General features: G+C 38.1%; 2 protein-coding genes across 2 annotated transcripts; one reads left to right on the plus strand and one right to left on the minus strand.

Annotated features, from left to right (window-relative positions):
* Positions 1 to 6,221: 6,221 nt before the first annotated feature.
* On the minus strand, positions 6,222 to 18,807 carry LOC139744846 (carbohydrate sulfotransferase 15-like). The gene is made up of 9 exons (XM_071655261.1): positions 18,798 to 18,807; positions 15,899 to 16,021; positions 14,770 to 15,017; positions 13,530 to 13,740; positions 11,390 to 11,479; positions 10,258 to 10,411; positions 8,530 to 8,695; positions 7,302 to 7,446; positions 6,222 to 6,451 (listed from the first exon to the last, which is right to left on the minus strand). Exons 1-9 carry the CDS (start codon positions 18,805 to 18,807, stop codon positions 6,222 to 6,224), a joined length of 1,377 nt encoding a protein of 458 aa, XP_071511362.1.
* Positions 18,808 to 20,409: 1,602 nt separating this feature from the next.
* LOC139744342 (kinesin-like protein KIF21A) lies at positions 20,410 to 91,601 on the plus strand. Its single transcript, XM_071654787.1, has 33 exons — positions 20,410 to 20,530; positions 42,899 to 43,078; positions 44,308 to 44,533; positions 45,429 to 45,488; positions 46,062 to 46,154; positions 46,911 to 47,036; positions 47,841 to 48,023; positions 49,360 to 49,475; positions 51,055 to 51,250; positions 52,474 to 52,666; positions 54,868 to 54,940; positions 55,836 to 55,979; positions 56,891 to 57,016; positions 58,345 to 58,535; positions 59,315 to 59,509; positions 60,265 to 60,467; positions 61,758 to 61,934; positions 63,096 to 63,335; positions 64,058 to 64,321; positions 66,788 to 66,889; positions 67,519 to 67,684; positions 70,063 to 70,114; positions 74,478 to 74,592; positions 76,736 to 76,920; positions 78,910 to 78,984; positions 80,712 to 80,819; positions 82,576 to 82,712; positions 83,620 to 83,800; positions 84,864 to 85,025; positions 86,030 to 86,147; positions 86,740 to 86,910; positions 87,705 to 87,904; positions 91,479 to 91,601. Exons 1-33 carry the CDS (start codon positions 20,487 to 20,489, stop codon positions 91,528 to 91,530), a joined length of 4,854 nt encoding a protein of 1,617 aa, XP_071510888.1. The 5' UTR covers positions 20,410 to 20,486; the 3' UTR covers positions 91,531 to 91,601.
* The last annotated feature ends 35,094 nt before the right edge of the window (positions 91,602 to 126,695 follow it).

Below are 126,695 nucleotides of genomic sequence, written 5' to 3' on the forward strand. Positions count from 1 at the left end.
TTTGATACTGGCTCATAGTGGCTCGACTGGTGAATAAGAGAAATTCGTGTCAACCTTAAACTACGTAACCGGTTTCTATCATGATGTAGAATAACAACACTATATTTCTCGCTAAAATAACCATGAAGAAATGAGTTGTATATTTCAATGCGACTTTCGTTCGAAATATTATTACAAATAAACATAAAAACCTATAACCTCCTGAGGTTTTAACTGTATATTTAAACACTAGAAAAGATAAAGATATTTTCCTATTTTCAAATGTATCTGTCTAATGATCTAATATATAGTCATATTGTTTCTGTCCTTTCTTTGTTTACTTTTCCTATAGACAGAGAATATAAACTGGAATCGTGGTCGAATATTCACGGTTGCATTTCTTTCGACAAAGACAGTCAGCCCACTGACGGATGTGACAGTAGAGGAGTGCCAGTTCATAGACTCTTAGATCCTCATTTCAATCGAAATTCACATTTATTTAAATATTTATTTTTTCCTTCATATTACTGTAGTCTCAACTCCACCTCAGCAAATTGCACGAAAAGAAAATGATACTTCCACATCAGCATGCGAGATCTAAAAGCAGAAAGGTTGTCAAGATAATGAACAGAAAAACAAAATATTTCTCACATTTTTTTTCTTTTTTTTGTGTGAATACGTAAGTGATGTCGACTGGATGTGGAGAGAAAAAAAAATTATGTACGTGAGATCTTCCATGTATTTTTTTTTTTTTTTTTTGTTTAACATTTTCTGACGTTTTCCTTTTAATCAGGCCTCGGTAATGAAGGACAACTATATACAGTAAGGAGAGACGTTTATTCATTGGAATAACGACAGTTAAAACCTCCACATTTTTTTCCTGGTTTTAGACAGGACATTTCTTTGCTCTGTAATGAAAGCATTGGATCAAAGTATGATCACTTAAGAAGTGGGCGATGTAAGGATTGCATGATTATTATTTAGCCTCAATGCAGTAGTATAGAATTGTCATTGTAAACGTATTTCAAACAGTAAAGACATTTCTTGAAGATTGAAAATCACATCTTTTTAACACTTGTCTCTTTTCATTATTTAAACTGTTTATTGTAAGTTGTTGTTTTACTTTTCTATATTTTCCAGCAAAGAAAAGAATTTGGAATCGAAATTACAGTGACGAATTACACACCAGTCTTAAACCGTTAAAGGGATCGTATAGTTTTGGTTGAGACATAACTTCAGGTTTATAACATTTTTTACTTTTTTTGTTAGATAATGAGAAACCTCTCATGAAATATGAAGGAGCATGTAATTCCATGATAAATTCAACATTTATTTGATGAAATTTGGTTTTGAAATAGCTGAGATATCCAAAACAGAGCGATTGTAATTAAGTGTGGGACCCACATTTCATTACGATCGCTTAGTTTTACTTTGTTTTTGGATGTTTCAGTCATTCCAAACCCGATTTTCATCAAATAAACTTTGAATTCCTCTTAAAATGGTATGCTCTGTACTATTTCATAAGTGTTTTCTTGGTGTGTCACAAAAAGTAAAAATCTCAATTTTCATCTCGACCAATACTGTACCATCCCTATGCTTGGATATACAATAATAGATTCCTGTAAGTTGACTTTATCAATAAATCAAACAAAAGAGCTATGGTTTGAGGGAGTGATACGAAGGAGGGTGAGTGACGGACGTGACATCGAGACGTTTGTGCGTTTGTATGTATGTGTGATATACGTATGTGTGATGATGTGCACATGTGTATGTTGGAAGCCGTGTGAGTTTAAACGTTGAAGTAGGCTTACTTTAAATACGTAACAATTCATGGGCAATGCCAACTGCTGCATTTCTAAGGATGTCAGTTTATTGGTAGTGTTCAGACTTTGTAATTTGACGGCAGAGAATATTCTCTGAATTAATGAATTGAGAGAAATATAGTGTGGAAGCAGAGGTAATATTAAAGAAGGTTCGGTGTGTGGTCCAGAAGAATGAATGGATGTTGATACATTTAGGTACATGAAGGACTGAACGTGTGTATGTGGGAGTCTATGTGTGTGTTTTATTTGTTAATTTGCAATTTGTTTTGTGCTACAATTACAGCACTATTTATAGATATTGAGACTAAATTTTTCAATCGGTTGCGACAAAAAAGTAATACATCTGTGTGAACACCGTTTTGTTCTTTTGTAACACTATACAGCTATAATTTCATGTCAAAAGTTATTTCTTTTTAAAGCACGGAATTAACTTGCAAACTTTGTCTATAAGCATAACTATGTAGAAAACACAAAAGAAAGGGGGTAAAAGTAAATTTGTGCATATTCATCTAGACAGTTTGATTCTTGTCATAAGAAAAAAAAAGAAATATTGATTTGCCATTACAAGCAGAGAAAAGTGGAATGAGTCGGCCTTTCGAAATAACTCGATTTATTCGCTTTTATTCAAAGTTTGGATGATTGACCTCTAACACGAAATTTGATCCAGTCGATTTTGGTGGGTATTGAAAATTCAAAATCTACGGAACTCTATGTAATTCATCTCCTATTACAGTGAAACAAAATTAATACAAACGAAATCACGCATGCGCGCACACACATGTTCGTATGAATTTATCAGGAGCAAACTCAACAGAAACTCCTTTGAAATACAAGGCACATCTGGGAAAACATAATTATTTCGTGATTGTTAGATGAATGTTGAATTTTTCCGCAGATACTCAAAATGTACATTTAGTTGATTGTAATTATTCTCTTTCAATATCTGTTATCCTAATAATCTATTATAACAATAATCATTGGGTAGAAAAGTATAAATGCCTGTTAATTTCTCTTTCAATAAGAAATCAAACAGTATAATCGGACAGATTTAGGATCATATAAACATGACTCAAATATCATCCACAATACATTGCCTTTGACGTTTGTTTGAGAGGTGCAATGTAACACATGACATCTCCGTGGGAGGTATATTTTCCCCCAAATCCCGTAGCGCTCGGCGCGTGTAGGAAAGATTTCACTTCATTTCATTTCATTTCATTTCATTACATTTCATTACATTTCATTTCATATATTTTCACTTAATAAAATATGAATACATAAAGATATGACAATAGTATAACAAGTATGATGTCAATGTGACAAAACAAGCAAACAACCAAACAAACACCCAAAGTTATCAGATGAAGGGGTTAATGAGAAGGCAATGGGCCTGATAAAAAAAAATCAACCCCTGGAAGTAGACACAGAGTTTTGTCTCTTCTTTTTATAAACTATAACTGATAAAAAAGTCGGCACTCGCACGTACACACACACACATATACACACACAATACAAAGACAAAACATACACCAGCTTCTGCAAGATGCCATTTTGAAAAACATACCCCTTTAATGCTAATTTCTTATCAATTCTGAATGATACTGATTACTTCGAGAATACCTTCCGTTGGAAATACGCGTGAAAGCTTTCATAAAACGTTTTACCGTCTTCTTACATTTCACATCAGTGTAAAATTTCAGATTTGAGGGCCTTGAAAAAATAAACTTTTTGCAGTAGGATGTTCGAATCAGCGGTGAATAAAATTTTCTACAATTTCTTGTGCCATAATTATGATTATCTTTGTTTTATTTGAAATAACCTACATAGCAAGGATGCGGATGAAATATCATTATAGCACAAGAACATGATACACAATACGGCATTCTGTAATACATTTATATCATACACACTTAAAATAGACAAAATATCGGCAAAGAAGGCGCCCTATATACGGTGAATGCAAGACTATTTTAATAGCTCGCTTTTGTAATTAAGATGGCAGTCTCTGCACATTACATTTACTAGATTTCCCCCATGCTAAAATAGGTAATTCAAAGTGGCAAAATAAGGGTGTGATATGCAATAATGACAACAAAGATCTGTTGTATGACCATAGGCTGTTTAAAATCACGATACTCTTTGACATTTTGTTGCAGATGACACCAATGTGTTCCTCTCACGACAAACAGTCACTTTTTTTTAACCCCAAGAAAATGTACATGAGAGGCAAGTTTTGTTCTATTTTCATTAACATGAATCGCAACATCATCGAAGGTAAAATAAAAGTCATCATTGCCAAGTCTATCCGCAGCAAAAGACATGGTAACATGTGTTATATCATGTTGTGCATGAATATATTTCATTTCATTCAAGGCCAGCTTGTCAGCAGCCAGTAAAATCCTGGAATCTTATTATTTTGCATGACGTCACTCCAGCTTTAACGATTTCGATCCTCGCCACATTAGTCACGTGATTGCATTGTGACCAAACAACTAAGTATTTCTGCAGCGCATTTCATTGAAGGTCAAAACAGTTTTTGAAGCACCAATGACTGTTCTCTCCACCCCCATGTTAAATTTTGATGTTTAAAACCTTTACAATCATGTTTAATACACACGATTTCTTCTATCCTATCAAATGAATGAAACGAGAAGATGAAAACTGCGAGGAAACTATTTTCTGTTAAAAATTATGTCCTTCTCTAAAACTCAGTCACTATAAAAAGTTGCTGCAACAATTTCTCCAAGCAAGTTGGCCATTTAGGTTAAAGATAAAACTCCATATCATTCCCTTATCATAGGCGCCATGGGTCATTCCAGAGAGCGTTGTTATAGTAGTTTCAGTATGATCTTATACTCCAACTCTTCAATAGATTAATTTAAATGGCAATGTTATTTCATTCCTATACGCTCAAGTCTCATACACACTTGAAATGTTAACCCTAACTAGGCCGGGCTGTTTAGGTAGATCATAGAGCCGGGGGGGGGGGGGGGGGGGGGGGGGGCGGCGCCCTGGGAGGCCCCCCCCCCCCCCCCTCCAGATCTCGGCCGTCGACCGCGCGATCGCGACGAAAATTGGCACACACATTGCCTATGATGTATTCTACAGAACCAAGAAGTTCAATTGTTTAACAAATTATCATTTATGCGAAATTATGTTAATTTATGCATAATCATCCATGAAATCAGACAATTTGGTATAAATCACTAAATAAAGCTCAAAATGGGCACATTTTTTGTGTAAATATTCTTTCTAGTGTCCTGAGCAAATATAAGAGAAAAAAATTGTGCCATCAGAAAAAAAATTCTGAAGTATTTTATTGTTTTTTAATTTCTTATGTATTTCTCTGTTTTTTCGACTTTATGTTTTTCATTGTTTTTTCGATGAAACTTGTCCGCGACATTGTTCCGAACAAGAAAATATGTTATTAATTGATTTTGATTAATAAAACCCCCAAATAACCATGCTTTTATGAAATTTGCCTGTAAACACAGTTTGCATTGAAATTGTACACAAATTCACGTTTTTGAGCAATTTTTGGTCTGACATGCACGTACATATTTATGCGCAACTTCGGAACCGCGCGCCCGGGCATCGCAAATTTGGTGTCAAAAGATGCGGGAGACTCGAAAGTAAAAAGTCATGAAACGTCGCGGCAATAGCGTTTCGCGTTAGCGATACATCGCGCGGAACGTCGAGGGGGGGGGGGGGGACCTCGGAGGCCCCCCCCCCCTCCGGCCTAGTTAGGGTTAACTTCTGATACGCTTGCTCTTATATTTGGTGCTAATTTATTATTACAAAACCTATCTCGTTCGCCTGCAGGTATTTTTTTCTGATATTACACAACAAGATATAATTGTAATCTATGATTGTCAACAGCAATGGTATTTCTCTGTGCTAATTTCTTCACATTAACATTGCATGACTTTGAAATTCAGCGTAATCATTATTGCAACATTTATACCAATTTCTCTTTTTTTTCTGTCACTCTTCTTCATCTTATCAAAGACAGATACCAACAGACTCTCAGATATTATGTCTTTCCCCTTTCAGTCTGTCTTCTCGTGCATGTGATCTTTAAATCTATCTACTTGATTATCTACCTATCTATCTGTCAGTCTACCTGTCTACATGCATCTATCAATCTATCAATCTGCCTGTCCATCTATCAATCTATCTGTCTATAAATGTACATATTTTCTACCTATATATCCATCAATCTGTTAATCAATCTATCTATTTATCTGTCTCACTATCTATCAATCTCCCTGTCTATCTATCAATCTGTCTATCTGTCTATTGGCATGTCTATCTACCTAATAACTGTCTATCTATCAATCTATCTATCGTTCTATATACCTGTCTATCTATCAATCTTTCAATCTCCCTGTCTATCTATCTATCTATCTATTCACCTATCTATCCATCTCTTTTATTATGTGATATTTCTTGAGCTAGGTATGTGTCTTTCCACAAAAATTTGTCACTGCCCAGTAGCTGGCTCAGCTCTTCGTTGGATTGCTGGTAAAAGTCTTTCAAGACGGATATCGTTTGTGGTAACATGTCCCCAACCTCTCGGAGCTTCGCCTTGTTGGAGTTTTGGGGCGTGGCTTCACAGATCTGAGCTGTGTGCTCCGGACTTAGATTCCCTACGAGGAAAAACATAACAAAACATTGAAAAAAAAAAACAGTGAAAAAAAATCGGTTAAATTTTGCTATTCCGAAGGTTCGACATGCCAAAAGTTCGGTAGTCCGAAAATGATGTAAGGCTTATTAGTCCAGATATCATTTCATTTCGGACTATCGAACCGTTGGAGAAGGGGGGGGGGGGGGGGGCAAAAATTAATTAACTTTATTTCATTTTCGGGTAAACGAACCTTACTTATAGGGAACCTTTTGTTTCATTCATTTGAATAACAAATACTACAAGTGACGCCACAAATGTAAGAATTCTAATTCGCTTTTGGATGGACGAACATCTAGATACACAGATTTCATGTGTTTTGGAAAACGAGCCTAAGAAATAACGAACATCACCCAAAATGAAAATCTAATCCTCAGAAGAATGGGTATTTCTGTGTCTCGTAAAGATTGAGCAAATACACAGAGGAGATATTATTTTCTTTAGAAAGTTTAGGAGAATCATCGTTTCAACAATAAGATATGTCTTGCGCTATACCATCTTGCATGCAGCATGTAAAAGGAGATCGAAGGACAAATGATAATCCCGCTAAATAAACATTTTATCATTTTTTTTTAATATATATACTGGAAAGTTTGACGCGTTCCTCTTCACACCCAAGAGCGTACACAAGGACGACTTTTCAGGAGTGCTGAATATACTCTGCTCACGTTTAATGCATGTGATATTAATCAAATCTGTAGAAAACGTCATATCATTGAAAAAATGGGTCAATGATGACGAGAAAGACACAGGAAATAAATGTTATAACATTAACAAGACTAAAACTTCACAGCGGCATGTAAATCCAAATTTACCTAGTGTAAGAAAGGAGAAGATATCGGTCAGTATCCCTGTACAGTTGACTTGCCAATCCTCCATCCTAACAATCTTCAGCTGCTCTCTCGGGAAGGCTCGCAACCAGTCCCGGGTGAAGACGGCGTAGAGGCCGATCAGGATTCGCTGCAAAGATAGATCACATAACTAATCATCACTGTCATTATCACTTGGAGAATTTAGCAGCAGAAACCGACATATTCATCTATCAGCTTGAGATATTTGAGACTGAAACTGGTAATAAACAAAGGAAATTATAAGAATGAATGTGATAATTATTGTATTGGTATAAATCTTTCCCCAAATATTTCTTGTTATGAAAATGAAGCGTGTGCAGTATCCTTGAGAGGAATCAACTCTTCCCTGTTATACTTCACGGCTCACTTACTCTCTAAAAAAAAAATTGAGTGAAAATATTCACTCTTAAAACAGTGAATATATCAAAGAGTGACTTTAGAGTGAGATTGGAGTGAATTTTGAGTGAAAATGTTCATTTTCACTCGTTTTAGAGTGACGTCAGGGTCACTCCAAAATGAGTGAAAATGAAAAATTTCACTCAAAATTCACTCCAATCTCACTCTAAAGTCACTCTTTGATATATTCACTCTTTTAGGAGTGAATATTTTCACTCGATTTTTTTTTAGAGAGTAATAAAAATAGAATAAAAATGGCGCTTAACTCTTTTTGCATTCAAACTCTTCACCCCAGGGTACCAAAAAGCAATAAATGTTATTGTAGGTGGGTCAGCATTGGGAACTGTTCGCTCATCGTCTTCTGTCTCCATAGCATCCCGTCTCAGATCTCTCCTCGATCTTTTGGTTTTCTTCCTCTTCTTCTTTAACCACACTTACTCAGCTCTGTGTTCTCCATAGTAAAGATTATTGTTTTTGTGGATTACAAGGTATAAACTAAACATTTCCAGGAGCGGATCCAGGCATTCTTTTATGAAAAGTAAATGTCAATTGAATAAATAGATAGACAGATAGATAGATAGATAGATAGATAGATAGATAGATAAATAAATAAATACATAAATACATAAATACATAAATAAATACATAAATAAAAGGAGCGCCCGGTGCTCCCCCCCCCCCCCATTCCGACCACTGCATTTCCAATCGTCCTCGTCCCATTGCGGTTTTGTAAAACATTTCCAACTTTTACACTTCAGCTTTTACATTTTGTATCCTATACTGTCACGTGACTTACTGCAAAGTAGCCATGATGAATCTGGTCCGGGCTGTAGGCGCATGCGCGGTAACTCAGTTTCTCTCTGCATGAGTTGAACTTACTTATTGCCATGGTAACCACTTGATGAAAATGCTCTGGACTCTTTCTGGAGGAATCTTCAAAGTAGAGATAGCCGGAGTAAAGTCTGAACAAATGAAGAACATTGTAAAATTCCCAGACAATATCATAGAATATAAATACTTCTGAGATATTCCACAGTGTCATTCTGTGTGCACTCTGGTTATATTGAAATCCTCGGGTCCGTTGGTTTTCTTTCGTTCATTATATGTTTTTATGGCCAAAAAGTAAAGCAAAGATGATAACTTTGGAACCAGAATTTTTACTCCGTTGTAGCGGGAGTGCTTTGTATCACTATCAGACATATATCTCATAACAAAAAGGATTTACCATCATAGTGTTAAGAATATAACTGCAGTTTCCTGTTGATCACTTCGAGTGAAAACTGATACAATTTGTTAATAGTTTAATGTCAAACAATGCGTTAGCAGACAGAGGAAACACGCTCTTTACATTCCAAGATTTTGGGAAAAGAGAATAGTATGTACATTTTTGGGCAACATCTAGGAATTATTTGTGTAGGTGTTCCTACGAACTTATTTTGTAGTATTGAATACTACAAAATAAGTTCGGTCATTTCATTTGAATGTGATTGGTAAATATCGGTCGATGGGATTTCTATTTTTTTCTCTCTCTTTCTGAAGACGGTTTTTTTTTTCTTTCATCAAGTTTCCTCGGTCATTATGCCTTTGACCATATACCGAATATTGTAAATATAGTCAAGACCAAAACCCCCCAAAACAAGAAAACATAAAATATACCGAATATCTTGCCCTGCAATAATCTGAAATGACATTAATAAGATGACCAATGCAATACAATAAATTGAATGTATCAAATTCTTTGGAGTTTTATGTCGATTCAACACACAAATTGCAGAAACATTTTACATTAAAAGACTGTACGATTTTCATATCTTATTAACTTTCGTTAGTTGGCGAACAATACGAGCTTGGAAAAAAAAATGATTTGATTGTAAATATTATTTCTCTAATTCTGTATAGGAGAAAGCATCATCGAAATGGAAAAAATCTGCACGAAATCAGGTTCATCTGATTTTCGAGTTTTTCCTCTATGTGTTCGGGCTGCCATGCTGGCAGTGACGGATCCAGACGGGGCGCACCGGGTGCGCGCCACCTCTTTATTTAATTGTTTTAACAAAAGAAATATAAGGAGAATTGTGTGTGTGTGTGTGTGTGTGTGTGTGTGTGTGTGTGTGTAAAGGCGCCTCCTCTTTTACAGAATTCCTGGATCCGTCCCTGGCTGATCATGCATACCTATATAATGCCTGTATGACGATTGTAAATTACTTTTCCCGTAACTACGACCTAAACTAAATTGACAGCTTAATGACACTCATATAAAAAAAAACAATGATCGCTTTAAAAATATTGTTTAATAGATCAAAGAAAGCAATGATAAAACGATAAGAAAGTTTGAAGAATAATCAAAGCAACAGACAGGAATAATCAAACACAAATACAAACAGACAAACAACAAGAAACAGAGGGACATAAACACAACATTATGTTGGTATCATTTCCTGTGGATGAAGCCAAAAATCAAAGAGATGAATAGAGAAGCGACGTTTTGAGGAGAAGAGGGAGGAGCAATAATTGGTCTCTTTACCTTGACACAGGTTCACGAAGAATTACCAATAGCTTTGCATCGGGTTGTATAGCTCTCATGACGTCAGCAGTGACGTATTGCGGTCCTTGATAGCGATTTCTGAACCAAGTCTTCCAATTTTGATTGTCCCAAAAAGTGCTTGGTGATCCGTCTCCTTTATAGTGAAGGCAAAGAAAAGAAGACAGTTAAGTCTTCAGAATAAGACTGATTGACGACAAGTGCCTTACATGATTATCAAAATGCACAGTTATTGTAAATGATTGTATAGTCTCATATTTTACAAGCGAACTCTTGTCGAAATTACATCACACAATACCCGCTGACATATTCTCATTCTATCGTGCAAACTACTGCACTGCTACCTTTGCGTTTACAGGATTATGTCGATGTATCGATCAAATCAAGAAACGCTGTCGTAATTTCTACACCCCACCCCCCCCCCCCCAATTATTATCTCTGGAAAAATAAAATTGTGTGATGTGTATACGAGTAATGTAGAAAGGAAATTTAAATTATACACTTCCTTTCCTTTGTAATGTTAAGGGATCAGACAGTCATGCTTATTAATAATATCTTACGAGAGGAGAAAGGCATTTACAATATGAGTTTATCTTTAATCTCTGAGCTTTTCAAGTGCAAATGAAGTTTGACGTCCATGACAATCGTGATTATGACACTGCATCTAATCTGGCATTGTGTGTGTTCTGAGATTGTGTATTTGACAGTGATGCGGGTCGTTGCTGATGGGTATGTGCTACCCCTGGCTTTCAAACTATACAGTGCGACACGTTAGATAATGTCCTCGTTCAAGAATAAGCCTTGCTTCTTTCGGGGTCCTAAAAGCCATGTAAATATTTGTATCAGCGATTTTAATAAATTGACAATTGACATTCATTGACGTTGAAGTTTTCATTTAGGCCCTATAGACAGCTGGAAAATGCCTGAATCGGTTTTAAGATGAACTTTACACTTTATTCTTGGTACTTGTGATTTCAGAGCCGGTTGTCTTAATTTTCAAGAGTGGTCTTTTTAAAATAAATCGTTTAACTCGCAGATCTACCCATCAAGCTAATAGAGACAATTTAAAGTTCTTGGAAACTATATCGGATATTTTCCTCCATGCAATACTTACCGTATACAAGCCTTGTCTTCGTGGAGGGATCGTCGGTAAAGCGTTGAACGAGTTGCGATGACAGACTCGCGTAGCTTCCCAGAGATAAATCTATAGTCGATGAAGACAGAAATCAAGATTTAAATTGCATATAGCATATTAACCGCAATAGGAATACCATGTATACTTATTTTTAGGCAGTTACATAGGTCTTCTTTAAAATTTGACAAAGTCGAAAAAATATAACTTTTACGATACTCCATTAAATATGCCCCTGTGTGTTACTCTGATATTGCGTTTAAAACGAAATCATTGTCGTGTCTAGGGGATTGATATGCAGTGGCGTATCTAGGGGGGGGGGGGGCAAGGGGGGCACGTGCCCCGGGCGCCACTCCTAGGGGGCGCAAAAAACGAAAAAAAAAGAAAGAAGAAGAAGAAAAAAAAGAAAAACGAAGAAAAAGAAGGGGAAAAAAAGAAAAAAGAAGAAGAAGAAGAAGAAGAAGAAGAAAACTCGCCCGGAAAGGGGGGGGGGGGGCAGAAAACCAAATCAAACAAGATAAAAACAAAACATGATGACGCGGACAAAATGACCATGTTTATTGTGTTCACACAAGAATTCCCTGTTCTGTAAGCTGAAATACAAAATTTTCGGCTCGATAGCCAATAAACATTTATATAAAAAAGAAGGTAAGAACAAAACGTGATGATGACGCGGACAAAATGACAATGTCTATTGTGATCACACATGTCATTTTATATTCAGCAGGCAAAATGTTTCACGGAGCAGCGAATGCAATATCTTTAGTTCTGATCAAAAGAAGGCGCCAACGGGAGGGGCGCAAAAAACAACAACAAATCAAACAAGATAAGAACAAAACGTATACGACGCGGAAAAAATTTCGGCTCACTCGCTCGTACGATTTAGAGTATTTTTTCAAGTCCTCAGTTTGTTGGTATAAATCGTTGTCTATACGGCCGTCACCATATCTTGATTAGAATTGTAAGATTTAATAAGCAAAAAATGACAAGAGTTCCATGTTTTGTAAGATGAAATACAAAAATTTTCGGCTCGCTCGCTGCGCTCGCTCGCCAAAATTTATCAAAAAAAAACAAACAAAAAAACAAAACAAAAGAAAAACCCCGTGACGATGACGCGGACAAAATGACAATGTCTATTGTGTTCACACATATCATTTTATATTTAGCAGGAAAAATGTTACTCGGAGCAGCAGCTGCAATTTCATTCGTTCTGAAACGATTGGATCACGAGGACGCCAAATGGTTTCGAACATACAGGGGGGGGGGGGCGCAAAAAAAGTCAAAAAAGATAAGAACAAAACGTAATCATGACGCGGAAATATACAAATTTCGGCTCACTCGCTCGTACTATAAAATAGAGTATTTTTTCAAATCCTCTGTTCGTTGGTATACAGTAAATCGTTATCTATAAGGTAGTCACTATATCTTGATTAGAATTGTAAGATTTAATAAGCAAAAAATGACAAGAGTTCCATGTTTTGTAAGATGAAATACAAAAATTTTCGGCTCGCTCGCTGCGCTCGCTCGCCAAAATTTATATATAAAAAAGTGATAAGAACAAAACGTGATGATGACGCGGAAATATACAAATTCGGCTCACTCGCGCGTACTAATTTAGAGTATTTTTTAAAGTCCTCAGTTTGTACGTATAAATCGTTATCTATCAGGCCGTCACTATATCTTGATTAGAATTGTAAGATTTGATAAGCAAAAAAATGATAAGAATTCCATGTTTTGTAAGCTGAAATACAAAAATTTTCGGCTCGCTCGCTGCGCTCGCTCGCCAAAATTTATCAAAATTCATTACATTTAAATCACTCTCAAAAGACCCCTTTTAAGTGCTTGAAAAAGCATATCATGTGCACTTGGTTTAAAGTCCCTACCGGGATGGGGTTGGGTTGAACACTTTTTCAGAAATTAGGATCGCAATTTTCGCGCTTGCCCCGGGCGCCGTTTTCCCTAGATACGCCACTGTTGATATGACAATGATTTAAATGCTTTTGTGTTAGTCGAAAGTCACTCTGATCCATTTGAACTGGATTTAAAGGCGAGGTTGACTGTAAACTGTGAACAGTGATGAGTTACAGTATGACAACCATTGCACCTGTCTCGATCAACTCACGCTTTCTTCCCATCGTCCACCACTGCATGATCTCCTTCCGGGTGTAAACTACATCCGGGTGTTTTGTGATTTTTTCCCATAAGTCCGTTGTACCACTCTTTGGTGTTCCAAGGAGATAGAAGTACGGCAGACAGCGAAGGTTTGTCTTCTTCACATACCAGCATGAACTCTTGAAGCCGGACAGGTAGCGTCTTGGCACACTTTGGAATACCTGCCGTTCAGAAAGAGAACAGAGCTTGGATTGGTTCATGCGAATCGGGGAAATTTACGTGACAATTGCGTCTCAGTGGACTGAAATCAGTGGAAACAAAATGGTGTTCCAATCCGATAGTGCTTTATCGAAATCAAAGAGGTTTCAGGGAAGTTTCGACAATTTAATTGAGTCATTCAACCATGTATTAACCCCTTCACGGACAATGAGCTATATAGACATCACCTTGGTTGGATAATGACATCCATTGGGTTTATTAACCCCCTGCATTGACATAGAAAACCCTGTAGTTTTACACTGTCCAGTGGCGGATCGGGGGGGGGGGGGGGGGGGGCAAGAGGCGCACGCCCCCTCCCCTTTATTTATCGTTAAAAACAAAAGAAATAAGAAGAAACAAAATGAAATGAAACCCGGAAGTGGCACATACATAATAAAAGCGTGTAAATTAAATCTGTTCGACTGGACTTACTTGTGAAAAACACGGAGAAAACAGTTTCGTGACTCGTCCGAGTCACTTCTTCAGCTCTGTCTGGCTGGCGAGCATTCAAGTCCAACATACAAGTCGGTGATCCGGAAAATTCCTCGACGTACAGACAATAAAGGCAGTAACATCGCCCATTCACCCTCCACGGGTGAATGCTCGCCAGCCAGACAGAGCTGAAGAAGTGACTCGGACGAGTCACGAAACTGTTTTCTCCGTGTTTTTCACAAGTAAGTCCAGTCGAACAGATTTAATTTACACGCTTTTAGCATATTACCTGGATGAATCAAAATCTACATCGATACACATACATAATAGTTACGCCCCCCCCCCCCCTTTTACATGATTCCTGGATCCGCCCCTGCTGTCCAAAGTGCCTGGCACAGAAAGGGATAATGCGTACAGAGTGCGACCATGATTGAGATTCCTTTAAAGAGTATGGGACCGACATTGTATAGAAGAACGAAAAGTATTCCGAATAAAAATGTCAAATGAAGATACTACATTTCTATATTTTGTTAAGGTGTATACAGCAATATAATACATACATATTTAGACATAGCGTAGAGGTTTCTTGGCAAGAATGCTTTGTTGAATTCTCCTCCTATCCGATATTGTGATCCAGTCATTATTTCCGTCATCTGGGGGTTGTGTCCTTTCAAAGATAAGTTACTTCGTTCTATCGAGTTGTTTCTCCTCCTAATATTCGCCTCGCCTTCAATAAGTCCTTTCAAGGTCTGCTGGCTGGTATTTCTGGGCCCAAGGTAGGTAAGCCTGTCGGGTCCGTGCTGGTATTCTGAAAGACCTGGTGAAACCAATTGAGACTGAACAGTGAATATCCATCTATCTATACCAAGTTAATTATTATCCAGTAAGCCTACTCGATTTCTATTGCATTGATATGCTCATTTTTACGAATATAGGAACGTTCGATATTACTATTCTTTTTTATCGCTTAAATGTTCTTGTAAGTTTTCTTCAACGTCATTACTACTTAAAGGGATGACATAGTTTAGGTCAAAATGCAGCTTCAGGTTCCAAACTTTTGTTAGGTATAATGAGAAACTTCTTATGAAATACACACATATGTATAAAGAAGCATACAATTCTAAGAGGAATTCAGAGTTGTTGTTTTGTAAACATGGGTTTTGAAATGGCTGATATTTTATACACGTATTATTATGTATATATATATATATATACATATATAACAAAGTGATAATGATAAAAGCTGGACCACCTTTCGTTGGGTTTGTTTTGTTTTACTTTGTTTTTGGATATTTCAGCGAATTGAAAACCATTTTTCAAATAAACCTTGAATTCCTCTTTTAAGAATATTTTAGAACACAAAAGTTAAAAGCTGAATCCCTATCGCAACAGAAGCTATACTATCCATTTAATGTATTTCATTATATAATATAACATGGATGTTATAATTGACTTTGTAAAGACAGAGAAAGAACGCCTGCATGGGTCATGACATAGATAAAGAATCATTGATTAATACAGTTTTCATAGACGATACAATAAGATAATTTACCAAGATTACATTGAGTCATAACCTTTCACAATCAGCATGTCGCGGGTTTTAACCAGTTATCATCAAGTTTGTGATAACAATGTCCGTTTATGAGTAAGTTATGGAAGGCAATGCAAGTCACGTCATAATGTCCTCACCTTTCCTGTAGGTTTTCCGAAGTGAAGGTATCAGGAATAGGCAGAAGGCTATTACACCGACCCCGAGGCAGGTGGCGGGCTTCATTCTCTTAGCCATGGGGTCTGAGGATGTCAAGCTGTGACCTATAGAAATAGAAACGTAATATACGTATATCAGAGTGTATCCTTGCGTATAGTAGACTATGTTATAACTTTGCACAAAATGGAAACCAGTACAGCAACACTATTTAGCCGATCAAAGCTATGTATGGTATCACTGACATTGATACATCATTGAGTTAAGACTTATTGTAACGGTATCAGTATTTTTATGCAACAGGACCCAGCTGTGATGGTTCGATCCGGGAGAGCAGTGAGAAAGATGTAGGACGTACATCCCCTTGCATAGAGGCTAGTTGGGGTACAGTATATTAGGTTCTGTGAAAGAAGAACATGGAATAACAATGAATTTAACTGAGCTGAATTGAATTGAATTGAACTGAATTGAATTGAATTGAATTGATTTGAACTGAATTGAATTGAATTGAATTGACTTGAATTGAGTTGAACTGAATTGAATTGGATTGAATTGAATTCATACCAGTGGTAGTTTTACATTGGTGTTCGAAGACCTACAATGTCGAAGGGTCCCACTTGCAAGATCATCACCTCGTTTAATGCCTTATTCCACAATCTTCATAATAACTTAACCCACACCACCTAAAACCATCCCGAGTCCAGAAGTCATAATTGGATCGAGGTTAAAAAAATCAACACTTGTCTATCATACTATGATCAAATTTCACCTCTTTGCATTGCTTACGTGCGTGCATAAAACAAAGGTACATTCGAGAAAGCAACAGGCTACAAAAACGCATCTCAATCGCGAAATACATAATTCTGATTACTTTCATCATCATAGTTAATCCAATAGGCCCTTGTTTGACCCAAACGTTATCATAAGCGTATAAGCGCACATTATGATTCGATGACCCCCTCGCATTCCTTCCCACTCAGTGACTTTAGATTATACCGTACAGAAGAGACACACAACATCATACTATCCTTGCCTTAAACGAGATCATTAAAAATTTAAGACACATGCATGCATACCAGGCTTGTCCCGTTATCATCTTACAAGTTGACTTGATAACTTCCAAAGTTTGTGTGTACCTTGAAGCGCCATAATATCTTTGTGCGGAGGAGAGATAGAAGTCTTGTGATTTGACCGATCTGGGCATCTTGCTGGTCAGACTGTCACGGGCATGCCAAGGGTGCAGTCTGCCCAGCGGCAACACTCCCATCAGCTGCTGTAGCTACGAGTTCACCATCCCTTATACAGGAATAATAACAGACCACGGGTTGTGTCCGCCGAGAAAGATACTCGACTGCTGTCCAGCGAAAATCAATAATGTCCCCTATGGTCCCATTGTTCTGGACTTTTAGAAAAATCTTTACCGGATTGGCTCATCATGTGCACCTTTTATGGAATGAGAGGCCAGGGGCCGCCACCATCCCCCCCCCCCCCCCCCCCCACACACACACTTTTCCCCATAATACATAGGAATACATTATTATTTATTATCATTATTATTTATTCGGCAATTGCAAAACAATACAAGTGACAACAGAAAATTTAGGGTCTATCATTTGTCCCCCTCCCCCTTTTTCCCCCTGGAAGTAACCCATCAGAAAAATGCGCTTTTACTTTTTTCTTTAATGTATTTTTCAATCAATTATTATTTTGTGTTTGCTTGTCAACTCTGCCCCAATTTGGCAAAATGAAGCAAGTGAATGTTTATGAATACTGACTTTTTCATTGATTTGGCATATATGAGGCATCCTCTATTTAACTGAAGAATCCAGAAGTTACAATTTCTGCCCATTTCTGAGATATTCAGGTGGCAAAAGGAAGCAAGTGCATAAAATTGCATGAAAAAAAAATTGGCAAAAGGGAGCAAGTAACATTCTCATGATGTGATTGTCACTTGCTTCCTTTTGCCAGGTTTTTTTATGTTTGCTAAAAATCTGAAATACTTCGGCAAAAGGAAGCAAGCTATACAACCTCATGATATGATTGTCACTTGCTTCATTTTGCCAAATCATTTATATTATTTGCACACAGTTTAAAATACTTTGGTAAAAGGAAACAAGTAACATCCTTATGATATGATTGTCACATGCTTCCTTTTGCCAAAATTTTCATATTTGCTACAAATCTATAATACTTTGGCAGAAGGAAGCAAGTTACATAACAATGAGGATCTTTCTTCTTATTATTTTCTTCATACGTAGTATTTTGTACTCGATATCACTCAAAATTCACTCCAATTCCACTCTAACTTCACTCTTTTTAGTTTCACTCCTCCAAGAGTGAATATTTTCACTCGATTATTTTAGAGAGTAGGTTGGACCCTAAGCTAAGATAACATTAGAAACCCACACTTATTTTAAACTATGCCTACGAGCCTTAAAAAAGTCTCCCCTCCACGAAGAAGAATAAGAAGTGTTTGTTCGCAAAAACCGATAAGTCCATATTTGCCAAATGGAGATATTTGCGAGTAAAGGTCAAGAAAAATAAAGAGAATAATAAGAAAATGTTTGCTTCTTTTGACCATAACTTCAAAAATGTACATTTACATGTAGTGCCCAATATATCATTTAAAAGGTATCATTTTGTACTTTATGACAGAGACCGTACTTCAAAATCTTCACAAATGGACTTATCGGTTTTTGCAAACAAACTCTTCAATTAAGCAGAGAGGGTAAGAATCTACTCCTGTAATAGGCAGGGGTGGATCCAGGAATTCTATAAAGGGGGGGGGGGGGGGGGGGAGGTTGGTTACAAAATTTCTTCTTTTTTGTTTGTTTTGTTTTGTTTTAACAACATGAATTAATGAAATAAAGGGGGCGCCCCTACCTGGATCCATTATTGCCTAAATAGGATAAGATATTAAAACGCCTAGTATAGACTGGTAATCATATTATAAGAAGATTTTGTATGTCATTTATTAATATACCTTGTCGGAGAGGTTCTTCTGAAAACCTCCAAATCCCTGCACCTATAACCCCGCCTCTCCCATCAAAGGAAGAAAGAAAGAAAGAAAGAAAGAAAGAAAGAAAGAAAGAAAGAAAGAAAGAAAAAGAATTAAAGAAAGAAAGAAAGAAAGAAAGAAAGAAAGAAAAACAAAGAAAGAACGAAACAAACAAACAAAAAATGTCGAGGTTTGTGTGTGTGTGTGTGTGTGTGTGTGTGTGTGTGTGTGTGTGTGTGTTTTTGTGGCCCAGTGGATAAGACAAGGGACTGTTGAACACAAGGTCGGGAATGGGGAGGGGGATAGTTTAGTGGTTGAACTTAAGTCACATATCTTCTGAAAGAAATTCAAATGAAGAACAAAAAATAAACTAAAATAAAAAACAACATCATTGATTATGCAGCGAAAGTCTGCATTGAACGCACTTGAACATAAAATATTCACTTCAACTCCAGGTCACAAGTTCTCTTCTCAAAAAGTACAGAGTCACTAAAATATCTGCAATTTAGCTCTTTATTATTTTCATTCTAATAGAAGACATTGGACCTATATCAGCAGTAATTCTTGTTTAGCCAAATTAAGTTTCGACAAACTTAAAAAGGCGTATATGCAATCTCAACAATATCAGAAATAGACCATTGAGCAACACTTTGATGAATCAATAATGACAGATAAAATCGGGCTTTATCAGTTCATTTATCTTCCTGGATTTTGATAGATCTATAACCTAGTTGTTTTAAGGAGAACAAGCGTCTTACTATAGATATTAGGTTACTATACTTACTAGTAATTATGAATTGACATTCTAGGTCCTGCAGCCAGTAGCAGCCACCTTAACTATTATTGTGTTCTTATTCAAGTATTTATTTATTTTTTTTGGAACCGAATACAGTACTGTACTAGTTTTTGTTTTCCTTTTTGGTGAACGATCGTAAGGTTCGAAAAGGGATTATCAACAGCGCCATCTGTAGGCATATCAAGTAATTTTTAACAAGTGGTTGATCTTCATTACGCTGCATCCCGCATAGACACTGCACTGGTTGTGTGTTCAAGCCGCTAGCCGTACGTGATTCGCACAACCGCTCACCGGCCCGTACGAGAGAGGTAGGAAATTGTGCGAGGAAGAAGGGAAATTCGCTTCAATTTCATTACCGCTCATGCAAGCAAATTTGTGAGTCACGCTGACCTATCACTCCCTGTCTCGACGACATTTTTTGGCATTACGGAACAACCTTGCCTCAGCTTGAACTCAGGGGAGTCCCAATGTTTATTGCAAAATTAGTCGAAAAAGGATTGTGCAGACAGCAGCTCGGTTCTCCTGCAGCGAGCTACTACGGGAGGACAAATTCTGCAGCAGCTAGCCACTCAACTGACGGTCTGTAACCAGACAGACCCTGACGTGGTTCAGCGAGCGATGGAGTAGACTTGACGAAACCTGAGAAGGATTGTGCTTGTGGAACTTGGCTGAAGATTTGTGTGAGGAGAGGGAGGGAAGCCGGGAAGCCAACCAACTTTAAGAGGAAACCAAGTTTCCACAATATTTCTGCTTCGTTGGGAAACACAGATTGACAAGCATGCCGGAGAAACACGACGATACGAGTGTTCGTGTGGCTGTGAGGTTAGTATGAAACATAAAGGCAGTATTTTTTTTTTTCAAGGTTCTATTGTGTAACACTAAACATTACAACAGTTAACAACGTTAAGATTGCTGATTCGATTAATAGTGATTGGGTCAACGTCGTTACCATACCCGTGACTTTCCAAGTCACGAACAGATGGGTGGTGTGCCAAGGAATGTGTTTTCTTGTATGAGGCTGTGAACTCTTCCTGCTCCTTTACTGTTTCAGGCCTAGCTAACGTTAGGCCTAGAAAATATAATCGTGATATTATCACTATTAATCAGTCTGGGAAAGCCGCTCATGGCGCGAGGCCTGCTCCCCCGTACTGAAAGGGGACAACTTTGCACAACAGGGAATGACACTAAAACCAGACAGGGAGTTGCCTTTCGAACACTTTAATTCGGTCTTCGGTACCGAAACGTCGACATACAGTGTAAGTCCTCCTTGGACAGTCGCCATCTTTCGTTGTTCTTTCCGCCCTCTCTCGGCGTATCTGTTACAACCGTTTACACATTATGTTCCCTTACAGTACGAGCACTGCCCGCCTCACGAGGCTTTTGGCCCGCCTCAGCTCACGAGGCCTGCCGAGAGCCTCGTGAGGCCTCCCGGGGGGAGAGCCTCAAGAAGCTCCCTATTCACTTTTTATTCATCTCACATCTGACATTAAGTTGTCACAACTTTGCACAGTGATTTTTTGTTACACACACATGTCCACTACTCTTGCACTAGACCCTATCCATGATGAAAAGAAGAAAAAATTCTGTATGTTTTTTTTTTTTTTTTTTTAAATCGAGTTTTAATCAACCGATGAAGAGTGACCCATCAAAACACGGGCGCCAGCGTGTTCGCACAATGCAAGACTGCCACACCTAGCGGCCTGATCCGACTAAATATTTTCGGTGCTTTTTTCTGCGGCTCTCACCTTTCCGCGCATGAATCAGCCTCGTAAAGCTGAAGTCTGACATCCTTTTACAAAAATTCATAACAGGAAAAATAAAATTAGTACTATTAAACCTGATCTTGTGCGTATGTATTCCAAATTACAACTCCACACTGATAGAGTAGGTGAGTACTCCAGTTTGTTAGCAAGCTAATCTCACTTTGTAGGTATGACGAGTTCACTTTCTTCGCCAATTCCGTCTCCTGCTAACCTTTGGGTGCTTTTTCTGGAATCATTCCACGACGCGACGTCACATCACATCATTATTCCACGTATCCAGTACATACAGACAGCGCACAAGCTGTGAGATTTTGAGAGCGAGCTTGCGCACTCACTAGAGGATCAGTATCCTTTGGTGCATGCGCAAGCTTGCTCTCAAAATCTCACAGCTTGCGCACTGTCTGTATGTGCTGGATACATGATAATGATGTGATGAAAGAGCATATTTCTATTTCTAAGAGGAATTCAAAGTTTCAAGGGTTTATTTTATGAAAATAGATTTTGAAATGGCTGAGATATATCCAAAACAAAGTAAAGCGAATTGGTCCTACAAGTGTACATATGTACATGTGCAATGAAAGGTTGGTTGGTCCTACAGATGTACATGTATGTATTACGGAAAGATGGGTCCCACCTTGCTTGTAGGACCTCTTTGTTTTTTACTGTCAGCCATTTCAATACATTTAATTCCTGTTAAAATTGAATGTTCTTTTATACAAGCTTACAAAGAAGTTTCTCATTCACATTTCAGAAAAAGTTTCAAATCTGAAGCTCCATCTTGACCAAAACAATAAAGATACGTCCCTTGTATGTCTGCTGGTTTGGACTAGGTGTGCAGACTGTCCTATCATGCCTCCAAGTGAAGAAAGAGAGGAAACTTTTCAAATGTTATAAAATTCGGTGAAGCCCTTAAAGTGATCTCCTAGTATTCTAAATTCCAATATGATGCATTGAGGCTTTTATAAGAGATGCAATGTAGTGAGGAGAGATGCGACTAGAAAAAAGCTCATACAAAAGAAGTTTTTTTTTTTTTTTTTTTTTTTTTTTTTTAACCGATGGTGCTACATGTCCATGCTCCTTATATGTATACAGTGTAAATTAAGAGATTTCTGACATCAGCGGAGCAGACCCAGGTCTATGTGTTCAAACGTCAGTCATGTGTTATATGGCTGGGGTTGCTATCAAACGCTGTCATGTTTACATCGTATGCATTTGGGATTGTCTGCTGTGTAGCCTTCTCTCCAGACTGTTGGAGGTTTTCTTCTGTGATATGAATGCCTATCAGTACTTTTTCAGAGCAGGATCTACATGGCAGTGTTGACATTTAGTGTAGTAATGAGGTTTACTGTAGTCTAGAGAGGGAACGTTAATAGTCTTCTCTCCAGACTGTCAGAGGTTTCCTTCTGTGAATGCTACATGAAAGCCTATCAGTACTTTCAGAGCAGGATAGATAGTGTTGACATAATGCAGTAAATGAGGTTTAGTCTAGAGAGGGAACGTTAATATTCTTCTCTCCAGACTGTCAGAGGTTTTCTTCTGTGAATGCTACAATGTACGTACAGTTGTATGAAAGCTTATTGCACTTTCAGAGCAGGACCTGCATTGCAGTGACATCGTATGATTATGCAGTAATGAGGTTTAGTCTAGTAGAGGTGAGAGGGAATATCATAGATGTGGGTTGCAATGTTTAATCAAGACAAAAGCTTGAGTACCATGACTGAAAGGAGAGAATAATCTTCCCAGCTGGTCCATAGCTGACTGTGTAAAGAAGGCAGTGTGAGTGTTAGAGAGCCCTGGGGGTGTCTTGGGATGACTGTCGGTGACTCATACCCACTCCTGAGTCTACACACCAATCATGTGAAATGATGCATCCTATTTTCTTCATTCCCTTCCATCCCTAACTCCTTATATACATTTTTTTTCCCTTTATGTGTGTGTGTGTGTGTTGGGGGGGGGGGGGATGGGAGGATGAGCAGGGTGTTTTAGCGAATGGATAGTCTTCATTTTCAGACATCATCTGTATATCAGTTGTACAGTATATTGTCGGCTGAGAATGAGAAGGGCGTTAAGTTGTCTCGAACACTATGGGTTTAGTGACAACTTAACGCCCTTATCATTCTCACAGACGATATTTTCCCCCTAATCCATGAAGTACTGAGTACTGTAGAAGATGGGGATGTACAGTGTACAATGTATTACATGTATCTTAGTCTTCATTTTCAGACATTAAACAGTAACACCTGACTGCTGATCTATGATCTTTTCCCTGTGGGGCAGTGCCAGGCAAACTTGTCAGGACTGTAAAATGACTGTACACCAAGGAGCGCAGTTCAATTTTGTATCAGACCAGGCATACCATACATGTACAAAATTTATTTCCAAACTCCTTATAGGAAGCCTTCAAAGATTCCTCCTTATAGAGAACTGTATAAATGCCATATATTTTAGTGAATCTAGTTTTTTATTTTTTATTATTATAATTTTTTTTTTTTTTTTTTGCGAATCGGCTCTGAAATTGTCAAGTTCAAGTTACAACTGTATGAGAAAACTGTGAGATGTTTTCATGGGTTTTAGAATTTGCACTGGCCAGACATACAATACAGGGTGAAGTGCAAAATGAGCAAAAATTGATGTAACACATAATTGTGTGTGTGTGTGTGTGTTTACGGTAAAATACATTGTAGTATGATTCCCGTTGTACTTTAATATCAAAAGATACAATGATAGATGATTGCAATTTATTTTGATAAACAAATAGTACCTACAGTATTGTAGGGTCTATGGTTCATATTCTTTTCTTTCATAAAGTCATTCATCCAGGCAGATTCAAAAAGAAATTCTACCAAAGTATCTGCATCATTTTGTGCCACAATTTCCGTACTGGTATGGTAGCGCTAGGATTAATTTTGGTAGTTTTCTAGAAACTCAAGTCTTTTGTTACAGTTATACCTTTTGTTGATTGTTTCTACCATGGAGGTCCATGTTTCTACCGTACTGTAGGCCTATTGTATATTGTGCAGGTTTTCACTTCATTTTGCATTTTACATGTTGGCCATTGGAAATCTTCCCATCTTTGTAGCATTAAAACACTCGGCCTACACAGTAGAAGTGAATTTTGCTGGTACTCTGTATTTTGTCATCAGTCATAAAAATATCCTGGCATAACTATACTGTCATATGATTCAACAGAGCTATTGTGTATAATGCACAATGACTTTTAAAAGATACTATGCTCTTACACATTAGTTTGGTATAGCTTGCTACATTGTACCATGCAGTTCAGTTGAGTGTACAGTGTAGGCCTATTGTACATACTGTATGTTATTTAGGATGGTCTGTATTCCTTGAGTGAACACATAAATGTGCCCCATGTACAAGTACTTGTACACATGTGTAGCTCTTTTGGTAATGCAAGAAAGTAAAATTTGCACACATTATATTGTAGTTCAACCAAGCTCTCTGGCCAAGAGGGACCGTGGATTGGTGTCTGCTTGAGAGTAGGGGATAAGGGGGGGGGGGGGGGTGAGCTTGGGTCTAGCTTTGAGCATCCCATGGGTTGGGTTTAGTCTAAATTATTCCAAATGATATTTTTACTCTCCCCATAGATCATTGGCCTAGAGTGTAGACCTTGGAAATGATCAAGTACAATTAATTCTTCAAGGAAATGAACTTGGGTTTTTGAAACATTCTGTTGCCTCGTGGTGTACAACACATACAGTACAGGTTGTATAGTCCTTCGAATGATTCGCTTTGTATCCTTACCACTCACAACATACTGTAGTAACTAGTATTTGAGTATCTGTTAGAGCATTTGAATATTTCAATCTGGTAAAGATGCAGATTTTGTCATGATAAACAAATACACTGCTGTACTATTGGTGGTACGCTGTGTGATAATGACTCGCACTCAAACTTTGCATCTAATATTTGGGACAAAGTTTGAATTTAACCACCCTTCATTAAACCTGTCTGTTGAGGACGGACTGACTTTGCTACACTGTATACAACACGCATTTCCCATAGACACCTGCCCAAGTACAATGTATAGTCAGACTCATCCTCAACGGGTTAAAGGGATCGTACAGTTTTGATTGAGACTTTTTTAATAATTTCATGTTTCTAACATTTTTTGGTGAGATAATGAGAAACCTCTGATGAAATATGAAAGAGCATGTAATTCTATGAGGAATTCAATGTTTATTTGATGAAACTTGGTTTTGAAATGGCTGAGATACCCAAAAAAGAATGATTTTAATAAAGTGTGGGACCCACACTTAATTACGATCACTTTGTTTTACTTTGTTTTTGGATGTTTTAGTCATTCCAAACCCGATTTTCATCAAATAAACTTTGAATTCCTCTTAAAATGGTATGCTCTGTACTACAACGTATATCATAGAAAAGTGTTTTCTTGGTATCTCGCAAAAAGTTGAAAGCCCAATTCTCATCTCCACCAATACTGTACCATCCCTTTAAGAATGTCATGGTACAATGTATTTTGCACTTTGCGGTGTGATTTGCGTTGACATGATGAAATACAAATGTGTACTGCAGTACTCCTGTGTGTTTCACCATTGATGTGAATGCACTTACAACGTGTAGATTGAGATGTGGGAAAACCACCAGAAGGAAGCCTGTATACTGAGTTTTAAGAGACTCAATCCAGAGAGTAGTTTTTAACCCATTGAGGACGAGTCTCGAGTAAACTCGGGCAGATGTCTATGGGAAATGCGTGTAAGGACTTAGCAAAATCAGTCCGTCCTCAACAGGTTAAAGTGGAGCTTTGACTTTGGCATTATGAACAGTTTCCTCATTCCCTCTATCCACTTTTAAGAGCGTGAGAAAAATCTGTGATCAGCCTCATACTGTACCATGAGAATTCTCTAAAAAATGAGCTTGGTATGAATTGGGAGATTGCTCTTCTTTGTTAAACCACAAGAAAAAAAAAGTTTTCATTTAGATGAAACAATTTTACCATTGTCGATAGGAATGTTATCACCAAGAATTGTCATTAAAGGGGAAGTCCGGACGATTATCAGCCGTTTCGTGTGTAAAGAACAATATTTCATGAACCTATTACCCTTTTCCCGACATGAAAAGACCATCAGATACATTTACTATGATTTTTTTTTAAAATAAGGTAATTCTTCATGTTCGAATCCGTCGCGAGCTGCCCTTCGTACTATCTGTCCCAGGATGCATTGCGCGTGACGTATCGGGCGCAGTCTCCTCAGCTGAGAGCACCGCGAGCGAAGCCCAGCTACGCATCGATCTCCCATTGCACTGCTGACTGCGGGCGGTATCTGCATGTGTGCCTTGTCGGCGCTACTGCAGGAGACCGTACACGATTTAGGAGTGCTGTTGCCAAACGCAGTACCCTTTATTCAAATAATCTTCGTTATATATCTATATAAAATCTTCAAAGATTAATGTAAAATAGTTGCAATGCTATAACATTTTCGTTTAAATTGAAATATGTATGTATTATAATACTGCCGTACTTATTAGTGTCCACCCCATCACTTACAATGCATTAGCTGTTGTCGGGCTGTGCAGGCATACATTTACGTCTGCTGCTGCCAAGTGCTATCACAATCCGCGATCGTTTTTTCGACTTCTGAGTGTGAACAATCTGAAATCAGTCTGTCAATGTCAGAATTATTGCCTCTTTTGTTGTCCGAGACTGTTGAAAAGTGTGTCTGACGGTGATAAAATACGACAGTATACATGTAACTTGAACCGAGGAAGAAACGCCAGCGCCAGCTTGGTACCGCCGCCGCGCTGCGCCGGTAACTACGACCAGCAGCCCAATACACACAGCGTAATCGGGCTGCGTGTTGTAGCATTCAGGATCATGTAAAGGTAGTATCGTGGATAGATATCAATTCAAAATCGAAATATTTCTTCAATTTGAAGACTTACTAGTAAAGTTGAAGTATTGACAACACCCTAACACTTGACACATCAGCATTTTTTTAATGAAGCAATAGATCATGCCGCGTGCATCCGCTGTGTGGTCAGAGACTGTTGAGCGGTACGCTACTACCGCTTGCTTGGCCCGTATCACCGTTGCTCAAGCAGGGCTCCCCCGAGCCAGCTGACGCTCCAAGCAAAAAGCAATGTGAGGATGAAACGTCACGCTGTCACGTGATCTTTCTCGCCGGCGTACAGAAATTGAACGGTTACGATTCAAAATTAGTGATGCTAAAAAATCGATTGTGGCGAGTTGGGAGGGTCTTTTTCAATGAAACTTAGTCATTATGGTCCTTTATTTACGTAGATTTTGGTTAATTTTTTTCAAAATCGTCCGGACTTCTCCTTTAAGATCCCAAGTCAATAATTTTCTGCGTGGAGTTTGTTCAGCTATTTAAATCCATTGTTACTTGAACACACACCAGTGGCGGATCTGGAGGGGGGCACACCTTTGATCCAGAGGGGGAGCACTGGGTGCGCTCCCCTTTTTTTATTAAAACAAAATAAAAGGGGAAAAATGGGATGGGGGCATGCATCCCCCTTTACTGCCTTTACAGAATTCCTGGATCCACCTCTGCCTACCCCCACACACAACCCCCCCCCCCCCCCCATTATTACTCATGAATGTTAATAAGTCTGAACTTGGAACAAAGTCATCACAAATAACCTCAAACACAGAGTGGGTCTCCACCCAAACTAGTATGAAACCCCAGACACCTCAGTGGGGGAGATAATGCAACCACAATCCTGGTGATGTATCCGTGGAAACCTTCACATAGTGGATGTTTTTGTTCACTTTAAACCCAGTCTATTTCATAAAATTATTCCTCTGGTATACGTGTACGTATTAAAAGAGGATCCCCTTTTGACTCAGAACTATGAATTTTCCAAACCTAGAACATCTTATTATGTGATTTTCATGCCAAGGAGATTGCTGGGAATTTTTCTCTGTACATTTATTTGTGCAAAATGTCAGGGTGGATTAGTGTCTAAGTGAGTGGGGGAAACAAAGGAAGGGGGGGGGGGGGGGGGCAGTGTGAGTGGGCTGTGATTGATTCAATGTGACAGGAAGTAATCGGACAGAGAATGTCTAGAATAGTCTTCTTTCAGACTTTCTGATAAAACTGGTACTGTACTTCATACAATTGTATCCTATTGCGAGTCTAAATTTTCGCGAATCGGGAATTCCCAACGATTTTGCGTGTGCTTAAATTTGCAATTATGGAGTAGTTTACTGTATGGAGAAATCTGCGCGTACGTCACATCCACATTGGGATCAGAGTCAATATTTTCGGTTGTTTTTAATTTCGCGAATAGCACCGGACTTGCGAAATTCGTGAAAAATAAAAAACCTCATGAAATATTTGGCATATACAGTAGGTGGCATGCTATCACACAAAGTGAGGCAATTCTTCAAAGTGCAAAATTTGTGCAAACTACATTGTACATCTTACAGAGCTGTATTTTTTATTTTAATGCCTTGTTTTTAAAACTACAATGTGTGTTGAGCAAGTAAAGTATTAAAAAGGGGGAGGGAGAAGACTTTGAAGAAAAAAAAGTGCAGCTGTAGCAATGTTGTGTTAAGGTGTCACATTTTTAAAAAGTAACTACAGTCTGTACATGTGACACATGTACCATGATACAATACTGTAAAAGTGGATATTTTTGCGCAACTAATTTTCCGCGCTTGGCCCGGTAAGATGAGTTTCGCTTGTTTTTGATTCCACAGGATAAAGACAGTTAATACTGGAACATGTGGCATGCAAAAAATTTGTAATATTTGCGTGCTTTTATTTTTGCACCTGTTTCTGGTAATTGTGAAATGTGCAAAAATTTCAACACTGAAAATGTCTACTTTTAGTTTGACAGTACTCCGATGCATTGTTGAGTGCCTTTGGTATTGGGCACGAAACCATGGACCCTCTTTTATACAATTTCACTATCAGGCAGAGGGCCTTTGTTGATTGCTCACACCACAATGCTTTTCAATAGCAAGCATACATTGTACATTAAAGGGATCGTACAGTTTTGGTTGAGACCTAATTTCAGGTTTCTAACATTTTTTGGTGAGATAATGAGAAACCTCTTATGAAATATGAAAGAGCATGTAGTTCTATGAGGAATTCAACATTTATTTGATGAAAATTGGTTTTGAAATGGCTGAGATATCCAAAAAAGAGTGATTCTTTTTAAGTGTGGGACCCACACTTTATCACGATCGCTTTGTTTTACTTTATTTTTGGATGTTTCAGTCATTCCAAATCCGATTTTCATCAAATAAACTTTGAATTCCTCTTAAAATGGTATGCTCTGTACTATATCATAAGTGTTTTCTTGGTATCTCGCAAAAAGTTAAAAGCCCAATTCTCATCTCCACCAATACTGTACCATCCCTTTAAGTACATGGTGGAGGGGGGGGGGGGGGTGTGGGAAATGCACTCTGTGAATTATGGCAAACACATGTCCTGTGATCACACATGTGTTACTACAAGTTTGTGGTTTAGGAAAAAAACAACTTTTCTTTTGGATCATTGTTTGTCACCAGAATGAATGAAACTTTAAAGGAATACTAGTAGTTGAGTATTGGTGGAGGTGAGAATTTGGCTTTTAACTTTTTTTGAGATACCAGGAAACCATGAAATAGTACAAAGGATACCATATTACTATTGTAGGTGGAATTCAAAGTTTATTTGATGAAAATCGGTGTGGAATGGCTGAGACACCCAAAAAGAAAGTAAAACAAAGTGATCGTAATAAAAGCTGGGTCTCAGCTTTTATTAGGATCACTCTTTTTTGGATATCTCAACCATTTCAAAACCAATTTTCATCAAATAAATGCTGAATTCCTCTTAAAATTATATGCTCTATCATATTTCATAAAAAAATTTCTCATTATCTCACAAAAAAAAATGATAGAATTAGAAATCTAAAGTTAGGTCTCAACTGAAACTGTACAATTCCTTTAAGTATGCTCTAGACCTATAGCTGTCTACTGTGTGGGGTCTGATTTTTGAAGTGCTCATTTGTTGTGTGATTGCATAGTTTGTGTACGATGTCTTTATGTATAACATAGGGCCTGCAGCAGGGCTGCACACTAGCCCATTTTTTCAACTGGTCCAACCTGTCTGTCGGACCAGTAGGTATCCACTTTTTCCATTTTTTACTGGCTCATTCCTGAAAAAGTTACTGGTCTGATAGTGATTTTTACTGGTCAGGAACCATTGGACCAGTGCCAGTGTGCAGCGTTGCTTGTATACTGGCTATTATTGTCTTAATATTATAGCAGTGTTCCTGTGTATTTTATAAACATTTGTCATAGGTATGTAAAATGCTTTCAAAAAGAAAAGCAACCTGGGGGTGTTTCATAACTTAGGTTCTTAAAGTTACAAATATAAGAGTGACTGGTGATCATTTATTGCGCTGAATTATTTACATTTTGATATCAGAATGTGTTCCATTCGTTCGTAAGTAATTCTTATAATGTGTGTATTCTTAAATTTAGGAACAGCTCTGTGAAACACCCCAATTACTACTGTATCATTACACAATGAATATCCAAATGATGTTGATACAAAAGAAAACAAGAAATGAAAACAGATCGTCTCTGTGAAGTACTGATTATCATATGGAGAGTTTTGTTTTGGAGGAAGAAAGGTACTCCACGAGGTGGCACTGTTGTATGCCAGACTAGAGTGTAGAAACAGGAAACTGTAATTGACAGATTAGCAGTGGTTAGACAGGGTTTCCTGGATGAGGGCTGAATACATACATGGGGCATTAAGAGGCCATTGTGATGTCATAATAGCCTTGAATGTGATAGCAACCAGTATCTTAACGAATGTAGGCCTACAGCTATTTGATGGTAGCAAGAATCATGGTTCACCTGTTGGTATGACACCTGTTGATTTTTTTTTAAACATCTTAAAGATGACAGGGTTACTGTACATTGCATTGAGTCCAATCAGGGGACAATACATTTACAAAACTATTCATTTTTAGTAAAAGATTTGATTTAAGTAAATATATTTTTATTGTGAAGACATACAATACAATGTACATATACACACTGTACAGTTAAATAGAGAATGGTAACTTGCTGTATAGTCTATTATGTGTTGCACATACACTGTAATGTTGATAAAAGCTTACAATATACAGCACATACTGTGTACCAGCAGAGTTGTTGTGACTGTTACATTATACGTACAAAATGTATGAAGCTGAACAGCATGCTTAGTCTGGCTGAGATAACTTCACAAATTGTCAAGAATGATGTCATAAAGGAATACTTCCTGTCAAGCCAAGTATTATCAAGAAGTCCTTGACAGTGACCTTTAGTGACCCTTGTGTTGATGACTTCACAATTCGCAGTATGATCCTGTGATTGTGACGTGGACCATAGTGTGTGTCACTTTCACTAGACAGTGATTCAATCTTACAATCACCTGACACTCACTCAATGTGGTCTGTAATTTCTAGTAGATTACCAGCATTATCGCTTAAAGTTGGACCAATTCCACAATGCCTAGCCTTGCTTTCAGCCTGAGTTAGCTGTTCTGGTTTTAAAGGGGAAAGGTGGTTCCTGGTAATCTCTCATTGAGCAGGGCCTGTTAAAAGTTTTTTCTTTTTTTAATACCAAGTCCTGTCACTCAGGAATTTCCTTGTCTCAGAATATTGTGAAATGAGGAATGTTCGCGTACATTTTAATTTCGCAAGAGCCAAGATTCGCAAAATTAATGTACTGTATGCATGTGAAAGTTCTTGTCTATACTAGCTAGTATTACTTGTACATGCATTGAATGTTTTTATAGGCAACTCGCGAAAATTTCATGGCGTGGGGAAAAAGGCTGTCGGCTCCAATTAGCGAAAATTTCATGCTGCGAAAATGTTGTGTTTTACAGTAAACTGTAGATACATTTTTTATTTGGATTACAGGGCCAAACTGACTGGAAATGCATGACTTTAAGACTGATGTTGTGACATGATGTTGCGTGTGTATTTCATGAAGAGTATACTTTTACTGTTTGGATTGTTAGGGTGTACATTTTGTACTTTAAATTGCCAAGTATACAATTCTGTACAATGCGTAGTCCTCTTGCTCATTCTATATGTAAAGAGGGAAGAAAATCAACTTTCCATATGAGCATAAAATGCTTTAAAACATTTCACAACATGAACTGTGTTGTCGTTCTGTGCATTCGATTCCTACAGATTGTACTATTGTGTTTTATCTACAGTTGTACTAATAAAGTTCTGTTGTACACGTGTATAAAAGATTGTTTTTAAAAGAAGCTTGCTAGTTTTCCTGTGAATTGTTGAGAAGTGAAAGTCACACATTTCAATAAATGCTCAATCATCGTGACATTGCAAAATCAAAACAAAACTTCATTGTCAAGTACGGTTTGTAAGATTACATTGTGTACCTTGAAGTTTATGGAGACCAGAGTTAATGTGTAAAGACTATAGGGCCTACTGGTGTACAATGTAAAGCTGTAATGCAGACACTCTTCCTTTATACTTGCACAAAAGTAGTTTGAAATCACATGCCTGAGTACCAAGTAGTTTGGTTTACATGGCATGTTTCTTTCCCACTTGGAGCAGCTGTTACCAAGCCTTAGTATCATGTCATGGTCTCAATGACTTGAATACATGCCACATTCAATGTATAATAAGCTGAGGTGCTTTAAATACAGTGCAGTGTGATGTAAATAGTGGCTGACTAAACAGCCTTCATTTTACCGTCATGCATTAGACATGTCAGCCTCACCCTTGTGTGTCTCTAGAGCCAGCCAGCGAGGGAGCCCTATCAGCGTAGATGGGTGTTGTCTTGGTTGTAGGAAGAATTAATTAGATCAACAAGCACTCCAGTCTTCTCTCAACTCTCACTGTATTCACCTTCCACTCCACATTACAGTGCCACAATAGTGGCTGGGTTCCATCATTACAGCACACTTTTATCATCATTATAGAACTTTTTTGTGCTAAAATATTTAAACATATTTTCAGTACTTCAAGTTAATAATACTATATTGAGTTTGATTCATTCCATGCATGGCACACTGAAAGGCAACTTTACATCTGTAGCTCTCAGAAGAGTCTGAGAGTAAAAGATAACATGTCATATCACTTCATCAGATTACAGCCAGACTTGTTCTTCGGCAGTGGAAACAATGGAATTCTTTGTTTTTTCTTTCTTATGTAGATGACTCATGTAGAGTGTTGAAGTAGCAAGTCTGTACCGAAGTTTGACTATTATGAGCAGGAAAGCCCTGGAATCTTTGGATTGAAGAGGTGGAATTTGAATTTGCATAAATCTTGATACCTGTTTTGTTTAATTTGCAGTATACACACTTTTTTTTGGGGGGGGGGGGGGAGAGCAATCTCAACTTTACGAACCCTATTACATGTAACTCATTGAGAATGAGCTGATTTTGCTAAATGCGAAACATGCATTTCCCATAGACACCTGCCCTAGTATCGTATACTTTAGGACTGGTCTTCATTGGGTTAATGAAGCCCTTTAACAAACACCTTCAGAACCTTCTTACAAATGTAGGTCCTTCCAAGTTACAAAATGTACATGTAATAGAGATTATGTGTGTATCCTAGAAGGGAATTTTAGGAAGGAAATCTACATCATACAATCCAATGAAGGATAAAACTATTCCTGCTGACTTTGAACACATTGCGCCATAAGATTACATGGTCCTGCCAAGTACAGGGTGTGAGGTTAGAACTACAGTATACCAGGGAGGTGGAAGGCACCTCCCTGAGTATACCATACACTCTAAGCATTGTACAGGGTTGTCTTGAGGATTTTGATGTTTGTCTAACATACTGTACTGGTACATTACCCTCTCAGAGTATGACATGGCATTGTCTATTCCTTGCATTTCCTTCCCCAAAGAGGATAAAATGAACATAAGCCAGACGTGACATTGTAGAAAGGTGAGTGGCTGAGCATTCCTCTCACTGTCATAGTCTTGATCCGTGCCAACTACAGTACAAGTATGACATGCTGTATATAGATCTATAGACAAGGCTTCACGTGCAGTACTGTAGTTCTTGACGGAAGAATTCTCTTTCTTGAAATTGAATCACAATTTTAGCAGAGATACAGATCTGTACAATGTTCATTGAACAAAATGGAACATACGGGTAAAACTCTATATTATCCCAACATTGTCACAAAAATGAAATTTTTTCTATTAAACAGTCATAAAAAATGCATCAATACCCAAATAGGAAATTGCGATGTGATACTAGGAAAATGATTCCCTGGTCCTCGTTGCTGTCTTGCGTTGTATGGAGCTGATTGCTTCAACAGGGCTGTCTATCCTAGATACATGATGTGATTTGTAGCACTCTTATACTAGCCTATAGGGAGAGATTTACAAGTGTGCACGTATGTATGTGTACAATGTAGGTAGTATTTGGGCCCACAGGTCTGCTAATACACATTGTATTTCTTCCATTGTTGTGTGGAATTCTCTCCATTTAATCTCATTTATATGGTAAGGAATGAATGAGATGGAACACTAGGATTAGACGAGAGGCATGCTCCATCTTGAGAAAGGCTCAAGATTTTATTTCTATCTCTCTTCAATTGATACTTTGGGTGCATTCACATTGATGAAGTATTGCGATGAATTTCCCGAGAACCAAGATTTGCAAAACTGAAATGCATGTGAAAGTTCTTGTCTGCACTATATGCATTGAATGTTAGAGGCAACTCACAAAAATCTCATGCTACGAAAAAGGCCGTCGGCTTCCATTCACAAAAATTTCATTCAGCAAAAATATTGTGTTTTGTAGTATTTTGAGCAGTATTTTGAAATGTGGACACAATTGAAGGATGAAATGAATTACGATATTTTGCAATATTCAGGGTGGTATTTCTCATTTCACACTCAATTATGAATGGAATATAAAGTCAAGTATGAATCTTGTCTAGAAATACCACCAGTTGTACAGCAGTGTGCAGGACATTTCTAATGTGAGTTGTGACTCAACACCCTTTGTGTCTACAATTGTACAATGTATAGATGCATACAATTGTACATGTGCCCAATACAATTCACACACTGTACTGTACTGTACTGTACTTGTGACACAAATTATACCACATGGTACTGTATTTTGTGGATTAGAACAGTACTCAGTGGGTAGGTACAAAACAATCATGTACATGTACTACCAGGTATACAGCTGTATCACCACACAGAACTTGTACCAGGTATTTTGCCAATGAGAACTTTTGGTGTTAACTCTTAATGTGCCAGGCCCAAAACCCCTAACGTGCCAGAGGTTTTTACCTAACGCCAGAACGTTTCGAAACTGGACTGACAATGAAATTTAAAACCGCCATATCTCTGAAACTATTGACTGTTTTGAATTGAGTTCTACACAACATATGGGTCATTCCATGGGGTTGGGCCTGCTCTAGATTTTCATGTTGTGCAGGGAATAAAAGTCATATTCTGAAAATTTTATCAAATAATTGCTTGTGGTTTGTGGTTATTCTTGGAGAGAGATGTGTGAAGAATTATTTGATGAATAAAAAACAAGCCTGTGTACAAATTTATTGTCCCCGCCGAACGAGTTCGAGCAGGGGACTATGAAACGGGCTCCGTACGTGTGTGTGTCCGTGTGTCCGTCCGTCCGTGTGTCCGTCCGTCCGTGTGTCCGTCCGTGTGTCCGTGTGTGCGTCCGTGTGTGATCAAAATCTTCAATTTGCTACTTCTCTGTCATTTATGAGCCAATTTTGATTCTGTTTGCTTTATATGATAGCACTACATGGGAGCTTTGAAACTTCTACACAGAATTTCAGTCGTGACCTTTGACCTTGACCTTTGACCTATATTGTACATTTTGCTACAAAATGCTACTCCTTCGCCATTTCTAACCCGATTTCGATTCCGTTTGCTTTATGTGATGGCACTAGGTGAGGGCTTCAAAACTTCTACACAGAATTTTGACCTTTGACTTCTTTGACCTTTGACCTTGATTTTTTGACCTATATTGTACATTTTGCTACAAAATGCTACTCCTTCGCCATTTCTAACCCGATTTCGATTCCGTTTGCTTTATGTGATGGCACTAGGTGAGGGCTTCAAAACTTCTACACAGAATTTTGACCTTTGACTTCTTAGACCTTTGACCTTGATTTTTTACCGATATTGTACATTTTGCTACGAAATGCTACTCCTTCGCCATTTTTAACCCGATTTCGATTCTGTTTGCTTTATGTAATGACACTAGGTGAGGGCTTCAAAACTTCTACACAGAATCTTGACCTTTGACTTCTTTGACCTTTGACCTTGATTTTTGACCTGTATTGTACATTTTGCTGCAAAATGCTACTCCTTCGCCATTTCTTACCCGATTTCGATTCTGTTTGCTTTATGTGATGGCACTAGGTGAGGGCTTCAAAACTTCTACACAGAATTTTGACCTTTGACTTCTTTGACCTTTGACCTTAATTTTTGACCTACATTTTGTTGTACATTTTGCTACAAAATTCTACTCCTTCGCCATTTCTAACCCGATTTCAATTCCGTTTGCTTTATGTGATGGCACTAGGTGAGCGCTTCAAAACTTGTACACAGAATTTTGACCTTTGACTTCTTTGACCTTTGACCTTGATTTTTGACCTATATTGTACATTTTGCTACAAAATGCTACTTCCGGCGGGGACATATATTACGCACCGCGTAATTTCTACTTTTCCCTGTTTTGTCTGTGACTGTTTCATTGTTGATGTCTCATGGTTTTTTTGTGGTACCAGTTGTGACAAAAATATATGCCATTTTCATGGCAATGTAATACAGAAATGCACAACCTTTCAGCATTATGCCTATCATAATTAAGAGAGGCAAGGTGACTTCTACAAAGACTATAAGGCACATAAACATGTGTCACAAAATAAGAACACCAGAGCATCTTGAAGCAACCTCATACCGATGTTACAAACGAAGTCCGCGGCGATTTTTGTTGTAACATCGGTATTGCATGGTTTTACATACACTTATAATCATAATATGATCAGAAACTTGATTTCTATAATTAGACTCATATTTTAGGAGTATTATTGTCCAAAAATTAGCATCAAAAAGCTCCAAATAAAAGAGAAAACACAGAACATATTACCGTACTTCCGTCCGAAGTCCGGCCTCTTCGTGTAACATCGGATAAGAAAGTCGCGCTCGCGACAAAAAGAAGAGCTACTAACTTCAGCAATCGTATTTACGTCACTGGCAGTACTTCCCCAACGGCGGGAAGACCACTTACAGCCCGTTCACACCTACCTGGACGGCGCAAGACCCGTTTTTCTGCTGTAGTCCGTGTTACATCGGTACGTGAATTTCGATGTTTCCGATCGGGAATTTCAATGTTTCCGATGTCAATCAGTAAGCTTGTACGCTATTTTACGAAGTAAATAACTTTTGTCACATTTTGTAAACTGTATTGGAGGAAAAAAACGATATTAAAACCACTAAACTGGCCAAATATACGGTGGACGATGATGCTGTTAACACGCTGTAGTCCCACATACTGAGATATTTGTTACTTGTTCATGTTCGTAATTGTGATCGCCAAATTTCCCCTTTTATTCCCGTCTCTTCAAAAGGAGCATGTGTTCCTCTCTTAGAAAACCGTACAAAAGTATGTCCAGTGTATCTTCACGGCAATATAACATTATTTTACCTCCTGATTCTTGTGAATTTTGGACCTTACTTATGTCATTCGTATCTACCAAGTAGATGTGCTGAACGTTAGTACGGTACTATGAAGTTGGAATACGTAGACGTCCAGACTGCATCTGAGCTAAAGAAAGAGTTTGCCCTATTTTGTTGTTGATATTTTGGGAATTAAGAGCTGTTAGATTCTTTCTCTTGAACAGATTTACAATGTCAGTGTTTTCCTTTCAAGATTTCACTGACCTGTTAATAGTAGATGGCTTTACGGTGCTCTGATGAAGCAGTACATGGGTTCACTGTTTCCATTCCACGTTCACCCACTGTAAAGTCTCAAAGCTAAAATGCCAGTTTCGTATTCATTTTGGGTAGGTAATTGGTAGGAAATAGTTCCACATGTACCGCAATCAAAATTGGCATTTTATAATATTGGTCTATCCTATCCTAAAAAGAGGGCAAAAATTTTGAATTTGATAGGGATTGAGTACCGTAAAAAAAAAAAGGGGGGGGGGGCCTAGTATTTTGTTTGAGGTCTATTTGGAATAGGACCGTAACCGTAAACCTAACCCTATCCCTAACCCTAGCCATGACACTGGGGGCAGTGCCCTGCCCTTGGCCTTGCTAGCTTACATAGATGTGAAAAAAAAAATTAGCGTAGAATATTAAAATGATTTTTTACATGCTATATTATTATTAATATTATTAACATTACTGCTGTACATCAATTTAAGCGTAACCCATATCTTTTTTTCTTTTTTTTTGTGGATGGTACACATGGAACTGTAGCCAACTGGTATGATGAGGTAGAAAGGTAAGCAAAATTGTCCAAATTATTTAATTCCATTCATATACACAGATACATCAACAGGAATATAAAGAGTACACAGACACAAATTTTCTGTTAATTCTTTCATTTTATTTCTCTTCACACCTTTTGTCCAGTTTGTCGATGAATCTGCCATGGATCCTCCTCTGCCGCCGCTACGTGATTAAACTACGTGAAAGAGTGAAAAGGGCACAGCCACAGCACTCCACAAACAGAGAGAGGAAGCTGACAAAGCAACACCAAAGAAGAGCGAACATAACAAACTAGACAAAAAGAAAACTGCACGGAGGGAAAATGGACATTGTAGAAAAGAGCAGAAATTAACTTCAAACAAAGAACATGGAGAAGACAAGAAAACTTGTATGATTTCTATATATTAGTTTTCATAGTTGAGTTGACAGTTGATGAAGTTGTTAGTCAGAGTATATAAGGTCAAATTGTGTAAGGCTCGACATCATTCTTCTTCTTATTATTAAGTCTACCTTCTTTCATACCAGAGTTACAAAGAATTGAAGTCTGTGTAACATAGGTATTGTTCCAAAGGTATACAGCAGGTATAATTCCAAAGAACTGTTACATTAGTGTTATTCATGGGAACATACATAAAGTCTATGTGTGTAGGTTTTAACATCTGACACCACAACAAAGGAAATCAGTTGATATGTCGTAATGTACCTATGTTACGAAGACATACTGTCCGTGTAACATAGGTAGTATACTGTGGACAAGGTTGTAGTACGAAAACCCCTGATGATAACAATAAAATCATGTTTTCACTTGAATGTCCATACAACTCACTTGCCTCGACTGTAGTTTTTTAAAGAATGTTGTTATTGTGTCACTCTTGAGGAAAAAGTTAAACCTTTGGTTAAAATTGTAATTGGTTTGTAGAAAAAACATGTTAATAAAAGTGTCTTGCAGTTGATATCAGAATGGACAATCTTACTAATAATGATCTCATGTGCCTGTCAGATAACATGTTGATGTGTTATGGTGGAAAAAAACTGGGATATGTTCATTGTTATCATTTCAGAACACAAAATTATTGAGGATGTCACAAAATGAAGTCCATGTAACGTAGGTATTTGTCATACCTGTTTACCCATGCTGACTGAAAGTGTGCGAAGTAATAAACAGATTTCTAGTGGAATAAGTTGAAGAATGGGAGTAACAAATCAGGGGGAAAAAGAAAATTTCAATTTACCCAACTTGAATTTTCAACTTGTATGTCACAATTTCAGTCCCAACCCCATGGAATTACCCATATATCAAGAAATGTTTGCCCTTTCGTGTCATGCAGTCAGTTTGCCGCAATATCTATCTGAATCTGAAATATTGCAGAAATATTTGATACATCAAAAAAATTATCAGAAAGTTTTGTGTAGTATGGAAAAAAAGAGTCAGTCTTGTTTTTTCTTCAATGGAACGCTCCCTTGACTCTGTGAGAAAGTTTTAGAGCAACATCTCCTCTTTCAAATGATAACAAAATTGCCTTCTAGAATTGTATGATTCCAAAAATACTAGTAGTTTATTTTGTCTTACACTGTAGCAATTTCTCTTTCTGCCTCAGTAATTCATTCCCAAATCTGAGTCCTTTAGTCCCAGATCCTGTATTTGAAACTAAAGTAATTGTCCCGGGCCCTGGAATAGTGTCTTTTGTCCACATAAGAAGGAAGAACCTGCTAATCCTCCTTTTGTCTACGCAGACCACGGGTGGGCGTACTCTATTGAAATCGGCCGGCCTTTGTCCACGCGCAATTCCTATGCTAGCGTGGGGACGATTAGTGACGTTCACCAAAACAAAAGGATGAAAGACTTGACCGACGAACGAAAGCTGACCCTCTTTGAGGGACAAAATCAAAGCAGCTTCCCGCAGGACAGCGTCCAAGCGGAACAATGCGAGTGGAACCGCATAGACAATACACGCAGAGTCAATAGCATACACACGCGTGGTTTACCTATGAGACTTTTGATCCATACACATTTCGCAGAGGGTGCGCCCGCTGCGGATTTTCCCGATGTGAAAAAAATACATCTAGCTGAAAAATCGTGTATTTACCCTAAATTTTCCAATGTAAGCATGCTCATATTTTTAGTGGAAACGATGGCTATGCTAATCAGCTACCAGAGCATACCATTGGCAGTTGAGTGGTGTAACACATTACGATACCACAAGAACTTAAATTATCAATGTTTTTCTCGCTGTTCTTAGTCGCCGATCGGCGACCATGGCACGTCAGGACTATGGTCGCCGTTCGGCGACCATGGCACGTTAAGAGTTAACAGGTTTTTTTAAGACGAGTCCCGAGTATACTCAGGCAGGTGTCTATGGGAAATGTGTATTGTAGCAGAATCGTCCTGTCATCAAGGGTGTAATATTGTGTTTGAACACCACACGGTACTTCTGATGTGAATTCACCCATTAGTTGACACTTTAGTAGACAATCTCCAAGCACCATTGGTTGTGTCAACCTTCAGCTAATCTCTTGTGTACACTGTCTTACAATGGAGACAAGATGTGTCGATACACCATAGAGATGTACATTGTGTAGAGTTGACACAGCAAAATGAGATTGGTTCAGTGAAGTTTTGTTAACTAGTCAACTGTCCATCTCACACACACTTTGATGATACAGATCTGAATTCATATTTTTTGCATTAACTCATGAAGGCATTGTTAGATACTCTGTCAGATCTTTCTTACAAAAAGATTTAACACAATATCTCATACATGTCTTTTAAAGTCAACCACAGTAGTCTGGTTATAATTGCCAACTGCATAAACCTTGTTACATTTCCATTGAGCACAAGCTGACTAAAGTTGCAACATGTACAGTACAAATGTATGTTACAATTGTACATTGGTATGTCACATATTTCCTATAGACACCTGCCTGCATATACAGTGGTACTGTATACGCCATATATTTCGCGAGTTTAAATTTTCGCGAATCGGGACTTCCCGACAATTTCGCGAGTGGGTAAATTCGTGATCGTGGAGTCCTGGACTGAACGGAGAAATGTGTACGCGTACGTCACATTCGTATCAGCATCAGAGTCAATATTTTCGCGTGTCTCTAATTTCGCGAAAAGCAGCGGACTCGCGAAATTCACAAGAATAAAAACCTCGCGAAATATTTGGCGTATCCAGTACTTGAGACTACCACTCTTCAACGGCTTTAATAAATAGAACAGGTGGAAAAGTCTTGGTGTAGTGGAGAAGGTACAATACACTGTACTGTGGGCCAATCTGTACAGTAATGACAGGTGACCAGCAGTATTTACATGAAGGAAATATCACCAAGTTCTATGGTGTCAATTCATCAAAATTACAATAGGTCTCTTTCTATACCCCTTACAGTATGTTGTCTGTATACCTTTTATGACCTTTTCATTGCTTGTTCCCCCCTGTGATGAACCCCTTGGTTTATACTATGTATGTTCACCAGTCAGACCCATACGTGACAGTAGGATTTTTATAAACCTACACATATTGTGTGCCTCCTGCGTGTAACCCATATGACCATACATTGTTCAACACTATGAACCCTGTGTATTCCTGTATGAGCAGGGTTCGAAATTGGCGATGGTCCGCTGGCCATTGGCCACCCAAAATCACGTCGGACTAGCTAAAAATCATAAAATTCTGAAGTTACTAGTCCGTCTGGCTTGCCAAAATATTGCTTCAATGTCAAAATTGATTCTAAGTAGTCCGCCTGGCTAGTTAAAAAAAAAGAAGTTAAGTGCGACCCCTGATGAGCCTGCATTGCATGTGTAAATCCCCCTTAGATGGCCCTTTTCAATACAGTATATTAATCTTTGATATCAAATTCTATGTTCAGCCATTTTCTCTGTGTATCATGTCATTGGCTCCTGAACCACTCTTTCCGGATCACTGACCACTTATCATATTCTTTGTCCATGTCTGTAGGATTCGGCCTCAGCTGGCCAGAGAAAAGATCGACTCCTGCCGGGTGTGTACGGCCGTTGACCCCGACGAGCCACAGGTCACTTTGGGCCCTGACCGTATGTTCACCTATGACTATGTCTTTGACATGGACAGTCGCCAGGAATTCCTCTACCAGAAGACTGTACATCCACTCATTGAAGGGTGAGCTCTTGACACCAACCAAACAGGTGTAGCAGTGTGTGTGGGAATCAATTAGTTAACGAGAGTTCTATCACTAAAACCTGTTGGCTACAGTACCATGTACACGTAGGCCAACAATGTATGCGTACCCTGTATTGACACCCAAGATACAGTATGTACTTTTAAGTCTGCAGAGATGTCAACTGTTGCAAAGCATGTGCAGTATGTATTTTGCCCTATAAGATGTTTTTTTGCCAAAAATGCTGCAAATTTAATAGAAAATGCTGGTAATCCCAAAGTCTGTCCACTAAATGTACTGTGTACATGTGTCTGTTGAAGGAAAATACTTTGGAAGGGAAGTGAAAAAAAAACACAACAACTTCCATTTTTAAAGACACAGCTTTCTAATTCTCAGAATATTGTAACAGATATATTTGCATCGCGATTCAAAACCCAATATGTCCTGCATGTACATTGTATATGAGTGTTACTATTAAAGATGCCTGTAGTTTGAAGAATAAATTAAGTCTTTAATGCCCTTTAGAAGTCGGTGTCCTACAAAGTGTGCTCCAAACTGCACCCATCAAGAGAGAGAGAGAGAGAGAGAGAGAGAGAGAGGGAGAGAGAGAGGGAGAGCAAAGCTGTTTGGTTAGCCCTCCTTTCTCCACACTGTCACACAAGATGACATTTCATAACAGGATGGCAGTGAGGAAATGTCAGGTCAAAGTACAAGTTTGCTTTGGAGCTAGGAATGGAGGTATTCCTTTAAATTAGATTTCTCTTTTCTTTGAATGCTGTGGAAATATTTCACAGACTAATGGGTTCATTTGGGAGTGTAAATGTTGTAATGAGGCAATAAATCAAAATCTTGTTATAACCCCATTATTGAAGTTGCAGTGGATCCATTTCTGTTTATAATCTCTCAAAGGTGTTTAGGCCAAAGAATTGAAGTTTGAACTTCAAACAACCTTGCACTCATTATGTTGTGATACATTATTTACATTGAAATGTTTGTCATGGTTTAATACTTCTCTCTGTGAAGTATGCCAAGTATTTTTCCCATTAGCTGACATTTGAATACTTTTCTGTTAAAATCAAGATTCACAATGTTGCAGGGATACAATTCTTTGGATTCTCAATATATGTTTGTTTTTTCCCACTTTGTTTTTGGACATTGGTATTCATAATAGTCTTCTCATCCAGCTCTTTTGAAGGGTAGGTCATAACATTATCATTGTCTTTTCATCCAGGTGTTTTGAAGGATACAATGCCACAGTCTTTGCCTATGGCCAGACAGGAGCTGGTAAGACGTACTCCATGGGGACTGGGTTTGAGCCTGGTATCACTGAGGACCAGAAAGGAATCATCCCTAGGGCTGTGAGACACCTGTTTACTGGCATCGAGGAGAGGCGGAGTCTGGCTGCTACCAAGAGTGAGCCGCCACCAGAGTTCAAGATCTATGCAGAGTTTATGGAGGTGAGTTTAATAGTCTACTACCACCACTAGATGTAGGGGGCAGATCCAGGAATTCTGTAAAAAAGGAGGTGCCTTTACAAATTAAAGGGGGGGGGGGGGGTGCATGCACACCCATTTTTTCTTTTTATTTCTTTGTTTTGACCCCCTGAAAAAGATGGGGTGCACACCCAGTGTGCCCCCCTCTGGATCCGCCACTGGAATGGATGCATCCGAGGTCGAAGTCACAGTGCCATGTTAAATATTTCTGTCCGTTATCAGTATCTGCACGTTGGCTTAAACATGCCCAATATCTTGTTTAATGGTATCCGTGTAGTTCAGAGGTCTTCCTTGTCTGTGACTATCAGGGTGGTCTACAAGGGGTTTCAGCATGTCACTGTAACATCCTCAACTCTTGTGCAACATCCTCCAAAGCCAGCAACATGTTGTGCAACATCGTCAGGAATTTGCAACAAGCTCAAAATAAACTGTATTCAAGGTTCATGTGAAAAACATGTGCAAAACACAAGAAACATCAAACTACCTGGTACTTAAATACTTGTGTGCAAAACATGAGAGAGAACATTGAATGTAAGCAGCACAAGGAGAAATAGGCTGTGAAATATTGCTTACTACAGGTATGTGTACCTGATGTGCGCTCAATGTACAATACAATTTCTGCAATATTTTCAAATTCTGAGCTTGCTATAAATTATGTTAAAATCTCAAGTTGTGGACCACTTTGATGGTCAGGGTAATTTTAAAGAAATTACATCTGGTATGATTCATTCCAAAGGCTTGAAACTTCCTAGTTATTTCTTGAAGAAGTCAAATCATGATTGAACCCAACCATGCCTGCTTTAGCTTTCATTTTCCCTTTTCTAACCTATTTAAATTCCATCTCTCCCTCTAACTGTAGCTGTACAATGAAGAGATCCTGGACCTGTTTGACACAGCTAGGGACCTGGAGTCCAGTCGGGTAAGTCAGGAGGATTGCTGATTTCTGTGAATATAATCCTTTTATAGTTTGTGTAAAGCAGAATGTTTGTCAAATCAGTGCAGTCTATGCTCGCAGGACTTGTATAAAAAATACAATCATTCTGACACTTGTAATGAGGAATTTCTGATGGTTTATAGTGAAACAAAGAACAATCACAAAATACTGATATTTGACTTTCTACAGGTCATACTACAAAAACAGGACGTCTACCAGTGAATGACAAAGCACTGTCTTCTTCTTATAAAAGCTGCTGATTGTGATTTGACTTTATGACAGTTTCTAAGGTTTATTGTGCAAGAAGTTGATAAACAAATGTGATGAAATTGGATAAGAATAAACAGTCATTTCATACACTACAACGGTTGTGTTTCTCAGTATAATGTTGATTGACCTTTTAATGCAGTCTTGTGTGATGATTTGACAAATGGCCAGCTATAAACCAACATCGTACAATGTATGCAATATCCTGTGGTAGTCAACCAGAATACATGTATTTCAAACAGTGGACTGCTGACTAAGTAACTCCCATCTTTATACTTCCTCCAATCACAGAGCAAGAAATCTCACATCAAGATTCATGAAGATGCAGTGGGAGGGATCTATGTTGTTGGCGTGACAACGAGGACTGTGACATCAGAGCAAGAGGTAAGAAGAGGGCGTGGTCAGAGAGAGAGAGAGAGAGAGAGAAGGGCGGATACCATGATATGACTTGTCTAGGAGTCAGGCTGTTGTATTAGCTCTTAGTAAACCCATTGAGGATGGACTCATTTTGCTGTAACATGTTTTTCTCATAGACACCTGCCCAAATATTCTTGGGACTTGTCCTCAATGGGTTAATGTGATACACAGCTTCTGTAACCCTAGCCCAGTGCATTGTGTGTTTGACATGAACAAAATGGACTTAAATAATAATGTCGATAACAAATGTATCATGGAAACTGATACCATGCCAGTCTGATTCAGAGAGAATGTGATTTCATATGATTTAGACTCGTCAGAAATCATATCGCTAGTATGATAACAGACTAAATTTCAAATAGTGTCATGCAATATGTGTATAATGTAAAATGACTTTCTAAATGGGTTATGTACAAGAGATGAATGTGCCTTCATTTAAGGGGAAAGAAACCCAAATAAACATGTATTGAGTGAATACAGCTGTATTGATAGAACACAGTTAGGTTTGATGAAAATTGGACAATCTCTTTAAAAGTTCAGAATTTCTAAAGCATTGGTGCTGTCATTACTGGTTATATAATTCTGATATTCTTAATATCTTTACTCAATTAATGTATTGATATGAGGAGAATTCCCCTTTAAGCTGTTAATGTATGTATGCAAATATCTTTATGAAAGGCTTGCCTGACATACCAATCCCTTGTCTCGTCTTCCTTCCATCAGACCCTCCAGGCTCTACAGGCTGGGGCCTTGTCAAGAACCACAGCTAGCACCAAGATGAACTCACAAAGCTCCCGTTCACATGCAATATTTACTCTACACATCAAGCAGCAGAGATTAATTACCATGGTAACAGCTTCTAAACATTACCCCCTGTGGTGTCATGGTAGACGTAGGGATAGTCTGAGCTTTGCCTCAGGAGGCCTTGATAATTTGCATTTCATTACATGGCAGTGATGTAGGCTTAACTCTTTATAAATCAAGTTCAAACACAAGTTGTGACCATGTTCTCTACATAGTTATCTAGCTGCAAAGTATGAACTCACCATTGAGTTTGATTGGCTTTGTCATCATTCATTTACAGACTGAGTCTTCCAAGCTGTTACATCATGTTCGTGGAATTAGTTTCCTGTTGATATCTAATACTGTATGAGCTGAAATTTTCGCGGTGGTTTTATTATCGCGAATGGCCTTTGAACCACGAAAATAACAATGTTCAAATAACTAAGTTCAGTTAATAGACCCTCGCAACCGCGAAATTAACAACACACAAAAATGTCCTTCAAGTAGCAATTCGCCAAAATATCTGTACGTGAAAATTTCAACTCGTACAGTATCTAGTTTTCAAATATTGGATTTTTTTAACAGCTAACCTGAAAGCAATCCTTTCCACAAAAGCATGCAATATGTAACGGACACAAGTTTGTAATTGTCTACAGTTTATTACATTTTTTCTCTCTAATATCCTCCTACTTCATAATTTGCCTCATAATAGTTTTACCAGATAGATGTTGCAATATAGATGTAGATGCGTTTTATTATCATTGTCATTATCATAGTGTGCCTTATATTCATGCAGTGCGCAACATTGAGTGATGTCTAATGACTCCAATGGTAGTACCTCATTCTGAGTGATGTCTTTGATTCTTTCAGTCTAACGATGCTGAGGGGGAGGAGAAGGTGGTGGAGAAGGCAACGGACGGAGAAGCCATGCATGAGTTTGAAACGCTGACGGCTAAATTCCACTTTGTGGATCTCGCTGGTTCAGAGAGATTGAAGAGAACGGGAGCAACCGGAGACAGGGCCAAGGAGGGCATCTCAATAAACTGTGGGCTGGTAAGTAGACTACGGTTGTAGGTCCCAGGGGTAAACTGTAGGAGTTTGTGATGGAAGACATTTCAATAAACTGTGGGCTAGTAAGTAGACTCGGTCCCAGGGGTAAACTGTAGGGGTTTGTGGAACAAGTCGGGGGTTGAGCAATGGATGGAGTACTGTCAAACAAGATATTTTTGCGGCATGAAATTTTTGTGAGCTGCCTCTAACGTTCAATGTGTATGCACTTTCATGTGCCTTTTAACATCGCGTTTCCTGGCTCTCGCAAAATTTTTGAAATTGAAATGCATGCGAACATTCCTTGTTTTACAGTACTGGGCTATGTTAAACCTCCATAATCATTGTACTACATCACTAGATGCACACCCACATCCCTATGCCAGAAAACAGGCAAGTTAATGCTGAGACCCCATGTGGTTTGCCACAGGTGACCAGCAGTAGTTAGGAAATGGTATCAACCTGGCACACTGCTGTAAATCAAGAAGAAGACAAGGACTAGATACACAATGAAAAGTTATTTATTCTCAGAGCATTGTAGATTTGATAAATTCACGTAATATGTTTTTAACTTCATGCATCTTTTACTTGATAGAATTTGAGTGTCCACATGTCATAAATGACTTTCACATTCTGTTTTTAGTCGAGTCGCAATCATTCTGCAGCCCGCTGCACACTGTACGATCTGATTGGCTTACGACGTTAAAGGGATAGTACAGTATTGGTGGAGATGAAAATAGGGCTTTTAACTTTTTGCGAGATACCAAGAAAACACTTATGAAATAGTACAGAGCATACCATTTTAAGAGGAATTCAAAGTTCATTTGATGAAAATCGGGTTTGGAATAACTGAAACATTGAAAAACAAAGTAGAACAAAGCGATCGTAATAAAGTGTGGGTCCCACACGTTACTAGAATCACTCTGTTTTGGATATCTCAGCCATTTCAAAACCAATTTTCATTAAATAAACATTGAATTCCTCATGGAATTACATGCTCTTTCATATTTCATATTTAAAGAGGTTTCTCATTATCTCACCAAAAAATATTAGAAACCGGAAATTAGGTCTCAGCCAAAACAATACAATCCCTTTAAGACCAGAAGTGTCACACCACCAGTCTTGCTAGTTTCCATTTGCGCTTTAATTCTCAATGGTAAAATGTACTGAAGACAAAACAGTTGTAAGCCTACTTGTAAGTTTAGGTCGTATAGTGTGCATTGGCTGGTCATACAACTGGGTCTTATGGTCTTAAGGTCGTATAGTCGTGAGTTGTATACATCGTAGTGTGCGGCAGGCTTTACAGACATTCTAATACATGGTTCTCTCTTCTCTCACACAGCTTGCCTTGGGGAATGTGATCAGTGCTTTAGGAGACCCAGCCAAGAAATCTTCTCACGTTCCATACCGAGATTCTAAACTGACTCGTCTCCTTCAAGATTCACTGGGAGGAAACAGGTGAGGAGGAGTGGGATTGGGATTCTTGATATAAAACTTTGTTGTGTGATTGTCAATGGAAAGATGGTATGATTTAATAGTAAGATGTTATGAATGGTGACAGGTGTTGGATTGGGATTTTTGATGTACGTAAAACTTTGCTGTATGATTATCAATAGTAAAATCCTATGATTTAATAGTAAGATGTTATGAATGGTGACAGGTGTTGGATTGGGATTTTTGATGTACGTAAAACTTTGCTGTATGATTATCAATAGTAAAATCCTATGATTTAATAGTAAGATGTTATGAATGGTGACAGGTGTTGGATTGGGATTTTTGATGTACGTAAAACTTTGCTGTATGATTATCAATAGTAAAATCCTATGATTTAATAGTAAGATGTTATGAATGGTGACAGGTGTTGGATTGGGATTTTTGATGTACGTAAAACTTTGCTGTATGATTATCAATAGTAAAATCCTATGATTTAATAGTAAGATGTTATGAATGGTGACAGGTGTTGGATTGGGATTTTTGATATACGTAAATCTTTGCTGTATGAATATCAATAGTAAAATCCTATGATTTAATAGTAAGATGTTATGAATGGTGACAGGTGTGGGATTGGGATTTTTGATAGTTTGACATAAAACTTTGCTGTATGATTATCAATGGTAAAATCCTATGATTTCATAGTAAGATGTTATGAATGGTGAAGGGTGTGGGATTGAGGTTCTTGGCAGTATATCAGTACTGACTTAAAACTTTGCTGTATGAGTAGCATTGGTAACGTGTTTCACATCAATGGTAATGTTCTATCAATGGTAAAATGCTATCAGTGGTAATGTCCTATAACTGGTAATATTGTATGCACTATCAATGGTAATGTTCCAACAATGCTAAAATGCTCTCAATGATAAGATACTATCAGTAGTAATATCCCATCAATAATTCTACCAATGGTAATATTCCATCAGTGGTAATTTTCTATCAATGGTAAGATGGTATCATTGGTAATATTACATCAATGGTAAGATGCTATTACTGGTAATATTACATCAATGGTAAGATGCCATCATTGGTAATATTACATCAATGGTAAGATGCTATTACTGGTAATATTACATCAATGGTAAGATACCATCATTGGTAATATTACATCAATGGTAAGATGCTATTACTGGTAATATTACATCAATGGTAAGATGCCATCATTGGTAATATTACATCAATGGTAAGATGCTATTACTGGTAATATTACATCAATGGTAAGATGCCATCATTGGTAATATTACATCAATGGTAAGATGCTGTTACTGGTAATATTCTATCAATAGTAATATGGTATGAATGGTAACATTCTGTCAATGGTAACATGCTGTATATTATCAGTGGTACATGTAAGATGCTATCAATGATAATAATCCATCAATTATTTCACCAATGGTAATATTCCATCACTGGTTTTTTTTTCTATCAATGGTAAGATGTTTTCATTGATGATATTCTGTCAATGCTATCAATAATTAGATGCAATCAATGTTTAAGTGATATCAGTGATAGTTAACATGTTGTCTCTGATATTTGTTTTCTTCAGCCGAACTCTAATGATAGCCTGCGTGAGTCCCTCAGACCCAGACTTTATGGAGACTCTCAACACCCTGCGCTATGCTAACAGAGCCAGGAATATCAAGAATGTTGTGGTAGCCAACCAGGATAAGACCAGTCGTCAGCTGGCTGTCCTCAGAGCTGAGATCAAGAGGCTGCAAGATGAACTCAACGACTACAAACAGGTCAGTTTTTCTTCTTACGCTGTTGAGAACGGACTGATTTTGCTACAACACGCATTTCCCATAGACACTTGCCCAACTTGAGTATACTCGGGACTTGTCCTCAACGGGTTAATAAGTATTATATTCCACATACTAAGAATGTTGCAATAGGATTGGTCCAGAGCTGATCACGTGATGAAGCGTAGTTTTGCCCATCACATCACCTGAGAAGAAAAGTTTGTTACACTCTATGTTGATAGTCCCTTTTGTTTCGCTGATCTCCACACAGTCTACACAGTCCTAACACAAGATGAGTACGTGTGAAATAAAAGTGCGTTGCACTGTGGACTATCATATGACCTAGGTCACTTGACAGTACACAGTGCAACGCACTTTCACTTCGGTGCCGGCGCGCAGCAAATTCATTGTTTTGTCATCTACGCGCACACGTAGCCGAGGCTATAGCCAAGGCTAAGCCATACTAAGGATACCTAAAGACAGCTAAAACTGTTTCAGATGTGGAATAAAATGGGAATTTCTAGGACCGTAGATGTGGAATATAAAGCAAATAATCAACTTTTAGTTTCAGGCAATGAGACAAACTATCACTTCCTCGGCGATCTGAATGTGTACGCTATCTTTCCTCAGCTGCGCTGCGGAAAGATAGCTACATCCAGGTCGCCTCGGAAGTGATAGTTTGTCCCATCACCTTCACCAACGTTGATTATTTGCTTACTATCCTCCATCGGGTGTATAGTCGTACTATTTGACAGGTCTGGTGTGATGTATTTACAGTGACTTTTTAAAAGTATTCCTACATCTTTAATACTTATGTGCAGCTATGAACATAATGCCATGTTGACCACTATTATTAGCTTTAAATCCTTGTGATTATTGAAATACTCAGCCTGAGGTTGTTGACATGGCTCAGTCTGACTTCATTTGAAGACAGTTCATGGCAGTGACATAATGACGTTGGAAGATACGTATCAAGCCCCCAGTATTCATAGGGGATAGCAGGAAAAGAAAACACCTACAACTGCACTACCTCCCCCCCCCAAAAAAAAAAAAAAAAAAAAAAAAAAAAAAATGTAAAAGGAAAGGATTTCCTTCCTTCTTTAATTCATGTGTATGTGTTTTGTCAAAATCACTGCAACCACACTCTCTCCACCACAAATGCAAAAAGGAAGAATTATGTTTGATGTTTATCTGTTTTGTCACTCTACTAATGTGTGATGGTACAGGGTAAGAGGTCAATGAACTCTGATGGAGTGGAGGAGATCAATGACCTCTTCCATGAGAACACCATGCTTCAAGTAGAGAACACAAACCTGAGAGAAAGGATCAAGGCTTTACAGGAGACTATTGATGGACTGACAGCTAGGATTGCTTTACTGGTGGCTGAACAGGCCAGGTTTGGCATGTCGGCTTCTCCAGGTGAGAGCTACTTTGTTCTGTAAAAAGAGGAATATTCACATTCATTGTAATTTGTGACCGTGCATCTCAAAACAAACAAAAAGTCGCACACAGTGATTTTGTGTGAGGACTGAAAATAAGTGAAATGAGTCAACCGTGCCAATTTTTAGCTTTTCATATTTTCTGAAAGAGCAAGTCTTTTTCCATATCATATTAAAGTTTGGGATCATTAAAAAAAACAGGAACTTGTGTTTTCAGCAGTTTTTCTCGAACACTTTTTGGTGGAATAGTGTGATTAGTTGTTTCTCATAGAACCCTCTTCCCATTTCTCAAAAACCCTAGCCATACACTTCACTTTCGACTCCAATAACTTTAGAGACAATAATGCTACTGCATTGAAAGTTGGCATTTGTCATGTACAGAATGTGCTAATGAAGCATGCTTAATTTCAGCTTAATCTGATAACCCCTTCATTGTTGTTGCTCCAGTGGTCAACATCCTGTTTCTTTGTTCCATTCATCCCACAGCCAGTATAGCTTGGTAAAGATTAAGTGCTTGAATACACCCTGTACTTCAGAGCCTGTTTTCTCAGTTCACACTTTCCAGAGTGTGTCCTTTCTTACCAATACTTAGATAGGTTAGGAGGGTCCATTTGAATTGAGTTATACATCATTTTAAAGCTTAAAGTCTGCTCTTTCAGAATCTACTCTTAACTAAAAATCCATGTCTGGCGACTTTTTGTTTGTTTTGAGGTGCAGGGTCACATTTCGTGAACTTTGCCAGCGCCAACATTCTCAAAATTAAAATGCACGCGAACGTTCTTGCCTACGTACACAATATGCATTGGATGCCAGCAGCAATCTGCGAAAATTTCATGCAGCGATAAAGGCCGTCGGCTCCAATTCGCGAAATTTTCATGCCGTTAATAATATGTGACCCGCTACAACAAAATGATCCTAAAGTCGGGTGAGGTCGATTATTTGAAAATTGCATGACACAATTTCCTAATCTTTCTGCTTTAAAATGACATATAATACATCTTATAAAGGTAATCGGCTGTGGATATATCGATATTTAAAGGAGAGCAAGTCGAGACATCTGGGAAATCACTGTTTCAAGAAAAGCGCCCTAAAAGTTCTCCTTGCGACGCAATCACGATCAAGGAACACGCAAGTCAGTATTGACCTCCGGACAATAGAAGATAAGCCCTAGCAACCCCCGAAATGCTTATTCAAACACAGCGTCAGCGGTCTCCTCACCGACCAATCAGTGACCAGGATGCTAGGAGAAGCGGCTGGGCATAGCGCACCCCGCCAGCACGCACCAGTGAACTGGGCAGTGCGTGAGCTTCACGCTTCGGTTAGCGGCAAGCAGCAAACTGACCAATGAGATCACTCTGGTCGTTGTTAGGGGCGGAGCCTGTCTGTGGCGCTCAATCCAAATGTTCGAACCAGTTTCTATATCGTGTTTTACAGTAATCAGAGCATTAGTCCAGCTGATATCAAACACAAGTTAGAATATCAATTATAAGTCTCTGAATACGCTTTTGTGATTGGCTAACATCTGACTTAAGTTTGATTATCTCTGACTTTTGTTTGATTGTAACAGTAATCTTTAGAGACAGATTTATCTTTACATATTTGTCTTTTTCTCTTAAGGCCGACATTTTTACCAGATTTCATTCAGTACTATTATTGTCATCATGGCACCGTGTGTTGAATTGGTTAAGCTCAAGTCTTTGAAAAGTTATAGTGCATCATTTGGTTTCTGTGAGCACAGAAAATCAAGTATAAAGTCTCACAATACGAAAGAATTCAACTGAGGTATTCCTGCTTTTAAAAACCTATATTTTTATATACTGAATGTATTGCCACAACTGATGTACTGATGATTTGTTGTTGTCATAATGATTGTATTTCGTTCGTGTTTTGTATATGTAAGTTATTTTGTCTCACTGTATTTTTATCGATGTAAATCAGATGCAATTCAGCCATTTGGCTGCGAAGTTTCGTGATCAATAAACCATTCATTCAATTCAAAACCATTCATGCAATTCAATTGAATTCATTCATGTATTTGCCAAAACATATTTATGAAGAATGTGTCATGTTAAACCAGACATCACACACTACAACTGCTCATCTGAGAACATTTATGTATGGGTACCATAGAAAGATAAGTGAGATCTACTGTAAACTGTTTTATGACCTTTGACCTGACAGGACACACTGATGGTGAGATGGATGAGACGACCACCATGATGACAGGATACATCAAAGAGATAGAAGATCTCAGGTAGGACTACTTCATCTAAACTCTTTAGAGGGATCGTATAGGTTTGGTTGAGACCTAACTTCAGGTTTCTATTACATTTTTGGGTGAGATGATGAGAAACTTCTTGTGAAATATGAATGAGCAAGTAATTCCAAGAGGAATTCAACTTTTTTTTTGATGAAAATTGGTTTTGAAATGGCTGAGATACCCAAAACAAAGTAATCCTAATAAATGGTGGGACCCACCTTTTATTAGGATTGCTTTGTTTTTACTTTATTTTGGACGTCTCAGCCATTTGAAAACCGACTTTTATCAAATAAACGTTGAATTTCTATTACAATGGCATGGTCTCTACTACTTTGGAAGTGGTTTCTTGGTAGTATCGCGAAAAGTTAAAGGGCAATTCTCATCTCCACAAATACTATACCATCCCTTTAACACCCAGCTCACTGCTGCCCTTTGACTGTCTCTGTTTGCCTTCATTACACTCAAAGAAAATGTGCATGTAATCACTGAGAGGATGATGTTCACAATCGACCAATCAGATCACAGGAATACACTACATCATTTTATAGAAGACATTGCTATACAAGTTAACAATGTTAATTGGGTTCCAATACAGTTAACCCCTGGACAATTACCCCAGACCCTTCCCTGACCCTAACCCTAATCCTAATCCTGAACCCAATCCTAAACCTAATCCAAAGTCTAACTGTTAATCTAACCCAAACCCTAATTTTTACACTGAGGCAATCACTAACCGGTACGTATGTACACCGTAGCTCTGGAGTCATTGTCCGTGGGGGTAGTTGTGTTGATACAAATTTTAATTGGTTGATGTGTCACTTTAGTTTCCTGTGATCTCCAATGGAGTCCATGAGATTAAATGAGATATCTCCTTTCCTTCTTATCCCAGAGCCAAGCTGGTAGAGAGTGAGTCGATGAATTCAGCCCTACGAAGGAAGGCAGTGGACTCACCGGTCAGAGTCACCCCAAGACATACCCACAGTCCATCCCACGTCCCCCTCAGACCAAGCTCAGTCATCTTCAATGCACCCATGTGAGTATGGAAGGAAAGTCTAGGCTGTAGTTGATTTTAGGTTGAATCTCCCTGTTATCTAAAACTCTCAAACGTGATTTCCCAATTTAAACTCAGACATCAAGCCTTTACCTCACTGGATCCCACTGGACATTATGTGAAGTCATTGTATGTTGAGAGCTCTTCAAATTAATGAATCCATCAAATTGTTTTAATTGCTACTGATTGACAAAGTCCGTATTTGATTTTACGACGACTTTGTATTCAACTCATCAAACTCTTATCCTTGAATTCTCTTTGGAGTCCAACATCAAGTCTTTACCTCATTAGATTCAGCTGGAACATTATGTGAAGTCATATCAATATACTTAGTATTAACTGATTGACAAATTGCACTACATCGACATTAATACATCAATGTAGGGCAATTTGTCTATCAGATGCGATGTAAATATATCTGGACCAAAGAATTTCATGAATGTGAACATATCAATGTAGTAGACTTGCATGTAATAAAAATTTTGTTTTCTTCGAAGTAATGAATCTGTCAAATTGTATTTATTGCTACTGATTGACAATGTACCCTTCACTGACGAAAGCAAGCAGGATTTTTGCATTGCAATGCAGATCATGATACGCTGTAATTACAGATTTTTTGGTATCCACACACAAGAATTGACATTTTGTACATGGCATTACACAACTCGAGTTTCAAAAAGCATTAATTCAATTGTGTATGAATGGTACTTATGAGTATTAAAAGAAAAAACTACTTGTATTTTACATTTCACAACCGTGTAATTATAGTTTGTGTGAACGATAGCAAATAAACATGAGTTTTGCATTGCGATAAGGAAACATTTTTTTCCTTTGCATGAATGCAGCTTTTGTTTCTTGATATTGACTCCAAGTCTCTTTGTTCCTCTCTCCAGATTTGAGAATGAGTTCCATGGTGATGAGGACACCAGAGTGGCCTCCGTCCTGGCTGATGCCAAGAAACAGGTGGAGAGTGATCAAGAGAAGATCAAACAGGTTGAGAAGAGGAGACATTCTCATGGGTATGTTGTCATGGTGATCAGTCAGACTTGGTTTTAGATCTTAAGATACAGTAGCCTTCTGACGAAGGACAGTCAACCTGCCTGAAACGTCCTCTTCATTTCTCCTCTTTCTAGGCTCTTCTGCCAAACAACGATCCGGTTAAGGACTTCATACACATGATGTCACCGCAAATCTTTCTCCCTCATTTACTTCACCATGCAAACCTTAAAACAACACATAGTAGCCGAAGATATCTCATGGTTTGGGAAGGCTGGTCCAACTTAGTTATATTTGAGAATCCCCTGCTGTAACAAGTTGTGTGTTGCTTTATCAGTGATCTCTGTGTAAAATACATACTCAGCCAAAGAATCTCAAGTGAAATTGAATGTTACTGTTATGAGCACATGTTTGTTACCAATAAAGGTGCACTTCTGCTACGGTACCAATAGCGGTACTCTTCTGTGCACATATTCACTGACGGGAACTCTATTCTAGCAGGCCTGCGCTAGTTGTGGTTTTTTAATGTACCTGTAGGTGGGCAGCAGATTAAAAGACTTCACTACAATCACAACAATCTTTTTCTGGCCAGGCTACTGGGTCTGTAATGTCAGTAAGAGAAAATGTTGTGATGTCTTTCCCTTTGTGTAACTACGAAGAACAGATAAACTTTAGACAGTTGAATTTTTATTTCAGGTATTTGAGATTAAAGCTGCTAAAAATAGAGAAAACAAAATTAAATTATGGAATGTTTTCACCGTGTCTTCTAAAATGTTCCTTCTTGTGTAAACATGTGAGGTGTTATTGACGTGGTCTCATTTTACTCTGTCTGATTATGGCCATGATTAAAAATGTCAAAAAGTATCACCTTATTTCAAACTCTTGCTATGATTTGAAATATTCCTAGTTGTGTTACATGTGAAGGATCTCATGGGGATGGTCTCATTTTACATTGTTTGATTATAGACTTAATTCTACATGCTTAAAAGCATTCCCTAATTTCGAACTCTTGCTGTGATTTGAAATATTCTTTGTTGTGTATTAGACATGTGAGGTGTCATGGACATGATCTCAAAATTACTCTATCTGGGCCCCGTTGCAAGAAACTTTGCGTTTAAACGCAACTTGCAACTGATTGTCACTGGCCAATCAAAATCATTGTTGCATGCATGTCTTCTTAATAGGGCAGACCCTGAGCCAATCAGAATGGTTGTTTCAAAATTAGCAATTATTTGCAATTGATTGCAACTTTCTTGCAACGGGGCCCTGATAACTAGACTTCATTCAAATGTTAAAAAGTAGCACCTTATTTCTTTTGCTATCAAACTCTTGCTGTAATTTGATCATTCAGTGGCAGCGAGAAGGACATAGAGTCTTGTGAAGAAGTGACCGATGAGAGTCATGACTCAGTGCAGGACACTGAGATGGAAGGAGGGAAGGAAGAAAAGGACGAGGAGGAGAAGGAGGAGCTCGATGCCGATGATGAAGACGATGATGACAAGGACTCCAGTAGTAGCAGTGACTCAGAATCTGATGAGGAAGGTGAGATTTCTCATTAATTCCTTAGTTTCACTTTGTGACCCTGCATCACAAAACGAACAAAAAGTCGCCAGACATGGATCTTCAATTAATGGCAGATTCTGAACAGGCAGACTTTAGTACTTTAAATTCAATTCAAATGGGATCTCCTATCCTATCTAGATATTGGAAAGAAAGTACACACTCAGGAGAAGTGTGGTACTAACAAGAGAGACTCTGAAGTTGAGGGTCTATTCAAGCACTTAATCTTACCAAGCTGTGCTCTGCAGTGATTGGGACAAAAAACAGGATGTAGTGCTCCATAGGGACAACAATGAAGGGATTATGGGATTAAGCTAGAATTGAGCATGCACTGGTAAGGTATGCCATACATGACAAATACTGTGTTTCAAAGCAGTAGCATCATCCTTTCAAAAGTTTCCAGAGTTGTAAATGAGGTATGTGAAGGGTTAGAAATGAACAGATATAAGATATTATAGGTTTAAACAATGAAAAAGGGGCCCCAAGACATACAGTTTTGTACCTCATCACACTATTCTACAAAATAGTGATACTGAAAAACTGCTAAAATTCCACTTTCCCATTGATTCATTTGTAATTCCAAACTTCAGAAAAAGAGGGGGCAGAATTTCTCTTTCAGTAAATGAGAGCCTTTCATGAAAAAAATTGATGTTAAGTAAAAAAAAAATGCAACATGTAATGTGTACTCCATACCATTGCTTGGACATCCAATCCAAGAAATCCTTGTTGACCGTGAATACTGATGATTCCCTTTGAAACAGAGACGTCCCAGCTTCAAGAAAACCTGGCGGAGCTTTCGTGTGAGATCAACATCAAACAGAGACTGATAGAGGAGTTAGAACTGAGTCAGAAGAGACTTCATGCTATGAAGGCTCAGTATGAAGAGAAACTTTGCTCACTTCATGACAAGATCAGAGAGACGGAGAGTGAACGAGATAAGGTCCTGGAAAATTTGGGTGAGTAAGACCCTGGCTGTACCTGGGTGTTATGATTACTTTAAGAAAGCTTCTGAAGCACCCCTACTCTGTATTAATCTATTAAGAACGGCTTCTACACCATGCATTTCCCATAGACACTCTTGCCTGAGTAAACTCTGGACTTGTCTTTAAAGGGCTACTGGGTATCAGGCTCTGAAGCCCTCTAAACTCTGTATAAATGGACACCAACATTTAGAATGCTCCATATTAGAGTGGTATACAATGCATTATGTGCATGTACTGTACGTGTAGTTTGTACCGTACACCAGAAAACGTCTAACAAGTTAACAATTCAGCTCATGAAAAAACATATCGAAGGAATTTCGTTTAAAAAGAGTTGCCTTACAGTTTGTACTATGAGTTATAAAACAAACATTTCCCACTTTTGATCCTTGATAGTTCACAAACTATATATCAAATAACACTGACATTGCTATGAGCAATAGCTGAATAGTACAGTAGTGTACAATTTTGTTGGAGGTGATTTTCACAACTGGTTGTGGGCTTTCCGTCCATCAAACTACAATATAATGTACTGAAATCAGAACGGTCGTAGGCATATCTCTGTAGTCTGATCATATAGTGTTCGATGTCGAGTCGTGCTACTGGTCATATGACCTTGCTCGCATCTCTAGCTGTGCAACCGGTCAAATTGTGTAATGTGTGTTTGGCTTAAGACAGATTGTGGAATGAGATTTTTTTACCGTGGTCACTTTCTTATCCTTGTTCACCAGGGTCAATGGCCGAGTCAAGGACAAAGGACAAAGCAGATAAAATCAGGAAGGAATTTGAGATCAAACTAAAGAAGTTGTCTGAAGAGAAGGACCGATTGCTGAAGGCTCAGAAAGAACACAGCAAGATTCTCAAGACTAAATCTCGTTTTGAGAAACAGATGAAAGGACTCCAGGATGAAGTGACCAAGATGAAAGAAACCAAGGTCAGAGGTCACTTTGTCTCGTTGGCATGCAGGTTATGATGAGTGTGGTGGAGAATGGCAAACTACTGGTGTCAATTGGCACCACTGCACATTAAAAAAAAATATTCTGATGTTTAAAGCTCATTCTATTTTTTTTCTCCAGATATCACAGATTTAACAGACTTCCTGTTTTTATACAGCTTTCACTAGATAATCAGACTGCTTTGGAAGGAAGAACATTCTTTTTTTTTTAGTCCAGATTGAATGACTCTTGATTGAAAGAAGTCAACAATTTAGTAACTTTTACACTAGAAATTCAATACACGTACCAAATTCAATACAAATTTGATTAATGTGACCTATGTGAATAATGCACTTTTATGACATCTGTAGTTCTGCTAAATATTCTTTGAGACATGTAGTTTCTATCGCCGCGGGGAGGTAGGAAGTGCCTGTAGGTACATATATTTTGTCATGATAATACAGAATTCTGTTTTCACTGAGGTGAATTTTAAGCACAGTCTCTACTTTGAATGCCTGGTTAATGAAAAAAAAAAATGTAGTGTACTATGTCTCCAACCAGTGGATCAGTGTGCTTGAGGAATGATAATTCTCAAATACTACCCCATTGTGTTCCCATTTGAGTCTTAATAGTTTGATGGTGACTTCACTCAGTATTTTAGGATTCAAGTTGGTTGAGAATCTCAGTGTAGGAAGGTAGATGGGTATTCATGTGAGAATGGTGATATTCCATTCCGTAGATTGACTGTGAGATTGACTGGTTAATAATCTGATTAGTTCAATGACACACTGTTTATCTTTCTTCCTTCGTCACTATGTCTGTCTGTCCGTTGGTCCGTCTTTCTGTCTGTTTATAATCATTCTCTCTCACCCAATCTTCATCCTCCCTCTACATGAGAAGGGTCAGATTCTATCAGATTGACTGTGAGATTGACTGGTTAACCATCCGAATTCAAAAAATTTGTAGGTCCAAATCAATTTAATGACACACTGTTTGCTGTCTCTCTCTTTCCCTTTCTCACTCTGTTTGTCTATAATCATTCTCTCCTCCTCCCTCACGATGTATGTTTGTCCGTCTGTCCCTCTGTCTATCTATAATAATTCTCTCTCACCTAATCCTCCCCCTACAGGTGAAGCTCATGAAGAGTTGATTGTTTATATTGGTTAACAAGCTGAATAGGTCTCTGTCACTTTTGCCTGTTTCACTCCCCTTCTCCCCCTTACTTTGTCTGCTTGCTTGTCTGTCTGTTTATCTATAATAGTTCTCTCTCACCAAATTCTCCCCTTCAGGTGAAGCTCATGAAGCAGATCCGAGAGGAGCAGCAGAAGAGTCGTAGCCGAGACCAGCAGTCGTCCCGAGAGATCCAGAGACTGAAGAAAGAATCCAGGAGACAAGAGACTCAGATCAAATCTCTGGAGGCATCGGCCAAGCAGAGAGAGATTGTCTTGAAGAGGAAACATGAAGCAGTGAGGATTTCTTTCTCTTCCTGCTGACTTCCAAACCCTTTACTTGATTCTCACTCTAGTCTTCCTTACAACTCACACATCTCCATTAGTGCTCCCTCTATTGTCCAATGTCCCTCAACTATCACTATTTGCCTGCCTTACACTCTCCCTGTGTCACTTCCCTCCTCAGCTCTTCTCTTTCTAGGTTCTTCTTTCACCCACTGACAATCCTTGAAAGGATTTCATACACATGGTGGTACTGCAAACCTGTCTTTCTCCTTTACTTCACCATGGAAACTTTCAAACAACTCACAAAGAGTTTAAATGATTGCATTCCGGTGGTCGCTGAGTGAAAGATTGTTAGAGTAGGGCTGATACTGTAATCATGTGTGTGCATGTATTGTATCTAATGATTGATAACAGATAACAACTTGACTCGTAAAGGATACACATTCCAATGACCAACAGGTGTTTCAAGGCACTGTGTGTCATGGTTTTATCTAGTAGCCTTGAATTACACACCACTTCCTTGAATCTGGCTTCAAATGGAATATGTTACAGTATATCCATTTCAGTGCTAAGAAGAAAAAGACTTTGACGAAGGAAACTGCCCTGACAGTTTGCTTTGAGGTAAACATGGCTGAATGAGGAAGAGGATGGAATAATGACTTGTGTTCTTTACCCTGTTTCACTAACATGAAAACTATATCGAGCCCAACGATGAACTCAAAGTTGGAACAGATTGGCATTGTATCAAGTTGCGAAGGGGATACATAGAATTCAGAATGTATTGTAGAATATGCCATGGTGGGAGCAAGATGTTGTTCCCAAATGGTAAGTGAAATAGTTCCTAAATTTTGAGGATGGGTTGATCCCAAAATTCTCCCTAAGATCAGTTGTATACTGTAAAACAAGGAATGTCACATGCATTTTAATTTCGGTGAGCCAAGATTTGCAAAATTAAAGCACATGTGAAAGTTCTTGTCTACACCATATGCATTAAGTCTTAGAGCTAACTCACAAAGATTTCATGCCGCAAAGAAGGCCATCATCTGCAATTTGCAAAAATTTCATGCCGCGAATATATCGTGTTTTACAGTATAACGTAGGATTGATTTTAGAGCCTGGTAAAACTGGTCCCTGGTGTTTCACCAAGTTTCATCTTCTCTCGCTCTGTTTCAGCTTGAAGCCCTTCGTAAGAATCAGAAACCCATGTCAGACAAGGTGGCAGGCCGAGTGACCCGACCCGCCAAGAAGCCCTCTAGTGCCCCGGCAGAGACAGGCCCCGCGGGTCAAAGGTCATTAAGTCGACGAGGGATGGCCAAGGTGGACACAGGCAGACCAGCTAAGCATGGGAGGAAGAATACTAGTGAATATTCGTCTCGCGCAGCAAGGCAGAAGTGGAACATGGTGGAGAGGAAGGTAGGAATGGACTGATCTTTAACCCGTTGAGGACGAGTCCTGAGTATGCTCAGGCAGGTGTCTATGGGAAATGTGTGTTGTAGCAAAATCAAACTTTGCTCAATAGGTTAATTCTCTAGGGCTGGACTTCACTCTACCCTGGTTAACACACAATCATAAATGACTTTATGCATACAGTGGACACATTTTGAATGGACATGTAGAACATTGACATTGTAAAACATGGATGTAGAACATGGCCACAGAACATGGACGTAGAATGTAGACGTAGAATGTGGACATAGAAAGTAGACATAAAAAGTGGACATAGAAAGAGAACATAGAAAGAGGACATAGAAGCAGATATAGGAAATGAACATAGAAAATGGTCATGGAAAGTGAGCGTAGGTAGTGGACATAAGAATGGAGATGGGCAAAGTATAGCATCAAACATGATATTTTGTAAATTACACATAAATCTGATTTCCTATATTTTTCCCAAGTCTTGATATTTTGCCATTTCTTTATCAAGATCACCTGAAAATTTCGATTTTTAAAAATTTTTGTCTGGTAAACCCTCCATATCAACTGTGCGAAGTTGGATTTTTAAGATCCGTGGAATGAAACGTGATTTGGGTTAATTTTGAAAGGATTTACTTGCATTAATCAAAATTAAATATCTTCAGTAAGAGTTAAGTCAGTGATATTTTCATCTCATTTACGTTTTTGTCGCCCTCTTTCAGATCACAGACATCGTTGCTAGGAGACAAACCATCTCTCACATGGAGAGAGACATGGAGAGGTTCATCCATCACAGACACAAACTAAGTAAAAAAGTAGAGAAATATTTGACAAAGAGAGACCAGGCTGTTAAGGGAGGAGGCAAAGATCTGTCAGCTATCAAGGAGCTCGATGAACAGATTGATGGATTGAATGCTAATATTGAATACGTCCAGGAACAGATTACAGAGTGTCAGAGTGGGATCATGGAGGTGATGGAAGGAAAGGTAAGGAGTTGAAAATATTAAGATATATTGACTGGTATAAGGGGATAGGAATAGAAGAGATACAACCTATATTAAAATATACATTGTATCAAGGTATATCAAGATATATAGACAGGTATCAAGAGTAATGGAATAGAAGAGATAAACATGAAATATATATATATATTGGATGGCTGGATGCTGTAGATATTAAATACGTCCAGGAACAGATCACAGAGTGGGATCATGGAAGTGATGGAAGGAAAGGTAAGGAGTGTGAAATATAAAGATGTATTGAGTGGTATCAGGTGTTATTGACTAGAAGAGATAAACATGCAATATATGTATATTATATTGGATGGCTGTGAATGGGATACCAGGAAATATTGCATGAGTTAGGGCCAATATTGCATGAATTGGAGATGAGAGCAATATTGAACCTAACAAGTACCTTATTCCCTGGTATTCCATAAATTAATGCTGTCCAATGTAATTATTATCATCTATAATCATTATGTACGTAGAGAAAGTATAAACTGCACAAAAGTACCAGACTTCTACTCAACTTTGAAGTTGACTCAGCACTGAAAAAGTAGTATTCCCTACACAATTACATGTCAAGCAAATAGCAAACTTAGAATTGAAGATTTTGCGCACTAGTAGTAAGCGTTCGTGCAATCAGCAAGCGCTCGTGTAGCAGACGAGACAAGATACAATGTATTATTGAACAGTAAACAATGGAAGCCTATGGGGAATGATATACATTCACCTACACATTGAACGGTAAAAAATTGAACAGACAACAACACACGCTTCTAATGCATGGGAGAGATAAACATGTATATCATTCTTGAGATATATTGACTCGTATTGAGAGATATCCAATAGGAGATATAAACATTATTTATGTCAAGATACTGTATCTTTAGCAGGTATTAATATATGAATATGAAGAGATAAGCATTTACTCACAAGAATGAAGAGATGTATAGTGAAGGAGAGAAAGACAGAAAAAGATAATTTGAGAACAAAGGAAAGAGAACAATGCAATACATATTGGTATATTATAAAACAAGGAGTCAAAGGAAAAATCATATTAGGATTAAAATGGTTGCAATTGTAAGACTGACCAAATTTCTCTTCATAAACTTTTGTACTGTCCTAGGATGGTTTGTGGGTATGTATTCTGTTTGTCTGTAAAACATGTCTTCAGTGCATTGTACTGTCTGTACAGCTGTTTATACCACTGTTACCATGTTCTAGCAAGACAAATTATTTATTCAATGTATTCATGTTTGTAAAGTGTGTACCGTCAAACCTGTCTACAGTGGCCAACCTCCAGGGAGGTGAAAACAAGTGGCTGTTATAGACAGGGTCTTTGACATGACTTTTCATTTATAGGGAAGGGAACTTTCAGTGGCTTTATACAGCAGGTGGCCGCTAAGGCAGGTTTGACTGTACTTGTATGCTAGATGCTAGATGTAAATGTTAGATTGTCTTACATTTGTCTGCAATTCTATGTTGTGTATATAAATTCTCCTAATTGAAATGAAGGAGAGATTTCACTTTGCTTCAATGATTTGCCTCAATGTTCACCTTGTTGTATAATTGTCTACCTCCATCATTCTCTCTGCACACATGCTTTTCATCTCTTTATTTCCCTTTTTACACCTGTATACTCCCTACTTCAATTATTACCTGTCAATTAAGTTTTCTCCTATCATTGATTTCTCTTGTCAGTCTCCAGTATGAAGTAAATTAATTGTTTTGTTGTCAGAAAGAGCGCCCTATTGTTTTACAGGCATAATTATTAGATGCTTTATATTATATGATTATGGGTACCATATCTCGTAACTCTTTGCTCTGCTTCAGAAGGTCGGCTTACTACATCCCACTATGCTTTGCACTGTCTGAAATGTAATCATGTCATATAGTGCAGAACTCCTTTGCTAGATAATGCTTTCTGAGACTTGTCACATGAGGGAGCTGTTGCAAATTCCGCGATCTAGTGCACACTGTCGAAGAGAATATTTGGACGAATAAAAAAGTACCTTTTGTACAGGCTGGCAGATTGACATAAAGAAAAGATGCTAGCAAAATAGAAAAGTAGGAATATTTATGGCGGGGGTGGGGGGGGGGGGGGTGGGGGGGGGCGTGATTATCGCCTGTATAAGTCTTGCTATGTTACTGTGTGTCCATGAGACACTGATTTTCTTTCTTCAAACTGTAATAACTGAGAGATTCAAGCCTGAGAGATAATTTTTGTTCTCATTATGTCAGCCATTTATCTGCTTTACTGAAGGAACAACAAAAAACTACACACTAATTGATTGTTGAAAAAGAGAGGGAATTTCACTTTGCTGACGAAATCCATTTAATGTGATGTTCTTTTTTTTTTTAACTAACAAAGGGAATGCTTAGCTAGTTCGTGCAATTGAAATGAGAGTTATTTGTTGATAGAGGGCGGTGTTTATTATCCCCAAACAGGAAGAGATAGACGCTGTGGATGCAGCAGCAGTCATTGAGCAGTGTTCTCTGAGGGAAGCCAAGTACATGTTGGAGCATTTCATCAACCTGGCCATCAACAAGGTACACTCACTCACTGTGTGCTCTTTTCTTAACTAGCATGCCATGGTTTCTTCTGGTAACAGAATACTAGTACAGAATGGACATAAATAATTGACATTTAGAATGGACATACAGATACATGCAGAATGTAAGTCATTCAGAATGGACATTCAGAATGGACATTCAGAGTGGACATTCAGAGTGGACATTCAGAGTGGACATTCAGTATGTCATGTGTTGCTCTCAATGTATGTGTTTCTCAGTTATTAATGATGTAAAATAACATTAGCCATGTACATGCCATGTACGACTTACAGTGTATGTACACTTTTCTTCCCATAGAGTATTGTGGGTGGTTTTGTAAGGAAGTTGTAACTACTTAATGTTCCCAGTCTAAGTGAAATGCATACAAAGACTTATATACCAGTAGGAACTTGAGTGCTTTCTCGCAATATGCCTGGTACAGATGTTTTATGACACATGTGAGTGGAGTGAAGTTTGCCATTATCTACCAAGTAGTGCATGATAACCTTCCTTGTTGTCACAGGCATTTTGTATCCAGAACTGTAGACTGCCCTCTACAGGTGGTGAATATATAACCTCTCTGAATACATATCACAAAATAATACTGTTGTGTGTTTGACTAACAGGGCTTGGAGGCAGCTCAAAAGGCCACCACAGTGAAGGAGCTACAGGCAAAGCTTCACCAGGAAGAACAGAACAGCTTTGTGCAGCAGACTCTCCTACAACACATGATGGAAGGAAGGCAGGGAGAAGACCCAGACTTGGATGGACTTTTTGACCATCCCAACATTGGTATGACTCCTGACCAATCTACATATTAGGCATGACTCTCACCTATCCTTACATAGGCAAATCTGTGTGACCATCCCAACATTGGTATGACTCTTGACCATCCTAATATGTGACCGGCGACAACGGTTTCAGGCAAAAGTCGGGAATTTTGAAAATTCATTTTTTCACTGAATCACATTGTCCATTTCCTAAGCTTTGCATTGATATAAAACACTTGTATTGTTTGGCACCATAAGTGGGCATAGAAAGAGAAATAAAATGCACTTTTTAAGTTGTTAGCCTGACAAAATTGCGAGAAAACGGGCTTTGAAGCTTCACCTCGTTCTCAAAGACAATGTCCGAGCGGCGATGCGAGGGGAGAATCACCCATCCGTACGATGGTGCCAATCGATGTTAAGCTCCGCCTCTAGCAACCACATCGCTTTCTGATTAGCTCATTGAAAGAGTCAAATTTCCCGGGCACCTTCCTCGGGGCTCAGCGGATGGAGCCGAAAAACAATTCGTTTCGCTCGCGGGGTTTGTAATACTGGTAATACCAGTACGTCTTTCAAGATGGCGAATACGATAATTGCACGTATGGTGTACATGTACATGTGTATATGGTGCACGCATTACGCAATGGCATCCACACGCCATGACCGTGTGCATGTAACAGGAGCGGTGGCGAATCCACACATAACAAATCACGTTTTCAGTGGTTGTTTTGTCTTCATCATTGGCGACCCTTTTGAAGGCAGAAAATTGCTAGTGCTGGCAAGGGTCACGCTTCCTGTTTGTTTTGCTTTTACAAGACATGCATATGTTGCTTTGTTCGGTGGTGCTAATTTAATTAAAACAAACAAACAAACAAACAAACACGACTTGTTAGTTTGGTGTGATCTTGACGTGTAGTATTTGAATAATATAATTGATCACATGTGACCGCTCCTTTCCTCTCATCTACCTTCAATTGAGTCAGTCTGCTGTCATATTCTTTACTACCTGTACAAGTACACAAATTTGAGAATATTTAGTTTTCTTTTCACACGATTATGTCATGCTACATGATTTTCGTTTCACTTCCGTTGTCGAACATTGCGGTAGAATAGTTTGGATAGAAAGCCAAACGAAGAGCACGCACTACAGAGCGAGCGTATATAAACCACTATAGCAAGAACAATGGAGCATGTAATCGTGCACGCGTGGACAAAGCATTCCCCAAACGCTGCAACTGGTGTGTCCGAAAGCCGAATTATGTAAATGTATGCGACGCACCAGCCAATCGCATGCGAGACCCTGTGTCGTAGCAACACTGGGGATATTGGCGCGGCGTTCGAAAGAAGCTTGAAACTGACGAGTGCGATCCAACATAGGGTGCTTAAAATTTCATTTTCGAGAGGAAAAACTTAGTCTTATGCTATGAAATTTAGTGTAGATGTAGAAAACATATCAAAGATTCGATTTGTGCAAAAAACCTAAATCGACAAAAATAATGGTCAAAATCTTTGTTCCCCGCCTAGGAGGGAATTTGCTCTTGCGACTTTTGCCTGAAACCGTCGTCGCGGGTCACATATAGGTATATCTGTTGGACCATGCTAATGCATTGAAAGTATTATTCTTTGACCATCCTAACATAGGTATGACTCTTACCCTAACCCTCCTATGACTCTCTGGTTTGGCTCTAGACCATCCCAACATTGGTATGACTCTACACCATCCCAACATAGGTATGACTCTTGACTATCCCAGCATAGATATGACTCTTGACGATTCCAACAGAGGTATGACTCTTGACTATCCCAACGTAGGTATGACTCTTGGCCATCCTAATATAGGTATGACTCTTTGACTATCCCAACACAGGTATGACTCTTTGACTATCCCAACAAAGGTATGACTCTTCACTATCCCAACAAAAGTATGACTCTTTGACCTTCCCAACATTTGTATGACTCTTGACCATCTCAATGGAAGTATGACTCTTTGACCATCCCAACATTGGTATGACTTTTGGCCATCCCAACATAGGTATGACTCTTGACCACTCTACATTTTATGCATGACCCTCACCCATCCTTATATAGGCATATCTCTTTGACCATCCTGTCATCGGTTTAACTCTTTGACCATCCTAACATACAAAATAATTGTGGCTATATGTCTATGACCATTCTACATTGTAACATAGGTTTGTCTCTTAGATGTCTCAGACATAAGTATTACTTTTTGACCATGCTAACATAGGTATGACTCTTTGACCTTTCTATTATAAGTTTGATTCTTTGACCATCCTTACATAGGTACTGTATGTCACTCGTACCATCGTATGTACAAAATGTAACTGTGTCTGTAACCTTTAGACATGACTAATATATGACCTTCTTTTTTCCGCATTGCAGACAGTGGGAGTAGTACCAACAGCTCAAGGGCTCCCTCTCCAGTTGACATGAGGTAAGGCATACATTTTGGGGCAATATTTTCTAATTTGCTGATATTTGATTCAGTCACAGAACTACATATGTCTCTGAAGGATTGCATAAACTACTAATTAGAGGCAAATTGCAGCACATCAATGTGGTTCACCACACAGCATCGAAAAGGCAAACACAATTCACAATAAAACTATTCTGGTGAATACATGTATATTTGTTTTGTTTGTTTTTGTTTATTTAAGTAGGGAACCATGTACTTTATGTATCATCACATTGAATTTAGAAAATTGGATGAGAATATACACATTTCTCAACATGATGCAATGTTGTCAGTTTGAGCTGTATTCGTAATGCCACACATTGCAATTCTCATGTACAAGTGAAAGGTAAGCACACACACATGCAGACTTTACACACTCTTTGTTATTAAGAAAGAATCATACACCATTTAGAGAGAGAGAGGGAGAGAGAGAGGGAGAGAGAGAGAGAGAGGGGGTGAGAGAGTGTGCTTGACTGTGACTGAGAAAGAGTGAGTTGTGTCAGGTGTAATAACAGCTAGTCTTATGGGCTCCAAGATGAGGAAAGGAAATGTGTATCTAATGGATTTTATCTGAACCACTTGTTTATGAAAAAACAAACAAACAAACAAACCAAGAGACAAACAAAACCCAACAATAATGATAGTAAATGAAATCAAACAAAGTCACCACTCAAATTCAGTAGTAATAAAGTTGAATAGGATAGAATAAAGATACCCAGACCCCCAAACCGTTTTGAATCAAAAGCTTGGTGATTTTATACCAAGTGATACTTATCTAATGCTTGTGCAGAACTTCAACTGAATCAAAAGTGTGATAAAATTTCTAGTGGGTCTTTATTTTTTACAGACTGTAGTTTGGGTTTTTGCCATATTTTTCTTTGTCTACGTAATATTATCATGTGTTTTACAGGCAAAATGGTGTCAAATACCAAACCTCAAAGTTATTGATTCATAGATCTCATTCAGCTATACTTTAATATACATTTACCATACAAAACTATTTTGGGGTTTCTTTTCCAAAGTTTCCATCGGTGTTGATACTTTAATGTAGCAATGCCTAAATGTTTCTTCTTTTTCTCTTATTTCACTCAATCCTCGCATAAATTGATTACTACCTCATTGCTTTGATTTTTTATGACTCTGATTTGCATTCATTCATCCATCCAATGGTATTACTCTGTGTTCTGTCTGGTCTGCCAACATCCTGGCCACCAGACCCATTTTGTTGTTTCTAGCATGTCTCATAGCTTTAGTCACCTGCTTCTTTACTTTCTGCTCTCATGTCATCCATTTAGTGAAGCAGAAAAATCAAAAGCTGATGAGAGTTTGTAGCAAAAAGAAACAATACGACACTCACAAATGAAAGTGAATCTTCCTGTAGTGGCTGAATGAAACCGACAATTGAAATAGAAATGAAGATTTGATTGACTTAGAAGAAACATTGTTTCCATGATCTGCAGCATACCGTGTTTGTAGGAGAGTATAATTTCGGTCTTTGGTCTTAGGTCTTCCCAGTTCATGATAACATGAAGAAAACACACATCAGAACTTTAAAGTTGAGTGGATCATGCTAGATGTTTCAAACCGATCTTTTCAGTTTTGATCCTGTGCCTTTGTTGATGCGGAAAGCCTTCTCTTATGATTTCTAGTTTTGTCTTTTAATAGTACAAGTAAAGAGAAGGTAATATCAACCATATCTAAGCACTGACACTGTGATTACTCTATCTTGTTTTGATGTCTGCATTTATTGAAAAAAACAACTTGGGCAAATGCCAGATCATCTATGACTGCTACACCTCATACTGACATTAGCAAACTTGGACCATGTAGTAAGTGCATGTTGGAATTGTTTGATGTACATAGTTTGTTGTACTTTCCAGGAAACCTGTGTTATAAAGTGATACTGGGCGGAGAATAGTTCTAGTAGAGACCCCTTAGAGGTCAATCCATTCTAGTAGAGACCCCTTAGAGGTCAATCCATAGTGGAATTATACAACACACATTACTGAGAAGTATTTGGGCATGAAATCATTTACCCTTCTACTGGGTGTATGCATTAAGGAGGGACTTACCCCAAATGTAGTAGTGGATTCAGTGAATGCAAAATATCAGAACACACGCCGAAGTTGGAGAAAAATCAGAAACTGGATTAAAAAACTGTAATTTGTAATATTTTGGTGAAATTTGTATGCTGTCATTGCTGGATGAGTTTACAATAGTCTTTGATGTATCAGCTGACAATATCAAAATAACATATTAAAGAATACACAGAATGACTCAAAATTTCTTCTTTTTTTTATGCTTTTTTTTTTATTGATGCCACCACCCCATTGGATTACAGAGACATTATGTTTTGGGCCATTCATCCTTTAGTCTGTCTCTCTGTCCCAGATCTCAAAATAGAAAATTAGTGGACTAGGTTCTCTTGGTGCCAAGCCCAGGTATTCTACATGATGATGAGATGCATTGAGTAGATATTAGGAAAAATGTCTGAAGGTCAGAGGTCAGATTCGCTAAATTTGGCCAAAATGATCTTTTTCAGGTGTATCCTCATTTATGAATGTCCAGTGTCATTATGATTTGATCGACTGGGGAGAAATATGTAGACAATTACTTGCCTGAAATCGAAGCAGCAAAATGCTAGAGGTTATGAGTGAATATATCTGTATAGAAAAAGAAATAAAGGTCAGCTGTATCATATACCATAAAGGAGTGTCTAGTAGTCATATAAGTATGAAACTTTGATAGGAAAGTGAAAATATAGACATTGTATTACTACATGAAATGAAAGTACTGTCAATGTCACAGGTCACTGTATGTTGGCTAGAAATGTAATTCTCCAACCATGACTTCAGCAAGGACTGTTCATCAGTGATTGGTAAAAAGGATAGCAAGGACTGAACAAACAATTACCTGAAAATACAGGGATGATGTCACAGTCATCTACTTTAGTGAAAGTGTCATTTGTAACCATTTATTGCTTACATGTATGTTTAAACTATTCTAGTAGCATGGTTTTGTCATTCTAAGAACTGAAAAAAAAAAGACATTGTTTAATACATGATTATGTGCCATATTAGAATCACTGCCAGTGAGATTGATTGATTGTTTGCTGTCTACAAGTGTTCAAAAACAGAAACAAAATACAATAATATAGTTGCTACTGGTGGGTAGATAATATGTGTCAGGGATTTCTGTCAACTCTGCTATTTGTACGAGAAAATGAATGTGAAAGAGGTTTTATTAGAGTTGGTTTTATAATAAAATAACACTGCCATTTCTCTGATTCTGGAAGTGCTACAGTAATTTCAGAAGTTTGGGGAACATGCATCAAGTTATGTGCATTTGTGTGTATGTGTGTGTGTTGTGTGTTATTTTGAATTATTGTTGGAAGACATTGGCCGTTTGGCCAGTTGTCCAGTTTGTTTTGGGATAAGCTGGTGAGTATGTAGATGTAAATTAAGGTGAGGAGTGAGAAGGGTGTGGTCACCGCAGATTTACTGGGGAAAAAACAATAACAAGACCCTGAAAGATTCAGTTAATCCATAAAACAATAAACTTGTATTGTATTTCAATTCAATTTTTTTATTTTATAAAACCAGTACAGCTATTTTTTTTTTTATGCATAATAATTAAATGTCATGAAAACATCGTAAGTGCTAGTGGCTTTAAGATAAGATTGTGATTCAATGGGATCACAATCTTCAAGCCACCTGGAAATGCAATGGGGCTACAATAAAATAATTATTTGATGAGTCCAGGAGGAAACATGTTTCTTCCTCTTAGAATCGTGGCTATAGAAGGCAAACAAAATCAATGACACATTTTAGGTAAGCTAGCAAGGAAGGTACATAATACACATTCAAACCTGTCTTAGTGGACACCTTCCTATAACAGCCACTCTTTTCTGCTCCCAAGGGTGGCTGCTTTTTACAGGTTTGACTGTAATTGTTAAAGTTTTGTAGAAATTGTCATGTGATGAGGAGTTTGATTCATGATGAAAATTGTGAGTGAAATAATACCTAGATATAGTGAGAGAGGGAGAGAGAAAAGTAAATGAGAGGATTTTAGAATGAGCAAAAAAGTCATTCATCTGGTAGTCAGGACAATGATGAAAGTGAGATTTCAACATTTATAGATTGTGGTCACTCATATTATACTTTATGCTTCTAACTCACTTTGCTTTTTATTTTCTTTGTGCATATTGACCCGTCTGCATGACAACTCCCCATGGCAACCTTCCATGGCAACCTTCCATGGCAACCAATATTGGCCTGTAACCTGTGACTGCATCACACTGCTGCAATCCATGGCTTGTGATATTTGGCTGCTCCCCGCACAGTGCCTTGACTGCCTCACTGAGTGTGCCTGATCACTCAACGATCCCATACACAGGACCAGCGAATTCAAGTACACCTGCCGTTCCCGTTCCCGCTCAGACTAAGGCCAGGGACAAGGTAAGAGAACTTCACAATGCTGAAGGCATACAACAAGATTTCAACATTTACTTAACCCATTAGTCACGGAAATGCCAGAAACCACCTTTCTTATTGCTCCCTAAAATGCCTGAAACTGACCATTATTTTTTTTCTTCTTTTTTTTTTTGGATATTCTTATGCTTTACCATTTACAGTGTACTTATTTTCATAAAGAATATACAATTATGAAATTTGAAAGAGGTCAAAGGTCAACAACGTATGTCCAAATTATTTCTGTGACGCACCATTCTCTTGGTACAGTCGTAATAGGCTTTCAAATAAACATAAATAAACTTGTGATAGACAACAATAAACATGCAGTGAGCTATTTTTTACATCATTTTGAATAGAATGTTGTGGAAATCAGAGTAATATTGCCGTACCTTCCAAGGAGCCACAGGCCATTATGTACAGAATCTTCAGTTGCTAAAGGGTTTAAATATGTGACTATTTATCCCTTGTGTCCCGTAAAGTATACTCTCTTAACCCTATTCTAACTGGGCTATCTGAGACCAAGTTTTTACTGAGGGGGGGTCAATTTGACCCCCCCTTCAGATCTCGGCCGCCGATCGTGCGATCGCCGCGAAATTTTGCCTGAAGATAGAGCTGGATGTAAACTACAAGATAACATGGTCATACAATGGAAGAATATTGCCTTTCTATTTTTAATAAATTAATTATGCAAATTTGTGCATGAAATCATATTTTCACCTATAACTCCATTAAAAAGACTGGAGGATTGCTAAATTTTTGTGTCAGAATTCCTCAAGACACATAAACAATTTTGTTGAAAAAAATTAGCACAATCGAAATCAATTTCTTTTGGTTTTTATTGTTTTGTTAATTTCTTATGTATTTTACTGTTTTTTCGACCTTTTGTTTTCTATTGTTTTTTTGCCAAAATTTGTTGCAGGCACTTTTTCAGGCTTATCTACACTAGAATTGATTAATTTCAATGGTTAAAAGTTGAAATAATCTAATTTATATCAATTTAACCAAAAAACACAATTTGCATTGGATTCGCACACAATATCATGAATTTGAGCTGTTTTTTGGTTGACATGCATATGCAAAACATTACGTAACTTCAAAACGGTGTACCCGGACGTTGCAAATTTGGTCTCAAAATATGCGGGAGACTTCAATGAAAATAGTCGTGAAACGACGTGGCAAAATCTTTGCACGTTGCGAAATCGTGGCGCGAAACGTCGAGGGGGGGGGTCAATTTGACCCCCCCCCCCCCCCCCCCCCCCCCCCAGAGTTAGAATAGGGTTAATTCCACAAGAGCCGGGGATTTTGGACCCATCCAGCAGCTAGGAGTGGAATTTTTTGGCTCACCCACCTCCCCCAATTGTCATTTTTTTCCTTTGTAAACATTGTCACCAGGTCTAGAACAAATTGAAACTGTGGAAGTCTGTAATATTTTCTTGACTATTACAAAAAATGTGTGCTACTGTGGCATCCCTTGTAGTGATGGAGGTCCTGTGTGTGAGAGAATTACAGACCATGCATGTAAAAGATCCTGCTTTATTCATTTATCAAAAAGAATAGGTGCATAATATCCTGACGAAGAGATCTGCCCAAAGTACATCCAACCAGATCCCATTGAAGACCAGCTAGTGCAGCTGAATATGGGCTATCTAGTCATATTGCCGGATGGAAAATGAGAACAAAACAAACCAATACATCATGATTTTCCAAAAATTTCCCGCAGCAAGAAATAACATTGTACGTGTTGAAAGGGGATGGCGAGTATCTGATCAGTGGGAATGCTGGGGGATGATTGTTCCAATCCTTGTGGGTTTCATTTTTAAAGAGTAAATTATATTACAGTGTTGCGTGAAAATTGTTTGCTTCAGAATGGTCTCATGTTCAAGTGATGTGCAGTTCAAAGCCCCGTCACTGTACAGGCATGCTAACCTGGAACCATTAAACTGCACATTACTTAAATATGAGATCATTCTGAAGCAAATGATTTTCACACAACAATAGATATATAATGTACTCTTAAATGAATCCCGTAAGGATTGGAACAATCATCCCTCAGCATTTCCACTGATTCCCACTGATCAGGTACTAGCCATCATGGCCCTTTAATTTTCTGAACCTTGTCCACCACCAGGCACGTAGGAGGACCGCTACCCAGGAGGAGTTACTAGGGACCAAGGGACCAATGGAGTTCACTCCTGATCCTGGGATGGGGATGGTGGCTGAATCTGATGAGACATCATCATCTACAGACACAGCCTCCATTGACCTTCCTCACATTCACCCTCAGAGTCACATCCCCATCAGGAAGGAACTCAGGTATGAAAGATAGTGGTAGTATTGCAGCTGATTGACTAATTGTTCTCCATCGGTGTATGTAAATAAGTACTGAATTGATCAGCGTTGTAATAGTAACCATGATAAAAGAAATATTTCATAAATTCAAAGACACAGCCTCCATTGACCTTCCCCACATCCACCCTCAGAGTCACATTCCTATTAGGAAGGAACTCAGGTAAGATACAGTTGTAGCAGCATGTGATAAAGAGTCAGTGGGACTATTTTGAAGAGTCAATCCACCTAAGTACAGTAGCACATAAATGTATCCCGTAGTCATTTAAAATCTTATGACATCCCTATCAGGAAGGAACTCAGGTAAGATAGCAGCGTGTGGTAAAGAGTCAGTGTGACTATTGTGAAGAGTCAATCCACATAAGTACAGTAGCACATAAATGTATCCCGTAGTCATCTAAAATCTTATGACATCCCTATCAGAAAGGAACTCAGGTAAGATAGCAATGTGTGGTAAAGAGTCAGTGTGACTAATTCGAAGAGTCAATCCACATAGTACAGCATCACATACAGTTATCCCATATTCATCTTAAAATCGCTAGACAACCCAATCTGAAAGGAACTTTGATAGGATAGTAGCATGTTATAAAGAGCCACTGTAACTATTTTGAAGAGTCAATCCACATAAGTAAAGTACAGTTGGACATATGTGACCCGCTACAACGAAAAGGTCCTAAAGTCGCGCATGGTCGAAGCCGTGAAAATCGAGTCTGAAGTCAGAGCATTAAAATTGGTCAAAACTTACGATTTTCTGATTTTGACATACTATTGGAGTCTAACATGTCTTCTATCATTTGTGGAAATTTTGACGCAAAATGATGAAAGGAAAGACCAAAAAATAGCGTTTTTCTGAGCCATGTTTTTTGGCGTTTCAGCAAAGCAGAAACTGGTTTGAAAATTTGGATTGATCGCCACAGATAGGCTCCGCCCCTAACACCGACCTGAGTGATCTCATTGGTCAGTTTGCTGCTTGCTGCTAACCGAAGCGTGAAGCTCGCACACTGCCCAGTTGACTGGTGCGTGCAGGCGGTGCTCTATGCTCAGCCGCTTCTCACATCCTGGTCACTGATTGGTCAATGAGGAGACCGCTGACGCTGTGCTGGAATGAACTTTTCGGGGGTTGCTAGGGCTTACCTTCTATTGTCAGGAGCTGAAAACTGACTTGCGTGTCCCTTGATCGCAATTGCGTCGAAAGGAAAACTTTCAGGGCGCTTTTCTTGAAACAGTGATTTCCCAGACGTCTCGACATGCTCTCTTTTAAACATCGATATCTCCGCAGCCGATTATTTTTATAATTATTGTTATATATAAATTTAAAGCAGAAAGATTAGGGAATTATGTCATGCAATTTTCAAATAATCGACCTCGCCCGACTTTAGGATCATTTTGTTGTAGCGGGTCACATATCTCCAAGTCATCTTAAAATCTCAACAAGCCCATCTGAAAGAAACTTGGGTCGCATAGTAACATGACATCAAGAGTCAGTGTGACGTTTGTGCAGAGTCAATCTACATTAATCTTCTTCTTCTTAATACAGCAGCACATATCTCCAAGTCGTCTTTAAATATACCCTGACATCCCTTTCTGAAAAGAGCTCAGGTAGGATAGCAGCATTTAGTGATTCTTGTCCAGAGTCATTGTGACTATTATGAAGAGTCAACTCACATAGACACATTTCCTCATCTGATCACAACATGTTGCTGTAAAGGAAGCAAACTCATGGGAATGAAATTTATAGCTTGATTATGATAAATTGATAGTTCAATTTGTAAGATTTCTTGTTTGTATAAAAATGTTATTTGCCTTTCTTAGCGACAAATGAAAAAATAACATGTTTGGGAAAAATTATAATTCTGATCTGTAACTGCATGCATTTGTCAAGAGGCCTGTTACTGTGTAGGTAAAGAATTGCCAGGAATAATGAGAAAGCTTTTCCGTTCACCCTCCTGTTATTAGAGCGGAGCGTCTTTCACCAGCTTTGAGAAGAAAGAATATTGACAAGCTTCAAGCCAGCTCTAACCCTGGATCAGTGTAAGTACATCTCTAAAAACTCTTTATTCATTTTCAACTTCAGCAAAATTAGCTATCCTTCAAGTAGAGGATAGTGATTTACTTGTCAAATGCTTATTCTTTTTTATTCATATTGTGTATATTCCACCAATGAAAAAGACATGGACTCCATGTTGTAGTTGTGGATGAGGAGGCTGTGGGCACAAATTTCTGATTTTTATTGCCTGGTGTATTAAAGTTATCTTAAAAACATTTTGTTATACACCAGCTCCATCCTTTTGGTAAAGGATTATGTACTCAATGTAATCCTGTGAAAATCTGTAAAGATAGCATTCCCTGTTCACAACAGTTTACAGTCCTTCAAGACTCGATAAAGAGGGGGAGACTGTGTATTGTGAATGTTTGCAACAAGATGTATTTAGGAATCCTTTTAATGAATTACAAGTAGCTGAAGAATCTTGCATCCAGTCCAACGTTACCAATGATAATCTTGTCTGCATACATGCAGACAAGATTGTCATTTTCATTTTCATTGGTGGAATATACACATGAATAAAAAAGAAAAAGCATTTGACAAGTAAATCACTATCCTCTACTTGAAAGATACACACCTGTATATATTCAGTGACTGCCAATTCTGTTTTACGGAGCAGGAGTGCAGGCCTGTAGATGAGTTCTTTTGATATATACGGTGAGCAGCGAGTAAAAATCAATTCTGCAGGGCCAACCTTCTCTCTCTACGATGTATGCTATAACTGGGTCTTTAACCCTAACTAGGCCGGGCTAACTAGGCCGGGCTATTTAGGTAGATCGTAGAGAGCCGGGGGGGGGGGGGGGGGGGGGCCTCCCAGGCCCCCCCTCCAGATCTCGGCCATCGACTGCGCGATCGCGACGAAAATTGGCACACACACTGCCTATGATGTAATCTAAGGTACCACGAAGTTAAATTGTCAAAAAATTATCATTTATGCTAAATAATGCTAATTTATGCATCATGATGCATGAAATCAGACAATTTGGTATAAATCACTAAATAAAGCTCAAAATGGGCACATTTTTTGTGAAAATATTCCTTTTAGTGTCTTGAGCAAATATAAGGACAAAAAATTGTGCCATCAGAAAAAATTTTTAAAGTATTTTATTGTTTTTTGAATTTCTTATCTATTTCTTTGTTTTTTCGACTTTATGTTTTTCATTGTTTTTTCGATGAAACTTGTCCGCGACATTGTTCCGAACAAGAAAATATGTTAATAATTGATTTTAATCAATAACACCCCAAAATAATCATGCTTTTATGAAATTTGCCTGTTAGCACAGTTTGCATTGAAATTGTACACAAATTCACGTTTTTGAGCAATTTTTGGTCTGACATGCACGTACATATTTATGCACAACTTCGGAACCGCATGCCCAGGCATCGCAAATTTGGTGTCAAAAGATGCGGGAGACACGAAAGAAAAAAGTCATGAAACGTCGCGGCGATAGCTTTTCGCGTTAGCGATACAATGTGTATATCGCGCGGAACGTCGAGGGGGGGGGGCCTCGGAGGCCCCCCCGGCCTAGTTAGGGTTAAAGCCCATTGAGGATGAACTGGTTTTGTTTTGACATCCATTTCCCATAGACACCTGCCGGAGTATACTCAAGACTAGTCTTCAGCAGATTAATATGACAACCCTTCTGCTGTGACTATTAAAAATGATATGTTTTACTGTAGTTCACTTACAGTTGTATTTGTGACTATCTTGCAGTGACCACACCCCGGACCACACCCCACCCAGCTCACCCCCTCCCACCAGGGCAGGGAATGTCTTCTCTAGACTGGCTCAGACAAACTCACCAGCCACTCAAAAAGACAAGTGAGTCTTTGTGATAACATATATTGAAAACATGTAAATTTAGCTTAGTTTGGGTTTTTGTTTGGAAGCCTTGCACACAGTCATCCAGTCTGAAAAGAGACTGCACATACAGTATTGTAGCTGCAGCTATTTGTTGTACAAATTGCAGTGGGCTCCTAGATTTTGAGCCAAGAAGATTATTTGTGACCCGCTACAACAAAAAGGTCCTAAAGTCGCGCACGGTCGAAGCCGCGAAAATCGAGTTTGAAGTCAGAGCATTAAAATTTGTCAAAACTTACGATTTTCTGATTTTGACATATTATTGGAGTCTGACATGTCTTCTATCATTTGTCGAAATTTTGACGCAAAATGATGAAAAGAAAGACCAAAAAATAGCGTTTTTCTGAGCCATGTTTTTTTGGCGTTTCAGTGAAGCAGAAACTGGTTTGAAAATTTGGATTGAGCGCCACAGATAGGCTCCGCCCCTAGCACCGACCAGGGTGATCTCATTGGTCGGTTTGCTGCTTGCTGCTAACCGAAGCGTGAAGCTCGCACACTGCCCAGTCGACTGGTGCGTGCAGGCGGGGTGCTCTATGCTCAGCCGCTTCTCACATCCTGGTCACTGATTGGTCGGTGAGGAGACCGGCGACGCTGTGCTTGAATGAACTTTTAGGGGGTTGCTAGGGCTTACCTTCTATTGTCGGGAGCTGAAAACTGACTTGCGTGTCCCTTGATTGCGATTGCGTCGAAAGGAAAACTTTTAGGGCGCTTTTCTCGAAACAGAGATTTCCCAGACGTCTTGACATGCTCTCTTTTAATCATCGATATCTCCGCAGCAGATTATTTTTATAATTATTGTTATATATCAATTTAAAGCAGAAAGATTATGGAATTATGTCATGCAATTTTCAAATAATCGACCCTGCCCGACTTTAGGATCATTTTGTTGTAGCGGGTCACATTTGTGTAAACATACAAATAGAAAGATTTTTTTTCCTCTCTTTTTTTTAAATTTTTCAAAGCCAAGTGAATACCGTAAGTGATATGAATTGAAATTTAGCACATTGCTATCTTGATGCTTTACATGGATGTAATGAAAATCTAGTGCCTTTTTTGACAAATATTGAATTTTGCTGTATGTAAATGTGTCCGTTTTTATTTCAAGGGCAGTGATTGTAGCTGTGAGAGTGAAAGTGCAAAGTTGTGGAGATGTACTGATGATACTCTGTTCTTACACCAGTTGTGAAATAAAGTTGTAATTTTGATACTCTGTGTTTTTATGTACACCGCTTGTGAGACAAGGTATAGTGTGGATACTTTGTGTTTACTTTAATGTACAGTAGTTATCAGCAAGGTGTAATGGTGACACTTGGTGTTTGCTGACACCAGTTGTAAGACAAGATGTAGCGTTAGTGCTCTCTGTTTGCTAATGCTATTTGTGAGTCAAGGTATAGTGTGGATACTGTGTGGTTACTTACAATGTACAGTAGTTATCAGCAAGATGTAATGGTGACACTTGGTGTTTGCTTACGCCAGTTGTAAGGCAAGATGTAGTGTTGATGCTCTTTGTTTGCTAATACCATTTGTGAGTCAAGGTATAGTGTGGATACTCTGTGTTTACTTACAATGTACAGTAGTTATCAGCAAGGTGTAATAGTGACGCTCAGTGTTTGCTGACACCAGTTGTAAGCCAGTATGTAGTGTTGATGCTCTTTGTTTGCTAATGCCATTTGTGAGACAAGGTGTAATGATGATACTCTGTGTTTACTTACACCAGGGGTTCCATCATTCCAGTGATCAATAAACCCAGCACTCCCAGGGCCCCCCTGGTGTGTTCCTTCACTGCCGAGGGTCACAGTAAAGCTGTTCTCTCAGTCCAGGCTACAGAAGAATTACTCTTCAGTGGATCCAAAGGTAGGCTACAGTGTAGTCCAGACTAAAAGATTATTTCAATGGACTCGGATGTGGGCTAGAGTCTATTCCAGATTAAAGGGTTTTTTGCTGGATCCAAAGGTAGGCTAGGTCTAGTCCAGAACATGAGGCTCTTTATTAGATCCAGAGGTGGGCTAGAATCTTGTCCATACATAAGGACTCTAGTGGATCCAAAGGTAGGCTTAGGTCTCGTCCAGAGTAAAAGATTCTTTAGTGGACTCAAACATGGGCTATAGTCTAGTCCTGACTACAGGGCTCTTTACTGGATCCAAAGATGGGATACAGTGTAGACCAAATTAAAGGTCTCTTTAGTGGATCCAGAGGTATAGGCTAAAGTCTACATTTGACTGCAGAACTTTAATGTGTCCTGTAGGTAGAAAACCTTACCTCTGTCATCATTGTCATCGTCTCCATCCTGGTTGAAGGTCCATTTTTCCCAGTCAGTATGATTGGACAGTCATTTCCCAAATGGATCTATTCCATAATATCCTGTCGGGTCAATATGTCTGATTTAAGACATCTTTTTGTCTTTATTTGAAGGTTTCTTCCTACATCTTGCTGGGTCTCCTATACCATATGAATTTTCCCATCAGCTGGGAAATTTGCAATTCTCTAAAACCAGTGGGTCTTTCCTTTCTCAGTCACATATCCATTGAATCATATCAGTCATTTGAAATCTTCAGTCAGTCAAAAACACAGTGCTTTTTGTTTATAATGGAACATTTCTCCTAGGAGTTGGTGTCTAGTACCGGTAGTCCTCTCTGACTTGTGTACTTTCATACTGTCAAATGCTCATGTACCCCAGTCTGAGTATGCTCAGGTGTAGCTGAGGTGTAGTTTTTGGCGTAATAACTGCTGTAGTAATAACATTTTCTCTGATTGATTTTAGATCGGACTGTGAAAATTTGGAAACTTGACTCGGCCAAAGAGTTGGCTACCCTCTCTGGACACACCAATAATGTCTGTGTTGTGAGGTACTGTGAGAGACTACAGCTGGTGTTCAGTGTATCAACAGCTTTCATCCGTATCTGGGACATCAGGGATACATCAAAGTGTGTCACGACATTGAGGTAAATACACCAGACTTTGTCATTCACTCACAGGTGTATTATACACCTGCTGCTTGTGTGGTAACACTGCACTAAGTCATAATACATACATTCATACCCTTTGAATCTTAGAACACTAAGATGTTGTTCAGTGTATCAATAGTATTCATATATATCTGGGACATCAGGGATACGTCGAAGTGTGTAACAACATTGAGGTAAATACACCAGACTTCATCATTCTCTCAGGTGTATACACCTGACTTTTGAGTAATAACACTACACTGCTTCGTTTCACTCAAGACTTTCAACGAGAGTGTGTAATAGCACTGAATATTGTAGTCTGTCAAAGTACACTGATGTGACATTTCATCAGATTCAAGTCATGCACGGTGTACTCCTGAAAACCATTCATCACATCAAAAGGCAGGCATGTACAGTAGGCATCAAGCCAACACACCTCCAGTCTATTTTTCTCCTCAGGTTGTTTTAGGTTTGTGCTGTAATGATTCCCAACCTGGCATGGCTAGCTGATTGTGATGTCATCTTTACATCTAATTACCTTGTGAAGAACCTTTCAATAGTACAAAGAAGAAGAAGAAGGAGGAGGAAAAGATATAATAATAATCATCAACTGATCGTGAAGGAAGTGTAATCTTTATGTTGTTATCAGGGACTCAAAATTGACTTTTCACCACACGTCGCTGCCAACTTGCTTTCCAACTGATCCTTTTAAAGGTCAAGGGCAATTACCCTCTGGGCAATTACCCCAGACCCTTCCCCCGGCCCTAATCCTAACCCTAACCCAAAGTTCTAACCATTAACCTAACCCTATTTAAAACCTAATATTTACTCTAACCTTATCACTAGCCAGTACTTAGCCGGGGGTTAATTGCCTTCGGGAAGTGATTGCCTAGATACACGCTTTAAAACTTGTGGTATTGAATACTTTTTAAAGTAATTGGTATAAATTATGAATGCTTCTCTCTGATTGGTCAACAGTTCATACAAATTATGAATGCTCCTCTCTGATTGGTCAACAGTTCATATTAATTATGAATGCTCCTCTCTGATTGGTCAACAGTTCCTCTGGTATGCAGCTTGATAGGACTGCAGGTAGCAGTGCTTCCCGTACCGTGGCCTTACCTCAGGGGGAGACTCAGATCAATGACATAGCAATCAATGAGGCTGGGACGAGACTTTACTCAGCAGCTGGTAACATAGTCAGAGTCTGGGATCTTAGCAGGTGGGTCACTAGGGGTGTGTCTTCTCTAGCGGGTCACTAGGGGTGTGTCTTCTGTAGTGGGTCACTAGGGGTGTGTCTTCTCTGGTGGGTCACTAGGGGTGTGTCTTCTCTAGTGGGTCACTAGGGGTGTGTCTCATCTACAGTACTGGGTCACTAGGGGTGTGTCTTCTCTGGTGGGTCACTAGGGGTGTGTCTTCTCTACTGGGTCACTAGGGGTGTGTCTTCTCTACTGGGTCACTAGGGGTGTGTCTTCTCTGGTGGGTCACTAGGGGTGTGTCTCATCTACTGGGTCACTAGGGGTGTGTCTTCTCTAGTGGGTCACTAGGGGTGTGTCTTCTCTACTGGGTCACTTTGGATGTGTCTGTATTTTGTATCGGTGTAAGTGTGTCTATATGTTGGGTCAGTTTAAGTCAGTGTGGGTTTGTCTGTCTGTTAGGTGGAGGTAGATTTGACACTCGGTCACCAGTGCTCTTAATTACATGGCATTGATTGATTATCTTCCTAAATACTGCTACTCAATAACAGTCACTTCATCCATAGTGTAAGATGATGGTATGATATTAGCTATGTGATAAATTTTGTCAACCTGACCCAACAGTTTGTATCACTCTAAATAACACCATTTCAGTACCAAATTTAGCTCTTCTACAGGTAAAAAGACATTCTTGGGAGTTTGTGAATCCAATCCATGCAGTACAGCTGTTCTATGATGCTGCTGGTTACTTTACATTAAAGATTAGATACTTTTATCATCAATCAGAGATTTGTGCTAGTGTTTTAGAAGGTTGTAGATGTCAATCAAAGTTTGAGTATATTTCTTTACCGATTCAAAATGTGATGTTTAGTTACAGGCTCGTCTTTTCTCTCTAATGAAGCAGAATGTTTGGTTTATCTTTGCTAACAGTGATAAAGTGAATGGCTTTCATACAAAGTCTAAACATTGGCCATTCATTGTTTCCAGCATCAACAGTTTAAAAGAATAGTATATTATTCTTTCCTTTCAGCTTCCAGTCGATGTGTAAACTGTTTGGTGGACCATCAGCTGCTGTGATGTGTCTGGAAGTCAAGACTACCAATGGCTTGGATCAGGTCTTTGCTGGATCTAAAGACCACTATGTGAAGGTGATTATTTTACATGGCAGGCTTCTCTATGCAAAAAGGAGATTTCTTCTGTAGACTTGATTTGGAGTACCATGTGAGATATTAGTGATAGCCTGGATGACTCGATCAGCAAGCAGTCTGCATTCTTCTGAATTCATGAGCAGCCTTGATACAAACTTGAGACTGGATTCCACTCTCTGCTTGGCACTATAAAACAGACTTCAGTCTAACAAGTGTAACACAGTCAATGTGTTAATCAAGATTTTACTTTTTATTGGGATTAATGACTCTTGCACAAACTTGCTTTCATTGCAGTCAGTCAAAAAATTGCCCTTCATGAGTGTGAATGATCAACAATTATATGATATAAAAATTGTGGGCATGTTCAATCTGATGGGATTAGAATCCAAGGCCTCCTGATTGCTAGACAGACATTATATCCACTATTCTACCTAGCTCCTGCCGAATATCCAGAAATTGTTGTTACCCTTAAAGGGGTGTGTTTATACAAATTATCGATTCAGGCATCAAGTTGGGCAATTTGTCAATCAGTTGCATGATTTGACGTATCTTGTATGAAGTGTAATAACAACCAGTCTCTGTTTGTCTCTAGATGTTTGAGGTTGAGCCTGGTGCATCAGGGTGTCTTACCACAGCCTTCAACTTTGACCCACCACACTATGATGGCATTCAGTCCATGGCCATTCAAGGCAACTCACTCTTTAGTGGGTCAAGGGATGCTTGTATCAAGAAGTGGGACCTGGAACAGAAGCAGCTCACTAAGGTAGGCCAAGACTTCCTTGACGATGAGGTATCACCTTGAACAAGCTGCCTTAGCCTGTTGAGGACAAGTCCCAAGTATACTCAGGCAGGGATCTATGAGAAATGTGTGTTGTAGCAGCATCAGCCCGTCCTCAACGGGTTAAAACATTTATTTGGAAACTATTACATGGGCAAAGGTGTAGAATCACAAGTTAAATACAGTGTGAAACAACAGAAGTACAATGTCTTCACATATGAATTACAATGTTATGGCTTTTGTAGGTTTAGATTACTGTGATGAGTAACTTTTATAAGTTTTACTGCAATACCAGGAATTGACAGGGACTCTCTTGCCTCCCTACCACGTAAACAGCTGACTCCCATACTAATGAAATTCTTGGGTTGTGCTTTTTCTTTCTTTTCTTTTTTTCTTTATTTTGATATTTTGCAGTAGACGAATACTATAGTATGTAGATAAATATACAAGCTCGTTTAGGTACCTTAAGTTTAGCTTTGTTGTAATGAAAATTTCATTATTTTTGCTGTGTTTGTTATATCGAAGTCCTCACAACTTGCAGATTTGTTTTTTTTTTATTCTTGTTTATATTGATATTTACTTGTAGCTGCACATCAAAGTATGTAGAGAGATATAGATGATCATTTTAGTACCTGAATTTATGCTTCGTTGTAATGAGAATTGTTTTGATTGCCATAACGGGAGTGCATTGTCTCACTTTGTGTAGTGTTTGCAATTACTTTGTATACTTCTGTGAAGTTCTAACCCACAAGACTTTATGTACCTCTTAACCTCCGCAGCCCATTTCCAACGCACACAAGGACTGGGTGTGTGCTCTAGACTTCCTACCAAGTAACAACTGTCTGTTGAGTGGCTGTAGAGGGGGCTATCTCAAACTATGGAATGTAGATGACTGTAGTCTGGTAGGAGAGATGAAAGCTCACACCAGTCCCATTAACTCCATAGCAACCAACTCTACCAATGTCTTCACTGCATCCAGGTTAGTTTCCTCATCCCTGCAGACTTTGGTCTCAGTGATGCTTGGTTTGCTCAAACCTGCATGTTGGCTGCCTATGGATGTGGATTTGTTTTGAAATTGTTTTACTCTCCTGTAACTCTAATCAAGTTTCCATGCTGAGTGTCTTGTTGCAAAATGTTCCTAATCAAAATACTGTGCTAATTGTCTTGTTGCGAAATGTCCCTAATCAAGTCACTGAACTAAGCGTCTTGTTGCAAACTGTCCAGCCTTTTCCCATGTCTTGCGGTTATTTTTCTTAGTACTCCTTTTGGTTTGGTTTCATGGAGTTCTCAGTACTGTATTGAAAAAAAAAAATATGGTAACCTTGACTGACCTTTTCTTTTGCTACTGTGTCAGTGTCTAGTGTCTTGTGTTAGCTCCCTGAGGCTTTTAATCTCATTTAGCAGAGACTCCAACTCTCCCGTTTTCGACGGGAGATCTCCCGCCGAAAGCCCATTTTTGCACAATCTCCCGTTCTCCCGTTTGAGATTTGATTTCTCCCGCCCTGGCTCTGTGTCTCCCGGTGGAAAGGATTTCTTACTTATTTCTATCGTATGTTGAAAAAATAAGCCTAAGATAGCACCAGAGAACATCTAGAATCCTAGGAACTTCGCGCTTTCCACACATCAACTTGGAGTCTTCCGTTTGCTAGGGGTTTCGGGCGGGAGAATCTCCAGATCAGAAGGTGCTTGGGGTTGGAGTCTCTGATTTAGCTGGTGAGGAGGCTATTTGAAAAAAAGAGCATCCTTAAAGGGACTGTACAGTTTTGGTTAAGATCTGATTTCAGGTTTCTAACATTTTTTTGGTGAGATAATGAAAAAAATCTTATGAAATAAGAAAGAACATGTAATTCTACGAGGAATTCAACGTTTATTTGATGAAAATTGGTTTCGAAATGGCTGAGATATCCAAAAAAGAGGATTCTAGGAAAGTGTAGGACCCACACTTTATTACGATCACTTTGTTTTACTTTGTTTTTGGCTGTTTCTGTCGTTCCAAACCTGATTTTCATCAAATACACTTTGAATTCCTCATAAAATGGTATGTTCTGTAGTTCATCATAAGTGTTTTCTTGGTATCTCACAAAAAGTTAAAAGCCCAATTCTCATCCCAACCAATACTGTACTATCCCTTTAACCTGTCGAAGACAGACAGATTTTCCTGTAAGACACATTTTCAGTTCACTCTAACTCGGGGTAATACGTTTGGGGAGGGCGGCACTGTGGCATAATGGATAGGACCCTTGGCTTTTCAATTGGAGATCCCTAGTTCAAGTCCTATCAAGTACTTATGTACTTGGACAAGATATTATTACCCGCTACTATTGTATATCCCTCTTAACCCAGATGTATAAAGGGGTGGTTGGTAATGCTAGGGTAATAAATAGTAGGGTCCTCTTGGAGAGCTGTGTAACGCTGAAGGCTTTACTTTGGATAACAGATACTTCATATAAAGATGAGAAGAATGTCACGATTGTGTCATCCAGGGAGGGGATAGATACAATATACAGTGTCTGTTACTTAAATCATTGTAACGAATGATGACTATTTTCAATATGTGTAGGAAACATTCATATTGAAATATTTTAGAAACCAAGTGATTTAGGATGTACATGGGTGCAAGGAATATGTACTAGATTCTGTCTAACTTACTTATAGCATTTTAGAATCTTTGGACAGAATATCCTCTATGTTCCCCGCTCTGTTAGTCATTGTCTATATAATGTTACATTCTAAAATTAGTTGTTCCATGTACAATGTGTCTCAGCAAGCTGTAGTGGGGGGATAGTACAAAGCCAGCCATACATTAAGATTTGTTGAAAAAAACCTTGTTCAAGGGCTGCGCAGTGAAATATGAACACTGTCTGATTGATGAACGTCAATTTTAGCCTTTATACTGTTTTGTAATCCTTGTATCATTTGTTATGATCTATGTATGTAATGTGTAGTTAAAACCTTGTCATGAGCTTATTGTACTTTGTTATGATGTATGTACGAGTATGCAATGTGTAGTTTACTAAAATCTTGTCCTGAGCTCATTGTACTTTCTTGGCTTTTTCCCTTTCTCCTGCTGCTTCTTGTGCAAATCTTGATGAAAAATGGAAATCTCATGCCGCAAAATAATGTTTTGATCAATGTGTAAAAAGCAACCGTTCAATGCCTTTTGATTTTCTCCCAAATTTTCCAAATGTCCCTTTCCTATTATTATTATATTTTTATTATAATGCACTTTCTTGTGAATTGCAATCACATGGCTGTATGATTATGCATGCTTGAATGATAATTCTCCTGTTCTTTATCTTCCATTCACCCAAAACATGACATTATTGACATGATTTCTTTCTCCTTACTCATAAATCTGACACCAATTTCTTTCACATCATCTCTCTGCTTCTGTTGCAAGAAATATTCATTTCATATCCATTTCACTTTTTTTTTCTGAATAATTACAACATGTTCCATGGCTCTTTATGCCACATTCTTCCTCAATCTTGGTTATTCCTCTGTCTACCTACGGCCATCTTCTTTCTTCATTTGTGATTGTGCTTTTCACTCTAATTCTATCTGGCTTTCTTGCTCTCAATTTTTTGTCTATGATTTCCAAATCTTGTAACCAAACCACGTAATCATCTTTTGCATGTCTTTTTATTTCATATCAATCACGTAAATATTTGCATCTCATTTCCGTACTGTGATTGTCCAATGTATATTTCTATACAATTCATAATTACCTCAAGCAATCACTTACCTATCACTCCATCTGCATCAAACTGCTTCAAAATTGTTTAATGGCATGAACTTGGGACTTGCTGATACCTAAAAAAAAAAAAAAATTGTCTACACCAACTATCCTGTCCATGTCCTTGCTTAAAATGTGTAACCGATAAATCCTGTGTAATCTGATCTGCCTGTCTAATCCCCTCTCCCCAACCTATCTACATATTTAATCTAATCTCTGTGTCTGATCCCCTCTCCCCACCCCACATGTATAATCTTATCTCTCTCTTTCTAATCCCCTCTGTCCATTTGACCAATGTAATCTACTTATCCTGTCTAATCTTCTCACCCAAAATATCTAATCCAATACCCTTGTCTAACACCTTTCCCATCTTACCTGTATAATCTGATCTCCCTTGGTAATCCCCTCTCCTCACCCCATTGTTGATATCTACTCACCCCTTCTTATCCCCTTTCTTCACCCCACCTATTTAATCCAATATCCCTGTCTAATCCCCTCACCCCACCCCACAAATTAATCCAATATCCCTTTCTATCTTCTTCCCCCCCACCCCACATGTATAATCTGACCTTCCCATTTAATCCCCTCTCCCCACCCCACTGGTAATGATGGTATTGTCTATGTCTGCCTCCCTGCTGCATATTTTGGTTTTCTGCCTTCACTTTGATGCTTCATGCCTACCACCTGTTACCAATGCTCCTCATTGCACCCCGCCCCGCCCCGCCCCGCCCTGCTTGCCTCTCTCTACCCGCCCCACCCTGGTGTATGGATCAACCCGCTGGCCTTGTGTCTTCTCACTGGTTCTGGGAACAAACAGCAATTGTGTCAAGTTATGGCGCAAGTATGCATCTAGGCACCACTCTCTCTAGGTCGTCACTAGATAAATGGCGCCCTCTATGGGTCAGCTCTCAGCTCCTATGCATGACTTGGTACCTAGTGGGTTAGTGCTTTAACCTTGTAACCCTAGATCAAGTGTAAATCAACATTATTCTCATACTTTTTCACACTCCTGAAGTTTTGTGCAGTCAAAGATGGTTTGAGATACAATGTCATATCTTACCGTGAACATATTACAGGCATGAGATATTTTCTTCTTCTTTTTTTTTTTTACATGTATTTTTGTAGATACTCTATCTTTATTAGAAAATCTTGCAAGGTGTAGAAATCAGATGTTTGTTACATGCCTGGATGATCCACGTTTATTTTAGTAGCTGTAGTGTTGTCAGCACATCCTTGAAACAGACACATAGATCAGCAAGATAGATATTACATCATTATAGTGAATTCAGTTTGAATAAAATAAGCATCTCTTTTGCTGTTTTTGTTTGATATTACATGTTGTGATAGGTGATAAACAATAAATATCTTGTCTTGATGAACCCTCATTTCATGTAAGAAACTAGTATAGTATAATCCTTTGGCATTCAAATGTATCCTATTGTATTTTTATTTAGTTTCTTTGTTTCATTTTTGGGGAGTTTTGCAGTAGTTATTTTTGTTATCATCCAAGGTAGCACTTCCATACATATACCATGTTAAACATAACCACAATAGATCTAATTAGATGTGATTCAAAACTTAAAGGGATGGTACAGTATTGGTGGAGATGAGAATTGGGCTTTTAACTTCTTGCAAGATACCAAGAAAACACTTATGATATAGTACAGAGCATACCATTTTAAGAGGAATTCAAAGTTTATTTGATGAAAATCGGGTTTAAAATGACTGAAACATCCAAAACAAAGTAAAACAAAGCGATCGTAATAATGTGTGGGTCCCACACTTTATTTGAATCGCTCTTATTTGGATATCTCAGCCATTTCAAAACCAATTTTCATCAAATGAACGTTGAATTCCTCATAGAATTACATGCCCTTTCATATTTCATAAGAGGTTTCTCATTATCTCACCAAAAAATGTCAGAAACCTGAAATTAGGTCTTAACCAAAACTATACGATCCCTTTAAGATAAAATGGGTATCTGCTTCTATTATTTTTGTTGTAGAGCAACCTCACACATTTTTATTTACTAAATTGGTGTATGTACCAGGGACAGTCATTTGTAGTAGTTGAAAATGTGAGTGGATCACTTCAATATGTTCATGTTGAAGGTGCTCAAAGCATGGACATCCTCAATCTATTCTCATTTAAATAATCAATTGAGGAAAATCTGATTTTGCTATAGCATGCATTCCCAATGGACGCCTGCCTGAGTATACTTGGACTAGTCTTCGATGGGGTAATAAGCCAATCGTGTTTGTGTGTTTGTTTGTGTCTACAGTGACAGAACGGTTAGTGTGTGGAAGAGAAACGGAGACATTGACAGGACGTGACCTCTGGCACAGTTGACCTACTTCTAGGGATGAATTCTCTCGTCACCATGGCAACAGACATCATCTCATCTATACAGATTATTAGATCAAACTACTGGATAATAAGTCTAGTTTATTTCAGCAATATTTTGTGCGGAGGAAATATTTATCAGACTGCCCACTGTCTCTTCTAACTCGCTCTTCTTATCACATGAAAATCTCCTCTGAGTCTCCTAGCAACCAAGTTACAAGGATTATACCAGCTTTATTCAGCTGAAATACAAGTGACCATTGACATGTATCTTATCAATCTAAGGTGAACCTGATAGATCATGAGTCATGCGGAGTCATGTAGGAGGATCGATTTACATCCTATGTCTATTGTATTCACTGTTTGGTTGATTTAGAGGGGCAGCCTGAAAAATGGAATCATATCATTTCTGACAAAGAGAAATAAAAAAAAGAAGATATTTTCAAGAAACAGAGAATGGAAAAGTGACAGTTACACAATGATTTACCATGTCTTTCTTTAGCAGTAACAGCTGTGTATACAATTTGCAAAGTTTCTCTTGAAAGAAGCAATATCATATTGTATGGTCTTCAAAGACATTGATTGGAAAAAAAATGATTTTGTTTAAAATGTAAACGCTACAATCATCTCATTATCTTGCAGTGTGTAAATTGATATGGGTACATGCATTAACAAAGCTTTATATTGTGCACTAGTCGCGTGATAAGAGACTGCAGTCACACAAAGTGGGATTATGCTGTTCAGTACAATTTGCCTACAAAGCTTATGAAGAAAAGCCATGTCTTGCAGTGGACAGTCATAATGGGAGCTGTACCACTTTAATCATTTCCAATATTAGATATTTATCCTTTTGTATTGGTATTATGGATACACGTTTATAATCATTTGAAGATGGAAATAGTAAATTATACAGATACAGATATATCAAAACAATTGTAAGTATCCTTTGGTTATGAAATGATACCTGGGAAATCATGAGGGATGTCCAGTTGTTCAACATTTAGACAAAGATCTGATATTGTATCCTTTCTTCTTTATTTCATTGGGAGGGGGAATGCGGGATATGGATGTGACAAAGGTGTAAGATTTTTTGAGTTCCCGAGTGTTGTAATTTTAAATATAAGAAAATTAATGATGATATGTTTATGGACAGAAGTACATTGTGTCCATTAGAAGTGATTTATGATGTACATCTTACAAGGCAGTGATAGCTATTCATTATATGAACGAAATATTAATATATGGTAAAGTGAAATATTGTCAGATTTACGCACTGAAGTATGTACAATTGTAGTATAATCATATCATAAAATGGATACCATAGATAAGACGTTTATGTCCAAACCGGATAAATCTTGATTTAATGTGTGTATAAATTGCTTTGTCAAACAAGTGTGTTCAGCAATCTGCAGTCCTAGACTTGAATGTTATGATAGAAAGAGTTTATATATTTATTTTCAAAATCCTCCTCAATGTGATCAGTTTCTATGAAGTTCATTTACGTATGTCATTCATACTATGTTGATGCAAACATGAGCCAAGCAGTTTGAGTTATTGTAGTATTTGAGTTAGTCTTAGAATAGCAACAATTGCTATGCTTTTTTGTTGAAATGTTGAGATAATTTATAGACATTTTATTTTGATCTGTTTAAGTTTTGTTGTCAATATGCCTTGTGAAGAATGTGGACATTGTGAAGGGCATTCACTGTGTTGTGTGATAGCTGCAGTGAGTAGGAATTTTTCTATTTCTTGCTGTATTGAGAAACCGAGCAGTGAGACTGAAGGTTACATTCACCATGCCTATAGAGGGCGTCCTACTAGTAAGTGAAATGTATGATTACAAGCCTAGGTGATGTTACTTTGTAGCATGCCCTGTTTTGTAATGGCACACGTCGCTCAACTTCCAAGTGGTTCGATGCGCTCACAGAAACAATTGTACAGGCCGTATTGCGATTCTACAGTCACTGGCTGCTAGGATGTTAGCAAAGAATGTCGTCCGCCATTAACAATGAGGGCGCCCTCAATCTCCTTGTGCCACTCCCAGTAATGATGGACCTCTTCCTGCACACCTACAGTATGATTTTACAGGATTATTACTAGTCAGCATGCTCATATCTACTCACAAATAACCTCTTTGAGTGAACGCACAGTTTGTGTAGAGTCATGAGTGGGCATGGCCTAGTAATGGGCGTGGCCTAGAAATGGGCGTGGCCTAGTAATTGGCATGACCTATCTATACCTTCTTGTCTCTGGGATTCCATGTCAAGTTGAAGTGATACCACAATGTCTATAGAGGGCAGCAGACAGCTGACATGTACAGTGCCGTATATAAAGAGAGTCTGGCCAAGCGCTAAAGTGGACGCCATGTCGTTACCGCGCGTATTACGCTTTACAGGGTTAGCGTGTACGCTCAGACGTAACAAAATAACGAAGCCAAATAAGGGGTAGTTAACAATGGGCACTGCGTATGAGCGCACTGTAGTAACGACATGGCTCCACAAAGATCACGGGACCCGTTTTGACCAATCACAGGCTTCAAAACTCATGAGCCGAAAACCGAGTTTGCCAGACTCAACTTTATATACGGCTCTGGACATATGTAGCTATCCAACCTGTAATTTTAATCTCAGAGATTTCCATGTGGTGTATCCCATCACTTCTTAACTCAAGACTGCAACACAAGCTTGCTGACTGACAGTAGATGTGTGTATAGTGATGCTCATAAGGCACAAATCTAGCAAAGTCAGTATTTTTCACAAACCCTTTCATCCAAAGACACATTTACAATCCTAACCTGTGGATATCTCTATCCCAGGTTACCATTACCAAATTATGTTAAGCACACAATGTATGTGTGAAACAGAGTTACACCTTGTTGGCCTCTTGATTGTTCTGAAACCACTAAATTCCGATATTATAAAGTGATGTAGAATCAAGCTGAACATTTTTTTTTTTCATTTGTTGGCAAGATGACTGATTTTTTGTTGTTTTTGTTTAGTTGTAGCTATGTGCAATTGTCTTTTTCCAAATGTTTGTGAACTGACAGAAAGTATGACTCTTAGTACTTGTGCATGCAATGTAAGGGTAGTAGGAGTATTAATGGGTCCACCTATTTTCTTCTTGTCAGGTTTGTTTGCCTTTACATGCAATCTTCCAAATCATCTGACTTTACTCATTGCCTGATTTTTTCTATCAATCCAGGATTTTGTTATTTATTGCACTCTTTTGTCTATTGTGTTGTGCCTTAGTTGAATGTCAAACATATTGACATCTGTCGTATTCGTTTCTATTGGTATGTACAAATTATGTGAATTCCACTGGTTGCCATGACAACAATTGTGCATATAACTTTGTGGTGTTTGCCTGACGTCATGAGAACAGTTAATGTAAAACATCTGGATTGCAAAATGTAATGATGTAAAGAGAAATTAAAGTGGCTGTGTAGATGATATCAAGAAATAAATCTCTATGCCCACACCCAGCAGATCATTGTACATTGTATTTAGTAATACACATACATATACTTCTTTTCCTTGCATGTGTGTGAGATATGGGCCTTTTTCCTTCAGTATGACGCGGTCGGTGCAATATAGTGCTAACCAGCACAATAGTCATTTTGAGATAATCCTGTTGAATGTTTGGAAATTCCATACATTATGCATTAATAAAACATAAGTGCCTGTATTTTTCACCACCATATCGGTTGAATTCAAATATGATATTTTCACGGAGGTTAGAGTGAAGGATAATACCCAAGGATTATGAAAATACATGTAACTCAATTTTGAAAAAAAGTGTGAGTTATCACTATATTGCACCGACCCCCTCAATTGTACATATACATGTATAATTGCTGCAATAGTGTGTAATGCTCGCATACATATTATAGCCCTCGTGATTTCTTTTAGATGTAAGGCCTGTGTGATGAGAGAAAGGCACAAGATTTGAAAGATAAAAACTAGTCTTTTGGTTGGCAATGTCACCCGCATTGATTACAAATCAGGGGTAGATCACTATTTTATTTATGGAGAGAGAGAGAGAGAGAGAGAGAGAGAGAGAGAGATGGAGAGAGAGGAAGGGAGAGCGAATGTCAAATACAATGGACTCCCGTTATAACTGAACACATAAACAATACAAAAACATAGAGCTCATAATTCTGTGACCTTGATTTTTATTTTGTTGCAAGTGGAACGTGGTTATAACCGTGTTCGAACGGGAGAGCACTGTATATTCAAGCATACAACTTAGATGGAAATAGATGCTACAGTAATTACAGTATGTATACCAGACGTGAATGAACGCGGAGTTGTATAGTGTAAAAGACGGTAGTGTGATTTGAGGAAATGTAAGCAATCAACTCAAAAGTGATACATTCTCAGGAGTAAGTTTTGCTGTCGCCATTGCAGGATAAGAAGATTGCAAGATCCCAATGCCTTTGGAGGATATGCGTAGTTTAAAGAATATGCTTTATAATATAACAGCAGTTCACGAAAATTCATCTTTTAAGACAAATACACATTGTACATACAAGTGTATTCTTTTGCATTAATATGTCGAGGTTAGTCCTCCTACCTTCATAATAAGGTAAGCCGAAATATCTAATCATGCTAGAATAACCAAAAAATAGATGAATAAATAAATAAAATAAACAAACAAACAAACAAAAGAAAAGAAAACAAAACAAAACCGAGATTAACCTTACACTAAATTCATTTCAAATTTCCTTTAGTCACCGCCTTCGCCTTGTGGCGTCACAAATTGCCATACTTTTCGTATTCGGCGATGACGATACAAAAACTGAAATGTCATAACCTGAAGGATGACGAAAATGTTTCCCTTGTGATTAAAAACGGAGATAGATAATAAGGAAAAATACAATGTATAGCTTTCTTTTTCCCTTTCATCAGTCAGGGAAATGTTTCCATCTTGTTCCCAAATTCCCTGTCACACTTTGCCGGATAAGGCAAACGAATGGGAACCGAAGGTCAATATTTTTGCATCCGTTGATATCCGTTAAAATGCGTTTCATGTCCTTTTTATCCTTTGGATGGACGTGTGTCTTCCGATCCTCCTCTAAAACGGAAACTTTATACTTTGTTCATTATTGTGTTTGGCGATTTGAACAACGGATGAGCAAAATATCGCCCGGTTTTTGTACGGTGGGCCTATCCGGCAAAGTGTGACATAGAAGGGCTTAGTGCGGACACTACGCTCATTACCAGATAGGCCCCCTGCAATATGCATGGCTTGCATGGCAGAGCGCAGAAAGGTCGTTTAGTTAAAAGGTTCAATCCTGGTTTGTCATTTATATTAATTAAGGCCGTGGCAGGATGTGAACTTGGCTTCTGACAATAGCGACTCTAAATAATAATTCTAATCATCACTCTTTGCCATAAGCTATTATTCTAAATAGGATGATAAGTCTGGTGAGTCCGCTGGAAGGCCGTACAAACAATGGCTTCCAGGGGAAGCTCTACTATTATTAATGAATCAACCGAATGCATTTTGTTGGGTTAACCTCGCTCAAGGACATGATACAGTATTCATGATGTTCTCAGACAGACAGCAATCATAGCCGCATCACGTGTACATTAATCGGTAGCTGCAAGTTAACAGCTCCAGACGCAGTGGCGGATCCAGGGGGGGGGGGGGGGGGGGGGGGGCATTGAGCTTGAGCCCCTCTTTCATTGGTTGTTAAAACAAAATAGATAAACTGATAAAATAGATGATACCCGGTTCAGTAGTAAATATATATATATAATGTTGTTTGTGCCCCTCCCCCCTTTACGGAATTCCTGGATCCGCCCCTGAGACTTATAACTGTCTTTTGTGTACGTTCACCAATATGTCTGCAACCATCGAGGATATCTGAAATGTGAGTTGCTTCATTGTGTTTCTATTGATGAGAAGTTCATTTTTTTTTTCATTTCGTACATACTTGCCCTTGCTGTCAGTTTCAACTAAATTAGCCATTCACTCCGTGACTTTCAGCACAGAGCTCTATGCCATTTCATGCTATAATGACATCCTTTCAATTCCCGTTGGCCATCACAATCCACCCTAGCAAGGTGAAACGAAACGAACATGGACGATATAACCTTGTGTCTGTCAAAAGAAACCTTTCGAGTACTAAATTCTGTTAAAACTTTCATACCTAGTTGCTCAGCCAACATAGGAATGACGTTTATTGCAACCGATATTGACATCTTGTCCTTAATCGACGTGAAATTGTCAATCCCTTGCAATATGGAGAACTTGACGTAAAAATCATTAATTTGAATGCATGAATTGATGACTTTTTGCACACCCCCTTTTTCTGACGTCAAACAATGGTATATCACAAGGGAAAAGGTCTTTATGGACATTCAACAAAATTTTGGTTGAACAGTTTGTGAGACTGACTGCTTGGACAGTGAGCTCCTGAATTCCAAGTTTGAAGTCAATGCGTAGTTCGTCTATCATTGTTCTCCAGGATATTGTTCAAGTCAAAGCAATCATTGTTCTGCTGCATGGAGAGAACACATTGTAACGCTGTGTAAATACATTTTGAAATCTCGTCACATTGTTAAATTCTCGTCACATTGTTAAGTTCGAGCGTTTTAACGTTATGAAGACATTAAATCATCATTAAAGATGACATTTTAAGACAAAACTTTCAGATGAAAATTTGCCTGGATGGACACATTCGTTCATTTTACGTGAGGAAGAACGAAATAAGCAAACAAATAATGAAATACATGGTAAATCACGTGACAAATAAGGGCAGTAACGATCGGCAGATCTCCGACGAAAGTTTCGAAATAGCAGCTGTAAAAGAAGACTACTGCGCATGGCGAAGAAGCTTTCTTTGCGTAGTTCATCTACAGTTTCATCGTTTGCACTTAAGAAATGGAAGAAAAACAAAACAAAACACGTAAACGATTGGCTGTCATGACTATAAGGTATGATTAGCAAACTATGAACAGTTATTCTAAATTCATTTCGATCATTCACTGTACACAGTGTTTTCCTGGTTGATGAAAAGATGGTGAGCTATCAGTTTGTTATTTCATAATCAATCATATCAGCCTTGTAATATATCAAAGCGAGACATCCATTTTTTGTTTGGTATAGTAGCTGGTGAGTTTATTCAATAAAACATTCATGTAGGCACAAGCACGAATCACTCCTGTAATAATCTTAAAACCTGAAGGAGGAGGAACTACTAGAAGAAAAGGAGGAGGAGGAGAAGGAGAAGAAAAAGAAGGAGAAAGAGAAGAAGAAAAAGAAGAGGAAGAAGAAGAAGACGAAGAAGAAGGGTAGTCGTAGGTACTGTCACCTTGACAAATACTGTGTCCACAGAATCAAGGTAACGAGCAGGAAAGTATCTCTTAGATGTACCTCAGCAGTAGAGCCCTTGAGGAACAATTAAGCAGGAAACACTGAAATATTAATGACAGCCGTACACTGATTGTTCTGCCACGAGCACTTGCTGAAAATACGCAGTGTCTTCAGGTCACGTGACCTGAAGTCGGTGTCTTCCTCTTTTTTTATTCTTTCCCTCTCTCTCTCTCTTTCCCTCTCTCTCTCCTTCCTGGTTTGTTGTCACGTGATACCTACAAATGTCTCTCATTCATCAGAATGATAAGTTATAGTCATATTTTATTATAGTTGTCTTTTAATGAAGAACATGCAATCACAGAAGCATTTATATTAAATTTTAGTTATTTCTCCATATCTTTATCAAATAACATGTTACACACACACCCAACAACACCAAACACTCCCGCTCTCCCATGCCTCACACAAGACTGTTTTTTTTTTCTCTCTCTTTCTCTCTCTTCCTCTCTCTCCCTCTCTTTCTCCCTGACACACATACATACACATACACTCCCTCCCCCGTTCCCTTCTCACGTTGTTAGGGCCTATCTCTATTTACACTCAACTATAACAGCCGGTACATCCGCAATAATTTTCCTTTTTCTCATGGTATTTTCACATTCTTCACCTGTTCTATAGTTGTTAATGTCAAGTTCTTTTTATTTTCCTTGTATCGTCAAAATGAGATTTATCAATATCAGCTCTTTAATATGAAGTATCAAGAAACAATTCACTTCGTCGCAAATAATATCTGAGATCATCATGCATGTATCTTATGTGAATATTGAAAATTATATGGATAAGTAGATTTTCCTAATTTCTTTTAACAATAGAAGAGGGAAGTGTGTTTGTGAGTTATTTAAACATAGTAAGCCAGTTCTTAAGTAGCTCATGTGCACATGGGTATAAATGACATTTATTTTCTCGGTTGCTTTATAAGCACGTTACTCGTTTTAAAAATGTCATAAAATTTGCACTTGACCAACGTTACACTCAATTTTATTGAATTAATGTCCAAAAACAAAGAATTAATTTGCGTAGACCAGGTGACCAAAATGGTCCGTCAGCTTGGGAACCATCAGTTTCTTTCTTTCTTTTTTCTTTTTGTTTTGTTTTGCATTGTATGCTTTAACAAACCTTTTCTGTTAATCTTGTCAAAAAGCCTGGCCTGTTGTCAAAGTGGATGCGCTGGCAAGCAGTATTTGTAAGGATAATATGAATGGTCATTGCATCACAGATGCTTATATCAGTGAATTTAAAAACCATCATGTCTGTTGGTACAAATGACCCTTTTCTGCTCATGCTCAATTTGGAACTACGAGCCGGCGAATTAGACGAGCTGCATTATGACGTACGTGTCACGTGACCAGCGTCCGTCGACGCAACACTGTGATAGTGAGATCACTTTGGACTATAAAGCAAAAAGAGAGAGTCGCGTCGTGTCCTGCGCTCTGCCCCAGTGTGTATGTATGCGAGATGCTGCAATCCTATGTGTGTATTCTGGGAACATGAGCAATTTGATTTCAGAATGCGCTGGGTTATCACTGTCAGTGTGAGTATAAATTATCGTCTTCAAAATCGGAGCTTTGGCGAAATTAAAAGTGTTGTGACTATCTCTGTATGAATAACTCTATATCAGCAATACCGTATTGAGCTCATAACCAAAGAAAAACTTCTATTGACGTTGATATAAGTGGCATGCTATGCCAATATAGGGACCGCAGAACGTTTGTGTGTGTGTGTGTGTGTGTGTGTGTGTGTGTGTGTGAGTGTGTGTGTGTTTGTGTGTGTGAAAGGGGGGGGGGGGTGTTGTCGGTCCACTCGTGATTCGATCAATGGTTTCTCCCCCACCCCCACTTTTGTTTATTTGATGGAAATGAGAAAAAAGTCTGAATTTGAATTTGAAATACGATTATTATCATCGCTATTATTATTACAGTTACGAAATTGCAGTAATAGCTTGCCTAACGGTTGATTTATCCCATTTGCAAAGAATGTATGGCTTGTACTCTTAGCAAACTTGAGCTATTAATCCATCGTGAAGTCATCAGTTGTAAGTCATGTGACATGACTAACATCGGGATTGAATGATAAGGTAGAGTTTGTTACGTAGAGTCATTGCGGCATGTATACATAGAAATATACGTAAGTGATCATATTCCATCATCTCCCTCTCCGTCAGGTTCCTATAGGAGTGAAGTTGGTTCTCTTCCTTCTATCCACCACAGAGTTGTCTCTATCATCAGTGGGTAAGTTGAACCAGGAAATATCTCCCTACTATTATCATGAGGAAAGTTAAAGGACTTGAACTTGAACTTTATTCTGTTTCATTTAAAAAACATATTATACTTTCTACAATGACAAACTGAGGACAGTAAACGAGTACATGAACATGCATACGTAACATAATAACAACTATAAATGAAACATGGAAACTACAAAAGACCGGAGTCTTGTCAAGAAGAATAATAGGAAACAATATTGCTTTACGATCAAGACATAGGACAGGTGAAAATGTTACAAAAAACAAACAAACAAACAAACAGACAAACAAACACAACAAATATGTTATCATTAGTGAAATTATAGTGTTTAGTCATATCACCTCTATCAGGAAACAAAAACCATAAAATTATCTATAATCAGTGTATTTCATAATAACAACTCTAACTTTCTAACAAAAGGGGTGTACAGTATTGGTGGAGATGAGGATTTGGCTTTTAACTTTTTTCGAGATACCAAGAAACCACTTATAAAATAATGCAAAGCATACCATTCACAGAGGACTCCAAAGTTTATTGGATAAAAATCGGTTTTGGAGTGGCTGAGACGTAAAAAAAAATCAACAACAAATAAACAAACATATAAACAAATCAAGTAAAACAGAGAGATCCTAATAAAAGGTGGGTCCCACGTTTTATTAGGATTGCACTGATTTGGATCTCTGCCATTTTAAAACCATTTTTCACCAAAATAACATTGGATCCGTCTTGGAATCATAGGCTCTTTCATATTTCAATTAAGGTTTCTCATTATGCCATCAAAAATGTTAGAAACCAAGTGTTATGTCTCAGCAAAAACTATACGACCCCATTAAGCGTGGATCTACGCCTACATCTTAAGTATTTGTGTGATATAAATATTATGTATATAGATCTCAAATATCTAAACCTAGGGTTCTTGCAAATTATTTTTCATTTAACCGCTCTGTTTACACTAAAAAAGGAAAATCAAATTACATGTACCCCATTAGCGGACAAGTTTAAGGAACGTGTAGTGTGACATAATTATCATGGTGACAAGCTGTGGAACAATCTCTCAGAAGATGTAAATCAAAGTGTATCGATGTATGAAGAGCTTATTTTGTCAAAAAGGAAAATTGAGTTATTAACATCACTGCATAGAATTCAATGTGAGTTACTTACAGTGAAAATTTTAACTCCAGACAACCGTTTGAAATAGAAATTATCGCAAAATTAGATTTAGATTTTCCGTATACACTTGTGTACAAATCCTTACAAGCAAACAAACCAAAAATTTTCTCCAAAGTACTAAAAGTGAATCTAGCCCCTATTGCAAACAAACTCTATAAAAGACGAGCATCTTGTGCATGGAACTGTAACGTTGAGTGCCAATCATTTTTATCGGTTTTGTTGAATACTAGTATCTTAAATTGGGGGGGGGGGGGTGTTTGCTTGTTTGTGTGTGTGTGTGTGTGTGTGTTTGTGGGGGGGGGGGGGTCATTATGATTCCGCATATTGTGTTTTTGTGTTCTTTTTATTTGTTTGATATACTACAAGTACTATGTCTGAAATGTTGTATTTTGTAACTGTATGATTTTAAACTACATGGACTCTCAGAAGAACAGCCATAGGCTGAAGTCACCCGTGGTGAAATAAACTCAACTCACCTCAGCTCAACTCTACTCAAAATATAGTATACACGTTGTAAATCATGAGTCCAACACATTTTATACTAGGGACTATGCATGGTTGTGACCACGCTTCGTGCATCAAACATCTAACTTCGTATGCGATGCCATGCAGATTTAATGTAACTTTGTACAATGGCGTTATGTCCACAGGTGCTGGCGTGTTTGGGATTATTATTATTATTATTATTATTATTATTATTATTATTATTATCATCATTATTTTTATCATAATAATAATAATAATAATGATAATTATTATTGTTATTATTATTCTCATTATAACTGTTATTGTTATTATCATTATTATACCATTATTATTGGCATTATTATGATCATTATTGTTATTATTATTATTATTATTATTGTAGCTGTTATTTATTATTTTCATTATTATTATTCTGTAACTTTAGTTACAGCCTCAAGTAACAGCATTTCATAACATCGTGTACAGTGTCAAATTTGTTCCTTTGTGTGGGCCACAAACACTCGTCACAATTACAACAAAGGTTGCGTTGACCATGACCATATCGATTGAAAAGTTATTTTGGGCCTATGACGTGCGATGGGAGCCTAATACACTGAGAGTAAGTGAGAATATGGAACCATTATCATTTACAGTCGTGAAATGATAGCAGGTTTGTTACGGCTGTCATTACAATAGTTGCGACCTGACGAAAGTCAGATGAAATGATTAGGCCTACTTTCTTTTTATTCCCTGCACAAACAAGAGAAAAAGATTTTTTTTCTTTACTAGGCAGAATTATGAATCTCCATCAGATAGAGCAAATACATAATCCTTTCCGCTATAGTCTCTTTCCATCGTTCGATGCCTCGTTTTTGTGTTATTTTGTTAATGTATTTTTTATTTGGTTTGTGCTCTGTTTTTCCCATATTCCTTCGATGTTAGCTGTGACTTTTATCAATTTCATTTCCGTGCCTTTTCTAGTGTGTTTTATTCTTTCTGCGCTCCTTTTATATTGTTGATAACTTTTATCATTTGGTATGTTAATGTCTAGGTTGCAATGTAAAAATGTGTGTGATTTGATTAAGGGTATAGAATTCTATTTTAAGAAGCCTCTGACTTTCGGTGAAAAGGACCTGTTACACTAAGTAATCATTGGATGCTCTATATCCTAACGATTTTATCACTGAATAACTGTTTGAATTGAATTGAATTGTACGTTGTAATGAAGGAAAGTGTAAAAGATCGTTTTAACGTCCCTCTTGAAAGTATGGATAAATTTCTGCTGGGGGCTGCAATATGATAATTAATTGTGGTCGTGTTTCTGGAAAAAAAAAATCGATGAACATTGCCGGGACTCTGCACACAGTATGTTATCCATGATGAGTTTCATGTAAAATAGTGGAACATTAAGTGACAAAGTAATTAAAAAGAGAGTCAAACATATCATATTGGAATTTTCTATTACGGGATGTCGTTTGGTCTATCAGAAATTTGTCCTTGAGTTCGTCAGATCGAACTGGGTCGATGTCCGTGGCTTCCACTGCAGTCAGGGACTGGCTGCAGGGTTTCCCTCCGGCAGCGACCGCTCGAGTGGATAGTGTGTTCGTAGTGACAGAGAGATGCAGTCATCAATAAAATAGGGCAGTTTGTGGTGTGTTACGGGGTAACCATTGATCGGCGGAACTCTGCATTGAATAAATAACAATCATAATATTTCCGATGGATGATAATTGATGTATTCTTGAATATTATTTACCCTTTCCTTTCCTATCCATCATGTTTAACACGTATAATTGCTAACACTTTTTGTTTTCTTGGATATATGCCCCCATCTCTCTACCCACCCCCCCCCCCCCACCCTTCCCGGGAAAAAATCTATAATGATGTGTTGGTGGGAAATAAGAAAAGTTGGACGTTTTTCTGTCCGTCTTTCTTTCTTTTCTTTTTTTTTAATCTCAGACAGCATAAATACTCTATGCGTAGGTTTGAATTTGAATTTGAATTTGAATTGAATTGAATTGAATTGAATTGAATTTAAAGTGAACTGAATTGAATTGAATTCAATAGGTTTCATCAAATGAGGTGAATATATGGGCGTGGATATCGCCCAAACAAGCGGCACTGGATGTTAAAAAAAAATGAAAACACGTAACTCTCGTCGAACATATCTATCATATACGAAACATTCTATGGCGGAAAAAATATTCATTCTTTCCTTAACCTCGAAAAGAAAAGAACAAACAAAAGAAATGAAAGACATATTTTAAGGGCTGGTTGTGTATACAATACAAACTTTTTTTTTTTCTTTTCTTTGGTGGGGACACCGTGGCTTAGTAGATGAGACTCGTGACTCAACAGCAGTAAAAGGACCTGATTCGATTCCCTCCCAGTGCTCACATCCTTGGACAACATATTTTTCCCCACTATGTCCCTCTCGACCCAGGTGTGTAAATGGGTACCCAAGAATAATATAGTGTACGAATAATGACAACACTCAAGAGACTATACTCTGTATGAAGAACACATTATCATTACTCTCATTGTCATTATCATTATCATTATTATCATTGTTGCAAATACAGTACTCTCCGCATAATCGGGTAGGCTCGGGCAGAGGGTTTCTTACCCGATTAAGCGGAGTACCCGATTAACAGAAGAACACGTCTCATTCAGAATTTACACACACAATGTGTATGTACATGTATTGTACAGTGCACCAAACACCTACACTGTATGCTTACAGTAACACACGTGCTTGCATGGCATATTATACATACCTTACACTTGCTCAGTCACGAGCAATAATTTACACTCTTTTTATGGACAAAGATGTCTTCAGAAAACTTTGTCGTATGACTATAGACTCCTCGCTAACACGCAGGCCCTCCCCGAAATGAACACGTCTCTTTGCATGCACTTGTCACGCAGAACGTCGGGTTACTTTTCGAGAAGTGACTGGGGAAAAGAATAATTATGGGGCTGGTGCATGGCCTGATTTTCGTTGCAAACTTCTCGTATTTTGAATGTTGTTGCGGAGCAAGGGAGGAGCGCAAACTGTGTGTTCAACTACTGTCTGTCTATGCAGCTATGAGTGCCAGCTATATACATGTGTAATGTTCATTTACGTGTAAGTCGGTACTGGTAACTGTGTTTTCATGTTTAATCACTCCCCCCAAATGATCGGTCTTCTCTGCAAATCAAGCAGAGAATGCGATTAGCCGTGTAATTCATTCATGATTTCTGAAGTGTTATATCTGCGATAAAATGTGGGTAGAAATTAGATAGGAAGAAAATTATTGACCCGTTTATGCGGAGAGGCAACCCGATTATCAGGTAATTTTAATGTGCATTGGAACTGTCTGTGGCATTACTACCCAATTAAACGGAGTACCCGTTTAAGCGATACTCGATTACGCGTAGAGTACTGTATTATTATTGTTTTTAGAAGTTTGTTTATTTCATTATCATTACATATTTTATTTAGTTTGGTTTTTTTGCGGGGGGGGGGGGGGGATGCTCTTTGTGTCAACAATTCTGTTCTCGTGACCTGAGCTTCAAATATTTCATATAATGATGTTAATGATATCATGCCAATGATAATCTTTCTCTTGATCTATTGAATCTACACACTCTGAAGCAATTTTATCACAGAATCGTGTGGTATACTCCACTCCCCTTATCAAAATTGTCTCTATCTTTTGCCACAAAGTATGTCCACCGAACTTCAGCAATGTGGGTTCGTCTTGCTACCTCCTCAGCACCAGTTCAGTGAAAAGAGATGCAGCGAAAACAGCCTGCGAGGCTTTAGGATCCAACCTCGTGTCCATAACATCAGCGGAAGAACAGACACTATTAGCAAGTCATCTCAGCACCGTAGCGCCTAGCGCAGAGTTTTGGATCGGGCTGACGCAGGTAGATGCCTTTAGCTTCACGTGGATGGATGGTACCAACCTGACGTTTACTGACTGGGATGGAGCCACGCCCCATGACGAAGGGTCTGACTGTGTAAGGATGAGGGGTGGGGCTGGATGGAGATGGAATGATCAGGTGTGTACCATGAACTACCATGTCTACTGTGAGATTGAAGCAGTTGGAGGAGGTAAGAAAAAACTTTCGTTGAATCTTCTCTGTTGTAACCATGAAATTTGAGTTTTAAAGCTGCCTTTAAAACGTTGAGTTGAGCTGAGTTTATATCATTATACACGGAAATTAAAGTCTGCTTTCACCTGGACAACTGTTCTTCAGCAACCGTATTTCACATCAAATAACAAGGCACTTATATGACACGGCGAAACGTGTGCTCATAATAACTTCACATACCAAACCATCACCCAGGCGTCTTGTAAAGATTTTTCAAGCTGATGATTTGAGGTCTTCATGACGGTTTTTTTCGACGTTTTATTTTTGATAAGAAATCACATACATGTAAAATCTACGTCACGAACCAGTCGACTTAATTATCAATACAGTATTTTACTTGTGCTGTAGAAAGAAAGAAAGAAGATGAAGAAAAAAAAAATCCCTTGGTTCTTTACCGAACTTTTCACAACTGACATGACTGAAACTTAATTGTGTTCTGTGTCATTTTTTTAATGAATAGGCCTAAGTACATTTTCTCCCATAAGTCAATCTTACAGGCCTTCATTGACATCACTCTGTTTCGGAATATTTATTTCTCTTAATATACCCCTTAACTTGCAGTTGCTTATCAAAGCAAGTAATGGTATTTGTGTTGTGAAATCATCTTCTTTCTAAGCGTAAACCTTAATGTAATTCTTATCAACATAAAGATATCAGGGTACGTAAATTTCCAAGACTTAAGCTTCCTTAAGCTCCAGCCGTTGAGATATGTTGGTAACCAATTATTCATGGTAACTAATAATCGAAGTTGGGATTTTTTTTTTGTATCTTCTTATTTCTTTTGTTTTTGTTTGTTTTTTGTGCTTTGAAATACTTGCAAACACTGTGTCTAACATCACATGATTTTCCATAGTTTTTGTCCATTTCTAAAGGAAGGTGTTTGTATGGTGTAGTACATAAGGTACACTGGGTTTACGGTTCACCATGTGTAGTCCTTAGAATGACTGTTGGAATGACAGGATAAAGATAGAAAGGTCGATGAGAGGTGAGAAATTGAGTAAGAGTATTCTTTCTGGAGTGAGTGTAGTCCTGAAAAGGACTCTTTGCCATAAAGTAAACTTTTTTTTTTCTGTGGTTCACAGTCCTTTTCAGGACTACACTCACTCTAGAAAGAATACTCTTACTCAATATTTCTCACCACTTATCCGACTTTCATTCTATCTTTCTCCTGTCATTCCAACAGTCATTCTAAGGACTACACATGGTTAACCGCTAACCCAGTGGTATCGCCCTTATTGCTTATGTTACCAATCAGCAGTATTTTTACTTTAAGTTGCTCTCGACTAAATGCATCAAGTAGACAAAGAAGATTACTGGCACCTTTCGCCTTCAATAAATGAAGCTGGGTAACTCGTTTTAATTTGATATGTTGATGATGGTGTCTTTGATGACGATATCATTTCATGACTCTCGCAGCATGTCCAGCAGGTTTTAGCGATCTTTACGGAAGCTCATGTTACATGACCAGCGGGACGGCGACAGACCGTGACTCGGCTCGTGATCATTGTGACGGATTCAACAACAGTCATCTTATCTTTATTGAATCGAGTGGGGAGAGGGATCACGTGACTTCGCTAGCTAACAGTGCTGGTAAGGTGACTCCATTGTACAACATAATATAACACATAAACAGGTAATCAAAGTGATTCGAACAAGAAGAATTAAAATTATCATATCGCAAGGGTCAATCAATATACATGTTTGATGACCATAATTATGTCACGGTTTGATTTAGTTTGTAATTATGGCTACCGTTTACAAGCTCATGATGAGCAAAGTTAGAAACTTTTCTCAGCTCATTTTGTAATTCATTATTTCAAACTTTTTTTTTTTCCAAGAAAGTTTTCTTTTAAAGTTGATTTCAGCTGTTTAGGAAAGGCAATCTTACATGTGCTTGTACTGGACAAGGAACGCGCTACACGTTGTATTTCCTGATTCTCGTGAAAAGAAAAGAGTATCCACGAATAAGATTTAATAATGTTTTCAATGTTTTGTTTTGTTTTGTTTTTTTGTTTTGTTTTTTGTTTTTATTTATTTGTTTTTTGTTTTGTTTTGTTTAGTTTAGTTTTTTTATTTCTTTTATTTTTTTATTTATTTATTTTTTTTTTTTTGGGGGGGGGGGGTTGCCGCCATGAACCTAAACATTAGTATTACCTCATTTCACGTCGTGCTCAAAGTTATTTTTCCTGATTGTAAGGTGACGGAATATTGAAATTTCAAACGTGGTACTTTGTTTAATGCTCTGTGTGCCAACTGCAAAGGACTAAAAAGTTAGACTTACACTTCTTATGCCGTCATAATACACAAAATTCTGCCTCAGAAGTCACGTGATGATAATTGGTTTGACAGGATACAATGACGTTTGGCTTGGACTAACGCAACCAACCCGAGGCCAGTATCAGTGGATGGACGGACAGACGGTGAATTATACTAACTATGGTTCTATGACCAAGGGTACGGACTGTCTCGTTATAGCGCCCTCTTCTTACCAGTGGGACAGTGTGGTCTGTAAAAGTAGTTCTGCCTACATCTGTGAAACCGAAGGTGAGATACACATTGGAGTTCCTGTGTATATCATACCATGGCTAGCATTCTATCTAATACATTCCAGATTCAGTGAACGGGCGTCGTCTGGAAGTGCGATTTCGTTCCAAGCTGGCTTTGATTGACTATGGCAAACCGTAAAAACTGATTGAAAGACATAGTTCATTAAAAAAAGAAAAAATGGATGATTTATCAAAGTTTTACAAAAAGGATTAAATACAGTCTTATTAATGAAGTCCTATGATAATTAGTAACCTACCTGAAAACAGGATGAAGTGTGAAAACGTTGCCTCTGACGCCTCACAAAATTTATTTTCAAAAAGTTTTCATCGAGCATATGGAAATATAAAAGAGTATGCTTTTATCCCGATCTATCAAAGACAATGTTAATGTTTCACCGCAATTTCATCGACTAGTCTACAGGAGAAGTGATGATTGAATCATTAGATATGATTTACATAATATAATTACTATAAACTGACTTTCTTTTTTATTCAAGTATTCTGATAACTCCAAAGCAACGGTGACTATTCTCTCGAAATAGTATATTGTTTTCATATGAATGAGAAGCAGCAATCATCTTAACAGGTAAATGATTGTGTCTAGGGAGAATAGCGACAAACCCAAATAATTATGATTTTCCGATATTCGGACCTTTTGAGTGGACCAATCTAAGGGAGAGGTGCGAGTTGAGTACGTGATCTCTAGAAGAAATTTACAAACGATATGGAGTTACACTTTGAGCTTATGTTGTTGTTTTTTACTTTTAGTATTCTGATAATTCTCAAGCAATAGTTAATCATCCTCTCAAATTGTTTTCACAACATTGTCCACTGAGTTGTTGCAAAAATAACATTTCAAGAACCAACCTTAAGGGGATGGTATAGTTTTGTTTGAGAGAAACCTAAAGTCCCATCTCAACCAAAACTATACCATCACACTTAATCAATATCACGTTATAACATATTACTTCTCAAACATTGTACGCTCACCAGCCATTTTTTGGTTTTTTTGGTTTTGTTTTGTTTTTGGTGCTGTTCGTTACTCCGAAGGTTTCGTAAATTCGGAAAAAAAAACCACCCCTATACCTAGAGGTTCGTTATTCCAAAAATGAAAAAGGGTTCGTTACTCGGAACATTTTTGTGGCTTGATTCCGAAGGCTCGTTATTCTAAAGGTTCGTTACCGGAAATGAAATAATCATGGTTCGCTATTCCGAAGACTCGTTTATCCGAAAATGAAAAAGGGTTCGTTATTCCGAAGATTCGTTGATCCAAAATAAAATAGCGTCCGTAACGAACCTTGGGAATAACAAGCTTTGTGTCATTTTTGGATTAACGAACCTACGGAATAACCGAACCTTCGGAATAACGCATCTTCGGACTAAAGAACCTTTGGAATGATGAACTGTAACCATTTTCTTTTCATACATTTGTTCATCTGCTTAGCCTGTGCCATTTTTGTCAATGCCTATTCCATTAATCTTTTGTGCGTACATTCGTTCGTTTGCACGTTTCTCTAACTAGGAGACACGCCAGTTATTAAGAGACAGTTGCAACAATATTTCACCTTGACGAAAATAAACACAGCGCCCTCATCGTCATCTGTCACCACACAGTACACCTGTTCTTCTGGGATCCGCTGTGCTCAACGATGTCTCTCTACCGAAGACTGTCAATCATATTTTTATGAGGCCTCTAGCGGGCGCTGTCTCCTTGTTTCCAACACTATGAATCTTGTATCATCTGAGGATATCAATCTGTACATCGCTCTATCGTAAAGTGATGTCATAATGGAATCATGATTAAAGACATGGTAGCGTGGGAATATCATGTAATGAGAAGGCTGGCCCAGCCCGGATATATTCGGTGATGCCTGTAAGGAATTGTGTAAAGCTTTACCACAGCTCTCTAAGCAAGTGCACACCAAAGAGTATAGAGGAAACACTCTCCCGATTTTACACGTAAACGGAGGATATCATGACATGCAGTATACCGTAGTTCTCTCTAGAGAATTATATACAAGGAATGCAATTTTCCAATATAGCAAATTTAATATTCCTATATGTTTTGTGGTCCGATCCGCATATTCAATTAAGAAGGTGTTGATTGTTTGGGAGACAGCCTCCCTCCCCGACCCTCCCCCCCCCCCCCCCAAAAAAAAAAAAAAAAAAAAAAAAAAAAAAAAAATCAGCGATCTGGTGCACACTTCTGGTAACAATTTTGTTTTCTTTTCTTTAAAAAAAAATAAGGAAATGAAACATTCACAATAATCATATGTGAACCTGCATTTCAAAAGAAAAAGTCGCCAGACATTAATTTTTAGTTAAGAACATTTTCTGAAAGAGCAGACTTTAAGCTTTAAAATGATGTATAACTCAAATCAAATAGACTCTCTTAGCCTATCTAAATATTGGAAAGAAAGCACAAACTCTGGAAAAGTGTGAACTGAGAAAAGAGGCTCTGAAGTACAGTGTCTATTTAAGCGCTTAATCTTTACCAAACCGTGCTGGCTGTGCGATGAATGGGACAAAAAAACAGGAAGTAAACCATCAGAGTAACAACAATGAAGGGATTATCAGATTAAAGTGAAATTGAGCGTGCCTCATTTTGTCCATAATTAATGCCAACTTTCAAAGCAGTAGCACAATCATCTCGAAAGTCATTGGAGTTGAAAGTGAAGAGTGTGGACAAGGTTTTTCAGAAATGAAAAAGGGATTCTAAAGACACACCTAATCACACCATTCTACCAAAAAAATGTTCGAGATAAACTGCTAAAAAACACACTTTCCTGTCCGTTTTATGATACCAATTTTTGCATAATGAAAAAGAAGACCCGCTCTTTCAGAAAATATGAAAAATTCAAGTTCGGCTAGGTTGACCCATTTCACCTATTTTCAGTCCTCACGCAAAATAAGTGGGTGCGACTTTATGTTCGTTTTGAGGTGCACGGTCACATGTATATAGGGTATGGTGGGGGGGGGGGGGGCGTTTCCCCCCTCCACTGCCACGGTGAAGTCTTTTTGCATTGAACATTCTGACATTTTACAGTCCAAAAACTGCCTGAAACATCAGGAGAATGGCATAACGATTAAATTCGAGGGAGCAAAACGAGTGAGCTAGAAATTTGTGACTGGAAAACATTAATATTTTACAGTCCCATAAACTGTCGTTTTGTGACTGTACTTTTCGCTTTGAAAATTAAGGGGGCACACCGGGCGAAAACTAGTGGCAATCACTGGCAGCAACATCAGAAGCATGGCATAGCGATTAAATGCGAGCGAGCTGAGCGAGCGAGCTTGAAAATTTTGACATTTGCCAGTTTAAAAATTGCGATTAAATGCGAGGGAGCCAAGCGAGTGAGCTTGAAATTTGTGACATTTTACAGTCCCCAAAACTGTCGTTTATGGCTGTATTTTTACGGTTTGGAAATAAAAGGGGTACACTGGGCGCAACTGCCGGCAATTACTGGCAGCAACATCAGGAGAATGGCATAACAATTAAATACGAGCGAGCAAAGCGAGTGAGCTTGAAATTTGTGACATTTTACAGTCCAAAAAATTGTCGTTTGTGGATGTATTTTTTTCGCTTTGGAAAATTACGGGGGCTTACCGGGCAAAAACTGCTGGCAATTGCTAGCAGCAACATCAGGAGAAAGGCATAATAATAAAATGCGAGCGAGCGAAGCGAGCACGCTTGAAAAATTTGGATATTTAATAATCTAAAAACTGCCGTCTGTAGCTATAGTTTTTCGCTTAGGAAATTAAGGGGGCACACCGGGCGCAACGGTCGGCGATTTCTAGCAGTAACATCAGTAGAATGGCATAACAACTAAATGCGAGCGATCAAAGCGAGTGAGCTTCAAATTTGTGACATTTTACAGTCCCAAAAACTGTCGTTTATGGCTGTATTTTTTCGCCTTGGAAATAAAAGGGGCACACAGGGCGCAACTGCCGGCAATTACTGGCAGCGACATCAGGAGAATGCCATAACAATTAAATACGAGCGAGCAAAGCGAGTGAGCTTGAAATTTCAGCATTTTACAGTCCCAAAAATTGTCGTTTGTGGATGAATTTTTTCGCTTTGGAAAATTAAGGGGGCTTACCGGGAAAAAAAAAAACAGCTGACAATTGCTAGCAGCAGTATCAGGAGAAAGGCATAATAATAAAATGCGAGCAAGCGAAGCGAGCACGCTTGAAAAATTTGGATATTTAATAATCTAAAAACTGCCGTCTGTAGCTATAGTTTTTCGCTTAGGAAATTAAGGGGGCACACCGGGCGCAACTGCCGACGATTTCCAGCAGTAACATCAGGAGAATGGCATAACAACTAAATGCGAGCGATCAAAGCGAGTGAGCTTCAAATTTGTGACATTTTACAGTCAAAAAAAAAAAAAAAATTGTCGTTTGTGGATGTATTTTTTCGCTTTGGAAAATTAAGGGGGCTTGCCGGGCAAAAACTGATGGCAATTACTGGCAGCAACATCAGAAGAATTGCAAAAAAATAAAATGCGAGCAAGCGAAGCGATCGAGCTTGAAAAATTGTTATAACATGTTATAATCTAAAAACTGCCGCCTGTAGCTAAACCTTTTTGCTTTGGAAATTGAGGAGGCACACCGGGCGCAACTGCCGGCAATTGCTAGACTGCAGCAACACCAGGAGACTGGCACGATGATAAACTGCGAGCGAGCGAAGTGAGGAAGCTTGAAAAGCTTAGACATTTTATAAGCTAAAAACTGCCGCTTGTAGCTATACTTTTTAGCTATGGAAATTAGGGGGCGCACAGGGCGAAAACTGCTGGCAATTACTGGCAGCAACATCAGAAGTATGGCATGATAATTAAATGCAACGAGTGAAGCGAGCGAGCTTCAAAATTTTGACATTGTACAGTCAAAGACTGACGTTTGGTGCTGTATTTTTTTCGCTTTGGAAATAAAGGGGGCACACCGGGCGCAATTGTCAGCAATTGGCAGCAACATCAAATGAATGGCATAACAAATAAATGCAAGCGAGGGAAGCGAGCGAGCTTGAAATTTTTGACATTTTACAGTCCCAAAAACTGTCGTTTGAGGGAGCCAAGCGAGTGAGCTTGAAATTTGTGACATCTTACAGTCCCAAAAACTGTCGTTTATGGCTGTATTTTTTCGCTTTGGAAATAAAAGGGGCACACCGGGCGCAACTGCCGGCAGTTACTGGCAGCAACATCAGGAGAATGCCATAACAATTAAATACGAGCGAGCAAAGCGAGTGGGCTTGAAATTTGTGACATTCTACAGTTCCAAAAATTGTCGTTGTGAATGTATTTTTTTTTTTTTTTTTTTTTTGCTTTGGAAAATTAAGGGGGCGTACCGGGCAAATACTGCTGGCAATTGCTAGTAGCAACATCAGAAGAAAGGCATAATAATAAAATGCGAGCGAGCGAAGCGAGCACGCTTGAAAAATTTGGACATTTAATAATCTAAAAACTGCCGTCTGTAGCTAAACTTTTTCGCTTTGGAAATTAAGGGGGCACACCGGGCGCAAATGCCGGCAATTACTGGCAGGAACAGCAGGAGAATGGTATAACATTTAAATACGAGCGAGCAAAGTGAGTGAGTTTCAAATTTGTGACATTTTACAGTCCCAATATTTGTCGTTTGTGAATGTATTTTTTTTTTCTGCTTTGGAAAATTAAGGGGGCGTACCGGGGAAATACTGCTGGCAATTGCTAGCAGCAACATCAGGAGAAAGGCATAATAATAAAGTGCGAGCGAGCGAAGCGAGCATGATTGAAAAATTTAGACGTTTAATAATCTAAAAACTGCCGTCTCTAGCTATACTATTTTAGCTATGGAAATTAAGGGGGCACACCGGGCGCAACTTTCTTTATAACAATTAATGATATCAGATTTACTATTCGGAGGCCTTTACCATAATAAAAATATGAATGGTTTCACACATTTGCTTGGATATTTTAAAATTGGTGGGGCTTCCAAGTAGTTTAAAGAATCGCGATCTAGCAATCAAATTGTAAGTTGTTTCTGACATACATTTGTATAGCAGTTCCACCTCCGTTCCTGTTCCTGTCTTTCCGAACTATTTGAAAACCATCTATATCAAATTTATTGGTCAAAATAGTATTATCTAACCAGGTTTCATTTACAGAAAGTATTTATGAATATCATTCTGTCTTAAGTAGTTGTCTGATTACGCAAATATTTTGGAGTAAACTTCGTACATTCAGATATGATAATTTAAGGCCTTTTTGTTAGAATTCGTCAAATTCAAAACTTTCTGAAAAAAATGAAATTCCTGTAGTACTGGACAGATTCGTATGTAACGGTGAGTTATTTCTGATTATTCGTTCCTCTTCTTGTTTTTCAATCACATTTACAGGAAGGAAGGAGAAAATACATTTTGAGCACATCCAATCAATGAATTTTGAGCACATCCAATCAATGAATTTTGAACACATCCAATCAATGAATTACCTTAAACGATAATCCAATAAAGTTATACATGTACTTCATTTCGATCACTTCTGTTCATATCTTTTTAACTACAATGTATAATTACTAAAAGGTTCTCCATTGTTGTTCATTCTTTTTGATACATACTATTCTGTTTACCTTATTCTCTGCTGTCAAAAGAAGTGTAACATATATGTTGTCGAAAAATGAAATAAACTTTGAATTGAATGGAATTGAATTGAAATATTCCCTAATGCTAATACCAGCACATTAGGCATGAAACCAATGACTTCAAAGCATACATTGTAGACCTCTTGGGTTACTTTTGACAGGCTTAGTACAACGTACACAAGGATAGGCTATTCCTATTACAAAAGAAACAAAAAAAAAAAAAGAAAGAAGAGAAAAAGAAAACTATGAACAGTAAAATCTACGGGAACCTAGTGAAAATTCGTTTTCTTTTTGTGTAAATTCGAAAAAAAAGTTGAATGTTGAAGGAACTGCCGCTGAGAACGGTGCATGAGGAGGTAGACGCCCTTCACTCTCAAGGAAGTTGTTGCATTTTGAACATTAATGTTAGACGATCTGGTTATCATTGTTTTTTCGGAATATTGATTAAATGAAATAAAAAAGGAAGAAAATGATGGAAAGTGGAAATGGCTAAAACGTGTATCTGTCAGATTTTGTTCTACATGTATATCTTCATGTGAATGCGTGTTAAGTATTTATGAAGGCGGATAGCCTGGGTGACTCATACCATGATAATTTCTTATGCTCTCTCACTAGTATAACTAAATATCGTAACTACTAAACACACAGACACACACAGACACACAGACACAGACACAAGGAGAACACAAAATGCAAACTAAATATTTTGATAACTTCATGATGTACTATTTCACTGAACACATTAGGCCTAATTGACAGAATAGTATTCAAATACAATATCAAATGTTAAAGCTATTAACAATTAAACATACATACATACAATTACAATCAATAAATGATGCATAACCTATTCATGTTTCACCTATTCGTATTATGCTTTTTCGAGGCCAGTATAACACATGAACTTTTATGGATCATATATACGGGTATATATATAAATTTTATACATATATATATATATATATATATATATATATAAACCAAATTTTGTAGACTTATTGATGTTTCTTTGTCTTAAAATATACGGTAAGGATAGATGTATTCAAGAATATAAATGCCTGTTAAATCCCGTTGGTATGTAAGAAGCACTTCACTGAAAACAAAGATGTGATGTTCATGGGATTTGGCAGAGCCTTGATTACACATCGAATAACATTACTTAATAACACATCGCAAATGTGTAATAACTGTAGTCATCAGGAATAATAAATGTATAATCACATGTATCACAGACTGTAGCAGAACTTTGGCAAGAATTTGACAGAACACATATTTTAGAAAGTGGTGAATACAATAATTACACAATTACATATTGAATTCTATGGATTGCTAACCCTAATTTAGTACTGCCACATCAGCTTTAGTAACAATAATAGTGCTGAAAGAGTGCATGTAAACCTGCAGTAAATCGCCTCGATTCCATTACACAGTAAGATTTTCTCTTTCATTCATGACAATATACACGTGATCATAAAATACACCTCAGTTTTTTCTTATCGACAGTTGATTACAGATTTAGTTTAAAGTCCACACTGTCTACAAGCTAATTATTGACTGACGCACAAAGCCTTTATCCAATGAGCTACAGCACTTCCTGCAGTTATTTTTTAAAATCAAATATACATATGGCTGAATGTGCAAATACATTGTAGTGTGAAAAAAAGAAGAAGATAAAATCAAAGTCCGCCAGACACAAGTCGGTATCACCGTGCTTATTTACAAAGATATATTCAACGGATGAACGGGTGGATGAGATATACGATGCGTTATAAACAAGTATCTGTGGCTTCCTTAAAACACATTACTGCATTTTATCGCACATTACTGCTTGATTTTGTGCAGTTAAATTCATGCTGACAGTGAAAAAAGCTTCGTTTTAAACCAGGGTATACTGAGACATGTGATATTGTATCACGACGGCACCTACTTATATAGAATTTGCACCATTTGTGCAGCTGAAAGCATGACCTGAAAAGATTCACTCGCGCCATATATCCATTAGCATAATATCCTTTTAACACAGCGCTGAATGATAAACTACATTTTTCTCTCTATCCGCAGGAAAATCATACAAGGATCAAAGTCCTTAAAATCTTGTTTACTCCCCTATGTTTACACATGCTAGCAGCATAGTCCACACATCAGCTAGGTTTAACTATATAACGCATGTTCTCTTTTTTTTTCATACAGAGCTTTACTAAAATGAAACACTATTTTCTCGAACCTTTGTAGGATATACGGCTGAACGTACTTTAAAATTGAACCATGTTATTAAACGTAAACAAAATGAATGCAATGAGAAATTTCATTAAATAAAAAGTTTGGAACCGAAAAAACATAGACAAGCAATGCTCAATTGATTTCAGTTCAATCCAATTAAAATGATAAAATAACCTATCACACATAAACACAAAAAGGAGTTTTTATGATGTTATAGAATCCTTATCGTTCCACATTTTAATACAACAGGTATACAGAAATAAATAGCAGAGAAATGAGTGATCAACTTAACAAGAAATAATAACATTAGAGAAACAGTTGTAAAATACTGTAACAGAGATTTGAAAGTATTGACTCACATGCCAGTCACTCCAGGTTGATAATGTCGCTGTTTAAAGCTGGATAACACAAGCTTAATAACATGGAAAGCATCGCTATATTTGATAATGGTTAACATGATAAAGATATGAAAATGATTGATGATTTGAAGACTAAGTCACATGGATGTGTTGCAAACATATAGTCAGATGTCATGTCTTGGAGAAATATCAAAAAGTAGCCGATATACACCCTGTGTACAAATACGAAATTCCGTACTGGGGAAAAAACAAAACAAAACAAGAAAAACTTACTATTCACATCCTCGTCTACATAAAGTACTTATCAAGACCGGTATGATACAGGTTATTAAATACTCAGAAAAATATTGACAAGTGATATTCACGCATTAATTTAAGGATGAAATGTTAGCGGTACAAAGTCTACTCTGCAAGTATACTCACTAAATGTGACACTGCACCTCAAAACAAACAAAAAGTCGCCAGACATGAATTTTTAGTTAAGACCATATTCTGAAAGAGCAGACTTTAAGCTTTAAAATGATGTATAACTCAAATCAAATGGACTCTCCTAACATGCCTAAATATTGGAAAGAAAGCACAAACTCAGGAAAAGTGTGAAGTGAGAAAAGAGGCTCTGAAGTACAGTGTCTATTCAAGCGCTTAATCTTTACCAAGCCGTACTGGCTGTGCAATGAATGGGACAAAAGACAGGAAGTAAACCACCAGAGTAACAACAATGAAGGGATTATCAGATCAAACTGAAATTAAACATGCCTCATTAACACATTCTGTCCATAATCAATGCCAACTTTCAAAGCAGTAGCTCTATCCTTTCAAAAGTTATTAGAGTTGAAAGTGAAGAGTGTGGACAAGGTTTTTCAGAAAAGAAAAAGGGATTCTAAAGACACACCTAATCACACTATTCTACCAAAAATGTTCGAGATAAATTGCTAAAAAAACACACTTTCCTGCCCGTTTTATGATACCAAATTTTAGCATAATGTAAAAGAAGACCCGCTCTTTCAGAAAATATGAAAAAGTCAAGTTTGGCTAGGTTGACCCATTTCACTTATTTTCAGTCCTCACGCAAAATCAGTGTGTGCGACTTTATGTTCGTTTTGAGGTGCACGGTCACAAATGATAAAATGTATTGTGTAGAATTCATCAAATCCAACAAAACAATTCTAGTTAGCAATAGAACTTTACTGCTTACAAGTAAAGAGTTTGTTCGCAAAAAACCGATAAGTCCATTTTTGAAGATTTTGAAGCACGGTCTCTTTCATAAAATACAAAATAATACCTTTTAAATGATATATCAGTCACTACATAATATAAAAGTATATTTTTGAAGTTATGGTCAAAAGAAGCACAATTGTTCTTATTATTCTTTCTCTTTTTTTTTCTTGACCTTTAATCGCAAATATCTCCATTTGGCAAATATGGACTTAACGTGTTTTTTTTTTTTTTTGTGAACAAACTCAAGTGTATAATATAAGCAATATTAATACATGCCTTGTGGCAGTGATGAGGCGATAAATATATAAGCCTTTGTCAAAGATACATTTTAGGGACTCAAAATCTCCTTCCTGGATTACAACGCGTTAGAACGTAGGACCACATTTAATTTTCTACCAGAACTTACGTCAGATCCATGGTTGGGAAATTATATTTCAAAGTATCCTTTAGAAGTAATGCAGAGGTGTAGCACCGAGTGTCGTGACAGTATTAAAGGCATAATTTACCATTTGCAGATGAAACAAAAACCCAGCATTAGTGCTTTAAAATAGTTCTGAAATGTGAGTTAAGGATAGAAACAACCACTGTAAAAATTTGAGTCCGTATAATCGATGTTAAGTATTGTTAAATTCACAAAATGTGAACAATAGTTATAATAAGAATGCTTCCAGAATAAACCGTCTACAGTTACGGTTTATTGAGAAAAATACTGATATCTCCCTATATTTTAGGCTTTATTGCGAAAGTGTTATATGGTAGGATGTTTTGTGATACAACAGACCTACACATATGCATCAAATGTTATATCTTGAACATTTTTAAAATCACTGTTCCCAAAGGTAAACTGGACCTTTAACATTTGCACCCTTGCCAACAAGGATTGCGGTAACCTGAGGTGTCCATTTTATATGCAATATGCATCGAATTCTTAACCGTTCATGATTGCAACATTCACGCCGGGTCCATTGTTTAAAAAGTGAGAAACACTCAATTTAGTGAAATTTCATACATGCACGAATGAGGGGATTGCGACTTGAACATCATCAGCATTTATATACATAAGCTCCATGTTCTACAAGAGAGAGTTCAAGCTATATGTTCCCATTCTCACGACTGCTCTCCTGTCAACAAGGATTTTAGCAATGGTGAGATGTTCATTTTGACATGCAACATACTATCACCAACAGATACTGCATTCGCTTCAGCTCTATGATCTAAAAGATGAAGAGCAACACTTTGTTGTCTTTCTATAGAATCCAAAATGAGGGAATTTAAGCCATCTGCATTACCAGTATTTAAGTTGGCTCCTTGGTCATGATTAGACGTAGCAACATGTACATGTCCATTTGAACATGCATAGAATAGGAATGACATTTTTTTCAGTATTCACGTCAGCTCCCGAATCGATTTTTTTTGTTTTATTTTTATTTTTACAAATGTGCTATATCCATTTTGTAACGCACAATACAATGAACTGCTATTGTCTGCAGTCACTGCATCAACATAAGCTTCAAGTTATAAAAGATAACACATAACGTCCTGGAATCATTCGATAGATGCGCGGATGAGTGGATTTAAATCTGATTCATCAACTGCGCTTACGTCAGCTTCCTTTCCAACAAGATACTGCATAACTTCTTCATGACCATTTTAAAATACCACTCTTAAAGGTGCCACACCATCTTTAGATGCATATTTTACGTCAGCTCCACTGTCTACAAGAATTTAACAAATGTAATTTCAACAATTTTACATGCAAAATGGAACCAACTTTTCCCGTTAGTAGTTACTCTGTTAACATCAGCTCCATTGTCTACTACGTGTGTGAACTGTTTTGTATTCTTCCCAAGATGCAAGGATGATGAAATTGAAACCCTTCATTACGGTTTGTTAAGATCAGCTCCTTTTGCAACAACGTACTACGCCGGTTCTTAATTTCTATTTTGACGTACATGCCACATGTAATGGTGTCACACCATCTTCCGTTCTGCTCCCCTGTCATGAAGGATTTTAACAATTGCGCTATGTTCATTTCATTACCGTTAATGGTTAGACATCAGCTAAATTGTGTACAAGGTGTGTAGCAATGCTTTTGTATCCTTGGTAGAAGCGCGGATGAAGGCATCGAGTGCCTTGTGGTCAGCTGGCTTAACGTCAGCACCTTGTTCGACAAGATAATCAGCAACCTGCAGATTATCTTTCGTGCTAGCATAATACTGGTGTGTTACACCATCTTTCGTATTAACATTCACATAGATGTCCCCTGTCAATAAAGATATTGACAACTGCGAGATGTCCATTCACTCATGCAACATGTGGCCCATTCTCAGTAAAAGTGTGCAAATACGGAGTTTTGGTGTCGCCGACATTCCATGACAGTTTGCGGTTCCCTGAAACCTATTAGATACTATCTAAATGTTTATAATATATCACGAGGACATTATTTGTTTAAATTAACACGATCAAATGCGGTTGTCTGCCTTTTTGTATAAAATTTTGCTGTTAAACTTCGTTAAGACCCCCAAAACGCAGTGTCGCCGGCTATTTTAGTATTATGTTTTATTGCTCCTCTCCGTCCACAAACACACTTTTCAAATATCATTTGCATGGACGATGAGCATATCATATGTGCTAATCACAATACTCGAAAAGTTCCAAAATTTTTATTGACTTCTTTTTTATAGCCTTTTGAAACCTGTCGCCAAATTCACCGCCAGATACGTTACCAGTTTCTTTAGTGTTACAGCATTGCGAAAACAACAAGACTATGCAATGACCCTGTGTATATGAAACCCTGAGGATATACCTCATACATTGCAAGTACTTAATTTTTTTGTGCGACAGCTTTTTATTGAGAATACGGTACAATGTTTGAAATATCTGTTTTCTAAATTTTTATTTGGACAGATACGTTACATACATTTCACGCCACCCACTGCGACAGATATTGCAATGTCAGACAAATAATGTATATTACACAATACTCCTCGGAATGACGCATCGATTCAACATTAAAGTTCAGTACAAGTGAGAAATATTCGGCAGATATCGCTCTCATAATAACATGATCGACCATATACGTTACCACAGATACGTTACCCCAGATACGTGACCGAATTTTGCTCATTGGTCTTGTGCTTCCAGGGGATCAAATCTGGTCAAAATTCATCCCTACACATTACATGCTTCGTTTTGTTGGACCTCAGGATTATATTCTTACACCAAAAGGACAGGGAGGTGAAAAAGAGCAACACTTCCACATGATTTTTCTTTCTGCGTCAGTGTCTCACAACTTAATGCCAAGTTTTCCGACAGATACGTTACCACATAATCAAAATGCTGAAAAAAAATTGTAAATGTTTTGACAAACAAATCGTTGTGTGCTCACAAACTGAAAAGTTCTATTCTACAAAACCTAGCCACTTTCATATTCTATGCAACAACATTTAACGTTTATTTTACATGACGAAGCTATGATTCAGCATATCATTTTTTTTTGCTTTTCAGATTTAGCAGATACGTTACGTATTATTCAGGGCACCCACGGTGACAAATAATGTTATGTAAAACAAAGTGTTCATAAAACAATTCTGCACAGAATGACGCTCCCATAAAAAAATCAAAGTTATGTTCAAATGAAGAATATTCAGTAGAAATTGCTCTGTAACTTCACCGACAGATTCATTTACGGTACGCCAGATACGTTACCTAACTTTGAAAGAGTAAAAAGTAGTTTATGAAAAGCTTCCGAGAAAAGTTTCAGTGTTCTGTTGCATATTTATTCTAGTGTTTTTCAACATATGAAGAACTACTCAAGATTCATTGATAAGTTGAACAAATATTTATTCATTTTCATTAAAAGGGGTGAGCCAAATACGTTACCATAGATCAAAAAACTTTTTATTATATCGAGTTCATAGAGACTGTACCTACTTCCTCCTAAGTGCCTGCAAAAATATATCTTTTAAACCTTATTTGCATTATCCATCAAAACTTAATATTTATAGTCAGATGGATAAATACATTCAGACGTAAGATGAGAATATTCTGTGAATGAAGAACTCAGCTCTCACATTTAGGGCTCTTTTCCACTACATTTCATAGTTTAAATATTGCGTACAATGTTTAAAATGGTTAATTTGGGCTTACATCATTCATTTTTACATCAATTCATAAGGTAAATAATTAAACAGGTGATATTTATTACTTCATACACAATTAAAATTATTAGTCATATTTTACCAGATACGTTACCAAAGGCAATTCGATGTTTTTCAGTAGTTATTTCCCCGGGAAAGTAATTCATATTTGTTTCCTGTGCAAATTCCAGATCGGATCGTTCCCTTTGCATGATTTGTGGCATTCGAAACTTTATTTGTAAGCGAAGTTTGTTAAAAATACAAAGTGAATCTTATGCTAGGAGTCCACTGGGCCGGCGCCAGTTCGCGCCAGTTCGCGCCAATGCAATTTGCTGTGGCGCCTAGTGTCGCCAATAAGGTGCTTTAATAGTGGCGTGCAGTGGCTCAAACTGCCTCCCAACTGGCGCGCGGTGGCCCGTAACGGCGGCAAAAATTGAGTTTGGCGGCAAGAAAATTTCAACATGTTTGAAATCTTCGTCGCGCCACTTTCAGCGCGAAGTGTCCACCAAGTGGCACCAAATGTGGCAAACAATCCGCCTATTGGAATCCATTGGAATGTTATGGCGCGCCACGTTGCGCCAATGAGATTTTGCGCCACGTGGCGCCACTTGGCGCTACAAAGGCGGATAGTCCGCGCCAAAGCGCTCCAAAGCAACAGTGGCGCGAGCCAAACGGCACCTGATTGGTGACTATTTCGCGCCAAATACCACTTGGTTTCCGCCAAATACCACTTTGTTTCCGCCATTCGGCGCCACTTGCCGCCTATGGAAGCATGACTGCATCGCAGGACTTTCTCACACAACTTTCAGTATTCGACTCGACAACACCTCTGTAGACGCAGTTTTTCCTTCACAATTTCTACAAGATTTCACATAATTTTCAAAGAAGATGCCCCAAAAGGCAACAAAGGCAGTAGCAAGGGGAAGAATGACAAACCTGAGCAGTCCAAGAAGAAGGACCCCCAACCCAAGAAGCTCAAATTGAGCTCCAGTCCCCCTGCAAGCAGCAAAGATGACGAAGAGGATGAAGATCTTCGCGTGGTGGCGCTGGCTCAAGCTGATAGAGGCTCCGCTCCAAGACCTGCTACCCCTGTCCAAGATGTTGCTCCAGACCTTCCACCCCAGTTCACTGTTGTTGTTGATCTGGGCATCAGATTGATGGCCAACCCCACCCACATCGATCCACACGAACTGGTA

The sequence above is a fragment of the Diadema antillarum genome, unplaced genomic scaffold (assembly GCF_040938485.1).
Source record: "Diadema antillarum isolate AM-2024a unplaced genomic scaffold, OU_Dant_1.0 scf00000035, whole genome shotgun sequence".
In the NCBI taxonomy this organism is placed as follows: domain Eukaryota; kingdom Metazoa; phylum Echinodermata; class Echinoidea; order Diadematoida; family Diadematidae; genus Diadema; species Diadema antillarum.

Bases quoted from the DNA above. Each gene is read 5' to 3' on its own strand.
- LOC139744846 (XM_071655261.1), bottom strand. The intron at 13,741-14,769 runs GTATGTATTATA...TCTGAACGGCAG, and splicing joins TCTACGCTATGTCTAAATAT to GTATTCCAAAGTGTGCCAAG. The intron at 7,447-8,529 runs GTAAGTCACGTG...CTATCTTTGCAG, and splicing joins TTCATCATGGCTACTTTGCA to CGAATCCTGATCGGCCTCTA.
- LOC139744342 (XM_071654787.1), top strand. From the start codon at position 20,487: ATGCCGGAGAAACACGACGATACGAGTGTTCGTGTGGCTGTGAG. The intron at 46,155-46,910 runs GTAAGAAGAGGG...TCCTTCCATCAG, and splicing joins CTGTGACATCAGAGCAAGAG to ACCCTCCAGGCTCTACAGGC. The intron at 67,685-70,062 runs GTATGACTCCTG...TCCGCATTGCAG, and splicing joins TTTTGACCATCCCAACATTG to ACAGTGGGAGTAGTACCAAC.